General features: G+C 35.4%; 4 protein-coding genes, 2 non-coding genes and 1 pseudogene across 6 annotated transcripts; 4 read left to right on the top strand and 3 right to left on the bottom strand.

The window, feature by feature from the left end:
• Nucleotides 1-28,644: 28,644 nt before the first annotated feature.
• LOC146137214 (meiosis-specific nuclear structural protein 1-like) lies at nt 28,645-31,445 on the top strand. Its single transcript, XM_083393520.1, has 2 exons — nt 28,645-29,812; nt 30,724-31,445. Exons 1-2 carry the CDS (start codon nt 28,683-28,685, stop codon nt 31,085-31,087), a joined length of 1,494 nt encoding a protein of 497 aa, XP_083249646.1. The 5' UTR covers nt 28,645-28,682; the 3' UTR covers nt 31,088-31,445.
• A 20,275-nt stretch (nt 31,446-51,720) lies between these two features.
• Nucleotides 51,721-57,240, bottom strand: LOC146137213 (uncharacterized). The gene is made up of 5 exons (XM_083393781.1): nt 57,013-57,240; nt 55,082-55,195; nt 54,515-54,639; nt 53,251-53,388; nt 51,721-52,660 (listed from the first exon to the last, which is right to left on the bottom strand). Exons 1-5 carry the CDS (start codon nt 57,238-57,240, stop codon nt 52,177-52,179), a joined length of 1,089 nt encoding a protein of 362 aa, XP_083249907.1. The 3' UTR covers nt 51,721-52,176.
• Nucleotides 57,241-65,715: 8,475 nt separating this feature from the next.
• Nucleotides 65,716-116,821, bottom strand: LOC146137208 (pecanex-like protein 1). Its single transcript, XM_083393780.1, has 46 exons — nt 116,641-116,821; nt 115,910-116,054; nt 115,217-115,301; nt 114,571-114,652; nt 113,900-113,963; nt 112,952-113,142; nt 112,015-112,078; nt 111,530-111,622; nt 110,207-110,361; nt 109,710-109,807; nt 109,338-109,408; nt 107,500-107,613; nt 107,180-107,314; nt 106,602-106,633; nt 106,419-106,465; nt 105,667-105,772; nt 104,789-105,012; nt 104,093-104,217; nt 102,586-102,709; nt 100,096-100,233; nt 99,842-99,941; nt 99,197-99,327; nt 98,281-98,467; nt 97,042-97,219; nt 96,364-96,474; nt 95,597-95,694; nt 95,109-95,206; nt 94,308-94,437; nt 93,745-93,837; nt 87,975-88,118; nt 87,622-87,764; nt 86,656-86,833; nt 85,693-85,931; nt 85,265-85,414; nt 84,655-84,779; nt 83,988-84,130; nt 83,234-83,344; nt 81,975-82,214; nt 81,504-81,610; nt 80,655-80,815; nt 79,006-79,144; nt 70,418-70,647; nt 69,882-70,008; nt 69,297-69,403; nt 66,821-67,121; nt 65,716-66,404 (listed from the first exon to the last, which is right to left on the bottom strand). The coding sequence occupies exons 1-46, from the start codon at nt 116,791-116,793 to the stop codon at nt 66,263-66,265; spliced, it is 6,159 nt and encodes a 2,052-aa protein (XP_083249906.1). The 5' UTR covers nt 116,794-116,821; the 3' UTR covers nt 65,716-66,262.
• Nucleotides 73,237-76,611, top strand: LOC146137212 (uncharacterized). Its single transcript, XM_083394153.1, has 3 exons — nt 73,237-73,602; nt 75,030-75,283; nt 75,980-76,611. The coding sequence occupies exons 1-3, from the start codon at nt 73,329-73,331 to the stop codon at nt 76,163-76,165; spliced, it is 714 nt and encodes a 237-aa protein (XP_083250279.1). The 5' UTR covers nt 73,237-73,328; the 3' UTR covers nt 76,166-76,611.
• LOC146137211 (intelectin-1 pseudogene) lies at nt 90,114-91,603 on the top strand (annotated as a pseudogene).
• On the bottom strand, nt 100,819-100,891 carry Trnar-ucg (transfer RNA arginine (anticodon UCG)). The gene has a single exon. It is a non-coding gene; the product is annotated as a tRNA-Arg (tRNA).
• On the top strand, nt 103,291-103,363 carry Trnar-ucg (transfer RNA arginine (anticodon UCG)). Its single transcript has one exon. It is a non-coding gene; the product is annotated as a tRNA-Arg (tRNA).
• Nucleotides 116,822-144,179: the final 27,358 nt, after the last annotated feature.

The raw sequence follows: 144,179 nt of genomic DNA, 5'->3' as shown, positions 1-144,179 counted from the left end.
AAAATTCCGTATATTTCCAATGAAAATTGAATTTTACATAAATTGTAAAAATCGAAAAAACACCAAGGCCTTGCCAAATTTTCATTTTTCATCGAAATGCTTTTTTGCTTCAAATTGCCCAAAATTCTGGATGAAACCAGTTTAAGGCGGTTCTAACCGGTTTTCGATGAAAATTCCGTATATTTCCAATGAAAATTGAATTTTACATAAATTGTCAAAAATCGAAAAAACACCAAGGCTATAGCCTTGCCAAATTTTCATTTTTCATCGAAATGCTTTTTTGCTTCAAATTGCCCAAAATTCTGGATGAAACCAGTTTAAGGCGGTTCTAACCGGTTTTCGATGAAAATTCCGTATATTTCCAATGAAAATTGAATTTTACATAAATTGTAAAAATAGAAAAAACACCAAGGCCTTGCCAAATTTTCATTTTTCATCGAAATGCTTTTTTGCTTCAAATTGCCCAAAAATCTGGATTAAACCAGTTTAAGGCGGTTCTAACCGGTTTTCGATGAAAATTCCGTATATTTCCAATGAAAATTGAATTTTATATAAATTGTCAAAAATCGAAAAAACACCAAGGCTATATAGCCTTGCCAAATTTTCATTTTTCATAGAAAAACTTTTTTGCTTTAAATTGCACAAAATTCTGGATTAAACCAGTTTAAGGCGGTTCTAACCGGTTTTCGATGAAAATTCCGTATATTTCCAATGAAAATTGAATTTTATATAAATTGTCAAAAATCGAAAAAACACCAAGGCTATATAGCCTTGCCAAATTTGCATATTTCATCAAAAAACTTGTTTGCTTCAAATTGTCCAAAAATCTGGATTAAACCAGTTTAAGGCGGTTTTAACCGGTTTTCGATGAAAATTCCGTATATTTCCAATGAAAATTGAATTTTATATAAATTGTCAAAAATCGAAAAAACACCAAGGCTATATAGCCTTGCCAAATTTACATATTTCATCCAAAAACTTGTTTGCTTCAAATTGTCCAAAAATCTGGATTAAACCAGTTTAAGGCGGTTCTAGCCGGTTTTCGATGAAAATTCCGTATATTTCCAATGAAAATTGAATTTTACATAAATTGTCAAAAATCGAAAAAACACCAAGGCTATAGCCTTGCCAAATTTTCATTTTTCATCGAAAAACTTTTTTGCTTCAAACTGCCCAAAAATCTGGATTAAACCAGTTTAAGGCGGTTCTAACCGGTTTTCGATGAAAATTCCTGTAAATTTCCAATGAAAATTGAATTTTACATAAATTGTCAAAAATCGAAAAACCACCAAGGCTATAGCCTTGCCAAATTTTCATTTTTCATCGAAAAACTTTTTTGCTTCAAACTGCCCAAAAATCTGGATTAAACCAGTTTAAGGCGGTTCTAACCGGTTTTCGATGAAAATTCCTGTAAATTTCCAATGAAAATTGAATTTTACATAAATTGTCAAAAATCGAAAAACCACCAAGGCTATAGCCTTGCCAAATTTTCAATTTTCATCGAAATGCTTTTTTGCTTCAAACTGCCCAAAACTTCTGGATTAAACCAGTTTAAGGCGGTTCTAACCGGTTTTAGATAAAAATTCCTGTAAATTTCCAATGAAAACTTTATATAAATTGTCAAAAATCGAAAAAACACCAAGGCTATATAGCCTTGCCAAATTTTCATGTTTGATTGAAAAACTTTTTTGGTTTAAATTGCCCAAAATTCTGGATTAAACCAGTTTAAGGCGGTTCTAACCGGTTTTCGATGAAAATTCCGTATATTTCCAATGAAAATTGAATTTTATAATTTTTATCCAAAAACTTTTTTGCTTCAAATTGCCCAAAAATCTGGATTAAACCAGTTTAAGGCGGTTCTAACCGGTTTTCGATGAAAATTCCGTATATTTCCAATGAAAATTGAATTTTACATAAATTGTCAAAAATCGAAAAAACACCAAGGCTATAGCCTTGCCAAATTTTCATGTTTCATCGAAAAACTTTTTTGCTTTAAATTGCACAAAATTCTGGATGAAACCAGTTTAAGGCGGTTCTAACCGGTTTTCGATGAAAATTCCGTATATTTCCAATGAAAATTGAATTTTACATAAATTGTCAAAAATCGAAAAAACACCAAGGCTATATAGCCTTGCCAAATTTTCATGTTTGATTGAAAAACTTTTTTGGTTTAAATTGCCCAAAATTCTGGATTAAACCAGTTTAAGGCGGTTCTAACCGGTTTTCGATGAAAATTCCGTATATTTCCAATGAAAATTGAATTTTATAATTTTCATCCAAAAACTTTTTTGCTTCAAATTGCCCCAAAATCTGGATTAAATCAGTTTAAGGCGGTTCTCGCCGGTTTTCAATGAAAAACCCGGCTATACAGTTTTATTGCTTTGAATTGCTTAAAATAAAATTGAACCAATTTAAGGCGGTTCTCCAGCTTTACGTCGACTTTACCCGATATTTTGATGTGCTCTTTGTAACATTTTAGTATTTGATTTTATAAATCTGAATACAATTTCAGCGAATTTTACGAAAATTAACGATTTTTGGAATTTACTAAAAAACCCTGCAGAAAGAAACAAATTTGTTTTTATAAATTACTTCCATATTAAGCGCAATAGGTTACACGGAAACACTTACAAAAAATGGGACGATTAAAGATACACCAAAACATACAGCGATAAATGAAACAAGCACAAAATATTTAAACGTTTAATAACGTGACGACAATGTCAGTGTGGTTATGACGTAATGATCGCTTGGCGGTTGTGGTCTGAATGCTGATGACGTATCACTTCTGATGATGTCATGTCCAGGGATGCGGTAGTATATGGAGATCGAACATGACGTTGGTGTACTTAGGTGTACCGATGTGGGTTCCCGGAGATGCTTGGTCACGTATGACGTCATGACGAACACGGGATGCCGACAGGTCACGTGGTCCTTGTCCGATCTCGACGGTGTTTCATGAAAATACAGAAAATAGTAAATATCATATTTTATAACTTACAGGCTTCAGGGGTTTAATGCGCCTATCCCTATTCCTTAATCCCTAAACCGTAAACTTAAAGGTGCTAACCCTAGTCGTCGTTGTTTTGTCCACAACGTAATCCTACTCATTAAGCCCTATTGGGATAAGAGACTCCTAGCCATGGGGGAACGTAGGCTGTTATGTTCACGAACATCCCTAATCCCTATCCCTATTCAAGGACAAGTTTAAAACCTCATATTTTGTTTGTTGGGGAAAATGCATCATGGATACATTCAACCTATAACCTACTTCCAGTGGTGTTGAAAAAAAACCTACACCATGAATGCACAAGTTGGTTGACAGCGTTGACAGTACCCTAGTTCCTACAATAAGGAGTCCTATAACCCTATTCCCTAAGATTTAAATCCTTATTAGTTTGTTGGGGAAAATGCGTCATTGACACATTACACCTGGGACCTATTTTAACCATACGCCATCAATGCACAAGCTGGTTTTCCAGCGGTAAAATTGTGCCGCGTTTGTTGGGTGATGTGCACATAAATGTGTATGTATGCACCCCTAAAAAAAAAAACCTGTAGGAAAAATGGATTAACAAACTGCCAAAAAAGCAGTAGGCAAAATGGTGATTAAAGAAACTACAAAGTCTTTTGTTGGCAATTAAGTCAAACTTATAAAAAAACAGCCAAACAAAATTTAACTGAACTTTCTGAACTCCCTAAGACTTCTTTCCACAACTATATCGGCAACAAATTTAAATTAGTGCAACTGACTCAAATGTTCGTGCGGGATTTGTTTTATTATGTGGCAGACTTACTAAGTGCAAACACAACACACAGTTCTTTCGTCGGGGAAGAATTCCATCGTCTCATCGCATCCTGGTTGGAGTTCGATTTTTAGGTTAGAGTTCACTTCTAGTTTGAGTTTTGGAAGTATTGCAATTTACATAAAATGTGTTGTTGCCGATAACCTCACTAAATTGGTTCAGAGCTGTGCAGTGTGCTTAAGTATAAGTGCAGTTTTAAGTGAAAAATCTCTGAACCAATCCTGACACTTTTCTGCTTTCAGAAATACAATAATTAAAGTGCAAAACATCTACAATAGAAGGCGTGGCTGTAACGCGAATTTGCCAGTTGCGGTATGCGGTATAAACAAAATAGTTTTTTCAATATTCTTGTTTATAAAATTAATAAAGTTTCCGCATTAAGCAACGCCATTAACGACTGTGGGGTGTGGGTTTATATATTATATATTTACCTGCTAAAAGCAAAATGGCAAGTCAGTGAAAATGGAGCTAAAGACCGGGCGGGAGGTTTTGCAGTAAACATCTCGTCAAAATGCGTTCTTACTACGTTTTTTTGGTGGTTTGCCATTTTGTGCAAACGTTTTGATTTCAAAATCACTGGTTTTCAAGTGGTTTCTTGTCCGGCACTTTTATGGCTACCTAGTTACGAGGGATTGGAAGGGAAGAAAGAATGGAATAAAAATGCACGGACAAGGCTTAATTCTCTCCACATATTTTTCTCAAGTACATTTGTCTAAATAATTTCTAAGCTAACTTGAAAACCAGTGCCTACGGGATTCGGTCATTTAGCTCCAAAGAAAAAGAAGAAAACTAAAATGCAATATTTGGTTATCACGATTTTTTTTACGAACGGTGCAATAACAGCGCAGCCTTAAAAAGAATTACACACAGCACCGTTCTTTTTGCATACTTTATTACCCAAACCCAACCTATAAATGGGCATTAAATCTGCATTTAAAATCTAAAGCCAGGGGTTGGGGGATCCTATGCCCTACGCGAGGTTTGGTGCCAATACCGGTTTGTATTGACTTGCGTTACACGGACACAAGACAAGCCCGTGAACGCAACCGTCGGAATCTAACCCTAATCCTTATTTAGTTGTAACCGCCATACTAACTATATCCTACGAAATTAAATGGCGGAATATCCCATTATTTAAAACGCGAAGCTAAAATGAAACCTATTTATTCAAAATGGTGCCACGACCTCATATATGGGTCACCTACAACGCAACCTAACCTTCTCGTGGCACCAGAACTACGTTGCACCGTCAAGATCAAGCAAGGTTCCCTGCCCGAACCTTGCTATGACCAAAGCGGTTTCCCTGCGAAAAAAGGTTAATACTAAAGCCTATCTCCCACAGTCGAGATTGACGCGCGTGACAGCCACTAGTTGTTACAGCACCTCGTAATAGTTGTACGCCCCAGTGACGTAAAACGAGATCTTCCAAAAAACGTACATCATCATCATTCCTCCAAACATTCTGCTTCTTTTTTTTTTGGTTTGGCTCCGGTACCTCAGAAACATGTTTCTTCTTCAAATCCAACTTGGCAAATGACAAACCTTTTCTCGCACACGTGTTCGGAAGAGTCAGTTGCGCAATCAATCAACGAAGGAATTTCGCGCCGTGCTAAAATTATTTTCTGGTAAACTGCCTTTAACCAAAGCCAATTTTTATTTTTGAGTTCGACTTTTTAAACGTAATGAAATAGAGGGAAATGTGTATTAGTGAGATTCTTGAGATATATTTTTATATTTTAGCGCAGAAAATATTTATTTTTGCTACAACTTAATAATAAACCTAAAATGTAGTTTTTTTCTTAACTGCTGTCTTGCTCTGTTATGCAATAATTAGTAACTTAAATTTACAATTTTCTTCCTACTATTGATTTTTGGAATGTTAGACGATCGCAAACAAAATAATTCAAACGAAATTTTATTATTTTTTTTCTCTTTTGTGAACTTTTCACCGGAAAGTTTACGAGGCGAAACTAATACAGACATCAATTGTTTGTTAGTTGAATTATGTTTTTGACTTTTTTAAAACGTTTCTCAGCTAACAGTTGTTATTTAGTTATTAAAACTGTTATTTAGTTATTAAAACATAATTGTTACTACAAAAAACACAACAAAAAGCCAAGTTTATTACATTTAACATTAAATATTTATGCACCAAGCAGAATCAATATAAAACCACTACTGCACGTATGTGTAAAACCACAACACAAACACTGAAACATCACTAAATATCGATTTCGAAGGCGATAATCTGACAACAATTGTTAGAACCGCCTTAAACTGATTTAATCCATAATTTTGTGCAATTAGAAGCAAAAAATTTTTTCGATTAAAAATGTAAATTTGGTAAGGCCTCGATGTTTTTTCGATTTTTGACGATTTCCTTAAAATTCCATTTTAATGGGAAATTTACCGGATTTTTTATACGGAATTTAACGCAGGCTTAAATTTATATCTTTTTTTATATTGAAATTCACCGGATTTGTCTAAAGTGCCTTAAACGGGTTGTAGCCGGTATTCGAACCAATTGGAGCAAAAAAAGATTTTAAGTTGAAAGCACGCATGTGAAAAATCACAACACAAACACCGAAACATCACTGAATATCGATTCTGGCGACGTTGAATCCGTAAACTACGACACAAACACCTAAATATCACTGAATATCGATTCTGGCGACGTTGAATCCGTAAACAACGATTCCAACCATCTCAGAAACCGGAAATCGTTGCTGGAAGTGACGTACTTCCTTCCGGTTCATGCTGCAACAAATGTTCTTCTCCGCCACCAGAAACTCAAGCTAAAGTGAGAATAAAAGATTTTTTTTTTAATTGAATTGTTTGGCATAAAAACACAGTAATCTTTGCAATATAACGTTTTCATTTTCATTTTTTGTGGTTATTTTGATTATGAAATATACAATTCTTTATGAATGTTATGGATATAATAAAATTGTTTATTACAAAATTTTTTTACAAACTGTGAACCAATCAGTCATGGGCCCCCTAAACTTAGGCGTCATACCACCAAGGGGTCCAAGGTCGTCATATTTTAGAGAACATTTTTTCACCTGCATTTTTTCTCCTACTCCTCGCACCTCGCTTGGCATTTCAACGTCAGGATCCGCGGTCTGCCACGCTCCATTAACTTTGCTGTTGCTCACCACAGTCCTGACGTCGAAACGCGGGTTGAAATGGAGCGCGTAATCCTGAGAGCTATCTTTAACCAAGAAGTTGACAGCTGGTCTGCAAAGCAAAAAACAAGATAAGTTAGACTCGTCTGTAAATCAAATACAAGAAAAGTATTCGCCTAATATCTATCCACAACAAAATAATTTCTATGCATTTTAATACGTTTTTATCCGTTATGGCAAAAATGGGAAAGATAGCTTTGTCAGTGAAACGGGGAAAAAATATTTTAAAAGGCTGTTTAGTGTTTTTCGCCGTTTAGGATTTGCGTTCTCTTTCGTCAATCTTATGGGTTATCTAAGAGAAATGTGCTAAAAAGAATCTATACACAAATTTACCTTTGTTGGACAGGAGTCACATCCAATGTAACCTTCTTGCCACGAAATTCTTGCTTTTTGATGTACAGAACAGTAACCTGCATAAAAAAATATTTATAAACTTAAACGTTCAAAGGTCATTTTTGGATTTATTACGACCGAATTTTTTGGGGTTTAAAAAGTTAAGTTACCTACTCGTCGAATATTGGACGAGATACTTTTACTTGGTAACAGATATCGAATATCGGTTCCGATATTATTGGATATCTGATATCTCTTGTTCCGAATAACGTTGTTACTGTTTTTATTTTATTTAAATGACCGGCAGTTAATTTTTTGTCTAAATGCAGAAGAGACAGAATGATTAGCCTAAAACCAACTGTAAACCAATGAACTGTTGACTACATGTAAAGTGTTTGTAATATAAACAATTGTTTGTAATAAAAACAGTTAACAATGGCACGCTTCTACAGTCCATATCGTCCTTAATTTGTTATTTTATATCGTCCAATATATTATTTTACCTTGTCATTTTGTTGATGTCCCGGTTCAACTTTCACCGACTGCACTTGCATTCCGACAACTTGAATCCCGTGTAAGTTGTTCACATCTTCTCTGTGGTGGAAGTAACAATCTCCCAAATCAATTCCGTTGCACCAAGACGAAATACCGTGAGAATCAACTTTAATACGAAACTATGGAAAAAAAATGATTTGCTGGCGTTGGTAGCGTCCAATTGAAAAAAGTAATTAGATGGGAAGTATATTGAGTAAAGAGTTGTATTTTCTCATCAGTGCTTTGGCATTGTTTTGCAGTATCCAAAAAATCCCCCAAAGGGTTTTGGGAGCAGTAAAAATTGCCTAAAACAGTAAAGACTAAAGCATATGCAAATATTCCAAAGAACTAAATAAAAGCTGTGTTGACATTTGAAGTAGGTTGCCAAACTTTACAAAAAGTCCCTGCCAACAATAATTAAAGATATATCCTAATTTAAAACAAGCTTGCTGCCTACTGAAACTAATCGATCGAATTTCATACATGAGCAACCTAAACGTAAGATTTTAACGCAAATTTATTAAAGAATATTAACCAACACATAATAGCTTCTAAGCAAATTAATTACAAATAAGTCATTTTTCCTATTTTATTAGATCAAAACAATTTGATTTCTTACTGTCGCCTCAGCATTCTCCTGCCAGGGAAAGTCCCCCTTGGGGTATCCCCTCTCTTCTTTCTGCCACTTGGTGTCGCGGCAGTTGTTGAGCACGACGCAGCGCTCATCCAGTCTAGGGTTGAAGTGGTAAGCGATGTCGGTGACCTTGGAGTCGACCAGAAGGTTAATAGCAATTCTGGTGAAAAACGTATTTTTTGATTTTGGAGCATAATGGTTGGATGTTGTAGTTGGATGTAAAATGAATATTAAATCCCATACAGAAGTAGGTAGTATTTGGACGTTTCGGGTATATTTTATTCCTTTTCAACATTTTAACATATACTTAGAATCAAGGCCTTCTCAATATTTCGAAAATGAATAAGGAGACTTTTAAACTCTTCAAAATGTTCCCTACTTCCGTATTGGGTTCAATATTCTTACAAAGCTAATTTTGGTAATTTTAATACACCAAAAATCAATGTAAAGCCATTTAATTTTCTGGTTGAAGATGAATTAAAATCATAAATAAAGTAACTTAAATTAGAGGAACACGGATTGATTGGATGAGTCTGATATCAAAAATGGGCATAAAACACCCTTTTTGTTGTCATTGATTTTTTTTACTTTGAAAAAATAAACCTGTACAAAGAAAGCACCTTTTATTGGCGAGTCGTCCTCTGACTATAAATGTTTGATCCAAAGCTTTCACGCCTTCCAAAAGAAAATCTGTTGCTTTCTGTGAACGAAAAATGTAAATTAGCAAGCATAAGCAGTTGAATTTAAACCAGTGCGGAAACTATAGGGATGTTTCTTAGAAGGCGGTGGCTCCCAACCCGGAGCACTGGTTCAATTGAAAGCTCAAAGGTGCGAATAACGGATATTATTTGGTCCGCCAGCTCTTGTACAAACGACGCCATTCAGACATTTTTCGGCCATTTTTGAACTACGTAAACGCAAACATTTTGGACTCTAATTTTAAACTAAAGCAACGATTTTTTTCGTTAGAGCCTTCTTAAATTTAATTAGAAGCAATAGAAGACAAATACTTACGACATTGGAAAGCTGGTGTTGATTGATATAAGCAATATAAAACAACAGACTTTTTTTTCACAAAACAACAAAGATACGATATATGCGCTCTTATACTACGCCTAGTATTTGGGTCGCTACGAAAAAAGGTTGGGAAACACTGATTTGAACTCACCACTGAATCCATATTCCAAATCAACTTTTCTTTCAGAGCTTAGAAACAAAATTAAACACTTAACAACAGCACCTTTAAATCGAAGACCAATATATGTTAAGCTATATAAACAACTGTTTTCCTATTAAAACATAGCTCGATCTATCAAAAACCGTGGAAAACAGAAAGGAAATTCACGTTTACAAGTTAAATCTTAAGTTCACTCTTTCAATACATATCTCAGTTTGTTTTGGCTAACAGAAAAATCGTTATACCTCTGAGTAAGCTTAATGCTTGTAGTTATTAAACGGGATATAAAATCCTAGTTTTACAAAGTTTAAACGCGAATTGCCAGTTTAAAACAACCTTAAAGAAGCTACAGTCAGTTTGCTGCAAGCGAATCTTGAACTTTGTGAAACGTATAAGCTGACTGAAACAAAGCGAGCGTCTGCTTTTAATTGCCCTAATTGCACCTTTACGTGAAAAGCGCTCTTTAAAGATACGAGTTAGTTGGTGCTTGGAGCAATTCGCACCCTTTGAACTTACAACGATGCAAATAGACAGGTTAGTTTACTGCAGACCTTGTTGTGTATACGCTAAAACAGTGTTTCTCAACATATGAGTCGCCGGAGGAATAGTTTTAAATTGTAGGATTTACTTAGATTAGTACCAAGCATAATTTTCATAGATCATATTAATTAATTCAATAATTTCAAAACCTATTCATGCTTTCGCTGTTTTCCAAAGATTCGCTGACTTTCGTTTTTTGGTCGCGGCGAAAGAAAAAAATTTAAAAACACTTTTTTATTGCACTGTAACGTCTAATACATTAATTCCGTTGTACCAGCACATAGTAAGCTGTATATTGCTTCGCCCAATGTTGATGTTGTAATTCATTTAAAAATGACTTAAGCAACTTAAGTCTAAGTTTACAAAATATGTTACTTATACAAGCCCAGTCAAGTCATTGTTAAAACAAGTCATTTCCAACTCAAATTACTAACATCAAAATAAAACTATAAACTATTTATAATAGGTAAACTAGATTAAGAGTAAAAAATAAAAAGAAGTAATTTAATTGTTCCAAGCGCGAAACTTGAGATAAATAGCTAAATTTTCTAAAATAATTTTAAATGTAAACACTTATCTTATTTAACGTAATGGTAAAACAGTCCAAAGTGTTTTATTAAACGCTTTAAAGCAGATAAATAAGTATTCATTCTATTGACAAATATTGTTAACTAAATAACACGTCAAACAATTGTAAAAGGTGCGTAGCAAAAATATACAACTTCATATTGCACAACGCAAGAAAACAGTTAAAAATTTTTACAAAAATGCTGAATTGTCGCATTTTAAAAAGTGATAATCAAGCTAAAAGTCGAGAAGTTTTTTGCCCAGTTTAATATAATTGCCCTGATGAAGATTTTCTGTATAGATTATGGAAACGTCGGTAAATTTAATAAAAAATATTTTTAAGTTTTTATTTCTCGCTTTGCCAAGCTGATCTCAAGTTTGCTAAATATTGATAAATAAGGAGTAATATTATGAGTCTTTTAGGTATTTCATTTGGTGGTGTCATGAAAGAAATTGCAATTTAAATGTGAAACTGAAGTTCTAAATCCACCGCTTTTGCATATTTTTTTTTCCTTTTTCTTTGTTTTTGTTTTTCATTTTGAGAACTTCTTTAATGGTGATATTCGCCTGGGCGTGCTTCCCAACTGAAATAAAGTTGATCAGGTGTAGCTAAACAGGGGTTCCACCGCGTGTTCCGGGTACTTCCCCTGTTGTTCTGTCCTTAGGTTTACACCAAACCACGATTGTTGACCAGCAAGCTTGTATACAGGGAAAATCATGTCGCCAATCTCAAAGACAAGCCGCTCTAGGGACAATTAAAGCTATCATTAAAGGAGCGACTACTGGGCATACCTGGTCCAATTAAAAAAAGGTTATTCCCACGCAAAAAGCAAAATGTTTTCTTCGCCTGCAGAACTGAAATATTAAATAGTTTTTACGCTATTATGAGCAACCTCAATAATAAAACTTGTTATGCTGTACTTTAGGCCCGACTCGCTCGGAGAGGCTTACTGAGATCATTCAGCCTGATCAGGATTGTAGTGCAAACAAGACTAGACTGAAAAAACAACTCGCGACGTGGCGCTCAACCTGTGGTCCATATTTGGTTTTAAACCGTTTAGAAAGATAATATTTTCTTTTTGCCTTATATTACAGGATACTTGTCTATTACTAGGGTAATATTGTGCCGATTGATACCATATTATTAATGTCTTTTAAAACGTAAGGTTTCAAACTTACTATGATGGTTAATTTAGTTTTATTATTATTTCAATCTTACTGGTTTTGCTTTGGTTAAAGTATTGAGACGGTTACTTATTTTGCTAAATAGTCGGGTGACGGTTGTAGAATAAAATATCGATTTTCATTCACCCCTTGTCCTAAACTAAAACATGCAACAGCTATTACATCAAAACATAATATAAAACTATATTTTTTCGCTTTTTTGTAAAGCCTAATAAAAAAAGAACAAAATGCCTAAAATATAATATAAAAAAGTCATGCTTTGCTCACCTTCTGCTAAGTTGGCTTGCTTCAACACGGCCTTGTGGTGAAATGGCTGCGTCCGTCGGAAAAGGTTATACTCGCGGTCAAGCGATTTGACCTTGTGCATCGCGTCGCCAAACTCGACTTGCTTCAATTCAAGCGCCAAGCGACACAACTGAACAATATTCACAAAAATGAGCCGTTTTGGATTAAAATACTAAATTGTAAAAGATCTTTGGGGCATAATGGTTGGAAGTTGTAGTAAGTCGTAATAAGAATATCAAAGTCCATACAGAAGTAGATAGCATTTGAACGTTTCGAAAAATTCCTTATTCATTGTCAACATGAAAAAACTCTTAAAAGAGTTATTCGAACCTTTCAAAATGATACCTACTTCTGTAAAAGATCCATGTTGTTAGTGATGTCACCCGATCCTTCAGCAATTAGTGCAGTTCTAAGCAAAATGTCTGCGACAATTAAGGCATCCAAGGATCAAGCAGACTTTTTGACCTTGAGGTTTTGTACAATACAGTAACTTGACTTATAATTTTTATTGGAAGTAACTTCCTGTCCAATCTAAATCTTTAATAAAATAAACGAACTGTGTGGTGTTCATAGGTTACTTTTTATGACGTCGCGTCTAGATATTACTTTGTGACGTCACATTTTTACGTAACTTTGTGACGTCATCTTTAAAAAAATTGCCATGCCCCAACAAAAAAATTCTAGATCCGCGCCTGGTGTAGAGCATCATCCTGAATTACGTTTGCGGCTGAATTTGGCTAACTTGTAACGGGCCTTTTTAACTTTGTATTCTTTCACATTAATGGAGTCCCAGCTTTTGGATCCATTGTAATTTGTAATTGTAATTGATGTAGTTAATTACAGTTTTTTTTTTGTAATTGTAATGTAATTCGGGCATTTTCATAGTGAGTAATTCTAATTGCAATTGTTATTTTGGCTCAATACATTTTAAAATGATACCTACTTCTGTATGGGCTTTGATATTCTTATTACGTCTTACTACAACCTCCAACCATTATGCTCCAAAGCTCAATATACATTGATATTGAGAAAATTTCAGTTTCAATGCAGAAAATTGTAACTGTTGTAATTAGTTACAGTTTTTAGTGTAATTGTAATTGCAATGTAATAGAAACATTTAAGTGAGTAATTGTAATTCAATTGAATTAATGTGATTGATCCAACTCTTCATACAGCGCACTAACAGAGGCACTAATATAGTTTTAAAATGTAAAAATATTTTACAGCCCTGTTGTCCGACTTACGCTTGACGACAGAGTGCAGACCAAATAGTCGCAGTAGACCATCTTGTAAACATCCAAAGCAACAGACAACAATCCGTCCTCTCCCTTTCGTCTTGGTTTATCCGCAGCTATTTTAATATGCTCAATATCGTGGAGTAACTCGTAGTTAGGGTATCTGTGAGTAATTACAAGCAGGGAAATTGTTTGTGGAGAAATTTCGATACATCTGTCCAGAATTTTCACTCGATTAAAAAAAACAATTCTTGTTTAACGACGTTGTGTTATGAAATTGGGTTAACATATTTCGACCCCTGAAACAAAAAATCACATCTGGTGTCGGACTTTCATTACAAAATTAAAGTTACGTGGTGGTATGCTATGACGTAATTATATGATGTCACTCCAGAGCAACTACGCCCTGTAACAAAATAAATCCCTGATCCGGCATTTGAATGTCAAGTTATAAAGCAAGTTCCTTTTTGGGGAGTGGACGGCTTTAAAAGTGACTCGTTTAGAAAAGGACTTGTCCAGAAAGGGACTTACTTACTATTGGACTCGTTTACAAATGGACTAGTTTATGAAGAGACTAAATGCAAAGGGACTAATTTAAAAAGAGACTAGTTTGCTTTTGGACTCGTTTAGAACGGGTTTGTTTACAAATGGATTCAAATGCAAAGAGACTCGTTTACGAAGGGACTCCTTTACAAAAGGACTTATTCACGAAAGGATTGATTTACAAAGAAACTGTTTTTCAAGGTAAAGGCAATTTACTTTTCTTGTATTTCTGTGATAACTGTCGGATCGTCGGTCGCTAAGAAGAGTCTCCTCTTCACCCCAGAGGTCTCTCCTTCCCTGATGGATTCTATCATCTCATGCTTCCGGAACCATCGCTCCACCTGGATCATGTATTCCTCAACCGAGAAAAACTCGCTCTCATACTTCAACTTGTCAGTACGACGAACCTGGATCCTGGAAAGAAGAAAAATATAACTTAATATTCAGCTGTTAGTTGCAAAGGGACTACGTTTAAAATAGACTAGTTTACTAAGAGACCAGTTTAAAGGGACTAATTTAAAAGGGACTAATTTAAAAAGGACTGGTTTAAAATAGACTAGTTTACTAAGAGACCAGTTTAAAGGGACTAATTTAAAAAGGACTGGTTTAAAATAGACTAGTTTACTAAGAGACCAGTTTAAAGGGACTAATTTAAAAGGGACTAATTTAAAAAGGACTGGTTTAAAATAGACTAGTTTACTAAGAGACCAGTTTAAAGGGACTAATTTAAAAGGGACTAATTTAAAAAGGACTGGTTTAAAATAGACTAGTTTACTAAGAGACCAGTTTAAAGGGACTAATTTAAAAAGGACTGGTTTAAAATAGACTAGTTTACTAAGAGACCAGTTTAAAGGGACTAATTTAAAAGGGACTAATTTAAAAAGGACTGGTTTAAAATAGACTAGTTTACTAAGAGACCAGTTTAAAGGGACTAATTTAAAAGGGACTAATTTAAAAAGGACTGGTTTAAAATAGACTAGTTTACTAAGAGACCAGTTTAAAAGGGACTAGCTTAAAATAGATCAGTTTAAAAGGGACTTGTTTACTAAGAGACCAGTTTAAAGGGACTAATTTAAAATTGACTAGTTTAAAATTAGACTAGTTTACTAAGAGACCAGTTTAAAAGGGACTAGTTTAAAATAGACTAGTTTACTAACTGACTACTTTACCAAGAGACGAGGTTACTGCCAGACTAGTTTACTCAGAACTAATTTAACTAATCAACTAGTTTATAACACAAAAAAATAGTTATTAAATGTCTAGGAACTACCCTAAAATATGCCATTTGCTTAAATCCTTGCGTAAATATAAAACAGAAATCTCAATACCCGACGATTGGTCCTCTCAGTTTGCGAAAGGCTTGCACCTTTTGCTCGTGTTCCGGTTTCAATTTGAGAAGGTAGCTCGCCATCTGGCCGACCCACCACGCGGTGGGGTTAGAGTGCAGCGAGAGCACCGTGTCGTGGACATGCTGGGGAATCCCCGAAAGGTAAACTTCTCTGATAGTTTTTGTGTCTAAAAATATGAATGAAAGCACATGGATTTATAGTCGAGAGCCTCTATTTCGTTATAGGATTAAGAAATTCACGTTTAACAAAGATTTCCTGTTTTGTAAGTCGAACAACTTCAATATTGTATGATTCATAGACAAAAATATAAGGCGTAGATCTTTTTACAGTTCAGAGGAAAAACAAGCTTTTTTCAAAATGAACGTTTTGAAATCGATCCGTTTTAACTGATCACTATGATGCATTAACTAACATTTTTTCAAGTTTTGCAAGGTTAAAGGTGTGTGTCACTAACCAAAAAAAAGTAAAGTTTAACTGTTAAAAACTAAACTGATATACAATCTGTATTGCTTTTCGCATTATAGTCAGCAAAAGAATAACAAAAAATAAGTTATTTTTGTTTGGCTACGGCTAATCATTTTTAAGAATCAAATAAATTGATTTTCTAGTTTTTTTTACGCTTTTTTATTTTTAAGTTTCAGACTGATTTATATTGTTATCACTCACACTTTTTAACTTTGGCGGAATTTGTTTTCCCTGGTTCCGTTTTTTTATTCAAACTTCCTTCATTCTTCACAAATTCGCTTATTTCCCTTCTTTTGTCGCCATTGATGTGGATTTCCCGGAGGAAGACACTCTTCCACGATTTGGGATTTAAGGAGGAGTTTTCTGAATCTTCCAGACGAAATCCTCTCCCCTCCTCCAGCATCTGATAGGAGCAGGCCACAAACTTGTGCAGGTGGCATCCAAACCCGCATTCTTCACTAACACACACTCCAAACTTACCTGATTGAAGTACGCTTCTCTTCTGGAAATAAGAAAGAATTTTCAGTATTTAAAACGAAATTACTACGTCACACATGTATGAGACTATTTTTGTCTGAAAGGGAAAAGATATGAGGTAGGGGCGAGCAACATACACCCTCCATTAACATACACTCCCAAACTCCCTGATCAAAAGAAAAAGGAAAACGAAATAAGTTACAGAAAAAAAAGGTTACAGAAAAAAAAAGTTACAGAAAAAAAAAGTTACAGAAAAAATTTTTTTCCAAAAAAAAATTTTACAGAAAAAAAGGGTTACATAAAAAAAGATTGCAGAAAAAAAAGGTTACAGAAAAAAAAAGGTTGCAGAAAAAAAAGGTTACAGAAAAAAAAGGTTACAGAGAAATAAGTTAAATGCGCGAGGTACAAGTATCAAAAACTAAACGCAAAATGAAAACAACCCATTTAACTCCTCTAGTGACGTCATCGCTATCGCATTAATCGTCATGCAATGACGTATTATCCCGATTAGCTGAAAGGCGAATACGTCATCAGTATAGGGCAAAATTTCGTCAATTTCTGTGAAAATTTACACGTTAGGTCAAAATTCAGTAAAAAACGTGCACAGGGACCCTTTCCTTCTTGGAAATGAGAAAATATTTTTGGTATTTAAACAGAAATTACCACGACACAATTTCATCACACATGTTTATTTTATTTTTATTTTAAAAGTTAGTATGGCATAGAATTTTGAATTTGGCTCAGCTTGGAAAAGCCCACGTGCCAAATGTGGTCCTGAGAGCCTGTCGAACTTTATGTTTTGCCACCTTTAACTGTATGTAATTGGAAATTTTTCGCGCTTCGCTTGTATATTCTTCGTTTTATAATATGTTTTACATTATGGCATGGCAGGGTTTTGGCCATCAAGGCGCCGTGTAATACTCCACCTTAAAACGAATATCTTAGATCGGCCACTGTTTTCGTAGTGGTTTGAACTAGTGAGGTTTCAATAGCTCTGAAAAGAGTACTTTGGGCCGCGACAAAAAAGTTTTCCGACCACTGGATTAAAGCAATGACGTCAGTTAGTATCGTATCGCGATACTTTATATTAAAGTATCGTATATCGGTATCGGAAAAAATACATTGCGAAATAAAATCACCAAGCATCTCTATTTGCTGGCTTTCTCAGTTATGTACCTGGATAATATCAAAGTAGGCGCGCACTTGTTTCCCGAGTCTTTTTAATTCTTCGTTGATGTAATCACTTTCTGAATGAAATGTTCTGCAAAAAATTAACATCTTTACGAATATCAACAGACAGAAATTGCTCTTTTGGTGCGAAAGTGTAAAACGACGTTTCGGCAGATACCAGCTGACCTCATCAGGGTTAATAATTAAAACGAGAGCGCGTTAGCCAGCTTGTATACTGAAAACTATAAAATTTATAAGACAATACATTAAAAAAAAAAAATCTCGCTGAAGTATGCGATAAGCTGTGACGCACCGGAGTCATCCGATGCAGTACTGCGCCGTCGGACAACGAGCGTTTATCAGCTATTGCGTTATAGCTACAACGACGAGTAGATTGCCGGATACCACGAATCCTTATTGTTAATGGTGTTAGCACATTTGTTAGTCCGCACTGAACCGTCGTTTGTAATAGTGCGATTCCCAGTCTAGAATTTTACAAATATCTTCACAAATGTGTCGGATATATTAGTGTTTCTTAAACAGGTGAATGGTTCACCCCAGGGTGAATAAAATTTTTGCAGGGTGAACCAACCATAAGGGGTGAATAAGGGTGAACCGTGAGAAATGGATGAAAGCTTGCGAAACAAGTCATTTTGTGCTGTTATATATAGACGAGATAGTTTTATCATATCATTATACAAGGGTGAATTACATCTGGAGATAGATGCTAGGGGTGAACAAAACTAAAAAGTTTAAGAAGCACTGATGCGATATATGACAATTGTTGCTTCACATTAACAAAGATACCATCCATTTATTTAACAGGACCAAAGATGATTAATTTTGTTTAATGGCGAAGAAAAAATATACCTTACAGCAGCCGCAATAATATTACCCTTGCGATATTTTCAAAACTTGGCATAAACCTTAATGCTGCTTCCGTATCAATAAATGATCCACACAATAGTGCATTTAAAGTTCTCTAATATCCATATACGTAGGCGTAGTTTTGCAAAAAAAGATTGCTGAATCCTATTGATTTTACAGGGCCAAATATAATTAAAATGTATGTATAGAACTGAACTTCTTTTTTTTCAATGAAATTGCAGCAACGGTACTTAATTTAAACTTTTCAGTATTTTACTAACAGAGCAAAGTAGATATGGCCTGTTAAACATTAGTGTCTTAATTTTTTTTACTGTAGAAATGTCTTAGATTTCAATGTACCAATTCAAAAATGCGATCTTACCTTGACGATGTGAATGTTTGGCTTGCAAAATCTGGGGTGTCACCTATTGAATAATAAAAACAAAGTTTATTCAAAACGGCCAACTTCAAATGAAAAATACCAATAAATTAGCTTTTTAAATTCCTTTTTTGTCAGTTCAGAAAAAATGTTTTCGTTTTGCGACTAGAAGTGCATCAAAAAACGACCAGGCTATTAATAATATATTTTGAAATCTGTGTTTTTACTAATAACACCCTCGCAAAATCGCCTTATTTTTTGGCCTAAATCGGCCAAAGGTAAGATATTTCAACCACTAAGCGTAAATACTAGCAAGGGTGCCGCGAACTATTTATCATTTCTATGAGGTGCCACAAGCTAAAAAAAATTGGGAATCACTGACCTAAATAAACCTTTAATTGAAAGAAAAAGATGTAGTTAAAGATATTTACCAACGAAAGACAAAAATTTAAAATATGTTAAAACCTTAAATTTTACTTTTTTATTAAAATTATAAGTAATGAAGGTATCAGATCAGGAAACAATGTGTATACAATTAAGCACCAATGTTATTGTTACCAGGTCGTAGTACACAGATTCGATGAAGATGAAAGGTGCACAGAATATTTTACCAATTTTATAGAGCATCGTTTTGCTTTAACGTTTAAAAGTTGTTTTTCGTTAATTTTCATCCTAAAGTGTCACTATAAATTGATATTGTCAGCCCATAGGCTGGATAGAAAATAATAAAAAAAACTTTGTTTTATGGAAGAGGCAAATCTCTACTCAGACAGCAAGTCATGGCAATAACCGGGTAAAAAATGCACAATACTTGTTGCTCGTCTGATTATACATTTATTGTGTATAATTTCTTATCCGTACCACAACAGAAAATTTTAAATAGACTCACCTTGATATTTTATTCCATTGCTTGCCGCGCCATTTGACCAAAACATACCCCTGGAACTTGAAAATGTCAACATCAGTGAAACATAATGCTAAGAAATCACAACCATTAAATAAGAAGTACATTTTTGAGGAATAAAACGCTAATTCATAGTGAAGGTTGACAAAAAATAAAAAAAAATGGCAAATTAGCTTTTTTCCAGAACAGTCATGTTTTATTATTCTGAGAAAATATTACAATAAAAGCAAGATAAGAAGGCCTTCTAAGCCTTAAAGACATTAACATTTTACTGTATAATTAAAAAAAGTGTTTTTGACCATAATACTGATATCCAGGGCTGCCGAGTCGGTTAAAAATATCCAGAGTTCGACTTCGGAAAAACAATGGACCAGAGTCCGACTCCCGAGTCGCAAATCCGACCCGACTCTACAGCCTTTGTTTCAAGTTTTTACGTAACTCAATTAAGGTGGATATTAAGCAGTCTACTCATACAGGTGTCGAATAATTCATTTTTATTTAGTACATGATCGAAAAATATTCTTCTTTTACAACTTACAGTTTGCGGCCTTATTAGTTTTGAATTTTGTTACTGCGCATGCGCACGTCGTACTGGGGTAGTTTTATGTTACTTCGCCGCCTTTTTAAAGGTACACGGTGCAGAAAAACTGCTTATATTTAAAAAATAAATCGAAAATTCCCAAGTCTAACTAGGTTCTGATATAGATCGATTTAATTTGGCGAAGTGAGAAAATAACCTTTCAACCATGAATGTCCGATACTGATCATTTTATTCCGATGCCAATACCCGATATTTTAGACAAAATGTTTCGCCATCCGACATCTAATGACGTCATTATTATGCTCAAAAAAGCCAAATTGATGACGTTCGTCGAAAATATTTTCCAGGTTATGAGGCAAAAAAATCACAGGTGAAGTCCAAGTCAAGTCGGCACAGGAGCAAGTCAGTTCCAAGTCATATCATTGACATAAAAGTAAAGCAAAACACTTCATTTAATCCCAAGTTATTTGACGAAATGACGTAAGTCCTAGTCAAGCAATTTTGGTCAAAATACTTAAGTCATTGCAACACTGGTATACTGAAAGAAGTTCCTCCGGTACTTACTTATTTTCTGCAACGGCAAGGGTTCTTAAACTTTTTTTACCGCGGACCACCAATTTTTTTTTTTTTTTTGCTTCGCGTTAACCACGGTAGACAAAAATGTCAAAAATGACGTAATAAGTTTACGTCACAGTACAAATAATTTTTTTAAGTCCGCTGATTTCGGTCCTAAAATATGAAAGTAAAATGGAACCTTAATGCATTCCATGCAAAACCGTTTTATTTTTAATTAAACTGTTTTCTTTGATAAATCGATTATTTTTTAATGTACACTGATATTTCAATTAGGCCTTCATGGACCACTTAAAACTAGTTCATGTACCATATTGAACCCCTGCTTTAGGCTAAGTATGCAGGATGCGTTTGTGAACAACAACAGCACATCGTAAATAGATTACGAGATTAAAGGTTACATGTCAAGTTTGAAACGAGGCGAACTAAAGCAGAAAAACTTAGGAATTTTACACACAACAATACGGAAAACTTTGCATCATCAAATATGATATTATGTAACTGAAGAACATATTTGGCAAACGAAAGCGGAAATGCGTAATCTAAAACCCCATTTAAAAATTCGTAAGATAACTTAATGAACTCTAAGATTTGGCTTATGGCAATTAATTAATTTGGGTGTTTAAGTGTTGATAAACACGTAACAATGCGTTTGTGAACAACAACAGCACATCGCAAAGTAAAATACACAAAAAAAGAGAAAACCTTGGCGAAAGTAAATAAGGACCGGAAAAACTTTTATATAGTATTACATTTAAGGTTCTCTAGTATCCATATATACAAACGTAGTTTTGGTAAATTATTGTTGTCAACCTTTAAAAATTAGACTCTCGCAAGCTTTGAAACAAAATGAAATTGATCAAAATATAAGGAACAGTGAAATAAACAAACCTAATCTTAAACTAAGTAGATAAACCAACCTGAAGTTGTAAAGCATTGAGATGTTTAAAGAGGTGAAAATGGCAAGACAGAAAACCATGAACCTTGCATGAGCCATTATTCAGCGAAACTGTTCACCTATAAATAATAAACGAACGACTCAAACCTTAACTTGACCAAATGTAAAAGACTTTAATTAAAAGTAGTGTTTGCAGACTTGAGTAGTATTTCTAATGGCATAAATAAAACCTAAACTGAACAAGTCAAAAGAAAACTTTAGTTGTCTTAACGCAGTGTTTCCCAACGTTTTTTTTTATATTTCATGAATTTTTTGTAAGTGAATTAAACGTAAGACATCATTCTTATGTGTGCGAATTCAATTAATGTGAGCTGTATCTTCGCATTTCGTCCACAGTTTTCCTAATTTTTCAATTAATCACACTCAGAACGAATTTCGGTAAATTTAACCTCGTTACACTGGTTTATACAACGAAATTTGAATAGTTAAGAAAGACCTACGTCAGCACGTCAATCATACTATGACAAAATGCTCATGCTATCTTAATAACAATAACTTTACAACTTTTAACTTGCTAATGTAGTAAACGGTATTTAAGCCTTTGCCTTGCTGGTTTTATTCCGTCTCCTTAAACGTAGCGGAATAACTTAGTATTTTCTTGCGGTAATAACAGATTGAGTTCGACAACAAACAATGTGTGTACGTCTTGTAAGGCGTGCATTCTGCTCAACATATTGACAAGGAAGCAATTATAGCATCCGGCATTTGTATCCGCACTAAATCGTACGAATGTGCGTCACCCACCTTACTTAAGATGTATCGTGGTTTACTGCCGTTAAAAAACGTAAAATTGTTGTTTAAGTCCGAAATAAATCAAAGACGATTAAATAGCCGAAGCTACTGCTATCATTTTATTGCAGCGCAGTGCATTTATTAATTTACCTAAAAATTGGCGAGTTACTCTTTTAGTTTCTTTTGAAAGCAAATTACTATATCCTAAAAACAACAAACCACACAGAGATTAACAAGAACAAAAAAAGACAATAAAATAAAGTTAATGCATTAAACACAATAGACAATAAAAAACGCGGCGCTTGTCTAAAATCCTACCACAACGCACATTATTTAGGTTAGGGAGCGGGTTAGCGTTTTGGGTTCGGGTAAGGGTGGGTCAAGTATTATTATTGAATAAAGAATATAATAATACTTGACCCACCCACACCCAAACGCTAACTCGCACCCTAACCCAAATATTGTGCATTGAATAATAATAATTGTTTCAAATAATTGTTTTAACGCTGCGGTAGGATACTAGATCAGCGCCAAAAACGCACTTGTTTGCAAGCCTTTGTAACAAATATAGGCAGTGGTTAAGTCAACCAGAACGGCGATCAGATGACAACTGTATTTATTTTTACCATGACATCCTGCCATCTCCTTAAAAGTAATGACATTACATCGCAGGGTGAACTATTGAACTATTCGGCCTTAAAGTTTACTTGTAGACTTGACTAGGACTTGACTTGTTAGTATTTGCAAAAGACTTGACTCCATTTATTTCCTTAAAATGGTCCCCAAAAACACACATTAAAAAAACACACATCTTGCTTAACAATGATGCGTGCTCAAGTGTTTGATGGATGTTGAAATGCGACATTATTTTGATTATAGTCTCAGACAATATATTAATATAGTTCTACATCCAATACTGCCCGTTTTACACCTTTTAATAATAGTATGAACAATTGTTTTAAATAAAGGCTACTGAAATTGAGAATAAGTGGTGGGCCGCACGTAAACACCAGGCGGGCGGCAGGTTGGGCATCCCTGGTCTAGTCAATGCTTCTACAGTATTTGTCTTGAATTGTATTGACAGCTGAACGCATCCTTACAACATTTAGACTTAAGTAATTTCAAAATTGACTTGTAGACAATGACTTGTTCAATAACTTGTTTAAATTTAAAGAGAAATAATCGACTATTATACAATTCCTTAGTTAATATCAATAAACTAATGCCATTAAACTCTTGCCAAACTAATGTTTTTAAACTCTAAGATAAACGCAAAATCGAAACAAACCTAAGGCATTTAAACTGTTAAATTAATCTGCGAAACAAGTGTAATAATTAGGATTTTAGATAAGAAAAAACGAGGATTGAAATCTTTGCCAATCAGTTCCACATCAATCATAATTAAAAAAAATTCAATTTATTTCAAATTGAGTCGAGGCGTAATACTGTTAAATACCGTACATTGTAAATTTAAAGCTAGTTTTGTTTGATGTAATGCATTTTGTTGTGTATTTATATTTATCTTTTTGTAATGTATTTTGTTCCACATTTTTTTTATAGAAGGTGGAATTATGTTCTGTTTAAGTCTATGTAGGCTACCATATTATATGTATCCTTTCGCTTAATACTAATCGTTTTACCTTTTTTATTTCACCAGCAGGTTAACCTAAGCTTAAATACAACCTTTACTTAAAATATGTAAAGCCTTCACTAAAAATTTTCTGCAGGCAACAATTTAAAGTTTAAAATTATCCCCCATTAACGAAAAATTAATGTCTACTTCCCCTAGTGGCAGACTTGTAATTTCTTCGTCAGTTGCCGTGACAATGAAAATCAAATTAGAAGAAAATACTTGAAACTTGTTGCTCAATATTATCTTTAACTATTGCAATTTAAACATGTTTAGAACTTTTTACCAGGTAATATAAGTACGCTTGGTAACAGGTCATTCAGACTTGTTCTCTGTACAAAAAGTTTGGCGCTGGTAGAATCCTACCACAGTTCTAAAATCAACGCACAAAATTTGAGTTAGGATGCGAGTTAGCGTTTGGGTGTGGGTGGGTCAAGTGTTATTTTATTCTTTATTTAATAATAATACATGACCCACCTTAACCCAAACGCTAACCAGCACCCTAACCCAAATAATGTTTCGTTGTGGTAGGATTCTAGACTAGGGTTCCTCTTTTTCCCGGATTTTTTTACTCCGGAAACGGGATTGAAAAATGAAACATCCCGGGATCCCGACGAAAAAATTATACATAAAATTACGTCATTTTAAAGTTTGTATTTTTTTATTTTAGCTTCAAACATTTAATTAGCTCATTTTTATGCGTTCTTTCACTTATGTACGTGGAAAGTTATGCAAACAAAACAAAAGAAAGAACTATTGCATACCACAACGCATATTATTTGGGTTAAGGTGCGGGTTAGCGTTTGGGCGAGGGTTGGTCAAGTATTATTATGTTTAATATTAATAATAAAGCTTGACCAACACTCACCCAAACGCTAACCCGCACCCTAACCCAAATAATTTGCGTTGTGGTAAGCGGTATTTAAAGACCGTTTTTTTTATTAATTTACACGTTCATAACTGAAGGAGCGCCAGACCTTTTCTAATACGAGTCAGGACCCTTATTTGTGCATGCATGCGCATGCATGACGCATTTTTTTTGTTAGAATAAATTTAATTAGGTTTTTCCGCTGGTAAGCGCAAATAAAACAACTCAGTCAACGACGTTAACATGCTTGGTACTATTTTTTTCTTTATATTAGTCAAAAACTGCAATATTTTTAAAGTTTTGCTAGGTTGCCGAATACCCGGGATTATAAAAAAAAATTCCCGGGATTCAGGATTGTTAATTCACAGGAAATCCCTGGAATTTCCCATCGAAACATTCCCGGAGAGGAACCCTATTCTAGACCAATGGCAAAAGTTTAAATTCTAAACATTTTCTGAATAACTTTTGCGATTTAAAATGTTTAATGAAAACTTGCTGTTAAAACGATTTAAATTTTTGGCTCTGATGCAGAATCCTACTATAGCTCTTAAATGATTAAATCAAAGAACAGTATTTATTTTAAGGTGCGGGTTTCGTTTCTGTAAAAAAGGTTGTAGAATTTTAGAACAACCTCAAACTTTTTTGTATGGAGAATTTATAACTTTCCAATAGTATCCGTAAGACTAGTAAAAAAATTAGAACATTTTAAACTGCACTATAAACATATAGTGAGCAACAAATTTATACTTTCAAGTAGTTTAAGGTTGTGATACCCAGAACAAGTAAATATCTACTTTATTCGTATGAGATCTTTCAATAGTTTAATAGAGCCTCCTTAGTTTAACACGTTTCTCTCAGCGATGAAGATATAAATTTAAAACTTTTAGCCCAATTGTTTAGTAATTGTAAGAAAAGCACTGATTACATTCTATAATTTGTGGTCGTCAAATGTTTGTGGCTGCTAAAACTCTAGTACTAATTTTTTTCTTTTGTGTAGGCTACAGTAGTTATACATTCATTGCCCAACCCCAGGGTTACATTTAAGTGAGGATGTGGCATTACTAAACTAATCTTTTTTGTAAATAACCACTTGAAATGCCTTTTTACTATTTTCTAAACTCGCTACCGTTTCTTTTCATAAAGTTGAAGTTTCGGCTGCACAGGTAATTTCTGCACTCTTAGCTGTGACCGTATCCACACATTTAAGATTCATTTACCTGCGAAATGTTTAGTTCTGTTTTTCGTTAGTTCTATTTTAATTAAAGTCGCGCAATTGTAGGCTCCGCAAACATCCCCTTAAAAAGAAAAATACAATCTTTTTTTAAAAAATTACAATCTTTCATATAAACCCATTGGTGAATATATATTAATTTGGATTAGGGCTGGGGTTATCATTTGGTTCGAGTTTAAATTCAACTTTCTGGTACATAACCTTAAAAAGTGACTTAAACTTGCTTTATTTTCATAATTTATTCCATAATTAATTCAAACTATGTTGTTAACCAGGTAAATGGCCTCAGGAAGTGCATATAACTAATTGCCAGACTCTTATAAGGGTAAGCAATGTGCATACACCTGTTAGTGATTAAACATCAAATTTAACTACTTTTTCTACAATTAAATAGCATCTTCCTTTAAAGTAACATCCCAGTCTTTTTCAGCAATTTATTGACATTTGCAATTAATCGAACATGTCAATAAAAGTTATTGGTGTAAGAGATTTAGCAATATTGCAGCGTTTAATCCACGATTTGTCAGTTGTAACTTACTTAAACGCTTGGCCAGAAATTAGTTGCACAATAATATATATTATGTGAATATAAGCTTTCATAAATAAATCAAAGAGTATAGATTTAGTCTAGTCCAGGGATGTCCAACCTTTTAGCAGAATTGGCCGCATTGGCACTTTAAAAATTTTGATGTGCCGTAAATCCCATTAAATTAAAGGGGTGACGTCATAAGTTACGTCACATCGTGACATCATAAAACACTTTTACTTATAAACACCCGGTCTTTCAGATAGAACTTGTGCGCAAATACGCAAGAATTAACCCCGGGAAAGCGAAGTTCTAATCGCGCGAAACGCGAAAAATTGAGTTTACATGCTGTATCATGCTATGTTCGACACCATTTATTTCCTTAAAATGGTCCGCAAAAACACACATCCTGCTTAACAATGATGCGTGCTCAAGTGTTTGATGGATGTTGAAATGCGACATTATTTTGATTATAGTCTCAGACAATATATTAATATAGGTCTACATCCAATACTGCCCGTTTTACACCTTATAATAATAGTATAAACAATTGTTTTAAATAAAGGCTACTGAAATTGAGAATAAGTGGTGGGCCGCACGTAAACACCAGGCGGGCCGCAGGTTAGACATCCCTGGTCTAGTCAATGCTTCTACAGTATTTGTCTTGAATTGTATTGACAGCTGAACGCATCCTTACAACATTTAGTAGTGCTGTTGGGGTCTAGGATTTATTTTAACACAAAATTGGGGCTTGGTTAAAAAAATAGAGAATCACTGCAGTAGCCCCTAAGATCAGCATCATCAGCTTGGCTGTTTTAGGCCTTATATAATGTAAAAATATATATACATTCATACATATAACAATGTAGTTTGCAGGATCAATAAGTTTTCGCAAACTGCTCAGGTTCAAGTTGCAAACATTACGGACTTGTTTAATGACAAAACTTTGTTATCAATTCTTCAATTCATAGAAATTTAAACTCAAAAGCAGTGGTATCTGGACCTTAAGTTAAGAACCATTGCTTCAATTGTAAAACTGTTCTTCCAGGAAAATTTTATTCAAGTACCAACATTTCGATTACCTATTCGGGCAACTTCTTCAGGGCAAATATAATTGCAACTATATACTAGAAAAAATATATATACCAGACAAACAATAAGAAAATACGCAATGGACCACATGTAAACCACACGGTGAGAAAAACGAGATATCTTATAGGTGGTCAAAACGATGGTAATTTAATAAAATTTTGCCGAAAGAATAATTTTACAATTGAAACAATATCGGCAGTAACGGTATATTCATTTAAGAAACATAGATTTGAAAAAATATTGTATTTTTGGTAATTCTGGAACTGCACCCTCAGTATACATGTCATCCATTAAACCTATATTTTGTTTAGTTTGTTGTCTAAATCGAAATGAAATACATATTATTAAAAATGATCTGTAACTACGAACCTTAATTCTTACAGTCATTTAACCTATTATACCCATAACTAAACTATGCACTTTGTTGTTTTCGGCAATCATTAAGTATAACAGCGATTATGTATGCAAGTCCGCTTAGAATAGAAGTACTGTAAAAATGTTATTACAATGTGGGATACATTAAAGGTTGTGTGGGCAGTATGCCGTTGTACAGGCTACACAACATGATTATAAATAAAACACTCAGTTAGTATTCAAGGATATTTAAATCTTGTTTTATGAACAGAAACTTACAGACAAACAACTTAGGTATGACTCACAAAAACAAAGGTTAAATTGTAAGTTTTAAGTCTATTTTCTTATATTTAAATCCTGTATTAAGGTTTTTTCATAATTCTTTTGTATGGATTGATCAACATATTTCTGCTATATTCAATTTTACTTTGTATAAATATGTAAAATTACCTGAAATTAGTGATAAAACTTTAAACGTTATCATTTCTGCTTTTTAGGCTAATCATAATTAGTTATCGTTGGTTAGTCAAGAATCGAAAATGATTGCCTCTCAGCGTCGAACCGCGCTCACTCATGCGCAGCAAGACAAGCTGAGGGTGGAAAACAGAAGAAAGGAAAACCTCCGCGAAGACTTCCTCAAAAATCTTCGTGACGATGAGCTGATCAAAGCGAACGTTGCGAGCGAGGACAGAGTCCAGGATAAGAGGTTCATCTCGCGACTTCAGCGCGAAGAGCAGGAAAGACTCATGGAGGAAGCGATCCTAAAGGCGGAAACGAACAGAAGGCAGCGGGAGGAACAGATGGAGCAGGAGGAGAGAATGGCACGACAACTGGAGCTCATCAAACTAGAGAAGATCAGAGACGAGAAGATGCGCCAGCAGATTAGAGACAACAGTTTGGAGCTCCGAGAGCTGGAAGCCAAGCTGAAGGCAGGTTACATGAACCGGGAACGCGCCGCTCAAGTTGCCGAGAAAGAAGCGATTAAGCTCCAGGGGATGCACCGAGACGCAAAGATTGCAGAGCTTATGATGGCAGAGCACGAGCGAGCCGGGAAAGCAGAGCAACAACGAGAAATGGAACGATGGGAAGAGAGCGTACGGTATCAGCAGGAGCTCGAGAGACAGCTCGAAGAGAAAGAGCACAAAAAGCAGGAAGCGTACGAAGAGTTCCTCAAGGAGAAACTCATGATCGACGAGATCGTGCGCAAGATTTACGAAGAGGACCAGCGGGAGCAACAGATGCGCTACGAAAAGCAACGAGCAACGCAACGATTCATCGAAGAGTTCAAGGAAAAGCGCGACGATTGGAAGCGTCTGGAGCGTGAGCGTTTGGAAGAAGAAAACCGCCGCATCCTTAAGTTCGCGGACCTCCAGCAAGCTCGGGAGAACGACAGGATGGCGCGGCAGCAGGAGCAGGAGAACGCGAAAGCGCTCGTCCAGCAACGACTCGCTGACAAGATCGCGAACGAGCAAAGCAACAAGGAAGAAAGGGAGCAGATCCTCCTGGACCTTTACCTGGAGGAACAAGAGGAAGCTGAGAGGCAGAAGGAGATGCAGGAACAGGAGAGGAAGTTGAGGCAGAGGATCGAACTCCAGGAGACTCACCAGAAGCAAATGGAGTTCAAGGAAATGAGGATACAAGCAGAACAACAGGAAGAAGAGGAATTCAGGTTGGGATTGGTTAACAGCTGTGTTTCGTAATATCTTAACGTTAGGGGCGCGCGTAAACCTCCAAAAAACGTGGAACGGACAAAGCGCGTTTTTGATTAGTTTACAGATTCGTCGCACTGAATCTATGGTATAACTTAATAAACAAATGTCGACCTCAACTCCTGATAAAAACAGCAGAATGGTCTAGCAATGCAATACAAGTACTGAGGTCAGACTCTTATAATGGCCTAATCTAATCTTAATGGCACAGCAGCGTTTCGTAATTTTGACTTAAGGGCGTAGCTCTCCAAAATCGTGGTTGCGCACTTGGCCAGCGAAACAAACGCGTTTTAATTTGTGTACACACGCATCTATAACCCTATTTGTCATAGTTGAATAAACAAACAAGTAATATAACAAATGAGCACAGTTTTAAAGGCTTGGCTTTGGTGACAAATAAATACTCTTTTCTTTGAGTATGTTTGAGACCTTCGAAAAATCCTAAAAAATCTCCTTGAATAAAAATCCCAGTTCGACGTCGCTATTTGTTTTCTTGTTTTGTTTCTGGAAGAAAATGCTAAAAAAATAACTGCAAATAATAATTAAAAAGCAGCCTTAAAACGTCGACATTCAAAGTTGAAATTATTTCAGAAAGCAAAGAATTTGAAACAAAAACCTTAAAGTTCAATCAAAACCTTAAAAAATCACCTCGAATAAAAAAGGCTATTAAAAATTTCCAAATCTTTCTAACCCAGTTTTCCGCTCGCTTTAGGAGAACCAAACGCTAAAAAATAACTGCAAATAACAATTAAAAAGCAGTGTTCCAAATACTCGAATTATTTTCTTATTTTTTTTTCTTTGTAGGAAGCAAATGCTAAAAAAATGTCAAAATTTATTTATTCACTTCTCATTTGTTTTCCTCTCGTTGTAGGAAACAAATGCTTGCCAAGTTCGCCGAGGATGATCGTATCGAGCAGATGAACGCTCAAAAGCGAAGAATGAAGCAACTGGAGCACAAGAGGGCGGTAGAAGCTCTCATAGAGGACAGAAGAAAGCAGTTCGAAGCGGACCGACAACGAGAGATCGAAGAACTCCGTGAGGAAGAGAGGATCCTTGCCATGAGGAGGCAGATCATTGAGGAGGAGAGACAGAGGTTGCTCCGGGAACACGCCACCAAGTTGCTAGGATACCTTCCCAAAGGAGTGCTCACTAGCGACCGAGATCTCCATATGTTCGATGAAGCGTTCAGGAAAGCTTACGAGAAGCGGCAAGTCGATCCGTTCGGAGGAAACTGATTCCTGCATCTTCTTCTTCGTCCTCTTGTTTTATCACTGTTTAGGTCACGTTTGTCGTTTCCTGTTAAATTGTTTGATTTGAAACTTGGAAAAATGGATTTCCAAACTAATTCATTTCTTTTTATTTGTGTCAGTTTCCTGGTAAATTTTTTGCTTTAAAATTTAAAACGAGGCTTTTTCAACTAATTAATTATCTTTTTTCCCAGAATATAGTTAATTTAACGCTGGTCTATGAGTGTTTAGAATGTTTAGAAATGCGTCTTGTTGTTACATTTCGGTTTTCTGTTTATTTGTTTGTTTTAAAATTTGCAAGAAATGGTGATTTTTACCGAGGGCTAATTTGTGTCGAATTGTGATTTTTTCTTTTTGGAAATTCTGGCTTTGCGCTGAACCCTTGTAAAAAATACTTTTTGACCCGATTAATGTGTTAAGAGGAATTCTAGTTGAATCGAAAAGCAAAATTTTCTCAAACACGTCTGTTCTAATGCCTGTAGTGTACATTTTTTTCTGTACTATTTCTCGATTGAAAGGCAACGTTGTACGTTCTTCAGTTATACTGTAATTCAACCTAAACTTTTTAGTGCGCTTTGCAAGTTGTGTTGTTTCGTTTCAATTTTCGTTCGTTTTGCGGAATAAACTGTGGCACCAAGAAACTGTCTAAAAATAATTTAAATAAAATCGCTTTGTTGGACAGCTTTTATTTCATAACCTAATTCGAGTTTAAATTGGAGGTTGTGACAAAATCACATTATTTAAATATTGAATTTCCAAGAGTAAATAGTAAAACAAAGAATTGACCTGTAATTATTTAATAATAAACAACAAAGAAATTGCAAAACATATTCTATAAAATGCCTACAAAAAGCATAAAAAAGGTTTTTAAGTCTACTACGTTTTGCATCCGAGCACTCAAAGATAACATCTAACATTACAAAACATACAAACGTAAAGTTGTCAATGGTGTATATTTACCCACTTGTACAGCACCACCGACTTATAGTTAGGTGGCTTCCAATTCGGCCATATTTATAAATATGATTACAGCCTACATCAGTGCTTCTCAACCATTTTTCGCAGCGACCCAAATACTAAACGCAAGCATAACAGTGAAAGTGAAGCTTTGTCTCCTAATTCAGGTGTGTCCAACATGAGGCACGCCACCTAATAAAAAATGGCACGCAAGCCCCCCAAAAATACAGCCAAAAATTGTCAAAAAAGCTAAATTTGTTATACAGCCAATTGTCATTGTTTATTCACAATACAAAACAATCCCAGCAATTACGACAACAAACAATTACTTCTGATATCTGATATTATCACTGTATACTGCTTTAATTTTTTGTATAAAAGCGCTTTTAAAATTGGAAAAAAAATAGTTGCTAAACTTTGGCACGGGAAGAATTATAAGACAAAAAATGGCACATCGGCATGTTTGAGTTGGACACCCCTGGGCTAACTAAACTTTTTGTAAGCAAACTAAACGTAAGACATTAGCATAAATAAGATCGAATTTAGTTAATTTGCGCCATGTGTTCGCATTGCTTTCTCAATTACGGAGTCTCAAGCATAAAATCTTGCTTAGAACCAACCCCAACAAATCCAACCATGCGAACTACTGAAGTCGGTGACCAAACCTAATAAAACGGCCACACAATTTTGGGTCGCGACCCATGGGCTGGGAAACAGTGGAATAATAAATATATTACTTTAACAGGGAGAAAGGCGTACGCCCAGACCACAAGGCAGTTTTGCAGTTTTTTTTTATCAATTTCTCTTATACTAAGTACCAATTTAAAAAAAAAAAAAAAAACATGTCTTTGTATCGCTTATTAAGAAGGTATTGCTCAGAGCCAATCTCAAATTTTTGAGAAATGTTGTTCAGAATTACCACCAAAAAACCTTACCATTTGAAACCAATGCATTCGGCGACCCAACCAAATCAAACGGTCACACAATTTTGGAAAAAAATCAGTGTTAGCCTAACGCCATAAAGTTTAAAAAACGTGACGTATTTATTGTGTTTGAAATACGTTGAAACACTCGCGTGCAGCGTAAAAGTGTCTTTAGAATTTAGATAGTTTAGGTTGCACAAACCAAATTACACGACCACCAAATTTTGGGTGGCGACCCATGACCTACAAAGTCGGAATTTTTTTTTCGGCTAAAAATAGCTTTCGATGATTCAGTTTACAAAAGCGGTGGCTTCAGTTGATAGAAGTGAGCAACAATTGCCTGGAATTGGGTGTTTTTGCAGCCGTGATTCATTGCGGGTGAATGCATTGAGACATATCATAACAAACTCTCTCTACTACAGGGCCACATTTTGAAAGTTTAACTTTGGAAATTAGAAAGCTCTCTTTTTTGTCGGTAATCTTCTGTTTCTAAATGTTTTTTTGCTTTAATTTCCTGTGCCTAAAGATATAATTAAATATATTTTTTATATAAAATTTATATATTTAATATAATTAAATATATAAAAGTTGGTGGGGATTTCTTACAATTTTTAACTGAACTGCCATGAAATAATTTAAAAGCTGTAGTTTGTTTACTTTCATGTATTACCCAAGTGCTTTTTTGAAGTTTCAAAGTTTGCAGCGGTTACTATACACCCATGGGTGTTGTTTTTAGACCATGATTTTCACATTGGCTTTCAGTTATACAGTATGTACACTTCGGCACATCAACGTTTTAAAAGGTAAAGCCACTTTAAATCAGTCTTCAAAGGTGTTAGAGTCACGGTGCTTTATTTTACCCCAGCATTTAAACAGTTTTATTCTCGTTATGGAGAACTCAAAACTGTCGCGTTTTACAATCTTTAACCTCGTTAAAAATCGTTTTAAAAAAATCAAACAGTCTACAAATTTTGGCACGTATATCAAGCTACCAATTTAATTTAAATAACGAAGATTTTTAATGACCAAAATCGCCACCATCTTAAATGCTATGTTCGCCGGATAAACGAAATACCCAAACATCGAATTATATGCAAAATTTCGGGACAAGTCAGTGAATTAAGATGGCGGCTTACTTCCGATCAGGTGACTCAAGTAAAGGTTAATCATCGACGTCAGTCTATTTCTGTCAACAGTCGATGTCCGGTTCTTATATTTATTGCAGGCGGAAAAGTAATTGACGAATCATACAAGGGGTGCAGCTTCCCTGTTTTATTCCGCTTGACTTATGCTTGGCCTGAGTCACAATATTCACCTTAGTCTCGTTATTTTATTTTTGTCTATTTTTTTTCAATTTTACTTTTATCTTTGTTTCATTCTCACGCAATTTTCATTTTCAGCTTTTAAACCTATTTCCGCACAGGAAAGTTTTTAGCTAGAAAAAGCATAGCTGTCATGCTGGCAACGTTATTATATTTATACAAGAATGATTCAATAGGGGTTAGGCAGGAAAAGTTCAAGACTTAATTTTCCGGCACTTTTATCAAGCCGCCTTGACTAATGCAGTGGTCGGAAACCTTTTGCTATTGAAAGGCCCACTACGTAAAACCACTACGAAAACATGGAAGTAACAAGGATTTTTGTTCTGGGTGGGGGACTACAATGTTTTTACAATAACGTTACAAAATTAAGTTATGACGAGTCGTCATGAAAAATTATTTTGTCTTTATACCAATGGTTCTTAACCAGGGTCGTCCTCTGAAACATAAATGCTGTTATTTCAGGTTGAATTCTACTCTCTTGTATGTGCCAAGGTGTTATGTAACGATATAAATTGAAAGTTTGGCCAATTTAACCTTTATAAATGCAAGTTTATAATTCGATTATTCCCAGTTTTAGCTGCTAGGAGGATTCCCGATACCGATTTTTTTTATATACCTGGGAAATGTTCAAAACTTGAATAAATTGAAAATGAAATCCTAATAAAGTTTCAGTTTATATACCTTTATTAATTATTAAACTATTATTTTGCATATTAACTTTGCGTGATGCTAAAACCAAAATGATTTTCATAAAAAATTGACAAGTTGTTTGTTGTACAGGAAAAATTATAACATAATTTTGCACTAAAATATCGGCCAAAGTATCGGTCTACATTTACCGATACCGATATATCGGTCTATCTCTAGTTCGAAGAACGCTTGCGAATAACATAGGGGTTCGACAAGTTACCAAAGGTTAAGAACCACTGCCTTACACCGACCATATGCACGAAATAAGTGTCTAATTCAGCGCTTTTTAACCGGTGCGCCGAGCAAGTGGATAAGTATTCTAAAATAAAATCATATGTGTTTATCATTTTTTCTCTTTCGGCTTAGTTTTTTACCCTACAGTTATTTAAAGATAAAGAAATAATAAGTTAAAAAATACAAGCGATTGCAAACTCGCAAGTATTTTAAAAATAAACAGCGGTTTAACCAAAAATATTAAAGCTTATGCTTCGCTCTCTAGGTCGTGAGGTAAAACACATTAAGAAACGCTGGTCTAATTTAACAAAGATCGCACTTTGTAAAGTTTTGGAGTTTATTGCACAACATTCCATTTATAGTATAGGCTACATAGCACCTTTGGGCTGAATAGATTAAGTAACACCCATAAAAATGTATTTAATAGAAAAACTTGGGTACAAGTATAAAGGGGGCTCTGTGATGCAACAATACGCCAAAATAAGAACTACAGTCACACCGACTTTTAAACCACGCGGACCACAACTACGTGATAAAATAGCTCGCGGCCCACTAAAATGGCAAAAAGGTCACATTTGGGCCGCGGACAGTTTGCAGACCACTTGACTAATGGATATCAGGGGAGAAATATTCTTATGAAATTTTGCTTCATATTAACGGCAAAACGATAATACACAGGGACAATTTGTTCCTACAAACAATACTATATGTAAATTGCACAATCGTTTCATTTTGGTTGCTGTACCAGGCACCGAAAGCTTATTCCCTTTTGTTCTTGCAATTTAATATAAGGTCCAATAAACAGGATTTTCACACAGGTAGTAAAAAAACACTTAAATAAAAGCTGGTAGTTTACGGTTGAGTTTTGCCAAAAATACAAAAACATAGTACAAAATTGGCCTCGGAAGCCATTCGAGCTTGACCTTAAGTTTCAAATTGGTCCCATTTAATGAAATTAAAGGGGCAAAAACGCGAGGTAATATTTGGGCATCCAAGAATAAGTTTGGCCAAAGGAATAGCCTTGTACACTAATGACCAGCCAACAAAAACACACACAAAACAAAGCTGTTAAAACAAAAGAAGTGTTGACTTTTGATTTGTCTCAAGATGATTAACTCGAAATGCATTTGCTAAATCAGCAGGAAAGATAAAAAACACAAGTTTGTGAATAAATCACGTTGTAGTGCCTACGATGGCTTAAGAGCTCCGGGTTAACGACCTGCCAAAGTATCCGGTGATTCAGCAATGGTGTTAAAAATCAGAAAAACAATCACTTGAAAAGTCGAACGTGTGCAAATCTAAGTGTGTACTTTTGCTTGTGGTTGTCTCAAGCAGAAATTAGTCACTGTGTACACATTAACCTCGAGGCAGGATATTTGTTACAATTTTTACCGTTACGATAAGACTTCACAATTTACAAGTGACTCAGCAAGTCAAAGAAAATATAATTATTGCATAATTGCGCTTATACAGTAATTAACTTTTTTGCTGATTTAGAGTTTTGTGGTAGGGCAGCGTTGCGTTTTTTCTGACAAAATTTACATGGACACACAGCAATCGTAGCACACCAACTGTCAATAATAGTATCAAAGCATAATTGTTTTAATACTGTTACATCTTAAACTTTCGTATAGCCTTTTTATGTAAACTTCTATCAATAAATTAGGCAAACAGCCCAACTTAAAAATGCAAAACGGATGTCAACAATATCATTGAGCAATATTAACTTTAAGTTTCTACTGTTTATTCTATCGGCACAATATTTATTATAGCAATTGCCTAAGGGATTAAGATATTTGGTCCACACAACATTTTACATACTAAAAGCTGCAGAGGTAGTTTTTCTAAAGTACCATTTAGTTTTGTTTATTGTTAATGTCGTTGCTACGAGCGTATAAGTAGAAATTAGTCACTACGTCCACTTTTCCCTCTCTCTGCTTGTGGATTAAATAAATATCTCATCGCGGTATACTTAGCGGATACTTAGCGGACACTTGGCGGACACTTGGCGTTACATCATTCCAAACTCTTTTCGCGTTACATCATCAACAGGTTACATCATTATTATTATAATTGCAGTGTTTATGCTGCATTTTTTCGGCATTTCACCCGAGTTTTTACCGATCAACTTACACCTGGTGGTAGTAAATCAGTGTTTCTCAACCTTTTTTCGTGGCGACCCAAATATACTAAGCGGAGTGTAACAACGAAGCTTTGGCGGCACAACTCTTTTACGGAACTTTTTTAACAGAAAAAAAAACATAAGAAAAATAGCAAAAGGAAACTCCAATTTAATCTGTATGAACTATCTCTTCGTATTTCTTCCTCAATTTTTTAAACATAAAAAAAACATCCGCGTGTAGCGTTAAAATGCATTTTTATAGAGTTTAAATTGCACAAAATTTTATTTTCGAATACCACGAAACGCATTGAAACTTTGGGCTAAATCGATTGCAACAAAATGGACTAAGACATACTACAAACAAAATTAGGGTTCATCATAATTAAGAAAGTTTAGCTAAAACAGGCAAAAAATACTGTTTAGGGGCATGACCATGTAATTCGCTTTCCCAATTTTTAATTTCATTTTTTTGTTACAATATTTAAACCTTTTTTGTGTTACATAATTCCATACTTTCAAAGCCGCACGCGCTTAACTAACAATCTCAAGCGGCCAGTATCTTACGCCAAACAGTTTGGGGGACATGGCCACGTGATGCTAAAGTTTTTTTTAATATTTTAATTTTATTTTTTCGGAATGTTTTACATTTTTGTGTGTTACATCATTCAAATTCAACTGTATACACATTAGTAATTTTATCAAACATTTACCGTGTTTATTCAATTTTAACAATTCTTTAAAAAGATAATCACATTATTATTTCAATTTTGTTTTTTTATTTTGATCAATTTTACACATTCATAAAGTTACTAGGGATTAAAAATAGTAATAAAATGGCTTTTTCAGAAGGGTTACCGCTAGTTATTCCCTCGCCCTGTAAAACCCCTGGCTTGGCCCTGACTGTATGTTTGCCGACTGATGTTTATCCGGTGTCACCACACACGCTTAAGGTTCACCACACACGCTAGAATAACAACCATAGCGAACCCAGACAAAAAATGACTCACCCATACCAAACCTCACCACAAGTTAGCTTTCCCGATTAACAACTCAGTTCTCCACCCTCTGGAATTCGCCGGCGGTTTAGCGAAATTCCTGGGAATCGGAACTCTGGAATTTCCTGCCGCAATACAAAGCCACGCCCGAGTTTTTGTTGCATCTGAGTTGGAAGAAAATTCGAAAATACTCCGACGCATTTTTCCCGGAAGTTTTGCGCAAAATAAACGAGCAACGTGTCTCGCAAAGTTTGTGCTTTTGTGTTTGAGGCAGGTTGGAATTGCAAACAACCCACGCACAATCACACTCGTCCACATTCCATATATTGTTGTCGACAAAGTTTCCTGTAAATCAAAAAGTTTAATTGTTATTATAATATGGCGACATCTTACGCCAAATGCGAGCAAGGTTGGAATTGCAAACAACCCCCCACACACAAATATCACCATACACAACTACATTTCATACCAACCATTATTTTTAACCGAAATCCTTAGCCAAAATTTAGCAATTTATTAGGTTAAAAAGTGTTTTTTTTATTGCGATATTGCGATATCTCACCAAATGGCGTGACTGGTATGGTTTTGGTATGTTTTTTTCGGAAAGGCACTGCAAAGCAATTTGGGGCGTGCATACATACTAACAAAAAGACACACACACACACGCAAGCAAAGTTTATGGTGTCCTTTCAATGAGGTGCGGTTAAACGGCTTTTGCACAACTATGTAACTATTTTCACTCAAAAAGAAACACGGAACAAGTTAGAAATATTTTGTTATAAACGTTAATTTTAACCAGTCTAAAAAACCGCTTTTGCACAACTATATAACTAGTTTCTAACTCGAAAAAACTCGAAACAAGCTACAAATATTTTGCCATAAACGCCAACTATACAACCGCATCAAGAAACGCTGAAATTAAAAAATGCCAGTTGTAAGTAAAACCTGGAAAGAATTCAACATATTTCAAATTGCAAACTGCATTGTGATGCTGAGGAGAAATAACAGTATATATACAACCTTAATCCAATGCTTTACAGAAAAGCTCAACTATAAACAGGATCACGTTTTGACGCAACACAGCAGTTACGTAATTACGTCAAGCGTCAATATTGCGTCAGCATAGCTCGCCGGCGAACTGCGGCGCGGGCGGCCAATTATGACGTCAAACAAACGACGCTTTTGCGAAAGGCGCGCGTCGGACACGTGGTAATCTAGAAAAAAAACTATTTAGCTGGAATTTACTTTTCTTTAGTTTATATTTCAAGATAAAGAAGCTGCCTCTTCTCTATCGACTTCTTTTTTAACCAAATACCCTCTTTTTGATAACGCTTGTGCCAATTTTTTGATTACCAATTGATAAAGAACTAGGCTTCCTTTATTAAAAGTTGATTTTTTAACTCGGACAATTAACATATAGTTTGAAAAAGGATCAAAACCTTGGTTAAAAATGGTACCTTGCCTATTTGAAACCAAGCTTAGTTTTACAAAGTTTTGAGATTTTAACTTGGCGATTAAAGAAGCCTGACTCTCATAAAAGCGTAGTAATAACTAGTTAAAGGTAAATAAATCATAAAACGTAACTGGGAAGAGGCCTTTGCACTTCATTTGCCACGCAACAGTCTTTTTTGCAGCAGACGTCAGGGTCAACCGGCTTCTGACGCAATTTCACTGCGGCGCAAGATTCTTGGAAACACCTTTTCTCCTCACCGGCGGCGCTCATTGTTCGCTCATAGTAGCTGCTTTCGCCTTGCGGCAAGGGTGCCGCGCGCACCATTGTCAACAACAATGAGAAAACGCTTTGTGCAGAAATTGCAACGTCAAGCCAAGCACAAACATCACACAATTGCTTGAGAGATCATAGCTACAGGCTGTTGAACTTTGCTTCAAATTTTAATGCTTTTTTAAGCCTTTTTTAGGCCAAGCACAAACACTTCTAACGGCTATATTTATATGCTGTTTTAACTTGCTTTACAATGCGTAAATTGTAATACTGCTTTCAACTAATTCTCATCTTAAAAACTGTAATAAACACTAATAAACACAGACATGTAAAAATACCTTAAATATTGGGTCTAGCCTTTGGCCTAGATCAGTAGTTCTCAAACTTTTTTTATTGCAACTTCTTTAAAAAAACTTTGGGGATGTAGTGAGAAATAAGAATTTTATTAATTTCTACTAAAATTCTTACACGAAAGACAATTTATTTATTTGTTTGTTGAAGAAAACAAAATCTATTAACGTTACATAAGAAACGGCATTAATAGGGAACTCCTTAAAAACTGAAACACCGCACTTGCTGCTAAAACAGAACAACAAGCAGTCGGCAGAAATGCCCGACCACAAACAATCAAATAACAAACCACGCAAAATGCCACAAACATTAAACTAAGGACAAACGACCAGACCGTTAAACCACAAGTAGACACTTTTTAAACATCAGGCAACCTAGAACCTCACACCACGCAAATGCCTTTAATATTGAACTATGCCCTACACTTCAAACAATAAACCACGCAGAAATGCCCTTATTGTTACGCCGGACAGAAATTGCTAGAACATCGAGACAATAAAATACCTTAAATGTTGCCAAGAGAGACACTTTAAATATTAGGCAACGAAACAAATGCCTTAAGCGTTGACCAATTTACTATTCATTTAAACAACAATTGCACAGCATACACAAACCAAAAAATAGAAAATGCCGTAACCATCGAGGAAATAAAATTCCAATTTTTATTTTAACCTCGAAAATTAGGATATGACAGACCGAACTTTAGGCCACCTTTTGTTTTAAGCTACGCAATAAATACGTCAAATTAGGGCAATTTAGACAGTTTTAAATCCCTGCACCAGATACTGTACAGCATTTAAACCTTGAACATTAAAATAAAGCAAATGCTTTAAAAAAATAGACAAGTTTAAAAATTAAGCTGCATACTAATGTTATACAAAATAAACCAAATCATAAACTTTTAGCTTTAAGCACAAATCTCAAGCAATCCATAACCTCTCCTCCAATACCATGCCTTAAAATGCATTTTTAGCAGCAACCTAAAAAAGTTTGAAATTTCTAGACTTTGCACAACACCAAAGTTTACTGGGCGATAAAGCGTGGCGAAAAATACAAGACCATTAAAACTAAGAGCTACAGAGCACTTGGAAATTGCAGGAACACAAAAACAAATACGTAATGGACCACATTTGAGTACCACAAAACACTGAACGTTAAAGAAGTATTGTTATAATAATCTATAGTCAACAATGACGTTTGTGTCGTCATCATGGGTGTATACTACCGTTTGTTTGGTGAAATGACTGTATTGAATTTAAATGATGCTTGCCTTAGTTCATTATTCAGCCTGAAATTGGGACTCAAACTTTTAAAATTTTGTAACTAGGCGAATTTTGCAAACAGCACAGGTGACGAAAAACGCCAAAAGAAGTCTCGCGTCGAATGCGCCTCTCCAGCGAGGTGATTTTCGCCACTCAGACACTGACCTATGAAATCAGAGTTCGCCTGAAAGGGCCCACGCAATTTCCGACGGGCCGGATTGGCTGTTCAGGGCGGATTGGAAATTTGTCCCAACCACCCCCGACGGCTATTGAAATACCTCAGGACATGTATGCACACAGCAGACCCCGACCCCCACAAAACACGAGGGTATAAAAGTGGGGCGCTCGAAAAATCTTGCACAAACCGACATTTTTTGGCACCTGAAGGTGCGAGGAAGTTGTGAGAAGGTTGTGAAAATATAAATATGCTGTTTGTACCAGGCATAGTGTATATTAAAAAGAAGCTCGTCTGGTAAATAAATAAGTTGCGAGGATATGTTCGTTAGCAGCGTATTGTCGGTACACGAATTGCAAGCTTATTACTTGTATATGTTTAGTATTAAAATTATTAGTTATTACAATTCTGAAAAAGAGAGGTGATGCCAAAATCAGAAAGTAAAATTTAAAATTATTTCTAACCTAATCGTCAATTTGAATTCGCAATGCATTCTAAAATAATATTCATTAAAATTTTAACAAAAATTTTTAACAACAGAATAAAATATTTTAAGATTATATGAAAAACCTCCACTAAAGTTAGTAAACAACTGCTACCCCGCATACGTAGTCAGGTTTAAATATTTTAGTTAAAGTAATATTTAAACAATGAGTATGCTGGGCACTTCATAAATTAGATTTTACGCATTATTTTGAGGCTGTCACTGAAAATCCCTAAAAAATAATACTTTTGTTACAAAATGCGCGAATTTTACAAACTTCGCAGACAAATAATTTTTAGAGTTGTCCAGAGTTGCAATAAGAAATTGTGACTTTTCCTGGTTGTATTTTTGAGCGGTTCATTGAAACAAATTAATTATTAGTCGTTTTCAACATTTAAAAGTCTGATTTTAATTTAGGTATGAAAAAGAGTGTTATAAAATTGAATTTGAACTTTCGAGTTTCGACAGTTGTGGATATTATTATTCTGCAACCCTTTTTAAGGATTAGTTTATGCTGTAAGTTACGGATTATTTTAAAGTAAAAACAGCTGACTTTCTGCAAAAGGCTATTTTCAAAGTTAGGCTTGAGCGAAACTAAATAGAAACGAAACTATCCCCAGACATAGAACTGTGTAATTTTTGGCTTAAAAACGATTTCGATGTCTCACGCAAAACTATAATTTATAATTTCACTGAAACCTTTGCGATTGGAATAAATCGACGATAAAAATGCAACTACCGGGATTTATTTTCTAGAAATGTCTTCACAACTGTAAAAATATTATAAATTAAAAAATTAAACACTTTTCTAACATAAAGAAAATTAAATTTGCCAATATCGATTATTTTTGCCTTGATTAAATTGTTGGTTGAAATATAACAAGAATAATCAACACCATCTTAATCGTATACCAGATTTATTATGAAATATTTTTGAATGGGGTTAATTGTTCTCATAATCATTATGAATAACTCGTTGCCTGCAGTTTAACAATGACTATCACATTTACTTGATCGTGTTTGATGCGACGTCTTACAAATTTTTTTAAAAGCGAAATAACACCTGCTTAACCCGCTGCTTTAAAAAGTTAAAAACTACAACTCATAGACATATCTGCGGCAAACAAGACAAACTAAATATTAAGTTATAACAATCTAAATGAAAACTATCACTGTACGTAAAATAAAGGCAAATGATCATGGTTTTAAAAAGCTCATTTTTACAAGAAACGCGTCACTTTTCACAATATTAAAGTTCAGAAAAGATGACGAAACAAAATTAACTCTAATCGATGGCTATGGGTTGGACAGAATAAATCCCAAACCCTATACAAACAGGAACAGCTAGGGAAAAAAATTGGAATATTTGAAAAAAAACATTCAGTTTAAAAGCGAAAACTATTATATTAAAAAAAGTCTACAGAGGAAAAAAATATGTACTACCCAATACCCATAGATGTACAATTTGTTTCTTTCTTGAACTGGGAAGGGTTATTTGAGGCTAAAAATGTTTAGGGGAGTGATTGCCCGAGTATGACGATCGAAATCACGTGGTTCAATGAACAAATGGCGCGAAAAAGTAGATCCGACTCTGCTCAGATAATTAGCACTGCGGTTTTGTAAAAACTATGGGTTGCTGTATTTATATTAGAAATCTATTTTGGTGTTTTTTTATATTTTTCGATTATGGTGACTAACTTTAACTAACCTGAAAGCTTCTGTCAATTTGCTAGTTCATAAAGTGTCCGTAAGAACTTGTTGGCGGCTACTTATAGCTGCCGCCTGCAAAACTTGCTGTTACACTGATGGGTTTCTGTATATATATAGAAATTTATTTTGGCGACCTTTTTTTTAATTTTTCTAATTATGATGGCCAACTTTAAAAATGTAATGTTTGTTTAAAGTTGCTAGCTCAATAATTGTTTGTTGGCGGTTTTTTGACTAAGAAGAAAAAATGGCGGGAAGTAATACATTTAGATTAACGACCATAATTCTCTCGTTTCTTGGATTTATTCTGCTGTTTTGTGACCTTGGAACGGTTGAAGGTCGAAACATGTCCAGATGTCGTCATCCAATTGTTGCCCTTCGCCAGATTAGCACTTTTGCTTTAAGAAGAAAAGTCAGGCCTTGCATAGCGGGACGTGTAAGTAATACCTTTACAACAAATAATCTGGGATTTTACTGGATTTTAAAACTCGTTTTCAGTTGCACATTTTTCTCAAATTTTTCTCAAAATTTTCTTTTGATCATTTGGTCACAGTATCACAATCTTATAGTGACGCAAATCCCTCTTGGTTTTTAAATCAAACTATCACACAACAGTCTGTACAAAACCTTTTTAAATTTCCTTGTTAAAGTGTATCTGTAACTTAGCAGCTAGATTTTACATAATCAAATAAATGAAATAGTTGCGGAATATTAAGATATCTTAGCAGTCACCACTCAAAGCCTAAAAAATTAGTAGAACCACTTCAGAAAAAAAAATCTGTTGGTGCTGGTTATACTTTTGCCAAAAACAAATACTATTTTATTGCGTTTTCAAAAAGTGTGTTGACAAAGTCGCATTGTTTAGTTAAAATTAACAAGATTATTGATAGGGAAAGTAAATTAAGGCATTTTAATGTGGTTTATACAATTTCGTAAAATTACCATGTTACCGATGTTGTCACCACCGATGATTATTAACTTCGCCATTTTAATTTCGATTAATAACAGCGCCATTTTTTGTAGGTATCAGCGGATTAAGCACTTAAGGAACGAAACTTGTTGTCTAACTTAAACAGTAAAACGCTTGTCACCTGTAACTGTAAGGCCAGTAATTTATGTTTTTCTTGAAGAAACCTGGTCTAATATTGGCATATGTCGTTATTATTGATCTGTACGATTTTAAAACTAAACCACATATGTGTGTAATAAGTGGTTCAGCTGTAAAACAAAATTTTAAAACTATATTTATGTTTTTAGAAACACAATAAAATCCAAATAATTTCCTGCGAACATCCTTCTAAAGAAATTGACGAACATGGAAAGCTTGAGCTGGTTTACGACACATTAAAGTAAGTGTTAATTTACAGTAAAAACGGTTTGCTTTAAATGCGAAACGTAATAAAAACATTATGATGTTATTAAAAAAACGAGTTAATTGATAAAACTTGACATTTTAGTAGCGCAGCATTTTGCCAAAACCTATGCCTGTTTATTTGGTAATATAGGGCAAAAAATTAAATGCTTCTTGCTTTTAATATTTAAACGTTGAAATATTTAATATTTAAATGAAAGAATTAGTGTACATGTTTATGAATTAAAAAATACTTTTTAACTTTATCAAACAGGTTTAATAAATCATTAACAGAGAAATGAGCTTATTTATAAGTTTTTTTTCTGGAGCTTTGTGGTAAATAAAGGTTAAAATCCTTTAAAGGGAAAACAGGTCTTTTACACATCTGAACAACATTTCAATGTGTTAAGAATTAATTTATATGTCAGTACGTAGTGCTACAGAAAATGTGCTAATTGTAGTGTTTTTAATTCGATCTGTTTCAGTAAATCTACTAAAATACCGCCATTTTGTTTAAAAAAAATTGTTGCTTTTTAAATACTTTTTTTAGTTATTTTAAACAACGTATATTTTTTACATTGTAAACAAAAATAGAAAATAAAGTTTAATTTTATGGAACCTATTTTGTTCTTTTGAATCTGTTTTTAACTATTAATTTGGCAAAAACGTTTTAAAAAAACTACCCAGTCATGTCATCAACGCATTTATTGTTCTTATCCAATCTTTATGGATGTTTTTATTGAATTCGTTTCAATAATTCAATTGTTTTAAGGTTGATGAGAGGAGTTGCTTATTCAGTTTACGACCCCGCCTTATTTTACGCCGATGAACTGGCATCGTTTATCAACTCTATGGTCGACGTGGTTCCCAATCGCTGTGTAAGTTACAAACACCTACTTTTTTACTTTTTTAATTAAATTTTTGTATTTTTTTTCACTTAATTTTGTGTTTTTTTGACTTATGGCAAAGCTAATAATTCTACATGAAAACATAAACAGTCTCACGCGCACAACTTATTAAAAAAGATATTTGTAACTAACGTTAGCACCAGAATTGAATCAGTTACAATTTGTTTGAACTAAATCTAATTAGTTACAAGGTGTAATTGTAATTGAAACGTCGTTGCTTTTCGGTATATATTTTAGTATATTTCGTAATTTTTGTAGTAATGTTTTATAGAAAAATTCTAACTAAAAAGGTATAATGCCTCAAATAACAAGTTATTAAAAATGTTTTTTTTAAAAAATCCTACCTAAGTAAATAGTTTGTATCGTTGTTTATGTGTACAAAATGGCCACACTTTGTTTGTTTTTTTTCCATCAGCAATATGTGAGTTATTTTAACCAGATAAACAGCTATACTAAAAGCTTGCGCGTTGGCCAGTTTATTGACCAAGGCTGTTGTTTCAACAGCTGAGGAAAAATAACTCAAAAATACCTTCGATAAGAAAAATTCAAAGTCCACAACAGGCCAAGATTTGCCTCTTCACCATGGCTCGCTACCTTAACGTGGTCAAACATTGCGTGAGGAATAATCGTGCCCTCATTCCAATATCAAGACTCTACAGAAAACATGGCGGCTTGAAATCCTGCTTCTAAGTAGAATATAGGCTTTGTTTTGACGTTCCAATTTAACAATAGGTATTTTTACGTCATAATCGTTTGCAATAAGCCTTGGAAAAAGTAGTACAATTCACATATATATCACGCTGCGTTGACGTTGCTAAGATATTTTTAGAAAATATTTTTAACATTATAAATAAAAGTTTATACAAGGTTTTTTCATGCGTGATGACCATGGTATTTTTTTCCTATTTTCCACTGCTTTTTGTGAGCATTATGACCTAAAACTACATTTTGTTCAATTGGAACGTAAAACAATAATCCATTGTGGCAGACTGGATTTTTCTTTTAATTATTGCAGTCTGCTACTGAATATCTTTCATAATCGTATGGTTTACTATCAATTTGCTTTCAAAAGATCAGCTAGATTGTAAAATAATTATGATTAACCGAAACATTTTTAAATCGTGAAGAAATAAAAATGCTCAAACGTCGAATGTGGTTAAGTCAGGGCGGTAGTCATATGGCTTACTTATTTGTCTTAACACGTAACAACATAAGTTGTCTAAACTGAAATTTAAAAATGTCGCCCATTAATCGCTAATTAATAACATAGCTATGTCTTACGTTTATTAAAACATTTCAGTTTTTGTAAACAATTGACGCTTCTTGTATGTGCTTAGTTTCAATACTCTTTGTTCTTTTAAACAGATGACGTCAAATATAGGCTGGACCTATTTTTATTTATTTCCAACTGAACGTATTTATTTTTGGTAGTAATTTATGATTGTTTGTTTTCTTGAAATATTGACCTGAATCAAATAACAAAGTTAATTTTTATGTACCTATTTATTTAAAGTAGTAAATTATGAGTGTTTGTTTTAATTAAACTATGAAACCTAAATTAAATATTAGAGTTGCCTTTTATATTGCATATTGTCGCTGCATCATTTCTTCAATTTATTGAAAGTTTAATGTTGTGTAAACATGAAATTTGACTAATATATTTAAAGCCTGCCTTAAGTTATTTCGTGGCCTTTATGTTTCTATTTTGTGTAAACTATTTCTTACAAATGTGCAAAAACAACTTTTATTCTGCAGTAGTGACAATGTTTTTTTCGAAAAGCTGCATTTTCATTTTAAACGTTTTTTACCTGCTCTGTGTATATCAATGCTTTTAGAATAAAATAATAATGTTTTAAAAACACAAATTTTACCATGATTTCAGGTCAATAAAGGGGAATAAAAACTGAGATCAGAATACTTAAATCGAGCGTTTCAAAAATTAAGAAAAAAATGTTTTTCTGGAGATCAAAAAAGCAATGTTTATATTAATTAATAATGGCCGTAGAATATTAAAACGCCCAAATAAAATCAATTAAAAGATGTGGAAACAATGTTTCATTTTTATAAGGCAGTATTAAAAGTGAATTGTGACGTGACAAGAAATGGGTTTGAATGTCAGCAACTAACTATTTGTCGTTGTCTGGAAAAATATTTTGATGTCGAGCTTATGTTGTTTGGTAGTGGAGTCACCGGCACTCAAAACAAGAGTTTATGACAAACTATGGCTTGTTGTAAAACAATTACAGACTTGGAAAACTACATAATTCTAGTTTCCTAATTCAATGAATTAGAGCAAAATGCGACTAATTCTAATTCTAATCTAATTTGTGAATTGCTTGTGTGCTCTAATTCTAGTTTTAATCTAATTTGCATTTCATCAAACACTGCTACTTTGTCCAATGGCATTTTCAGTCTCTCAGTTCAAACAAAGAATTTCAATTAAAACTCTTTGGTAGAAACGACTTGTATGTATTTTTTACAGTCAAAAAAGCATAACATGCATACAAATTAGCCCACAAATATTTACCATTCACGTTTTAAATAATTAAATGTGATTCTAGTTCGAATTCTAGTGGAAATTTGATTTTTTCGAAATTCGGTAATTTTTATTCTAATCTAATTTTAAAAAGCTAGAATAAATCTAGTTGTCCAAGTCTGAGGTACTCAAGAAACCAGTGAGGCAACATTATGGAAAACTATATGACTTCTTGTAAAACACAATAATATCAATATATGCCAGAAGTTTGGCGGATACAACTTTTTGCAAAGAAAGTGGCTATTTGACCGGATCGCTCTTTTACGCTTGCACCAATACGTGATTATTTATTGATTTGGGTCCGGGTTTGGGTGGTGTTAGTATTAATTTTATTTCCCAGTTTTGTATAATTTTATTGATGTTTTTCCAAAATCGATTTAAGTTACTTTGTTAGCCGGGTAAATAGCCTCATGAGGGCCTATAAGCTATTTGACCAGATCGATGTTTTACACTTGCATCGGTTAGTGATTGTATGTCGTCCTTTTGCAAGGTAAATGTTTTGTACCGTTACTGCAGTAACTTAATATAATAAGACCTTTACAACAATGATGATAATAATCAATCTGTGTACCGCGGTACACTAATGTGCTTTAAAAGATTCTTTGGTTTAGTTTTTTCTCTATCTTTTTTCGCGGCCACTGAAATACTTAGCGTAAGCATTACAGCAGGGGGTGTCCAACATGAGGCACGCGAGCCAAATGTGGCACGCGACCAAATAAAAAATGGCAAATTTGTTATTCAGCCAAATGTCATTGTTTATTCACAATTCAAAACAATTATACTGTTTTTATTTTTCGTATAAAAGCGTTTTTAATATGAAAAAACAGTTGCAAACTTTGGCACGGGAAGAAGTTCGAAGATAAAAATTGGCACGCCGGCATGTTTGAGTTGGACACCCCTGCATTACAGCGCAGCTTTGGCGTCCCAAATATTTTCACTAAGCTTTTCTAAGTGAACAAAACATAACATATTAGTATAAATAGGTTTTGCTTCTGAAATTTTCTGTTTTAGTAAGATTTTGCTCAAACCTCTATACCAGTGGTTCCCAAACTTTTTTGGCTCGCGGCACACTAAAAAAATCGTAACTATTTCGCGGCACACTTTTAAAGAACATCAATAGAGTAATTTTACAATCGCCTTACCACACGACAAACTTTATGTAAATGTCTCAAAATATTAATTGAATAGTGCAAATATAAGTCTAAAATACTTCCGTGTTTGCCTATTGGTAATACAAATACTCTCTTTTCCAAAATTACAAAAAACATTTTCGCCGAGGCACACTAGTGTGCTGCGGCGCACAGTTTGGGAACCACTGCTCTATATACCAACTATGTGAACTACTTTAGTCTCTGGCCCAACCAATAAAATTAAACGTCGCCACAATTTTGGTAGAATGGATTGACAAATACTGCTTTGGTAGGCCGCTAGATGTTTTGTGATTTTAGGAAACAACCTTTTTGTGTTATAAACACGCATACAAGCATGCGCGACTTGAAAGCACACCATTCTTTAGAAAACTGTTGATATTTTATTTACGTATTAAATTGCCATAAATTAGGACTGACGGACTAGTCATTAATCTTTGTTTTGCAGAAAGTGTTTCGTCAGTATTTTATCATTTATTAATTGATCCATCACCTCCCCTCGCGGTAGAAAAGTCCGAAATATCGGATCAGGGTCGACACCCTATACCAGGGGTTATTAAACTGGGGTCCGTCACCTAGTTTTAGGGGGTCCATGAAGGCCTAATTAAAATATTAGTGTATATTTAAGAAGTAATCAACTTATCAAACACAACAGTTTAATTAAAAATAAAACGGTATTGTACTGAATGCATTAAACTCCGTTATACTTTCACATTTTTGGACTGAAATCAGTGACTTATGAAGTCTATTTGTATTGTGACGTAAATTTATGACGCGAGGCCAAAACAAATTTTAGGGGTGCGCGGTAAAAAAAGTTTAAGAACCCCTGCCCTATACAAAACGTTAGTTAATCTAAACTTAAGATCGACCGATAAAACATCAAAAGCCATGGTTTGCATTCAAACGCAGCATTTTTTCATGTTGAAAAGTAATATAAAAAAAGTTCAATTCGAAATGTCGTCAGTCGCCTTATCTGAATATGGTACAAGTACCACAATATGCACTATTTAGCTACCAAAAGCAAATGTTCACAAAATGACTTTAATAATAATCAAAACAGCGTCAAAATTTCATTTGTCGGCTTATTTATTTCTTGTAGCTTGATGACAATACGGAAAAAGTCTAGACGAAAGGAAAGAAAAATCAAAAGCAGACAAAAGTTGGTGTTCGATCGAAACCGCAAAATTGACACTTGCATCGAAACCGAACAAAGCTCTTTGCCATTGTGTCGTAGTGATGCGTCATAATGCCTCCAGTGACGCGTGAATGGGTGAAATCGTCGCGTCGATGAAACTGGGTGAAAGAATGCGACCCAGCCAAAAGTGGGGGGTTTCCCTACAACAAAGGGGTAGTTTGTGCCGCAATTTTAGCGACATCGCGACGCAGCCCATTGTTCGCGCATAAGGGCCACTGTAAAGGTAACGCTCGCCTTCAAATCGAGTAGATCTTGGTGGAATCTTTAAAAGTATTTTATCAAGAAAAAAAAATACGGGCTGCTTTTAATTATGGCAATTTTATACCTTTTAATATATGCACCTAAGGCACCGCAAAGGTTTAAAAAAGTTCTAAAACAACTATTAAAATACAGAATACTGCAGTAATCCCAAAACGGTATCTTCATTTGTGCTAAAAAACACACGTGTGGATCTTTTTTAAATACCACAACGATCCAAAACAACCTTAGTACTTGCTCAAGTTGCTGACGTGTACAGAACTCGGCTGCAATCCTTGAGTTTGTTATTGGGAGGTACCGACAAGCTATTTATAACGGTTAATAGTTATTTTTGCAGTACAACAGGGTGTATGTTTCTGGGGTGCAAAAAGTTTAAGTAAACGTAAAAGTTCGTACTGTTCAAAAAAAGGTTGACAAGCACTGCTCTAAGCGTTAGAGCATGCAACAATGTTCAAACGTTATTCGCGTCTGTAACACTATTCCATGCTTTATTTCTATTAAAAAAGGAAAATAAGTGTAGAAAAAGAAGAATAACAAGTCCATACAGAAATGTGTAACAATGGCCGTTTTGCCTCCGCGGAAGCCTATTTATTATTTATCTACACTTTTCTTCACTAATAATAAAATAAAACATAGAAAATCAAAGTTTAATTATTGCAGGTTGTGTTTAGAAGTACTTAAACAATCCAACCAAACTCGTAGCATTTCTAACAACCATTTTACCGCCTTTATAACGTTATTCCACACTTGCCTCCAAATGAACAGAGAACCTCCCAGGAGTTGCAAGATCCCTGGTAGCAAGGCCTCTCCGGCGCTCCAAGCGGTAAGCTACATCACGACTGTACCCGCCGTTAAAGGTCGCTGTTCGCTCGCAAGCCGCCACCAAATCTACGACGCGTCTCCGATGACGTTCCAGGCACGTGACCACCAGGCGCCAGCGGAGCGTGTCGAGCGCGTAAGCGGTCACGTGGGCTGCCGGACAGATCACGAGCAGTGTAGTAAAGACCAGGGGAATCGCAGTATCCTGTTTGGCACCGCCGTAGTCTAGCGCCACCAGGTGTGGGGTAAAGCCCGCCGCCCAGCGGTAAATGTGGAATGTGAAGAAGCAGAGGTAGAATATTGTCGGGTATATGACGTGTAGAAGACGAACCGACACACTGCTCGCAATGACGTCGATCAGCATGACGACAGCAGTGATGACGTAATAGTTGATATCGTCACTGGGAAGAACAACTTGAAAGCAATGTGCACATGTGTTCAATTGCACCCCAGTTAAGTCATTTCGGATGTAATGCCATAGTATTAACGAACGACATAAGTATTGTAACATATTGTTTTCAAAGCAAAGGATTAAAGCCGAAGCACAGTAACATAATAAGACGGAACGAGACAAACTTATCGAAATAAGCTTAAATGGTCAAAATAACGCCTAGAAACGTAGGAAGGAGGTATGGGCGTCGCTGTTTTGGCACCGGATTGTTTTACCTTGATTGGGGTTAGAGGTGGTTAATGGATGGGGTTAGAATTTTTGGTTAGTGTTGAAATTTTTAGTTATAAAGTTTGGGGTGAAGTTAATGGTGAGGGTTTGTGGTTAGGTTAAAGGTTGTTAAGTCCAACTACGGCCTAATTCCCAAATGTGTATTTAACTATATTTAGGTATAGTTGCTAAAATCTACTGCCAGCAATTTAATGTATTGTAAGCAAGGCATTGGCCGCTAGAAAATCTAACCAGCGTTAAAATATGCACCGGACTCCTAAATGTGGCAAATTACAACATTGTGTATTAGGAACACCAAAACTTTATATCTACCTTGCTAATGGTGCGAACCAATCCTGGGCTGCCACGTCACCAGTACTTTGCGCTATGACGTAAATAATGGAACAAGCGAAGCATGTCAAGGAGCCGTTGAACACTGTTGTTTGTAACATCCATGCAATCTTGTGGTACCTGGCAATAACGAACGAAAAAAGTAATAACAGTTAAAAAACTGAACTTTAATATTAATTCGACAGAAGATTGAAGAAGGCATTGTGTATTATATAATGTGTGACGTTATCTTTGTCCAGTTAGACTCCATAATGATTTGATTACAAACACACACATTGTGTATATGTACGTTTCAGTTGTTAGCATGACATAATTACGGAAAAAATAGAAAATTTGTTTTAAGTTCCTTTATTTTTTTACTTTTTGTAGCACATATTTGTTCAGAATTACTTTCTTATGCTCTTCTTTAACTTAAAATAATATACGTCTACATGAAAAACAAAAACAAACTTTACAGAATTTGGCAAAAGCTCAAAGTTCTAATTTCAGTATTAAGCATGTTCGATAATATCGGATCGGAGCCGATACCCGATACCCGATACCCGATACCAAGTGATAGTATCGGTCGTTGTCCGATACTAGGGTGTTATCGGTGCCGATCAAATACAAAATTAACATAGGAATGTCAGCCATGGTTTAACCCAGCATTTACAACTTCAAACCAGGGCTGCGGAGTCGGACTCGGGACTCTACGGAGTCGGTTTGTTTTGCCGGAGTCGGACTCGGGACTCGAATAAGACCGCGTAAAACTACCCGAGTCCGACGTGCGCATGCGCAGTATCAAATTTCTTAACTGTTAAGGCGGCAAAATGTAAGTTGTAAAAGTGTAATAGCAAATGGTGAAATATTTTTAAACCATGTAATGCGGGTGGATCAATTATGACACCAATATTAGTGGATTGCAGAAAATCAACCTTAATTTAGTTGCGTAAATGGGTAAAATACAGGCTGTAGAGTCAGAGCTGGACTCGAGACTCGGGAGTCGGACTCGGGTTGTTTTCAACCGACTCCGCAGCCCTGCTTTAAACAATAATTTTTTCTTGCGAATGTTACCCAAAAGCGACCATTTTCTTTATACTAGGGTGCACAAATAATAACAGTTGCATCGACCCGGACAAATTGCCTTTTTCTTTCCGTTTTCTTCCTATGTACGTTATTTACCTTTCATAGGAATGTTGTACACGATTTAACACATTTGCAATTTAAACACATATTTTTTAAGAATATAGAAAACAAATATTCTCACCACGAGAGGTCGTCGTTGCACAGACAATCGTGGAAAAATTCCATGACGGTGAAAATGAGCGCTAGAGTGTGGTAGAGAGTATACAGGATGAAATTCCAAGTGGGGAGCGCGAGTAACCAAGGATTCTGTGGAAAGAAGCCAGTTTAAAGTAGGCAAGATAAGAATAAAGTATACTTTTATGGGAGGCTTATGAAAACCAAACCTTCGGGTTAGACAAGGCTAGAAAAATCAGTTGTAAATCATGTCGAGAAACAACCATAGCATTATTGCCTGCTGCATCCTGTTTGTAAAACTAACCTGTGGTGAGGTTCGAACTCACAACCTCGGTCATACCAGGACCACGCTTACAAAAGAATTGACAAATTAGTACGAAAATTTCTACATCAAATTAACAGTCAAAAATGTGTTTGTACTAGGGATTTACATACAGATAACAAAATACATATGAAGGTTATCTGTTTTGCATAAATTAGAAAAAATTAAAATATTTTACGTCAAAAATATATAAAAGGCACATTCACATTTGTTCTATCAAATTCATAGGTCTATCGTATATGCTTACTTTACCTCGGGTTCTTCAGTCCTGGTTGCTTCTTTATAAGCAGCCCAAGACAAGCAGGCGACCGCATGAGCAAAGCAAACGAAGCGGAAAACAGCGTAAGGATGCTGCTTCTTCAACCACTAAACACATAAACAGACCTGTTGTATAACCACCCTGCAACACACGGACTTAATAGCACACTAAATAATTAGATTTCTATTTCAAAGAACTATAGAGGGAAATGCGGCTTAATTAAATTCTATAATATTTGTGAATTGCTTGTATGCCACATGGTATTTTTTAAGTTTATTCCTATCGCAAATTAGAAAAATACGTACTTTCCAAACCTGACAACCGATTCTGCTTGGCTTAAAGTATGTCTCATCGACATATTGCTATAAATATATCTTTGTCCACAAAATAATTCTACTACCAACCTAACCTTCACTTAAAAACGCATTCAGTAGCAAAACCTGTACACAGCTCAAAAGGCGAAGTGCTGATTTCATTAAGCGCTTGTTGCCTGAAACGATTTTGCAAAGCTGAGGCTTGGCATGTTTATGACGTCACTCAATTTTAGGGCTCTCAAACCGCCATAGAAATCGTAAATATTTTAAGGCAATTCTAATTAAATAAAGAAATTTATAACATTTGATAAAATCAATAATTTGATTAGTTTGTCGTATTGTGCTGCTATATCTTTATACTATTGAAATTAAAAAAATTCAATTCCTCTAATGTGTTGTGAAATAAAGTATGTTCTTTTGAGCAAAACGAAAACATGGTTTGCTAAAAGCATTTTGTCGACATTCCATATTATACTAATAGCTATGATCCTTGGAAAAAATGCTTTATGGCAGCATATATGTGTCAGGGTGAATTTGTGCAACAAAATAACATGAGCGTTAGAAAATGGACACACAAACCACCCAGGCGCTTAATAAATGTACTAAAACAAAAGCAAACATTTGTAACATGTTTCAACAAAAGGATGACTGGTACAGTTTCACACCTGAGGTGTTATACAGACAATAGGCTGACAAATTGAAACCTGTTGTGAACGGTTCTTACTGACATTTGAAACCATTGATGGCTGGAATTAACTGGCACTAAACCTAATGGCTGCCTCCAAATGTTACAGCTCCAAACACACATAAACCAGGCTAACGCATATATCGACATATTACCTAAATTACTGTATTCTTAACCAGCAGGTCTTAATGCTAAACCAATTAAAAGACATTTAATAACATAGTTTAGTTCTTGCTACGACTTTTTTAAAAGTTTACATTTTCGAATGTTGTAATAAGCAAGTGTATAACATTGTTTAAATACTATCGATAAAAATAATTGGGCTTTGTTCAATCACAATGAAATGCTTTGTGATACCCGAAGTTTTCAGCCCAAAATAAAAGATAGTGATTCAAACAAATGTTGCGAAATGATAGAATTAGGCCTTTTAAGGCTAAACGAGTAGACAAAATGTGAAATATGCTGTCGAATTAAAGTTTTGTTCAAATGGGGGACTCAAACAGTTTGTTACATCTGTTCGTAAAACAGTTAAAATTTGGTGAGGTACTAGTTTATAGTTGTTTAAGTTTAAAATCGTACTTGTTTATTGTTGTTTAAAATTCCAAAGACAAAAGGACATTGTTCAGTCATAAGAGTCAATACTCCATCAGTAGTTGCGCTCTTTAATATAGGTACTAAAAGACTTTTCGGCAAAAACGAACCAGGAGGCAAAAAAATATGTTGTTGAAGTCCTAATTCATTGTACTTATTCAAAAAAATTCAAAGTTTATTCTACTTATATAATAAAAGTGGATTGTGACTTGTGAGGTAAAGAGTATGTTAAAAGGTAAGCCCAGTCAACGAAAAAAATAAAATCACTAGTTTGTTGTTGTTCAAAATCCCTAAGACAGTGGGTCATTGTTCGGTCACAGCAGTCAATACTCACAGCAGTAGTTGCGAACTTTGTCGGGTTTTTCTCGCCCAATCCCATCATTCGCCAGTGGAGCTCTTTGCGCAGCTTTTTCGCGCAGCTCGGAAGTGCGCGTTTGATGACGTCATCGTGACGTCGACGCAAGGATTCTGGGGAAAGCTGAAAGGAGTCGGAGTGACGAAATGTGTGACGGTGACTGCTTCGGAAACTTGAGGCTGAAAAACTTGGCCTCGATTCGTACATTTTTTTATATAATTCTGAAATTACTGAAACAAACGGAACGCAGTAACAATGGATTATTTTCAAGTCCAAAAACTAAGCCTTGTCTGAAAAACTGGGCATCGATTCGTACATTTTGCAGATAAGGCTAAGTTTTGGGATTTAAAAATACTTCTTAAATTACTGAAACGAAAATAACGCAGTAACAATAGATTTTTTCGGCCTGCCATTTTTTTTATTACGTTTGTTTATTTTTGCTTATTTCGAGCTAATTTGTTAATGGCTAAAACTACTCACTGAATTCTACACTTAACACAGTTTTCTCAATTTTTTTCAGTAAACGATTTATATTTGTAGTTGGCTAGTTCATTTCTCAATAATCAAAGCTTATTTGCTTCGCATCGTAGAGTTTTTGCACAAATATCGCCGATACAACTTCAATAAATGAAACTTCGTAATATAAAGCCCGACGTTACACAAAACGAAAAAAAGATTAAGGAGTCGCTCTTGCCTGACGTCTAGCGGTCGAACTTAAATAATTTGGGCGAAATTAATTGACTTGACTTAAGTTATTGTATTAAATAACTTGGTTTGAAATTCGGTGTTTTTACAAAATATTTGTCAATAAAATTGGGCTATTATCTCAATTTTTGCAAATAAAACAATTTTCTTGCTATATGTTGCGTTTTGGTTATTTTTTGGTTAAGTTGTTGCTCAATTCGAAATAGTTTTTTAACGTTTTATGTCAATGACTTGACTTGGAGTTGACATGTTCTAATTTTCAATTGACAGGGACTTGAATTGTCATTTGCAAAAGACTTGTTTTGGACTTTATTTGTTTCTCAAATGACTTCAATGCGACTGAAGTCATTTAAAAATATCTTGTTTACAACACTAAAAAAACACAGGATAATTGATTAAGCATTCCATATTTCGACAAGTCATGTGCCAATGTTTTTATAAATATCCCTTTTCTTAATATTTTATGTGTTTTATTGACATAATTCCTGAATATCGTAACAAAAAATGCACTGATTTTATTGCCTTTAAACATCGAGTATGCTTTATTGCAGTGCTTCCCAACAAGTGGGTCGCGAAGCATTTCTAAATGCTACTGTTTTCTTTTCAATCGTAAATTATTGCATTACCATTACGTAACAATATCACAAATACTTGACAATTAAATGTGTTGTGTCTCAGTAACTATTTCAGTACGTACGCCAGTAGTAAAGATGCAGGTTTTATGTAACTTTATTTGTTTGGTCTTGTCTTATTGTAGGTCGCACAATAAAACTTGCTAAAAAACTGAAAGCGAACTGAAAAATGTTTGGGAGTCTGCTTTATTGTGTGTTGCATGCTGATTAACGCACTATTCGCCCAACCAAGCAATAACGAATGCATCTATTCAAAGTAAAGCAGTAGGGATATGTTATAAGCAATGCATTTTTTCACCATTTCCGTACAAAAGCGTCTAGTTTTCGATTTACAATTTTCTTGGCGATACGCATATTGTATGATATTTACTAACTTGCTGGCTGATTTTCGTTCAAGGCGATCCGCTTTTTTGATATAAAATTACGGAACTAAATACTTAACGAGATTTACTTTACAATACAGATGAAAACCCGATGATGTTGGTAAATATGAAACAACAACAACAACTATAATGAATGTAAGTGCTTTTGCTCGATACTATTTACTAACACCCATAAATATGTGTTGCTTGACTAAGGACACAGCAATAGGTCGTTGCTTCCTACAGGGTTCCTCACATCACCCATTGTCAATCTTTAAATCTATCGTTCATGGAGAATCCGTCAGAATGCGACGCCTCAACGAGGAACATCAGATTACCTTGACAGCCTCTACAACCTAAAATTGAAGGCACTGCGCTCTGGGTTTCCTAAAGGTTTGACAGAAGACATCATCACCCTGGCAAGCACGTGGACAGAACGCTTCCCACCGCAAACAAGTCAATCGAACGAGCCTGTTGTGAGGGATGTTTGGGCTACCAATTTTCCTCAACTATTAAGACCTACTAAAAAAGAGCTGGTCCTCAAACCCAACATCTCCATCACCTACAAGAGGCCGGCTACATTTGGTAACCTCCTCACAGGTTATAAAAGAATCGCGCACGGCGTTGAAAAAGAAGCGACCCTACCTGCGGGATCCCACCCGTGCGGACATTGCGCTTTGTGTGGCCACTTCGGCAAACACATCGCAATAGTGAGCTCAACGTCACACATAGCCACACGCAGCCATGCTATACCGCTTAAGGAAGCGCTTACCTGCCGCGATTACGGCATATACGTTGCGACATGCATGTTGTGTAAAGAACAATACGTGGGGCAAACCAAAAATAAGTTTTCCACCCGTTGGTCTACCCATCGTTCGTTATGGAACGCTTTTCGACACGATGGTCTAAGTGACAAAACCGCACTGCAACATCACTACGCCATATCCCACCCCGATATACTTGATTGTAGACCGTTAATTTCTAGCTGTTATATTGTTCAGTTTGTTGCCCAGCCACCGTTCCACATGTTAGACATTTGTGAGGATAGATGGCTTAACAAAATTAAAGCCAGAATCAATATTCAAAAAATGGTACTGCCCCAAATTAAGTAGTTGTCTAGTTCTTATCGTTTTCTTACGCCTCTACTCCATTTTTTCTTTTTGCCTTGCCGTTTTTGTGCCGTTATTTTGCGTTGCCGCGTTTCTCTCGACCCGTTCTTATTGCTTCTGTACAGGGGTTGTACAACTTGGATGCCATTACTATTTAACAGCTTTTATATTTTAGTTATTTTACTTTGTTTTATTTAAACTTTAATGTTTTCTGACTCTTTCTTATACTGTTGCGTTTGTTTTTATTCAGATATACTGACGATGCCTTAGTTGGCGAAATATATATATATCTTTTTAAGATCTGGTTAATGTGTCTGACCTGAATTGCTAGCTTTGCTAGATTATTTTGCTGTTGCTTGACTATTAACGTGAAAATATTGTCTAATTTTAAGCGATAGCAAATGTCTATTTAATGTAAAATCATTATTGAGATGGAATGCATAATAATATGAATGCATATGGATGCATTGGACAATGCACATGTTCACCACCTCTGAAAAGAAGCGCCCTTTTTTCGCTGTAGATATTTTAAAATGTGTCTAACGTTGTGTAGATGATATTGCGAAAATGAATGAAACCTAAGTTACTTAAAACTTATATATTTCTATTTCCCCATTGCTTTTGTGGACAGAGTAGGTTTCGCAGCAATAGTTTACTGTATATCGTTGCCAAAAACGCACCAGTCTTATTGCATTTAAAAGTCATGTCTGCTTTATTTGGCGTTGCATACCGATTAACACCATATTTCCCCATGTATGTAAAGTAAAGCATTAGAGATATGTATTAAGCAATGCATATTTCACAGCCCCGGTACAGAAACGCCACCTTTCTCTTAAGGAGGTGAAGTGTTCATGTTTTGAGCTTCCGAGCAAGGGTCGATAATTACATGAAGGCCACGGTTCAAAGAATATCGATCGCTTCGATCAATCTTGATCCAATCACATGCGAAGAATGCCAAGCAAGATTTTCGCTATGTTCTCGCCTATGCTTTTGTGTGTAAGAGCTTGCGTACTGTAGATATTAAAAGGCAATTCTTGTCTGGGCAAAATATGTGCTGAATTATATTATGAAAGTCGCAGTAAGAACATCAAAGCCCATATAGAAGTAGGTAGCATTTTGTAAAAGTTTCCAATATATCCTAAGAAAATGGCTTAAGATTGTACTTAGACGTAGAATGAATACCAAAGCCCAAACATAAGTAGGTATAGCACTTTGAACGTTTCGGGTAACTCGAGGTTGATTTGGAGGCAATAAATCTTTATTAACTTCAAAATAGTGAGAAGACACTGATTCAAAGAATGGCAGTGGTTTTGGAAAAAGTTTAATACAAAAGTAAATAATTATTGAGAATAATTTTAATCGCCAAATAATGAAAGAAAAAAACGACCGAGCAACTCATCGCTTTGATTTTCTGTTTGGAGAAAATGACATACAGGAAAGATATTCGTTGTTCCCGCCTATGCTTTTGTATGTGGCATTTTGTATGCAATGAATTTGAGTACAACTCTGTTGGTTTAATAGTGATGTTTTGCTAATTATAGTTTATATTTTATGAAACTATATATAAGCTGTTGTTACTTGGCATAATATTCATAAAAAACAGAGATCCTCTGGCATTTATATTTAAATATGATTGCCAGAGGAGCTGTATTTTCTATTTTATAAAACAAAGATGAGAATACAACAAAACTAGTTGAAATAGTGAGAATCTTAAAAACGCATTTAAACTTTGTCGCTGTTTAAAGAAGCCAGAATCAATAGATTTAGCTTTAGCCGTTATCCTTCTTCCTAAATATTTTTCAGCTTCATTTTAGTTTCACATTTTTTGAACAGAAAACAGCAGGTTTCCTAGGTCTGCTTGTTTTATTACGTCATTTTCTGACGTCAACTTTAAAAATTCCACGCTGACATCGGACAACGCTAAACAAAATATTTTCAGGGATCTGCTTAAAAAAATTTAAGAACAAGTGGTATAATCAATTTCCAAAGAAAATATAATACTTTAGCGGTTTTCGTAATATTTGTGCAAACTGTCAAACAGCTATGGACCTGAAATGGGAAATATCTCTTCTGATCATCACTGCTTTAATAGGGGCCAGTTTCTGCCAGCAATACAATGAAAGCGAAGGTGGGTCAAGGCTTCAGATTTGTTCGGATTAACGTATAGTTAAGTTATTTGGCGGGATTCAAATTCAGCCAAGAAACAACAAAGTGAGTATAGTGCAATTGTTTTTTGAACCTCAACTTTAAATAAGTCAAAAAAAAAACTCTCTAATCGGTGACTTCGCTTTTCATAATGTATCGTTTTACTTTCTTCTTCTTTATTTTGCCGTTGATTTTTCCTATTTTCTGTTGAAAGCTGAATTTCTTAAACCTCCATGGTCAACTGACTCGATAACCATTTTCTGATTTTTCGTTGATGCTTCTGTGTTCGCATTTGTAGCAACAAGTTAACAGTTATCTTATATTTTATTACAAGCGCAAAACGAATTGCCATTTTACGAATAAATAAAACGTAATAAATTGTGTTTTGGAACCAATTTTGAAAAACCATGAATTAAAAGCGACCGGTGTTGTAATGTCTTGAGACAATGTTTTCAAATTACTTGACTCAGGTTCATTCAAATGACTTCAGTCATTGGTTAATGATTAGTTTAGAACTCTGAGAGTAATGCTAATTACTGTGCAAAAAATTAGTTAAACAAAACATTTTTTAGTGTTTTTTATGGCCATTTTCGTTATATTTTTAGTTTACTCAAAGTGCGCGACCTTGGGACAAACTCACCGCTGTTCTAACAACCACAAGTTGGCGTCTTCGGTCGTGTTCTGCATCGATGCGTTTTTGAACGAAACGAAGAGGAACGCCACCGAAGCGGAACAACATTGCGACTTTAAAAGAATATCGCGGTAACATATTATTTGTATTTGATCTGCACTTTCTCTATATCTTGCGCTAATGCGAGAAAATTTAATAATTCGAATATGTAACCCAGAAAAGTTACAAGTCCAAGTAGAGTGTTTTAAAAAAAACAACAAGTTAGTTCCCAGTCCAAGTCATCAGTTTCCAAAGTCAAGTCCTTATATAGAGCAAGTTAACTTTTATTATATCAGTCTAATTACTGATATAATTAATTATGTCGAACGATAAACTATTGAAATTAGGCCTATTTGTCTTTGAAGCAGAATTGACTAATTTGGCTTAAGTTTAAACTATTTATTTTACTTTTTTATATTAGTTTCCATAACTAGCAGCCCTATTCGAAAAAAACTGCCCTTTTTAAAAGTCAACATTGCCTTTTGAAACAGAAAAAACAAATCACTTTGTCAATTTAACAATTTTTTTGCAGTTTTTACATGCGAGATACTTTTTGATTCAAAAAGTATCAATGACAGAACATACAGATCTGTAATTTCAATTTGTCCAGGCATCGGAATTTAACCTATTTTTTTCAGGCCCTACGATGTAATGAGCACCTGTGTTGACACCAAGTCACGTGATCTATCATGCCATGATCCTTTTCAACTCTTCGATTCAATCTTTAGAAAAGTAATTCACCCGAGTTTGTTCAAAGACTGCCAACCAAGTAATGATCAAGTGGTGAGATATTGATTGTGGTTGGAATAAATTTGCAGTTCAGGTAACAGATACCGAGATGTATTTATGACAAAAATCTTCTATTGACAGGGTTAACATGTGCTTAGACCAAAAAAAAAACTGCCAATGTTTTGAATAATTCTCATAATCATATTTATGCTTAGCACAAAGATATGCACTTCTGCAGAAAAAAAATCTATTTTACAAAAAAAGTTTTGAAATTTGTTGACATTAAGTTTAGCAAAAGTTCCCATAAGGACCCGGCAGCGTTCATAATAACCGTTTATTTGTTTTGTTTTAGGATGAAACCCACCAGACCGTGGCGGTCGTGTTGCTTGTTGTCTTGGCAACGGTGTCCAGTCTTTTGATTTCTATGTTGGTTTATTACCGTTCGGCAAAATGTTGAAGTTAAACTGCAGCAGTTAGGAGTGAAAATATAAATATTTTAGCGGCCCTAAACAAATTAATGTTGTTTTTCGCAATTAAAAATTATTTCATAAAACACCAATTTTTCATGCATATGTGTAACGTATAAAATAAGATAGTAGGCCCTAGAATCTAGATCAATTGTGGAACTAATAAATTTAAGTTGTGTTTCATACAAACTGTTTTAAGGATTGCTTTTATATTCGCTTTAAAAGAATACGAAGTTATCACAAATGAAACCTTTTCGTTAATATTTTTAACTTACCATCAATGATAGGCCTTGATACGTTGCTAATTCGTAAACATATTTCCAACAAAAAACTTATTTCTTACGTTTTGGATTGTTGATATTTGTGACGGACGTCATGTTCGCAGCGCTTTTTGTCCTAGCTTTGGTCGCACAGTTTTCAAAACTTGAATACAGTAATTTTTTACTAATTTTGTACAAGATGAAAAATAATTTTGTTAAGCTTATAAAGTGTATGCCTATTCTATGGAATGGTGTTAGGCAGTTCTGTGTTAAGTTTATCCTTTCTGAACTACAATCTTTACACGTAAATAAATCAGGGTTGTTTATTCAATGTAAGTGGAATAAGGACAAAAAAGAAGCAGTAAAAAAGTATTTTCGGAGCCAAAGTTCAATGACTTGCTAAAAGAAATCACTTTTAAGAAAATATCATAATAACATAACTCATAACGACAACATATTAGCCGGAAGTTATCAGATGTTGTGAGTTGCTTGAAAAAAGCAGTTTCGTGAAAGTAATGCACTGGCTTATTAGGGCCAACAAGTTTAAGTTCATTTTTTCCATCCAATCGACAAAAAGTATTTTTTATTAAGAAAATCAAAAACCAACAGTTATGAAATCGGATTTTTCGAAGGTTTAAATTAAGCTAAGTATGTCATAGAAAATAATCAATTACATAAAGATAACCAAATTTCCGAAAGAAATAGCAGTGTAATAAATAAATTGGTAAACGTCTTTTAGATTGGTTTTAATGCCATTTTTTACAAGTGGACAGAAAATATACCAAGATGGAAGCCAGAAAGTTTGGAGGCAGTGAACGCTTTTTAACGCTATTTAACGCTATTTGTTTTAGGGGCGAAATAAGGTTAGAATTTCCTTACTTTTGCTAGGTTAATATAATGTGTACAAGTTTTACTTGATCGCTAGTTGATTGTACATCTGCTAAAGACCACAAATATCCAAGAAACGTCACCAGATATGATTTAAATAATTGGCAGAAGCCTTAAAAACCAACACTGGCTTGCCAAATAAAGGAAATAAAACAGGAAAAATTGAACAAAATAGCAGGAACATAACTGGCATACCTCAGCGTACAGGCTTAGGTGTTGGTGCACAAAAGAAATTGGTAAACGTCTTTTAGTTTGTTTTAATGCCAAGTTTTTACAAGTGGATAGAAAATTAACCAAGAAGAAAGTATGGGGACAGTGAACGCCTTTCAACGCTAGTTGCTTTTGGGGCAAAACAAGGTAGAATTTCCTTACCATTACTTAGTTAATATAAAGTTAAAAGGTTTTCCTGTTGACTGCACATCTGGTAAAGCCGACAAATTTTCGAACTACGCCATTAAATATGACGTAGACGACTCACAAAACCCCAAAAATCCGCTACGGCTCGCCAACAAAAGGAAATAAAACAGGACAAATTGACGAAATATAAGGAACATAAAAACGGCATACCTCAGTGTACAGTGCTTAGCTGTTGGTGCACAAAAAAAGGAAATTTAGACTCACCAGTCTTATAATAACCTATTTCAAACTCATTTAAACGGTTCAATGTAATTTGCCTTTAGTCTCTTTCAGTTATAGTAAAGAGTTAAACCGCAAATGAAATAGCTAACAAGTAACAAATCAATGTGTGACGCGTTTAACTATAACCTCGAGATTGGATTTTTTTGATTACAAAGATTAGTAAACCCGGATATAAACTTTTAACCAACACACACGATTGAGCAAGCAGCGCTTCCCAAACATTTTATTCAACAACCCTTCCAGGTAATAGGATATTTCCGCGATGTTTTAGGTTTAAAGGCAAACCCAACATTTTTATGCATTTGCGTTCATTTGTTTAAATATTGTAGAATTCAGTCGGGAATTGGGTTTAATTAGTGTTTAATATTACACAAAAAACGTGAGAAAATAGTACAATTATATAGATGTAGCACTACGGGCGAAATTGATTAGCCCCTTATACCAGCCGCCTAACACCTTTTGGAAAATACTGCGTTAACTGACTTTGTCTGAAGGTATTTCTCGACAAATTGCAGTTTTCCTAAACTGTAACAACAGGAAAAGCAATATTCAAAAATCTCTTTTAAAGATTCGCGTGAAATGACCAAACAGCAGCCATTAAAACTCCTATGATAAGATTTATCTTAAATTGAGGGGTTGTCCCTCCTGTCTGATACGTCACTGCCGGAAGCGCTGGGGCGTGACGAGAGCAAAGTGACGCGACGAGATTCCGAGGGTTCCTCGTTGGAATCCCGGCTGCGCTTGAAAGAGGCGTCCGATTTTTTGCTGGGCAAAATAAAAACATTTGTTACAACAGGTATGATGGGTAATCAGGTGGCATCGCTTAACGCCAATTTGTGGTAAAATCTTTCACAAAACTGTGCTTTATCAGGTCGAAGTAGAAAATGGACAGATGAGATGTGTTAGAAGTAAAATATCTTCAGATTAAATCGAAACTACAAAATAACACACTTGAACCTTAACAACGTTCTTTAAAACAAAAATAACTTCGGTTAGAAACTTAGGCTGAAGTTCAAAAAGCGAATAATATGAGCAAAGATCAACCAAAAAAAAGTAGTGCCAATGTTAAAAAACCCAAATTTTTGATTTTTCCAATATAAATATCTTAAAAAACTAAAAACAACTATTAGTAAAAAAACCTAAAAGTAGACAATTTTTTAAACATAGAAACCGTAACCAACCTTCCAGCAATTGAAGCGGATGAGTGGAACACCAGTTTTCCGAGGGGGAAATCCCCTAGGGGGTCCTGGGCCAACGAGGCCCTCTTTTGGCCGCCCAGGGACGACGTGTGGCGCACTCTAGTGGCGGGCATGTCCACAGCAGAAACAACTCGACGATGGACACGCTCTGCTGCGCCGCTAGCGGTAAAAGCGGTGGTTGTGAAGGTGGGGTCTTGGGGGGGCGTCGGGGGCTTGCTCGGGGCCGGCCGGTGGAGCCCTCGGGCCAGGGAGGGGTGACGGGACCCAGGGGCCGGAATTGGGGCTGTGAGGTAAAAAGGGGATTTCAAAATTGTTAAATTCAGGCTGGTCGTTTAGTCGGTATATTTGAGACACAACATAAAACATTTCTCAAATAAGCAGTTGATACCGGAGTTGGATCAATTGTAATTTGTTATTGTAATTGATGTAATTAATTACAGGTTTTAATGTAATATAAGCATTTTCATTCTGTGTAGTTCTAATTGTAATTGTAATTTGCTAAAATTTTGTCTAAATACATTGATTGTGAGGAAATTGCAGTTTCAATGCAGAAAATTGTAATTGATGTAATTCATTACGGATTTTAATAGCATTGTAATTGTAATGTAATTGAAACTAAATTAATGTAATTGATCCAACTCAGGTTGATACCAGGTATAATATACTAAAAAAGGTCTTCCGGTAATTTATTTTATGCGACGTTTCGTCTGCCTATGCAGGTGATCTTCATCAGGGAATGTAACACACCACAAGTGACATGCTTATCAATAGTATTTCAATATGAATAGAAAATGATGTTAAGGCTGTTCATAAAACAGGCATGAAACATAAAATCATTTCTTAAAATTATTTCAGAAATGTCTGATACAATTTTAAGAATTTTTTTCTATTTTATACCTGTTTTTTATAAACAGTCTTCACACAAACTGAACCGAAGGCAAGAGTCTTTGTTTTACATTTTGTTGTCTGCGGGAAATTCCTCACTTAGGAATGTGCTTCGGCTTACGACTAGGAAAACTTACAAACTTAGTTGAAGTCAATTTATGAACGATCCAGAATTTTAAAGGTATTATTCAGCTTTTCATTTTATTAACTTTTTGCTCAATAACACACCAATTGCGCAATTTTTGCTGTTTTCGCTATAAATTGCTTACAGGCACGAATTGAGACAAAACAAACATGGTGGACTAAGCGAAAAACACGTTGTAACGCAATAAGCTTCGAAACTGAAATAATGCACAAGTAATTTAAAAATTGCATTAAATCCCGTTTTTATTCAAAGTCTAATAGTAATCAATAAAATAACGTAAATCTGCCAATTTATATATCGCAGTAATTTAATATTTGCGAAAATTTGCAATTATTAAGCAACTTTATGTTTTTCCTATTAACCAAAAACTGTTTTTAAATGAAATCACTAATTTACAAAAAATACCGTGTTTTTAGTTGTTTTCAAGTTTAAGAGGAGAATTAGTCTGTGTAAATAGTTCGGCGAAATTATACAAAATCCTAATCCAGCAAAAAATTCAAATTTTTTGCAAGCGCAGCAAGCCTCGCTTAAAAGGCAAGTTCGTGAAAATGCGCTTCTAATTTTGGTCTAGAACCGCATAATTAGGGTTTCGTCGGCAAACATTGACGTATTTTGTCGGCAACATTGTTGTTTAGGCTCTGCTAGTCTCGCGTGATTTGCAAGTTTTTTTGATTTCTTTGTAAAAACAAATATTAAGCAAGACAGTGTCTGGAGTGTAGATGTAATGTTTTACAGGTAAAGTATAATTTGCTTTTGTGTGGACCAAACACATTTGATGGTTAGTTCACTATTTTCTGATAAATTTATCTCTCATATAATATTCGAAACAATGGATTTCCACTACAATAAACTAACTTGCGCACATCAACTTCACAAATGGTAGGACAAACATTTTGTTAGCTTCGCTGCAATCGTACATCATAATTACATCAAGAATCTTACCAATCGGTCATAAAATAATTTCCAAATTGTTTAAACTATCTTCCGACAGCCAGTCTGAATAGAATACGCAGTTTAAAATCCCATGCCTCCCATGCCTCCCATGCCTAGTCCTCTACTTAATTAATTGGGATGCTGATAAGAAGTTTTGTTGGAAAATAGAAAGAAATCCCAACTAAAAGTATTATCGCCTTTTATTGTTTATCTGCTCGGATCACCACCAATGCCACTCTGGTATCGGTCGATTACCGATACTACCACTTGGTATCGGGTATCGGTTCCGATCCGATATTATCGAACAAGCCTATTATAATTCTGGCGTTCCTGGTATTGTGATGAACAATATATATATTATATAAATACAAAAAGCTAACCACGTTACCCTTTAAAACTAAAAACAAAAAAGTTTCTCGAAGTTTCGTGATCAGACCATTTTTTACCTGATTTTTGACATTTTACGTCATAACCACTTGCATTATGACGTCATACCTGATCTTGAAGAGGTGCGAGAGATGGACTGCAGTGGTACGGATTGCTGAACCGGCATTCCCGCGCTCCCCCCACTGTTACAACTCCCCGAGCAACTCTGACGTAAGCTGTGACGTAACAACGTAAAGATTGTGACAATATATTATGGAAAAACAAATTTCACAAAATTGATTTGCGAGTTATTAATGACAGAATAAAAAAATATGTTGCACGGGAGAAAAAAGTTAAATATATAAAAATAAATGTGAACCTAGAAAAACGTCTCTAAGTTCCACTTAGGTAATTGCCAAACCCTTTTTAGCAAAATATATAGATTTTATATTTAATATGAACTTTAATCATTTTGTGGCGAATCAAGAAAATAAAATCGTTAGTTGTTTTATAGTTGACGGCAGGTCAGAGTTAAAAAGCTAAAAAAAACGTTAAAAAACCTTTGTTTCTCGCAAACTAAATAGTATTCGTAGTATTATAAAACAGAAAGAAAACAATCTCCGCAATCAAAATTAAAAATAATTTCTGAAAGAACTACAGTGCTAAGTCAAAATTACTTTGGATAAAAGAAGTTTTACTAAACCACCAACTCACCAGGCCACGAATCGTGAGAAGCAGTTGCGGACAGACTTGAACGTGATTGGTCCGCCCAGCAAACGTGTCAGCTGCTGATTGGTGCTCGCGTATGATGACGTAAGTGGTGAAACGTAGATCGGGTAGCCTAAAAATTAATATTGCAGGTTTGTAAGATCGATTTGTAAGTTAAAAGAAAAAACTTAAAAAAATCATTGAATAATGGTCAGGTCAATGGTATTCATCTAAAATTTGAGCGATTTAACAAAGTAAAAATAATGGAAAACGCATAAAGATCGTGTCATGTTAACTCTAATTACCCAGTTACTCAGGGATAGTTACAATAAAATCGGTCGTTATTTTTGTGTTAAAACATTTATTAGTGGAACTAGCAGTTCCCAAAACCAGATGACTACCTATAGGCTGATCGCAAAAATTCGTTTATGGCTTGATTTATAAGTCAACTTAAGTAACAAGTGCAGTTGTTACCACACAGGTAGAGTTTAACCTTAAAGGGAAAAAAATATAACTAATAATTTTCTAAACCCGGTAACTACCTATTGGTTGGTCACATGAGGAGTTGATCATGTTGCGGAGGACCTGCTTTGCGTTCTGTATGCTTCCTCTCTCAGGGTTCCTGTTCCTCAGGAAGACCAGTTCGTTCTGTTGACCTGCCCACAACCCACGTACAGACTCCCTGTTCACTTTGACGATATTGAAGCCGAGAGATCGGTGGTTGAGGGTGATCACGCTGTACTGGTCCACAAGGGTATCACTCACTACTCGCCTGCGAGAATATACGAGATATTATTTATCTGAAACGAGTAAAAATATGAGTTATTACTTAAAACTGGCACAGTTAGGTGTAATTACTCGCCTGAAACGAGTAAAATACGAGGTTTTACTTAAAACTGGCACAGTTAGGTGTAATTACTCGCCTGAAACGAGTAAAATACGAGTTATTACTTAAAACTGGCACAGTTAGGTGTAATTACTCGCCTGAAACGAGTAAAATACGAGTTATTACTTAAAACTGGCACAGTTAGGTGTAATTACTCGCCTGAAACGAGTATAAAAACAAGTTTAAATACTCTCCTAAAAAAAGGAGAAAAGTTTAGTACTCGCCTGCGAGTAAAATACGAGTTAATTACTCAAAACTGGTAGAGTTGGGTGTCCACCTAACTACTCGTGTGGAACGCAACTTACGGATTTACAAGAAATCAGACAAATACCGTTTAGGTTTGGTCCATCAAAGCCCATGATGGTCGAAAACACGTCCAGCAATCGCCTTATAGTGTTGACAAGATACCGCTGCTCACCATAAGAGGGTGGGATTAGTTTCAATATTAACATCACTCTTCTGAGTGCACTATGGTGAATCGGCCAAAATATTTGTAAATTGTGTTCTTTAATGTGCAAGGTACGTCATTTATCAATGTAAATACGCCGAAAGTGTCCCGACTATGTTACGTTTTTTCGTGATGTTATCTTCTGTGAAAAATTTGGCTTTAAAAAGAGGAAGTATGGCGATACACAAAAGTAAATGGTCGTTAATTTGTTTCCTTGTGCTTTTTTGCCTTTGTATTTATTATTAAAACAAAATGTTTGCATCAAACCAGTAGAAAGTGCGAATTTTAGTAAAAAAAGGGTACGTGGGGAGTCACTTGCTACACGAGTTAAAGTAAAGAGGTTACTCGCTCATTTAAAAGAGTATAAAAATGTTTGTTATCGTTTCAAAATAAGCTTATATATGTCTGTCGGGTGAAATTATATACAAAACAAAGACACCAAAAGTGGCAAAAAGTTGGTGAAAAAAAACAAAATGGGCTAAAGTTCATAAAACTCGAAGAAAACATCAGTTATCTGCTGAAAGAAGGTATTCAACAAAAGGGTATTCAGTTTAGGAGTTAAACCTAATTAATCACATTAACCTTTCGAAGCTGTTTAGCTGAAAGCAAATAAGCAAAGCTGCCAAAACTCATCAAAGCGTTTAAATGTTTTGAAGACTGCAAGGAAAGCAAATTATGCGGTAAACAAAAAATAACCTCGCAAATTTTTTGAACATAAAGGCCTGTCTGACAAAGTGACGATTCATAAACCTGTAAAGCAGGGCTCAAACAGCTGCAAACCTATAATAGGATCGCTGTTTAATTTGGTTAGGTCACCGACTGCAGTAGTTTACATGGTTAGATTAAACGACGTTGGTTCTGAAAAAAAAAAAACTAAAGAAACAACACGAAAACGTGGCCCATATTAATTAAATTTAAAGTTACCATATTTCTCTTGTGCTTTGTTCGCTTACAAAATATCAGTAAAGAGCTATGGATCCTTATTATACTTTTGTTATTATTGGGTTCCGCAATATAAAGTTGAGAAGCACTGCATTAAATCGGCCTATAGTATAACTATACGGTCAGCGCTGAGAGCAGTTTATTTTTTATTCCTTTACGGCTTTAATAAACGCAAGAAATTTTGAGCAAATTTATTTCTTGGGGGAGCATGATGATATGTTCTACGCAGTGTGTTTGAGTATGTTTCATAGATTACGGGAGGGAAGTCAATTAAACAAACAACAAAATAGTTCAACCCAAAAAAGTTAAACAAAGATCTGTCGCCAGTTTATTTTGCAAGAAGGCATTAAGATTGTATTCTTATAGTACAGAGATAACTAATATTAATTAATAAATTGGCCATCATTTATCCTAGTTACGAGCGTTTTTATGGTTAAAAATCCTAAAAAATTAAAAGCCTTAGGGTTGGTTCACACTAGACACGTTTTGCTTCTGGCGTTAGCGTCTGGCGCAAAACGGCTAACGTCGTCCAGTTCACATAACGCGTCGCCAGCGTTAACGGCAAACTTCCTCGCTTCTAACCGAAAGCGTCAAAGTTGAAATATTCAACTTTCCGCAACCGAAAGCATTTTTTAAACGTTTTAAGGGCTTACACTTACAGCTTTTAAACATTTGGGCTGAGGCCAGATGTAGATTTAATTCGTTTTTCTTCCAGAATTACACAGTATTTTGTCGTACTAATTTCAAGATGATTTTACCCTACAAAATTAGAGTAATATTTTTACAACTTCGCTTGCAGTTTATGGCTTTAATCGAATATTCACAATTCTAAACAATGCCTTGAGTTTCCTGGTTACGGAAACTTTTTAGGTTTTTAAGACTAAAAAATATTTCGTTTTGTTTGAATTACCAAATAATTTGTCCACATTTTTAAAAGTTTATAATGTTAATTACACAATTTAAATGGGGTTAATATAACTAAGACAAGATGGATATTCATTTTTTAGCGAAAATTGCCGTTTTGTTTAATTTTTTTTTTTTTGACAATTCACGACTACGGAAAGATGAATATTATTTTATTGGAAACTTCACTATATTTTTTCTTTTCCGCAGTTAAAAGGTAAAACATTGATTTCGTATTTTCGAGAATTACCAATTATTAAAAATTTAAAACAATATGCTTCGACTATACATTTTGTCACTTTTCCTGCTTTATTACACTTTATCCGCCAAGTCGCATGACACAAGTGACTACCTGGTGTGCAAATCAGTCGGTAGTTTGTTCGAATTGCAGCAGGAAGCCATAAGGAACCAAACCGCCCTTAGGGGGCCACCTGGGGAACCGGGCCAGAGGGGAATTCCCGGGCGTCCAGGCGCACCTGGCCATCCAGGACCACCAGGTGTCGCTAATTGGGCGAAAGTTGACGAGAGAATTGAAAGTAAAATCGACGGTAAGTTAAATTTGTGTTTGTATATTTTAGCTCGAAATGTATTTAAAAAATTAAATTATACTTTCCGATCTAGTTTTGTCTATTTTTGAAAAAAATTTGGTAATACTTCGCAATTTTTTCGTGGCTTTTAAATGTTAATTGGCGGGAAGATAAAAATTCTGAAGTAAAATCAACGGTTCAATTTGCGTCGCTATAATGCAGCTCTAAATGTGAATACTTTTTCCCGAGCTGATTTTGTTCTTTTTGATGAAATTAAAATACATATGGACATGGTAATACTTTCCATTTTTTTTCGTAAATTTTAAATGGTAATTAGTGAAGGCTTGACCCAATAAATAACAGCAAAATAGACGGTAAGTTAAATTTGTCATGGCATATTGTAGCTCTAAATGTATATTTTTACAAAAACACAAAAAACTAAATTAAATCTACACAAAAAACTAATTTTTTATATAAAAGCGATTTTGTGAGAAGTGGTATTTTAAAGAATTTTTTTTTTTTGCCACAGGTAGGAATTTCTCTCAACAATTCCATTAAGGATTTCCAATACTCGGCATTTTATTCCGTTATTCCGAGACCAATACCTAAAATTTTGGACAAAAGTATCGTGTTCCAATGCCAAATGACGTCACTAATATGCCCAAATGATTAAAATTATAAATTACGTTTTAAAGCAGTCTTTCTAGGCTGTCTGGCCAAAATTTGCCTAGGTGTTACAAAGTGTAGTTACCTTCAGTTGTTAAGCCACTATTTTTTGATAAATATGGTTTCAATGTAGAAATCGCTGTGTCGTATATCAAATCATGGCTAAACTCCCTATATTATCTAGTCAAGTATCGGATGAGTACCGATACTAACACATGGAATCGGGTATCGACTCCGTTCCGATATTATAGGACAGTGCTTTCAACCCGTGGGATGGTACGCACTTTTGCGGATAAAAATGGTGCATACTGTTATTTGTCATTATGTGTAAAAAGTAATCAAATAAACTGTTGCGCCCACTTATGCGTTACCGGTACAGTTGTATGGTCTCTGGTTCATTGCAGCTTAAGCTATCTATTTTATTTCGGTCGAGGACACAAACCCATTTATTGTTGTTTCACAAATAAAACTAAAGGTTGCAAACTTCCTGTGCTTGTTTCGTGCGGATGGAAATTTTAAAGGTTGAAAAGCACTGCTGTAGGACATCATTAAAACTGGGTAGCCAGACAAGGGAAAAAGCATACCTTTTAAACTTTCGCGTTAAACTGTTAAACTTTGGAGGGTACAAAATACATTTAAGGCAAGATATTATCGGTAAACTTATATATATCTTTGTTTTTCGTTTTGAAGTCTCATACTCTCGAAAATTTTTGTCTAACAAAACAGTGTTTCAAAGCATTGGTTCGAACATTTTTGTCTAACAAAACCTCTGTATGTTGCAGAAAAGTCTCACTGTCACGGAGTGGTCTACCAAGGTTCTTGCTACTGGCTCCCGCGTGTTGTAGGGGTTTACCGAACAGGTCTGGGGAGGGCACACGCAGAGCGGGTATGCGGGTTCTACAACGCAAGTCTGGTGGACATCAGTAGTGAGGAGATGTACCACGTGCTTTGTGGCAGCATTAGAAGAAGATGGCAGATGTACGTCGACCATCCTGAATGGACCCAAGTCAATGTATGGCTCGCTATGACGTATGAGGTGAGAACAATGGTTTGCTATGACGTATGAGGTGAGAACAATGGTTTACCGTGACGTAATGTGCAAGGCAATGGCTCGGTATGGCGTATCAGGTGAGAAGAGTGTTCGGTTATGACGTAACGGATGAGAACAATGTTCGGTTATGACGTGTAAAGTAAAAACAATGTTCGGTGATGACGTGTAAAGTAAAAACAATGTTCGGTTATGACGTGTAAAGTAAAAACAATGTTCGGTTATGACGTAAAGTACGAGACAATGGCTCGTTATGGTGTATGGGGTGGAAGCAATGGTTTGCTGCTAGGGAAGTCCGATAATATCGGTACTTGTCCGATTCTGGGGATTTTTGATAAATCTACCTATTTAAAGTAAAATCGCTTCTCTAAGTTAAATTGTGCGGAAAATAGCGCAGCTACGCCACTGGCCACGGGCACAACTCTCTAGCTAGGTATTGCAAATAAAAAATGTCACCACTTTTATCCATTGCCAGTTATTATGACTGTAGAACTTTCTTGTAACGTTTTGTAACTCACGTTTTCAGACACGTTCTTTGACCCGTCAGTATAGGGATGTTTAGTAAAATATTGGATCCTTTTTATTTGTTTATCGCGGAAAGTTACCACTAATCATCCTACGTACGTGGGTGGCAAGTTTGGGTAATGGCCGAACCCCTGATTTAATGAAATTCTTTATATGCAGGACGGCACCCTTCACAGTTCCACAAATGGTCCTGTATACGTCGATTGGTACCCAGGCCACCCCTCAGGGGGTCCAGGGGTCTTTCTGGTGGTTGGAACCGACCCTAATGACGTAAATGTTGGAATGTACGCCACTGCGAATCTAAACAACCCGTGGCCTGTAGCGTTTTGCCACAAAAAGATATAAAAAGCAGAACAAAATAACAACCAATATAACTATATATCGTATATTTTGTGTTTCTTGTATTTCTTCTGGAATTAAAAAAAAGTTTCTGTAAACCTCCTTAAAAATAGTTTTTTGGCCTGAAGTTCTGACACAAAAAGATATAAACTGCAGCTGCATTTTGTCACGCTAATACAGCTATTCTTTTGCATTTTTTGTGTTTCTTGTATTTCTTTTGGAGTATACAAAAGTTTTTCGCAAGCCAAATCAAACCGATCAAAAGAAGTGTTAAAAAACGCATTAAAAGTAGTATTTCGTCCTGTACTTGCCACAACATTATAATCTGCTGCTGAATAATGTTAAGCTGATACGGCTATTCTATTGTATATTTGGTATTTATTCTACGTTTTTTGAAATACCCTATATACCCAAATTGTCAAACAAACTTTAACAAGGCCTTGCATCTAGAAAACCCATGAGTGTTCTACCACGAATGATATTAACTGCTGCTTATTTTTAAACTCATACCTGTTGGCGATTGTATTTCAAATCGTATTTCTTTTAACCCAAGGATGTTATTTGCAAAACATTCTAATGCCAGACCTTGAGTGCCTTAGTAATGTTATACTGTATATTTTGTGTTCCTAAACATTTTCTAAATACCCCAATGACACAAAAATTTTGGTTTAAATCTGCTGCTGCTGTTGCAAGTACAACTAATAGTTCATGGCAATTATATTTCGAACTGTATTTTGTGTATAACCCAATGATGTATTTGGCAAAACATTCTAATGTCAAGCCTATATAGTGCATTAACAATATTATGTTGTATATTTTGTGTTTCTTGGATTTCTTTTGGAATAGCCTTATGATGTTTCTCGCAAAACATTTTCATTTGAAGCTTCTACTTCAACAAGTCAAAAAGTTAAAATAAAACAGTTCCAAATAAACAGCATAATGTTAGTGGAACAGTTCTTTTGGCAAATGTATTTTATATCTTGTCTGTTTTTCAGGGGGGAATGCCCTATTGCTGTTTTTGCGTCACTTTAGGTTAGGTTTATAACCTAGTGCTTTAACAATGTACAAATGAAAAGCGTTAGAGGCTTACTCGCAGTTTGAACTGCAATTTTAACTGGCAGTGTAAATACAATTTGTATAATGCATTCTATTAACCCATAAATGCTTTCTATTCTGTATGGGCTTTGATTTTCCTTGTACGTCTAACTACAACCTTCAGCCATTATCTTACGATTTATTAGGAACGTTTAAAATGCTTCCCACTTGTGGGGTTTGCTATTCATTCTGAACTTTATTAACATCGTGTCTAATTAAATTTAACACTTATTTGCTGCGTCAACGCTTATAAGAACATAATATTGTGTTAGTCCTTGGCAGTAATCGCTGAATATTTTGTATCGTATGTATCTCGCAAATTTAATGCCAGTAAATCCGCTATTGCTGTTATACTCGTAAAGTTGTGGCTGTACTTTTAACATTAGAACTATATTATTTAATGATGTTTTAAAGTTTAACATATGCAGATATCCATTGCACATTATGTTTATTTAGGGCAGGGGCGAGAAACCTTTTTAACACAAGGGCCAGTTAGGAAATGTAATGCTTACAGGAGGGCACATCAAATAAACACTAATTCATATTTCCAGCTTTTACTAGAAAAACTAATGAGGTACTACTAGGCAGCAACTACGGCAGTTTTGATAGAGCTGTCTATACTTGTGGATTAGGAAAAAAACTTTTCCTACAATTGCAATGACGCCTTTTTCGTACGGATCGGCTCAGTGCAATTCAATTAACAGCCTTAATTCAAAACCAGCTGTTAAACATAAGACCTCAGTCAATATGCGTGGCAAAAATCTGTTACACCTTGACCGCACTAGACGAGTGTAATTGTCGCAAAACAATTCCTTATCATAACAACGTGTCACAAGTAAAACTTTATGAATAAAGATTTTTTTGTAATAGATGCTTCCCATTCGAGTTCAACTGCATTAGTGTAGAGGTAGCCTATGGGTTACATCGCACTTCAAACACGAAACTGATTGACCAAAAGTTCCAACATTGGTGCACACTCATAGCCTTATTTAGGGAAAATAGCTGGAAGAATGTGAAAGGCTGCACAAAAAATGGAAAAGGGCCGCACGTTGCCCACCCCTGATTTAAGGGCATATTTTAACAGTTAAAAATCGCAAATAAATAAATGTACAAACGCACGTGAATGTTTATGTTAAAATCCAGAAACAACTTTAAACCAGGAGTTTAGAGCCGAGTGAAAATTTAACAAATTAAGTTTAACATAAAATGATTGTTTTTCAGTATGTTATATAATGGCTTTTGATTCGCATAAACGTTTTAAATAAATATATTTTAAGCCTAAACAATCAGAAAAAGTCTTAACATTAATTTGTGAAAAATTTCCGAAAAAAAATTGTCAAAAAAATTCCTATTGTTAATAATAAATTCCTGCACGCTTAAATAAATTTAAAATACAAAAAATAAGACAAGTGTTAAGTTCAAAATACAAAGATAAGTCTGTATTTTGTTCATTTTCGTTTCTGTGACAGAAAAACTTAAAAATAATCCTAATTCCCACAATTTTTTCCACCAGCCTCAAAGCAAGCAATTTGTCAAAAACAAAATCAAGAAATCCTATTGTTAAAAAAAATGCCTGCAGCATAAAAAGATTTAGTATGCCGTCCACTTGAAAACTGGTATGAAATAAATTGTCACCAAGGCAGACAGCCGCTATAATGTTTTGTATGCATTAATTTTAATGGATTTTTCTACTTGTGGCTACAGACCACCTTGTTTAGAAAAGCCTGAATTTCCACAATTTTTCCACCAACCTTAAAGCTAGAAGAGAAGGGGTGTTTGAGAGAACAGCTTTCCTCCAAATGGGATTCCCCTCATGTGCGATCACCATGTTCTGAGTGTAATCGCTTATTGCGTCATAAAGGGCTTCCGGTTGGTCGTAGTCCTCTGGGCCTGTGACGTAACAGTGGATGGAAGATTATTAAAATTGTCATACATTGGTCGCTCACGCTTATGATTTGTCTTAACGTTACTGAAAAATATATTTTTTTCAAAAATAGAGGGTATTAAAAGCTAACAGTTGATAAATTAACACTGAAACGACCATACACAAATGTGTATTCTGTGATCAAGCCCTTCCAAAGTCACTGACCAAAGATTTATATAGTACACACGATGCCTTATGTCAGCCTAATCAGGATTAATTCATCCGGCCCGCGGCATAGTTTCTTAGTGGTTCCAAAATAGGTTAACAATAAGCTCATTTAATATTTGGGAAACATTTTTTGGGGTTTTCTTTGATTACCAGTAATGAAGTCAATTAAGGTTGAAACAAAGTTTTCAATCCGTCCAACGATCTTGAATGGTTGTAACAATTCAGCCCCGCAATCAGCAATCTTAACAGTCAACCGGCCCTTAATTAAATTAGTTTGTTGACCCCTCTCCTCAATCGTATATAATTTTACCGCTTACAATTTTTTTAAGAGAGGCTGACTATAAAAAAATAATATTTGATATTCCGACGTGATACAAGAATAAAAACAAGGTTAACTGCATTTATATGAAATTCTAAATATTAGATCAACACTGATGAGTTTATATACATAATGTGTATTATTTGTCATCAAGCCCTTCACAAGTACCTGTTAAGATTAACAGTGAGCTTGCTAAAGCGCATTTTTAAGTAAGTTTTTTATGACCTATTCAATTGTGTGATCATTCTATGACTGCGGTCAAACGGTCAAAGGTCACTGAGCCTTGACATCAGGGTTGCCAGTTAGGATTTTTTAAAGCCAAATTTGAAAATTTAGGCTTTTTTTTAACCTCTGGATTTTATTTAAAAAAAAATCCAAATGTAATTTGGCTTTTTCAGGCTTTTTTCTTTTTTCAAAAATGTCATGAGTGTTATGTTAAGAAGATATACGCAAAAAGAGAAAAAATTACAAAAAAAGAATAAAATTAAGAAAATTTAACACAATAAGAGTAATTCAATGTACCAGCATGACCATTTATTGCATTTTTTATTTATTTAATGAAAAACATAGGCTTGTTAGAGTTTGTAGTAGATTTGGCTTTTTTGGCCTTTTCTAGAGTAATTTTGGCTTTTTTTATTTTTTCTATCTGGCAACCCTGCTTGACATTGTAGTTGTCCTTATTGCAGTTGGTGTTACTACCTTGTAGAGTTAAGAGCTCATATTAATAGTTACTTACTGATTCTGTTTCTGTTTTATTAACATTGTTTTGTATTGATTCTATTTGAATGAGGAATCCACTTGTTTAAGTCTTCGTGTGTTTTAATAAATTCCTGTACGTGTACACTGATAAAGACTTCAGTATCGGATCGGATCCATTAGTTTTCATGGTAGCAGAGGATGGCACACTTTAAATAGTACTAGGGATGTCCGACACTTGGCCGACTGGTTTTAGTAAGCTACACTTAATGAGGATAAATCAAACATCTCACATGCGAAGTGATCTTGATGTAGCTTGACAGCAGTTCGAACTCCAGGAGCCACAACTTCATGAAGGAGGTTCATGTCACTGAAGATCCACTCATCCTTTGATGCCGTGATCCTAAAGTCCCCCTTGAAGAGCGCGTGGAGTCCGTACAAGAACGCGTCCAAGCTGGGAGGAAGGCGGTTATTACGTCATAACACTTTACAATGGGCATTGTTTCTTTAGAATGTCCAACAAACACAACTATGTTAAATACCTTTAAAACATCAAATATAAGTGTTAGATTCAGAATACTAAGATAAGTCTATTGATTTAAGCCGCATGTTACGTCATAACACTTCACAATGGCTATTGTTCTTTAAGAATGTTTAACAAACAAAACTAGGTTAACTGCATTCAAAACATCAAATATTGCTGTTAGATTGAAGTTATTAAGATAAGTCTATAGATTTTAATGTTACGTCATAACACTTGACAATGGCTATTATTTCTGTAGGACGTTTAACAATGGCACCGGTTTATAATACTCGATCAAGAAAGCTGTTCTTAACCTTAGGTTAATTACAGAAGCCTCAGTTGTCATTTTTTTAATGAAATTTTCCGAATGATGTCAATATTTTTCACAACGTGTTGGTGAAAGCTTAGGTAAGGTTATCTTTTCATTAAAAGTTTGCTGATAAAGGTACGTAATAGACACAACCTACGAAGATAAAAACTACTATTTTTTAAGCAATAAATGATCCGGTGCAGTAATGTCTATACTTAGATGATTTCACAGTTCGCCAATAACATAAAGAAACTTGCAAATCAATGTAGAAGCGGCTTTAACAGAAAATATTCGAATAAAACGACTTACTTTGATGAGAAATTGTGCGAAGCTGTACCAAGCGCCCTTCTGCCAAGCACTGAGATTGCAAAACACAGAGTCACGAGTTTCGAGTCCTTACTCCCGTCAATGTTGCCCTGTTATTAAAAGAAGTTTTAAACAATCACAACTAAACAACAACGCATTAATTGTTAACAATTGCATTTTCATCGCAATGTCATACTGTACATCTCCACCCTTAATACATATAAACTTTTGCCCACAGGAATAATAATAATAATAATCAAAAAACAGCTACTGGTAATTGTTTCCCATTAAATGACTCAAGTGCACTTAAGTTACTGCATTGAAATCACTTCACATAAGTATTTTAAACAAATAACTTCTAACAATAAAGTATTACACTGTTGCTTGCAACAATTATAAACTTTTTAGCAAATCCGTTATTTTTACCAACATTCCATCGTGTATAAATATAAATAAAAACAATCTTACCGCCGCCTGATCTTTTTCGTTTCTTCTGGCCACGCAATGTTCAATCCAATCCCCGTACACCTCCTGGAACTTAACAGGGGAAACCCCGTTCAACCACACGTCATAATCGTCGTCAATGGCAACCGCGAACGTGGAGTCGACGTCAGCGTAGTTTGACTTCTCGCATGGCTGCACAGCGTCACGGATCGCTGTGTCTTCCAACCACGTGACCAGGGAGTCGTGTGAGATTAAAAAGAAGATTATGCTCTGTTGTGAAAAAAAAGGAAAAGTTAATGAGAAATGTTAAGAAATCAGCAAAAAACAAACAAGTAGCGAGTAGCGATGAATAATGAGGTTAAACTGTTACAAACTTGAGAATGCTTTGCCGCCTTTGCGGAGAAAAACGAGTAAAAAAACGATTAATGATTAGTAATGGTAATGAGTTAAAACCATTCGAAAGACAGTGAGACTCTACAATTAAAAACGAGTAAAAAACATTTCGGGTAAAAACGACCGAGTAACTTATAGAAATAGTCTAGTGACGAGCATACAAGACAAAATAATGAGTGAAACGAGTTCTCAATTTATATGACTAAGTTTCAGTAGAACGACCGGTTAACGAGTAATAAGTCAAGGAATCCAGTATAAATTAATCGAGTAATGACAAGTATTGATTAAGTGACGGGTTAAACAGTGGTTCTTAAAGTTTTTGAGACACGCCCCCCTTTTACAATTTCAACAAAACTCGCGCCCCACCTTGTATCAAAATAAAAAAAAACATTAAAGCAGAACAGCAATTTATTTCCGGGTAAGTTGCATTAATGCGAAGGATGCAACTGATTTTTGGATACCAAATGTTTAATTCGAGGATTACTAGCAGGGAAATATCACTTCGCCTTAATGTTTAGTCAGAATTCATACAGAGTTTGTCAATTTCTCGCGCCCCCTTGTGAACCTCACACGCCCCCCAGTTAAGAACCACTGGGTTAAAACGAGTATTAATGACTGAGTAACGAGTTTAAACTAATAACGAGAATTCAAGGAGTTAAAACTTTAGCATGAAAATCATGAAGCTATGCGTAAAAAATCGAGTAAAAAGTATTCAAAAAACGAGTATTAACGAAGCAGTAGACCAATTTTATCGAATGTAATTATAAGCAATCCAGTAATAAGTAGAAGGACAGATATACGGTTGCAAATAGGAAAGGAATTTACATTTGTTATAACGGTTTCGGATTTCACAAAAATTTTGAAAATCACCTTGTTATTCCAAAAGTTTTACTTACCTTTACGATGTAGTTGAGCAGGATCTTCCTGAGGTCAAACACGCCAAGCATCGTGGTTGCGTTGTTGTCACTAATGCTGTATCCGTCCAACACGTAGTTGCTCACCAACACCTGCACGTATAAGGAAACATTTCGCTAGCAACCGATCAAGGAAGGGTTTTATATAGGCCCTGCTCTCTGGCTACAGCATCTCAATGGGCAGCCTTAGACTGTCTGTTTGGTAAAAATAAGTTATTTTTAGTTGCTCGAATCCCTTTCAACACGGATAAAACTAATTTATGTTATAAATAAAAATACGTCAATATATGTGGATACATTGCGAAAAACTATCAAGCACAATTTAGTGGGCATAGGGTTTGGCTTTTATAATGTGGACCAACGAATTTCTTGCTCGTTAAGTAGCATTACTTCAACATACGTTTTTTAAGTAAAAAATTGGGCTTTGCAAAAATAGATTTCGCAAAATAAGTAATCAAAGTTGCGAGGACTTTGATATTAATTTAATTCATTTTCAATTAGGAAAAAAACTAAGAATTTTTTTTTAAATCATAAAAAAATGTTAAACTACGACATTTTCGTTTTAAGACAAAAACTAAACTGTTTTAAAACAACCGAATACCTTTGAAATACAACACACAGGTTTTGTAGCATTTTCAATAAAAAAATCGAAGCCATAATAGATTACTAAGTCGATATTTAAATTCCCGCTCCCCGGATTTTCAATTAAAATGCTTATTTTCACGCGGATTGGTACCTCCCAGGCGAGCCATCGTTGGTTGAAGGTCGAATTGAAGGACAAAAGCCCCCTGATCCTGCCGGGGCGACAACAGCAGCATGAATCGTTGTCATCTGCTCCCTCGTTGATCGCCTCTACCTCCCTCTGGTGGCAATATGTGCCTGAAATATATATTGTTTAACTGGGAAAATACTGGATGGTTGTTTTTACGAGTATAGAAACTACGTAATTCATCTAAGATTGAAATAAATCGATAAAAAAAGGGCACGGCCAAAAACACAATACCAAAAGTACAATTCCGACATTTGTCTCTAAAAAATATATTTAAAAAAAAAAAGTATAAATCTGACATTTGAAGCATTTTAAAAATATACTTAGGCCTGAAAAATCATGTTTTGAGCTTTTAAAGAGATAAATTGTCAACTGAAAAAAGGTGTACACAAAACGATAAAATAAGTTTAATATTTTCTTACTTAAACATTGAAATGAGGCCAACTTTGCCATACATTATAAAGTTTTACAGAAATGAAAAGCTCTTATACAGAGAAAACTAGTTTTAACAGTTTAAGCCACTTTGTAAAGCCTTCAAAAACCTTTGCGAAAAGTTTACAAATTATTTCGAACATAATAGTACAAATAACAAAAAATATAATAACTTTTTAAACGATATAACTAATCAACCTACCGCTGAACTCTAACCCCCTGAGTTGAAAGGTCACAATGCCATTCCCTAGCTCCACCAAGTGTACAAGTGCGTTGAGGTTATCTGAGGTCAAGATGAAACAATCGCCCGAATACACGTTTCCCCACCTGTGACAAGCAGGTTAACGTTTGAACGTAGGACAAAAAGGCCTTGAACATTTCAACAAAAAATAGCAACATTTAGTAAAAAGATGAATTAATTTGTCAGTTTGATTCCAAACATAATAGTGGTATTACTACCTTCCATTATGTTGTAGCCTTTTATCTTAAACCCACATCAAACAATAAATCATACTTTGAATTATTTTGTGTTGACAATAACTAAAAATGTTTCTCAAATAAATTTCAATTTTTTTTCTTATGGTTTTCGCATGTTGGTTAATTAAAGTTCATATGACCATTGAGAAGTAACATAATTATTATGATGTCAATATCAACATGACGTCACGTGTTAATTATGACGTCACACTTCGAATATGCGGTCACATGTTATTATTACACAACATACCGCAGTGCCCATCTAACCAAACAACAATCGACAACATTCCAAACTAAAAATCACGCCTTTGTGACGCAACACAAAATGACGTCACCTTCCCAGTGTGACGTCACCGGCCAGGGACTTCTGCAGCGAGTATGTGAGGTGCTCGTAAAAGATCGAGTTGAGGTTGTTGTCGTCAGAGTGGGGACCTCGATCAAGTTGAGTGGAAAGTCGAGTGTTGGAATTATCGATCCGCTTCGTTCTGAGGTAAAATATAAAAGGTTTTAGTAGAACTAATAACGCTAGTAGTTGCTACGATTTGTTACCAAATTTGAATGTAGACTCCATTTCACTTTCACATTTTTTCACTTTCACATTTTTATACAGCAGATTTATGAAGCCTATTTGTTTGGGAATGTCAATTTATGACGTTATTTTTGAATATTTTTGCCTACCGTGGTCCACGCGAAGCCAAAAATAAATTTGGGTGGTCCGCGGTAAAAAATTTTTAAGAACCCCTCATTTAAATTAACTGCTCACTTGTAATTCCGCTCCCAAAACTTGAGGGGTCTGGGGTAGGAGGCGAGGAACAAGGCGCTGCCCAGGAAGGGGGCGAAAGGCGCCTGAAGAAGGGCGGCCAGGACGGCGTGGGCAGTTAGAAAGGCGCTGTGGGGGACAGCGAAGGGTTGGGTGAAAGCGTGGAAAGCTGAGCCCCAGGTTATTTGCCAGGGAGCAACGTAAACCATCCAGAACTGGAGCTTCAACACCAGGTCTTGGAACTAAAGGAAGGAAGTTAAGTGTTAATCAAGTGGTATTGGTCGACCGGCTGCAACAACCTGCTTTTATATCAAGTTTATGTAGTTATGCACAAATATTTAAAGGTCCTCATAAAAAATATAACTAGTATAAGAGGTATTGGAACTAAAGGAAAACAACTGTGTTGATTCGAATAAGTTGATGGTTGCATTGCTTAAATGTTCCACTGACAATGGTTTGGTATTTTTAGATACAGTAAAAAAAAAAAATATCTAGTATAAGATTCGAAACATAAATATAAACCAGGCTTATTTTAAGAAGAATTGTAACTAAGGGAAAAATCTTGTTTTTGTTTGAACACTATTGTTTCAAACTTACGTTGTGTAAAAGTCCCACTAAAAAGAACTTATTATTTTAACATTTCGTTACGTGGAACTGAGGCGGGGGTTCCTAACTGGCGTCAGTGGAATAGTTTAACGGGGCCATGAAGGCCTAAACTAAATTTTGATGTGTAAGTTATAAAATTAGCAATGCTTGCTACAATATGTTAAGTACAAGCATGCTTGTATCATTGATCGACAGAGTCGGTTAGTCTGCGATGGATACCAGTGTAGCAATAAAAGAGTTTCGAACTAAAAAACCTCATTTTCAACAACGTACACTTTATTTTCGCGATCAAAAACTTATTGCGCGAAAAGTGATCTAAATGACAGTTTTTCTAAAAACTTTAAATTTCACCAGACTTACCTTTACGAATAGAATCCCGAAGAAGAAGTAAGAAACAAGCACAGAAGGAGCGTAAAGTCGAGCGTCGTATTTCACGAATAGCACAGAGAAGCTTATGACCAAGTATTGCATGGCCGGCACACCGAAGCAACTTCGAAGCAGCTTGAGCCCAACAACGACCAACACTAGACTACCGAACCTGGTTGAAAGGGAGAACATTGGCGATTAAAAACATGTGATTAGGGTAAGGACTAGTAAGAATATCAAAGCCCATACAGAAGTGATTTATTCGAAACGTTCAAAATGCTTCATATTTCTATAAGGGCTTTGATAAGACAGTGATGACATTCAACATAGGTTTCATTTAGAAGAGTGTTTCCAAACTGAGATCTGTGAGGGGTTTTAGAAAGTCCATACAACACTTTTTAAATACTTAAACGACAGATAGCAAACCATTCTCTTTAGTGTTTTTATTAAATATATCTTGGGCATTTCACAAGCCTTATAGACTAAGACATGGTTGCCATGAATAACAACGAAGGGTTTTTCCTTTGGAAGGATCATCATTCTTTGGTAGTGTTGCTGAATTTATATTTCAAAAACCCTTATAAATACCATACCTGGTCCGTAAGTTACTATGATGAGTTATTGGTACTACACTGTAAAAAATATTGGGTACTTGAAAGGTAAAATTTGGGTATTATATTAAGTTGCCATTAACCCAAAATGCCATTGGGTTAGGGCTAGGGTTAGAATGAACCCAATAATTATTTAGACAAAAACCCAAATGTATTGGGCACTGGTAACCCAATTTTTTTTACAGTGTATAGTCAGATACTGGGAATGGGTTGGCACCGGTGTCAATACAAAACCAAATTATTTATTAGTTACAAAACGTGAAGTAAAAACATTACTTATTTGTAGGCATATAATTATACCCCGACATTTTTTACTATTACTTTGGTTAAATTACAGGACAAAACCTACCCTGGACCGTAGGTATCCACAATGAGTTGTGATTCGAAGCTGAGTAGGCTTAGTACGATCAGTGGAAAGAGTAGGTTTTGCTCACAGAAGCACAACCAAGCGTAAACACGCTCGTACCACATCAACTGTGCTCCACTCGTAACCTGGCAAGATTTTTTAAATATTTTTTTATTAAAGATAGATATGATTTTATTTGGAACATTAAAAAAACAAAACCAAAACGTTTTGCAATATTTGATTCGTTAACTTAGTATTTAAATTCTTTCTCTCTATCTCAATCTTCAAGTTCCTTAGTTAACAGTTCCAACAAAAGAGACTTAATTTAAGTCTTATAGAAGCTTTATTTAACTTACCTCAAATAGATCGTGTTCTTTCGACTTGAGGATGGGACGCGAGAAGAAGAGCCACGGAAGGTTCTTCCGGAGTTGAGGAAGAAGGTAATGGAGGACCAAGCCGACAACGCCAGCGATAACGTACAACACAGTGCTCAGTGCAGGCTGGAAGTAAAATCATTGGGTTAACTTGGTGTTTTTATACCTAAGGAATTTCAAGGTGAAATATATGACCTTGAGGTGAAACTGTGGTCTGAAAGTCATATATTTCAATTTAAAACCACTCCAGCGATTACGTACAACACAGTGCTCAGTGCAGGCTAAAAGTAAGGTTATGGGTTAGAACAGAGTTTCTCTACTGCAGGATTTTCAAGGTGAAATATATGACTTAGAGGTGAAACATGTGGCATCCATTTGTTTCTAACCATGCTTACCCACTATATATCTTAATGCTAAGCCTACGAAAGCCCAATATACGCTATTGTTTAAAACTTTGGTAGTTTCTCAATTTGGAGACTTTGTGCTTTCTTGCCCAGTAAATCAAAAAAACAACCCAGTAAATCAAAAAAAACAACCCAGTAAATTAAAAAAGATTTGCCATGCTCGGATAATTTCGAACAAGCTATTTAGTTATTTTGCATCTGCAATGTTTGTTTCGACTCCTTTGCCGCAAGATATCAGCTTGAATAAATTGAAACGGTAAAACATTTCCAGTTCATCGCCTCCAATTTTTACCAGTAAAGTACACACTTCAAATTAAGCATGACCAACTGATAACAACTATCCCAACAAATGACGTTGCTTATCGCTAATTATATTCTTCTCAAGTGTGTTCTGAGATGGAAGTGTTTACTTGGCTGAAAAACAGTCGCAACATAGCTACGACACCGAATGTGACAACTATTGCATCTATAGCAGTTAAATATTAAAAACAAAACTGGATTAACCAAGGTACGTCATGCCCATTATGCCGTCCATTTCACCTCATCTGAAATCCTTCTTAACCGGGTTAAAAAGCGGCCTTCAAGCCGGGCAGTAGATAGTTGCCAATCTACTGGTGGATAATAGTATGCGGCTGAATAAGCTCATTCTTAATAGTTGGGCAATAAAGGCGATTTTGTCAAGAAGTGAAGTTCGGATTTCGATATTTGGATAGCCAATAAAAAAATTTAGGCAAGTAACGCATTCAGTAATTTGTATTAAATAATGCGTTTAGGACGCTCCTTACAAAATTTTATTTAAAAGAGGGATTTAAAAAAAAGGAATTTTGACTAGCGTTCATACAATTTTTAATACATTACATAACTTTTGGGTTAAGTCCAGGCTAGTGTTTATGTTAAGTGGATACCAGGGTGTTTTTGTTGAATAAAACAGGACTGCTTCTGGACTTGAAGGCCGGAAAATAAGATTCTTTCACCCAGCCCAAAGCTAACTAAAGTTGTTGGATCGGCTGTAAAAAAACGACATAGTGTCAATGTTATTCGTATAATCAGCCCGTGAAACATCTGGCGATTCACATGTGGTTTACGCCAATATTATGGTGTAATCGTTCGTCAGCACGATATTGGTTAAACTTGTCAATATTGATGTGTCACATGTGTTGCTCACACGCTATTACAACACCAATAAGCTAGGAACATATTGTATAAAAGGCGTTTCACTTGAGGATAAAACCATACTTTTTATGCAATTACAGAACGAAGATCTACAAACAACTGATAAATGATGCGAACATCAATTGCAGCTGTTTTTCTGACTTTATTTCAAGTATCACTTTGGCCTCAATCAGGTTGGTAAAATATCTAAATGTTTTGTGCGGTTATGCTTAAAAACGTTCAAGAATTAAAATATGGTAATCGCCCTTCAAAATATTTTTTATGTAACATCCATGTCATATTAAGATATTTGCGGCTTTATTAAAATATGTTTCGATGTGAAACAAATCTAAAACGTTCAAAGAATGGCAATTAATTAACTGTATACAAATATTTTTTAAATATAAAGACTAAATTAAAAAGAGATATATATTTTAACATAAATTCTTGAAGATGTTGAAAATGAATAACGAGTTATTTGAAACGTTTAAAATGCTCGTTCTGCATGGGCTTTGATATTCTTATTACATTCATTAATTAACGTTTAGATGCTCACAACTCGTGCCAGCAAATACTGTCAGGATCGAAAAGCGGCGTGTATACTTTACAAAACAGCGATGGGGTGGCATACCAGACCTACTGCGACATGGAGACTGGTGGTGGGGGATGGACTCTTGTGGCTTCCATTCATGAGAACAACCCTTACAACAATGAAGGTTACTGCACACCGGGTGACCGCTGGTCAAGTGAGCAAGGACATACTGGGCTTCCAATAGACGGCGAAGGCAACTGGGCTAACTTTAGGACCTTTGGCAACGTAGCTTCGGCTACAAGTGACGATTTTAAAAACCCAGGCTACTTCGACATCAACGCTGAAGAAATAATGATTTGGCAGGTCCCCAACGACACTCCTCTATCTTTATGGCGCACCAATTCATATGTCATATATAGAACGTACGATAAAGTGCTCTCTAGGTATGGTGGTAACTTGTACAATCTTTACAAGAGCCATATGCCGATTGAGTCTAATACAGAAAAAGGCCCAGAACACAACAGCCCCAGTCATCCTGTTATTTTCGACAAGGGAACAGCTTCTGATATATATACGCACCAAGCACCAAAAATGAAACCCCACTTAACTCCAGGATATATTCAGGTATATACAATGTTAGTATTTATGCATTAAAGTAATAAAAGAGCTGTTTTACCAACCTTTAAACTTAAATTATTGATCACGGGCGGATCCAGGAAAGGGTCATGAGGACATGACCCCTCAAACTTAAGTTAAAAAAGATTAAAACAAAATGCAAAATAAATCTAAATACGAATATAACTTTAAAACCTAATTCAAATCACAATTTTCGCTAACTTTGAGTTTATAACGATAAAAGTTACTGCTTAATTTAGTTAATTTTACAACCTATTTGCGACGGTTTATTGACAGGTATACATCTTTTGAGCAAATAACCCCAACTTGTTGTTCACGTCTCTAAATAAAAAGTTCGGCAATTTAAAACAAATAAACACAAAATTTTTCCTCCTTAAATATTTTTTCTCGGTTTTCTTTGCGTATATTTGCCGGTCGAGCAAGAACAGCAAGTTTCTTAAGATTGTTTGTTTTATGACCCATTTCGTTATAACCTAAAGGCGTCTCTTTAATTTTTTTATGTCGCCAAACAAAAATCCTAGATCCGTTGAGGTCAGCTTGTATCCGCTGCCAAAAACGTCGGTTAACAATTCATTTGAAATGGAAGGGCAAGTTTTTTTTATCGTCTAACAAATTGCTCCTTAAAAGTAAACGCATTATTTCAGTTCACTTCCTTCTCAATTGCTGGCTATGCCGTGGCCCTGTGTCCTGGTTTCAAGTTAGAGCCGACGATAGATTGGCCTAACCACGGCTGCATTGGAGCAGCTGGTTACACAGATCCTACTGACGGTTACTTACATCAATGTGGAGACTTTCCAGGTTGGGCTGCCGACGGATATGGGACTGGACAAGCCTCGAGTGTTGATAAACAGCAACTAGAAACGGCTTTTCTAATTTTCTATCGTTAACTAGGCGCAAGGGGATAATAAAAACTACGTATTCTAAAATAAATTAATGGGGGGGGGGGGGTTGATTGTTGACTTTGTAACCGGATTCAGGTGTATTTTTCAATGATTGTGATTCAATTTGGAGAATAAAATGTTTCTTATGTTGCCGCGAATAAAATACAATAATAAGCTTGTCGGCTTTTCAGTTTAAAATCGACGGGAAAACAAGCTAAAAATGTTTAGGGTGAGACCGAAGTGTATAGCAGAGGTAACCAACATTTGTTTGACTTCTAAATGATTTGTGCTAGAAGGAACACATTTAAACGTAGGTGCTTTTTTGTCACACAATTAGGTCTATCCATAAAATGAAAGGCTAAAACAATGTTGCTGTTGGTACGTGTAGCGAAGTTAAACTTTTTGTCAAATTCCAACTTTTTTTGTCAAATTCCTAACTAACAAAAAGGATACTACACAAGCAGTATATACGGCGTTTTTAATTGGAGTTTTTACTTTATACAAAGATCCCATAGTTCTGCAACTACCCCGATCGCCATTTAAAGAGTGACTTTTAAATTTAAGAAATAAATCTTAAAGCAATGATTAAATTAACCAAAAAGAATATTCATGTTTAGATATGCTTAATAATAGAGGATCGGAACCAAATTCCGTTACATAGTGGTAGTATCGGTACTCGTCCGATACTAGGGTTACGTGCTTAATTAGCACTACAAAATTATCACCGGTTGCTAATTACGCCGACTGTAAATTCTAACATTCATTATTAATTTAGCGCCTTTGTTCTTAAATGTAGGGCTAGGAATTAGGTTTTCGCATTTCGAGACATGGATAATCGTATATTAATGTAATATTCTTGTGCGCTGTGGTGTTCGCCGTTATTTGGACTTTAGACATGTTTTTTCCTGTCTCCAAACATTTCTGCAAATCTCACGATCCTTTATCGCTTGTTTTCCGGCGCGGTTTAACTTCTCACTAAAAGGTCCGCCCAATGTTATCTTTCCACGAAACGGCCGCCCTGTAAGGCGGGCCTGGGGTTTCCGGGAGCGCGTCGGTTCCCGTGAAAGGGAGTTTTGTTTTAGCGTATATTACGAGTGGCTTACCGCCTACAGCGGAGAGAGACGTCTGGGTGTAGTCTTGTGAAATTAGCGAGTAAAACTTTAAGTTTCATTATGCTCTGTCTGTCGGTTTTTTTGTAAGTAATTGTGTGTGTTTAAGTGTCATTATTGTTTGTGGTGTGGCAATATTCTACTCTTGCAACCAATACATCTGTACATTGGGTTTTCTTGTTGTGGTCTTTAATATAAGTTCTCTATGGTAGGTTATCTAATGCCCGAAAATAAGGACTGACTAGCGACTTTACAGGAGGCCTAGGTAATTTTCTAGAATTACTAGTAAAGTCGTAACACTAGGATGGTATCGGTTACGATCCCGTACCAAATTAACTTGAGTATTACAGCCATATTTTGAGATCCAACATAGCACTTTACTTACTAACGCAAATAACTGAGAAATTATTACATTGAAAAACGAAGATAATAGACTTTTTCTACAATACATCGGATATCGGGATCGAAATAAAATACAAAGCTTTAGAAATAGTATTCATGCTATAATTTTAAACGGTTCGGTTGTTACTCCACACTTTATTAGTAAACAAGGGCCTTAAGATTGCATTTCAGACAAATTAGGTCTAAACAACAAGTCATTGGGTCAATTTGCTGCCAAGAGTTTTAAGCGAAACTCAGCAACAAAAATAAAGGGAAACGGGGTATATTTGCCCCGGTCTGCTTTAAGTTACTTTAAAAAGGCCGTTAGGGTTCACCAAAAAAGTCAAAGCTACTATGTTAGAGCACTCAACACTAACTACACGTGAAATTGACTTTTACTAGCGCGCCATCACATACACAGAGATTTGCACATGAGCGTCGTACTGCGGCAAAACAAGTGTCTAAAGTAAGCCGTTCTTGTAAATGTGAACAAATGTTTATTTTTTCAACCTCTGGATTTATTCAAAACGTTCACAAAATGCAACCTACTTCTGAATGGGCTTTGACATTAATTTTAAGTCTTACTACAACCTCCAACCAATATGCTCCAAAACTGCTCTAAAGCGTTCGGTAAAACCCAAGTATTAAGTTACTTACTTGCAAAGCGGCGAACGCAGTGCTACAGTGGATTGCAAACGTGAAGAGAGCGATGGTCGGGCACAAAACAACGTCGGACTGAAGACGCTCGCTCTAAACAACATAAATAATTATAACTTGTCTAAATTGACCAGCTTGTAGTGCTGTTTTAACAGAAATTTCAGTTTGCCATGGCTCCTAACAAAACTAATGTTTTAAACAGTAGAGTAAAGTAACATAAAATATTTAAATATAATATAACACCAATTATGCTGAAGATTCGGAGATTTTCCCGTGTCCCTGTGAACGCTTAACGGATGCCGGTTTGGGAAAAACTGCTTTATTGTGTCTGCCATTTAGGCAGAGTTATTAGTTTTTTGCCACCGCGTTCATCTCGTGTTTTTAAATTCAAAACCAAACACTTTTAACGACATAAAGACTTTGTGGCATTATTTTACCATAATATTGTCATTGTTTCAAATTTTGTCCTTGTTCAAAAGTACTATTCAAGTGTTTTTTCCTCACACTATCTGACTTTGTTGTAACCACAATTTTGTCCCAAAACTGTTGATATTTTTTCTCACCACCGCGTTCATCTCGTGTTTCTCCCCCACACCATCCGCCTCCTTCGAGGGGTCTCCTCTCTCTGTGACGTCATCAACGCTACCATTGTTGGAAGACGATGACGCGAACATCCGGGTCTTCAGAAGTTTCCTGGAGGAGAAAAGTTGGGTTGAAATTGCTGCGTAAAAAGATGGCAGCTCGAACTACCAGTAAGCCATTCATTTTGAAATCATTTCAAGTCTCATTTTGTAACATAATTTAATTCCAAATTTATTTTCAACAAATGGCATGAAATTTGTCCATACGAAAAGTTTAAGGTTGAAATCTGCTGCATAAAAGGATTTCAGCTCTACAGATCAGCGTTAAGTAAAGTCATTTGTAAAATATCTTAAGTCACTAACTTAAATCTTTACATGATGCTAAAAACTAAAGTTAAGTCCTTTAAAAACAATGACTTAAGTGCACGCTAAGTCAGAATTTGACTCAAGTCATTAAAACTTGGTAGAACAATATTTTTAATATGTGTATAACAGATACTCAACCCATTGGGTCGCGGCTGAAAATTGTGTCGCCGTAAACAGGTCGAAGAAGAACGTAAGGTCAAATCCGTGGTTACCAAGCCAACTTCAAGCCATTTGTAAAATAACTTAAGTCATTTGCAAACAACGAATTAAGTCTAACCAAGTCACTGAGTTAAATCTTACATCACGCTAAAAACTGAAGTCCTTTAAAAACACTGACTAAAGTGCACGCCAATTAAGCATTTGGATCAAGTCTAAATTAAACCCTATGTTTCACGCACAGTTTTTTTTTCTACTTACCAAAGAACATGTGGTGAGCTGGTTTGTCTGCTCAGATGATACGAGAAAGCGACAAGAAGTCCACAAAAAGCTGAGTAGAGGATGTTCTGGCTTCCCTCCTAAATTACAAAAATACAGCTTTTTAAATCTAGCGAGCGTTAAAACTTTGTATTATATTCTACCATATACATAATAGATTTTTACTGATATAACAAAGTTTGCTTTTATCAGATACAAGATGTATTTCTTTAGAATAAATTTCAATAAGTTTACAGTGATAGATACGAGGTGTAGTTTCAGTTTCCTGTCTTTACTAAAAAAGTTTTTTATTACGCCTAAAGAACAAAATAGAAAGATGGGAATAATAAATCTCCTTTCAAGAAGCGACAGGTTGGACTAAAGGTCAGTCCAATTTATTTTTTTACAGTTTTATTGTTTTCCACTCACCTTACTAATTTGTTCATTTTTGTACTCACCTTACTATTTATTTTTTGTTTTCTTTTACTCACCTTACTAATGGCGGCTCCGTAACAAAAGCCGTACAACAGCGCCACCGTGAAGATGCTACGACTCACAGAGAAGAGGGAAGAAAATATGCTCGGAGATGCTGCAACAAAAACACAAGTGTGGGTTACTTACACTTCAAAAGAATTACAAGCAAGTGTTTAAAGCTATTTTCAGTGCTCCACAACCTCGACCCTTTCAGTGGTTTCAGGCTCTGAACATTTTGGGCCACTAACTGCATTACAGAGCTTTGGCGTAAAACGCTGACTGCAAAACCTAAGCCAGTAATGTCATTTGGCGTAAAATTTCGTCGCGTTACAAGGGAAAATAGCCGTTTCAGTGTTGTAGGTCAGAATTTTGGCGCAGGATTTCGAAAAAAAAAAATTTGTCAAAATATTTTTTTTTAATATTTGGCGGCAACAAACTATAGAATGCAGTTGGGTTTTGATTCAGCTTTTCACGTTTTGGAAAAGCATAATGAAACGTCGAAGAAAGAGGTTTTCAGGTCACAATAAAAGCCTAAATTCTAGTTTGACAAGCTATAAATTAAAATAGTTTATGCTTGTGGCTCTCAGGGGTACGAGGCCCACGGATAAGAAACGCTGGGCTATTTGCTAACTTTCTGCTTGTTCTTAAAATGTCCCAATTTATGTGATTATCTCACCGTATCAAATCATATCTAACATTATGTAAGTTCCACCTTTGGTGAATCAATTACGTTATATTGTCATTGCAAATTCATTCTAAGGTATACCTTTGTTTAATTTCTTACCTGTTCCACCGAATGCGTGGATCTCAGTTTGTTCGCAGAGGTACATCACGAAAGTGTTGACTTGTGGTAAAAGTCCGCACACGAACACGACGGGGAGAAGCAGGGTGAAAACTACAATGCAACAAGGTTGAGGGTTAAACAAGGAATGCAACGAGGTTAAGGGTAAAGCATGGAGTATCATGATCGTATGAAACACTAGATATCCTAAATCAAAATTAGTTTCATTTTGTTTCAAACATTTTAAGACGGTAAACGATCAAATAATTATACACTATACAGATCACTGTGAAACGTGGAATAAACTCAGATTCTGGAAATCTACAAAAATTAGAGATAAATAATTAATAAAAAAGTTTGAAAGGCGGCCCAAGGCGGATGTGAACACTAAATCTTCTAAATCAAAATTAATTTCATTTTTTCAGACATTTCAAACCGAAATAAAAATTCTAGCATTTTAAATCGAAAAAAAATATATATATAACTTAGGGTTCTTTTTCAAACAAGTACAAACTTGTAAAGTTATTAATTTTGTCCAAACTTTTAATAGTAATGGTTGTATTAGCACTTCGCCAGTTAGAAACGCTAATCTAAAAATGTGGCATAACCTTTCTTAATATAACAACAGTTTCCGTAACCAATATTGTAAAAAAGGGTAAAAATCAACAAGAACACACTCACCGAGCATAAAGTCCCTCCCCATAGCGCACCCTTTGTTATCGAACAATGTGACTCCGTAGATGGGGATTCCCGGGAGGTATACGTTGCTCTCATCCGCCAGGTAGTTAAAGAGGATGAGCAGAGAGGCGCATATCGTGAAGTAGAAGGGACGACTGTAGGCGATCACCCGGTTGTAACCCTGACAAGTTATGTTAACGTTACTTTACACCAGGAATGGGAAATTATTGTTGACAAGGACTCGAATAAGAAACAAAAAACGTCCTAGAGTGCCGTGTCAAAAAAGAATGTTAAATTCACAGTATATAATCCTAATTCCTTGTGAAAAAAAAACTACAAATAGGCTAGTTATGATAAGCTGACAGTAGTAGAGATAAGTGCGATGCCTTGCAGGGACAGCTTATTCAATAAAATATTCTAACAGTAATAAAGCAAACGGTAAAGGCCAATTTTTACCAAAAATGTTCTACGAGAAAGAAAGCCGTGGGCTGGATAAAATTATTTCCCGGGCTGTAGTTCGCCCGGGTCTAAAGCAGACCAAACGTTTGATGTTTTGGTTTTAAAGCATTATGTTCGGTCAGAAATAATCCTTTGTCTAGTCTAGCTCTTTACAAACCTACCCCCGCAATGCAAACTACAGCACCAAGAAAACAAGATAGTTCAATTTCCGTTGCAAGGCCACAGAATGACTTTAACCAGCATAAAAAGGCCTTATAATAAACAGATGAAGGTGTCAAATAACACGATTAGTGCAAAATAAAACTCCTGAGACCACCTTATATACGAGGCGTCGCGTAAAGTTTAATCAAATTAAAAGAAACACGGCTGAAAAAGTTAAAAAACCTGTTGGCTTATTTCATAGAACAACAGCCACTTGTTACCCAAACGGCATGAATGACCAACACAAAAACGCGGATTTTTTTATAACTGGTTACTGTGTTAAACTATCTGGTGAATCGTATTTAATTTTTAAGAAATTGAATAAAATGTATTTCTGCAAACAAATAAATCAAACAACTTTAGGTGTACATACATAATAGCCAATCAAAGCAAAACTAATAGACCAAAAATTGATTTGTTTAGATGAATTAAGACCGCACATCATATAAAATACAGTATACAACAAATATTTTTGGAAATAAAGATGTTGGATTGACTGTTTCGCTTAGAATGATTCTCAAGCAATATTTATTCATTAAAACAAGTAACAACAAAGATTTTCTAAATTTATCATCAACTCACGTGGGTCGGTGACGCGCTGTCCGGCTGCACGCTACGTATCAATGGGAATTGTGACGTAGCGATGACGACACAGAACCAGAAGGCCCACAGATCGAAGAGCAGGTTTCGGGCGAGGACTTGAATTCCAAGGAAGGCGACCACAACCATGAAGAGAATTGAGATGAATACCTCGATACGGTGAGAGTTTCTAAAGGAAATGGGAGTTTTCATTTTATTTCAAAATTTATCAGGATTTTTTTCTTTTTAAAAAAATTTTTTTTTCAGAGTTCTAAATTTATGGGGAGTTCGGATTTAAGATTTTCCTTTTAGAAACCAATTTTCGGTTTTTAAATCTATAATTTTTCTTAAATTTTCTTTATATTTATTTATTGAAAGTGTGTAGCACCCTGTAGATTTAGACGGCTTTTTTATTCATATCTAAACCCACTAGCCGAAATTACCCCGTACTTACCATATCGATTTATTATAGACGCATACTATAAAACTCCAAGGCAGTTTACTTGAAGGTATTAAGTTCGCTACAACATTCAACTGTTGTAGCGATATTGTTTAATAACAAAAAATGTTTCCCAATCGATGGAAGTGTTTTACTCGGTATATGTTCAAAATTGAATTTTTTTATGATTTATTTTTTTTTTTTGGCTAGTTAGCATGTACTAATTTATATGTCTGTTACTAATTGCTGCACACCACCTGAAAAATGCATCGCAGCCCAAAACTGCTGGTGTAGTTTAACGAAGTGTTGTTGAACAAAAAACAGCAAAACAAAAATATAAACGAAACACAAAAAAATAAGATTTTTATAGTTTCTACGGTTACTGGTTAAAGCATGATATACCGACTTGAAAAATCTTGTTTTTTTGAATAGTACAATGCTGTGTAGACAACAAATTGTTTTTTTTATTGTCATGTTTACCTGTCGAGCAGATCGAGCAGAGCCAGCCGGTCGTACTGAATTGTGATTTCTTTGGTGCCAAACAACTTCATTTTGTAGAAGATCTTCACTTTTGGTGACGGGGCTCGAATCTCAGGGTTGTAAAGCTCGATCTAACGAAAAGTATTTTTATTATTTTTAGGGTTTATTAAATTATTGATGGATTTCAAACTATGTTAATTTCCCGCACAGGACTAAGTTATTCTACAAATCACAACGAAACAAATCCATTAGCGCGGGAGAAATATAAAACACAGAAGTAAGTATTTAAAATTTTTGACAATTCAGTGGAGGCTTATTATGTTGGAAATCTGCAATGAATTAACAAAAGAAAGTGTTTGGTTGGTATTTTGTTTTTGTTTTTTGAATACCAAAGGTTACCAAAAGTTTTATTTCAAATGTTAATGTTATCTTTAATTCCAAATGCTGAATATTAGGTACAACCATTGACAAATTGTATTTTAAATGTAAGAAATTATTAAATAAATAACTATTACATTAAACAAAAAAACTTAAAAACTTACAGGGGTGTATTTTTAGTTTTTATTGTTATTTTTTTTACCGGGGTTGTAATTTTTTTTTTTTTAACTGAATTGTAATCTTTTAGTTTTTATAATTTATTTTTACCGGTGTTGTAATTGACGGGGGAGAAGCATCAGCGGTGTGGGGCGCCATCCGCTGGCCGTTTTCGATCGAACGACGAAGCGCGTCCAGAAAAACTTGTTGTCTGGTGAAAAACAACTTTCGGTTATGTAAAGCTTTTTTGGACTTTTAAGGGAAAAAAACTTATAAATAAAAAAAAAAGTCAGTTTTTTAATATTTTTTCAAGGTACGCCAAAAAAAATTCTGACAGATAAATTCAAAGACAAACGCAAACTCACTCTGGGAAGGGAATTCCCCTTCCACGACGCGAGGACAATCGAAAGGGGTCAAAAGACCCCTCCCCTGTTGCCCCCTCCGCTTCACTGGGGCGCTGCTCCCTATTTGACACCGATGACGTAGAACTGTCGCCCCTGGTTCTAAAGAATGTAAATTCTAGTTTTAAAACACTGTTGATAATATCTAACTAAAAACAAACAATGATAATTCAATGCAAAGTTTAAAAAAGATATCTAATATTAACCCTAGAGCCTTTCCTGCGAATGTGTAACTTTTTGAAAACAACAAAAAACATAAAACGTATATTTATGATGTTTAGTAATATCGCTTTGCTGTAGTAGGAATAGTAAAACCTTAGAAATATTTTAAAAACTATAAAGCTTAGCTGACTAAAACGCCTTTTGTAAGCAAATTAAAAATACATAAAACAAGAACAAAACTTTAGCTGTTAAGACAAAAGAACGCTTTTAGAATTCGCAATAAATTGAAACATTGCCTCAAACATCTTCTCCAGTTTGCTAGAAACTTACGACGTTTTCAAAAGGTTCTCGGGAATGTTCCGATTTGTAGTGAGAAGCCTTATTTATTAAAAGACTATACGAAGCTTATAAAATAAAATAATTTTAGTCAATTTCGTTTGAAAAAAATAACATTTATCGTTTGTATGTAACAGAAAAATCCTTATTTTCCATTTTTCTAATAAAATTACGGCGATTTTCAAAAAGTGACCACAGGGGGACTCGAACCCTCAATCTTCTGATTCGAAGTCAGACGCCTTATCCATTAGGCCATGCGGCCGTCCATAAAGCACGGCGAAGTAGTGGTTATATTACGGCGAGCGAGTGACGCGAAACACGATCAAATTTCAGTGGCTTGCAATATTCACTGATTTTACACTGCGCCTTTGCTTTGTCAAAATTCAGTTAGATGCAACATACGGCCCGCGGGCCACAACACGGCCCGCGAGACCTATTTACGTGGCCCTTTCTAAGTGACACCATAGTTAAAAACACTCTGCTAATTATGATAGCGTTGTAGGTCAATTGCGAGTTGATAAAATGCTGCAATTAAAAAAGTCTTTGAGCAAACAACAAGAGGTATTTCATTGTTATAAGAAAGACGTTGAGCTTGTTACAAAACTGGGCTATAAGTTATCGAAAGCAATTGCCGAAAAAGGAAAGCCTGTTCAAGACAAAATTCAGGAATCAGCTCACAGATGAGCAACTGTTAAGTGAACTTCGAGTGCACTTCTGCCAAAACTAACAAGATCTCTGGTGAGAGAAGATATCACACATCTCATTAATCGCTTAATGAGCTACTTGATTCTACACGGTTTTCCAATAAAAAAATTGTTTAAAAAATATATCTGTTGTTCGATTGTCCGGCCCGCACCACCATCATAGTTATACTTTATAGCCCGCTGCGAAAAACAGTTGCACGCCCCTGGCGTAAACCATTCTAACAATGAAATAAATACATTTACAAAAGTTTATCTGACTGGATTTGAAAAGACAAATATTGTTTTAATGAAGGTTTACAATTTCTAGTGGTAAAAAGGATACGTTTCTTAAAAGTTTTTATTTTTAACAATTTCACATATAAACTGGAAAAAAACTAAAAATAGGCACTTTTTGTGTTAGAGCAATTTTATATTTATCAGGGCAATGATATTAAATTAAAAAATATATGCTTAATGTATCCTTTTCTAGGAGATTCACACATTTCAATCATTTCCAACATAAGCATCCATAAAAACCGTAGCGTTTTTGACAATGTTATATGTTAACGTTTCGCAAATATGTTTGATAATGATCAAAAACGATTTTTCAATTGAGAAGTTTACAAAACGTAAACACAACCCTACCTACTTCTGTACAACATCACAAACGTAAATATACTACACATTGTACAGCACATAATGTATTCTGTGCCCTACTGGAGTCGTACGGGCCAACGATAACGACAAACATAGTCCCGGTATGACCGGGGGTCATGAGTTCGAATCTCACCATAGGCTATTGTAGCCTGTTGTTTCGAATCAGTTCGTTGTTAAATTAGACTAAGTCGCAGTATGCCGCAAACTATTTACCCTTTGTAAGGGTAATATTATGGTGCCGTACTCTTTTTGCAACATGAAGCGTTTTATCGCAAGTCAAACAAAGGTGTGACTTAAACAGTTATTTTGAAAGTTTATTTAAATACAAGTTTGTATCACAAGCCCGCTTAGTGAATCTAAGAACAAATATTGATAGAATTAAGGCTGTTTTTACAATCAACTAAACCTTAAAATATACGAATTGGTTGACAATACTATTTATAAACTCATGATGTTTTAACAACTACAGTCAGAAACAGACATCAAGTTAGAAAGAAACAATATATGGAATTTCCAGGTCAAGCTATTAATCAACAAACAAAAACATCACCACGAAGAACCAAAATGGCGTCCAATATATGCGACCAGTTGGTAGGACGACCTACGAGCACCTTACCTTGAAGATGCGCTTCTGCTTCTGAGCACAGAGCCTGATCTTTGCTCCTGGTTGTTCGCGAGGTTGTAGGCAACTCCTGGTCCATCACTACTGAACGTGTAAGTCATCCAACGACCTGTCTCGTCTGAAAAGTATAGCATTTTAAAATAAAGGTTGAATGTAAAGCTTTAAACACAGACATTATTTGTAAGTTGACCATTTGAATAGAAAAATACTTTACGAGAATCAGTGTTAAGGTGGCCCTTAAGTGAAAAGAGAAATTATATCAGAGACGTCTGTCCTAGACAAATTACACAAAAAAACGCTTGCTGGTATGTGTATAGCATTTCATTATAAGTTTTAAAATAAGCTTTAAACACAGACCTTATTAATTTAAAATTGTTCTTCATTATTATTAAATGTCGAAATTTCGATAACCTATACAATGCGGGAAATGAAATTGCAACTGCAACTGGGAAAAAAAACAGTCAATTACAACTGGAATCACTTAATCTCTAAAGAGCAAATACCAAGACTGTGTCGGAAGAATTTGGACTTTGTATTGCAATATTCTCAATCGTTGTGACATTATGCGATTTTCTGTCAGTCGAATAAGCTTCAATTTTAAAAAGCGAGACCAAGAGACGGTGGCATATGTGCCGAACGCCACTTCCTGTTTGGTTTATTTATTCTCACTTAGCCGCGATTTTTATTAGCTTTATGGACGGCCGCATGGCCTAATGGATAAGGCGTCTGACTTCGAATCAGAAGATTGAGGGTTCGAGTCCCCCTGTGGTCACTTTTTGCCTGTTTTGTCGCACATATGAAATATATATATATTACTTCTACTTTGCTCGGACAATTAAAATGGAGATAAAAATAAATACTAAATAAAAAAATAAATAAAATGGAGTTTATGTGTCAACATCAGACTTTAAGCTGATAAAGTATAAATTTGCACTTGTCACAGTCGTTTACATAGATACATTTTATTCAATTTGACTCTTTTGGATTATGGTCCTTAGGGTTTGCTTAACTTCTATTTCTCACATAAAGTACTATGTCATCATCAAAATAGTTCAACGCTTTAGGCGTAAAATAGGCCACAAAAGCTTATTAAATCTCACTTGATACTTAGGTATACGCAAAACCACTAATTTAGAAAAATATAAAGAAGTATGAAAGTGACTTGTCCACATTGTTCTTTTAAGTGCGAAAATGCGCAGATGTTTCAACAAAAAATCTCGTAAAATTTGCTTTTCGTGCACTTGTACAGTTAGATTTCTATCAATATTTGCAATAAACCTGGACAAAGTGTAGCAACATTAAAATGGCACAACAGCATTGTCAATTAACCCTACTAATTCACAGTGTTTTTAAAATATTCAGGGCTCTGCTCAGCCTTAACAAGTTAATTCTCACAAAAACAAAAATTCGATAATCATTACTTTTTTTTAGATTTTTATTATTATTTTATTTTTTATTTTTTGGAACATTTCATGTCGCACCACGTTTGACTTTGACTGACCTTGAAAGCTGTGCACTGCTCCCTCTGAAGTATCAGCGTGGCTTTTTGCGAAGTGAAGTTTCTGTTCTTCAGTCATGGGTTCATCTGGGTTCGCTCCTTCAGGGGCGGAAGGATCGGAGCTGGTTCTGCAAGAAACGAAAGGTTTAAAGATGCGCCGCGGGCTGGTTTAATTGACCCGTAGTCTGGTAGGCCCTGTTAAAAACTAGTAATTTCAAAAATTTTATGTTAAAAATCATCTCAAAAACATTAGATAAATGTTTAACCCCTGTGTAGTTCCCTTTTTTATCTTATTGACAAGTATTTTTTATTATTGTAAATGTTTGATTAGATTTGCGAGGTGCAATCTCCCGCAAACCGCACTATAGACATTCACAAAACTGGGAAATAAAAAAGAAATAAAAATAAAATAAAGAAAGTTGGTAATAAAAGTTAAAACAGTGTTGCTCCGCCCATGGGTTGCGACCAGAAATTAGGCGACCGTTGATTTGTTTTGGTGGCCAACTGAAGTAATTTATATAGCTAGATTTATTAAAATCGTTTTAACCAAGATTTTTAAGAAATGTGTTGGAGAAATACGAAGAAATGGATTATACTGATTAAAGTCGTAAATATATAAGCATTTGACTTATGTTGTATTCAATTATAAAATGTTCATTGAATAGAATTTGGTAGCCAAAGCTGCGCTGGTAAAATTACCTTTCCTTGGTTCCCTCTGTCGCGTCACCTCCCGCTGGGTGTCGCTGTCGCACGCCGCTGGAGGTCGCCCTGCTGGTGGTGGCTACGTCACTAGTGGTGACGTCATCGGCGATGGATCGCATGAAGCTCTGGCTCCTGGATGATGCGAGTCTCCTTCTCCTGGATGCAGAGGATGAGGAGGATGGGAGGGACCGGTTGATTCTTCCACGGGAGTAGATCTTTGGCTAAAAATAATAACAAAGAAATTAAAAATAAGACAAAACTAAAAAAAAATTAAAAAAATTAAAAAATTAGGAAAATTAGAACAAATTTTAGACGTAGGAAATACATCAAAGTCCATAAGTAGGTGAACCAAGTTGAAAATGAATAAACATATATTCCAAAAGTTCTACATAGCTTTGATAAAATAAAATGGTTTATTATTTTCTTTGTTTGTAAAGTTTTTAAATATTGTGAAAAAAAATAACACTTTAACAAAAAAAAAAAAAAGAAGAAAATCAATAAAACCGATAAGAAAATATAGCCAAATAAAAACATTATCAATTTATAAGTCACCGTAAACTTTCTAGGGATAAAAAATTAATCCACAAAAACAACATTTCAGATGAACGTAAATTAACAAGTTAACACTTTATTTGCAATAGCCATACCCTTTCTTCTTATTCGCATAACTCTACAGAATATGTCAAACAAGTAAATCTTAAACTGGTGAGATTTTTTTGGTTTTGTTAATTTTAAACAATATATCACGCTATTCAAAAAACAACTATTTCATGGCAAGTTTGTATTATCTTTGATTGTTGGAAGTTAAGGATTAGTATTAAAAAACAGTATAAAAACATAAACAGTATTCGAAAACTAATATTGTATAAACGCACCCGCTGGACTCCTGGGATTTTGTTGAAATTCTGGAGACACTTCTGGAAATTTTCCTCCATCATTTGACCTTCAGAGTCGTCCGAATGACCTGATGACGTGTCCTTACTGAAGCATAGAAAACTTATAAATATTTATACGTTAAAGCAGTGGTTCTCAAACTTCGTCGGACCCTCTTTGCTTGCTTTAAAACAATTGAAGACCCCTTTAAACGTTGTTTTCTCCATTGGGACAGTGTTTCTCAACCTTATGAGTTTGATTTGGTTGGTTTGCCGACTGCAGTGTTTCATTTGATTAAATTTGTTCAGATTGCTCATACAATTTGAGCAAACTGATGGACAAATAAAAATGCGTTGTTGATATTTATTAAATTTGCAGTTATAAGAATGAAATCTTAAGTTTTGCTCCCTTACAAAAAGTTCGATGAATTAAATGTGTCGCTAAATATTTGCTGTTATTTTTACGCTTAGTATTTGGATAGCTGCGAAAGAGGGTGAGAAGCACTTGTTTAGTATGATAAATTGATTTATTTTATATAAACCTTTTGTAAACTGGCATTTGAAAAATCTAAATTGCTGTCCAGCAGAAAATTAAATTTTATTTCGCATAGTTAAAATATTCAAACAGTATATTTCTTATTGTGCTTGACCCAGTGGTGTTTTACTAGTCAATTAAAATCGCATAGCAGCTTGGCTTTCAAAAAACTTTTAACACTATTAAGTACAGAGACGCATTAAGGTTTGCAAGTATTCACCTGTCTCGTTGGGCGAAGTTGTACGTTACTCTTCGGTTTTTCTGGCTCTGTAAAAAGTAAGAAACTTTAAACACCAAGAAAGTAAACTGTAAAAAAAACACACGTCAATATCAGAGCAAGTTGGACCTAACCATTTAAAGAAAGTAAAACCAATGCATAAATACGAAGTAAAAATGCAAGTACCTGTGTGTTTGTTGATGAAGGTCCTGCTGCTCCTATTAATGTAGATAAATGAAACATTCACTTTTAGTATATTTGCGAAATTAGCTAGGTGGTTTTATTATGACATCATAGGACTTCCTTGTGACGTTCGGTGATTATTTTGAGCAGGGGTCTTAACCAGAGACGGGACTAACAACTTCATTAATTTATGCCTGGTAGCAACAGTTCATATTTTAGGAACTCTGTATGTAAGCATAGCTGCCGAACGTGCGGTGTGCAGAGCGTTTTAGAATTAGCACGTAGGCACGACGCTATTGAACCCCAAAACCATATCTTTTCATTTTACGTAAATGCATCTTTGTTTTCGATTTAATGTTACGTTTTGCCAATTTTAAAAGGAAACGTTTTACGCCTGAAGGCGCTTTAAGAAAGCAACACTAAGCTAAATGGTTTGTTTCGGTCATAATGTGCCCAAGCTCAAAAGTTGTTATATAAGAACAATTACACTATCTATGTGATTAAAATAATCATTTTTGCACTGGTTTGGATAAAAACGCCCTTGAATTTCGGCCACTGTGTGTGTAAGCACTTCATTTAACCTGATAAAGGCAGCAGTGGGAATGCTGACGTGTCCGTCCCGACCTTCCAGGGGACTTTCCCGTCTTCTCCATCCGATGAGAGGGAGTCAAAGTACTTTGCAGGTTTGTATTTCTCCCAGTCGGTTGTCGGGTGGTCTGGGAAAAAAGATAAAAATTAGTTTGCCATTTGTTTCCCTGTTAAGTGTGCGTGTTTTGCTTTATAAAACAACTTTAATACAAAATGGGGGCACTAGTTCAACTTTTTTAGCACTTTACATAATCTCCAAAGTCGTATAGAAATAAAAACTCTAGAATGCAATGCAAACAGTTGTTATATTTACGTGGAGCAGGGCATTTGAGTGATAGGGACGACTCGTTAAGGAATTCCTCCAGTGTGAGTTTGTTTGCTTTCGATGGTTGAGCTGCGATTGGTAGAGTGGCAGACGATGAAGCTCCTATGCAAGAATACAAGGTTGTAAAGTGTGAAAGGCAAATAACTCTCTATATATGTAGGACTAATGTAAAGTTGAACCTCGCCACAGGCTAGTTTTACGACCAGGATATAACAGTGCTATGGTTATTTCTCGACTTTTCCCTCCAAGCCTGCATAGATTAGTTGGTAGAGCGACGGTTCCGGTATGACCGAGCTTGTGAGTTCGAACCTAACCACAGGCTACTTTACGACCAGGATATAACGGTGCTACTGTTGTTTCTAGACTCGCTCCTCTCTGAGCTTGTGTGGCTAAGTTGGTAGAGAGACACTCCCAGGTTGGTCTATGTCGTAAGTTCGTATCTCACCTCAAGCTAGTTTTACGAACATGCTGCAGGCAATAGTGCTATGGCTGTTTCTCGATTTGCTCCCCTCTGAGCCTGTGTAGCTCAGTTGGTAGAGCGACGGTCCCGGTATGACCGAGGCCGTGAGTTCGAACCTGTTGCAGCAAGCAACGGTGCTATGGTTGTTTCTCGACTGTTTAAATTTAGAAAATACTCACCCACTCTTGCATCCGACGATTTCGAAAGAGAAACTTTTCCCTTGCTTGCGCTTTTCCCATCTTTTTTAATGCTAAACAAAAGCAATAAATAAAGATCCTTAAATGTATTAAGACCAAGATTTCAGTTGCAGAATTGCGCTCGAGAACAAACAACTCCAGATTGTTTAATGCTACTTGTTTCATAAGCTAACTTTATGACGTTATCAATAAAAAATTTTATGCGTTTTTAATTTTTTTTTAATTTTTAAGGGTATTTCAATCAGTGGTCATTTAGTTTAGGAAAACACTTACACTGATGCTTTTCCTAACAACATTTTTTTATGTCAACCAATAAAAGTATGCAAAACATTAAGATGTCAAGTTTATCGTTGTGTAATCGCATATTGGCGCATTTTTATACTTTTTTTATTCGATAAAGTAAACAAGTCCATATAGAAGTAGATTCGTAACGCTTTCTACGTTTGTAATAACTCTACTCAACGTTATTTTTAAAGCAGGTTCTTAAAGAATTTTTCAATGATTTACATTTTGCATGCGTTTTTATTTTTTTGATTAATTTTTTATTTTTTAAGGAAATTTTGATCGTTCCGGTAAAAATACTTTTATGTTTCAACATTGGTTAACTCACACCACTGTGCTCGGTATAAACTTGGTATCACTTCCGGGACTTTCCAGAAGTGAGCAGCCTGACGGCGATGTATCGGATGAGAGCGAGGTAAGGCTGTTGTTCGTGTTGGGACTCGAATCTGGTTTTTCATTGTCGCCCTATAAGGAACAAGGATACGGGCGTAAGGGTAAGAAAAAAAAGTTTATAAATGAAAAAAAAGTTTAAATGAAGAATTATTGAGGTTATTGGTAAATAATGACAAAACGATTTAACATTGGTACTTAATGTTTGAACAAATTTTTTTTTGCGATTTTAAACAGTAATGTTGTTTTTCATCCTCGTACAAAGCAAAACGTATGCGTGAGGAAATGTTTTACAGCCAAATTGCATTTCTTACGTTTTTTTCTAGGTACCCCAAAACACACAAAAAAATAAATTTATTTAACCAACGGAGCGATTTTTATGCTACTTTTTAGCATAAAATAAAAAAGTTAAAAATATAAGAGTTGCAATTTTATTCAAATATAATTTGCCATGTGAGTTGTATTACGAATGTGGTAAAAAATAACACCAGACCCACTTATTAATTTACTAACCTTGTCGCTTTTGTCATCATTCTCCCCAGTGTCTTCATCGCTTTTAAGCAAAATCCTGTGAAACAAAAAATACAAACATTTTAAAACATAGAATAATTTTTACAGGTAAATTCAGAGGTTCTCAATCAGAGAGAATTTACCAAAGAAGGATTTGGTATTTATGCACTTATTTTAGCTTTCACGATTAAATGAATTGTTGATCGTTAGCGTTTATAAAAAATGTAAATTATAAAAAAAAATAAAAAAAACGAGTTGTTCCGATCTTATATAGTTTTGTTTAACTTAATGTAGTACAATGTGTTTTTATTCAGGTGTCACATTGCTGCTTCTTAGAAAGTTGCCGGATAATTTCTCACCTTACGTCATCCACTACAGTGCCACTAGGTGAGCTAGAGGGCAGAGACTGTGATTTCAACTTTTTGAGTTCAAGTTTGGTTTGCTCAACAGAGGACATCTAAAAAACACAAAAAAAGTTTTAAGATATCTACAATATGCCTAATCACACAAAGAACTAAAAGATTATTTTATTTGGCGTAAATAAGCAAAACTAAAAATTTAAAAACGGTTTATATACAAGGCACATGAAATAGATTCGCATATTTCACGCATCCGTAGTCTAATTTAAACGACTACGCTTTGTAGAGTTGGTGAAACATTCATAATAGTGCAACATGCGATGGTATGGAAGAAGTTAAGAAAATGTTAGTCAGTTTCAAGCAAAAAAACAATGCTGTTTTGGTGGAAAGGTTGTTAAATCTGCATTAATATTTTATGAATTTATGTAACGAAAATTAAGATATTCAAGTTAAACACATTATACGACCCTGTGAAAAATAAAAAAACTCCAACCAACTTTATTAATTTCCTTGTGTCGTCGTTGTGATTCAACATCAGCAGAAGAGTAGCTCCGTTTATGTTGGGGTCCCTGGGTTCCATCCTGGGGGGCATTCCTTTTGCGACTGTCCTTTCTGGGTCCGATGCCATCACCAGAAGCAAAAGAATAAAAATCTAAAAAAATAAAACAACTTATTTTGGCTCGCGTGGATCAGGTCGGAATGGAATTCTTTAAGATGATGTCATAAAATAGGTAAACTTAAGAAACTTGCTGTTTTCGACCCAACAAATTTAAAAGAACTGAAATGAGTTCAAAATACATTTATAGCATTTTTTATCCTATATAAACTTTCATTTTTTTTAATATAAATTACATTATAAGATTTTAATTAGGCCTTCATGGACCCGCTAGAATTAGTCGCTGTACAACACCTAAAAGTTCCACAGATTCCAGTTTAAGAACCCTTGTCTAGTGCATTGGTTTAAAGTATTATATAGCTAATTTATCTGTTTGTTTACTGTTGATCTCACAACACAGCCAAGTTGTAATTATATCTTTAACAGCAAGAATGTACCTGTTGATTTAAAGCTTACTTTTAATTGAATAATTTTTTTTTTTAGAAAATTGAGGTTCTAAGGCTGTTTGGATTTACTTATTTTGGGTTTTGAGTAGTAAATATTTTACAATTTGTCCTACAAAACAATTGGTTTAAACATATAACAAACATTGTTAGTTAAGCAACTGCTAGGTTACACATACATGACATTTTACAAAGCAAGTTTTTTTAGCTATAAATAACTATTTGCGCACACAAGTTGTTGAAAAATAAATCCATGCAGAAAAAAGCAGAAACAGTATTTATAATAAGCAAGTCTCCAAATTAAAAAAAATAATAGATTAAACTATAAATAGCTAAATAGCATATCTATTCCAAAATTATATAATAATTACTTCACAATATATAAACTGTTGCCACCAGTCTTTCACCCTGATGAAGGTTATTTGCATAAGTTGCAGAAACGTTGGTTAACAATTACAATTACCAAATGAGCTGTTTATTATAGTTTATTATACATTTCACAATATATACATACAATTAAATAATTTTAAGCGAGCTAAAAATACCATTTTAAAGAACAGTTTGTAAGTAAAAAGGTTAGAAATTAAAATAAAATTAAGCAAATTCAACATACAGTCATATTAAGCAACCTATTGGCAAAACCAGACACAAAGTTGTAAAACAAATTAGAAATTTTTAACAGAGAAAAATAATTTTGCTTTCATGCATTATGCGAAAAGCCGCCAAATTATTTCCAAAGCAACCGAACCACTTAAAATTACCATCTACGCTGGGATCTTTTGCAGATGGCCTTTTCGGTCGGGGACGGTTTCGAAAGCCGGCCTTGCGTTGAATTCGAAATTGTTTTGGGGACCCTTTTTAAGTGGTAAATAAAATAATAGAACCTTAACTGACACTTTTTCAGGCCTTTATATAAGCAAATAGTTTAATTTTAATGAAAAAACACCCTGGAAAGTTACTTTTTTGAGTAAATTTTTTTTTTTTAATTTGTCCTAATATCAAACCAATGTTAACTGCAACAACACTACAAAAAGCATCAACTTTTTTGTTACTGTACTCCTGTCAATTTGCTAAACTCTTAATGGCTATTTAAGTGAATAAATAAAAAAAGTTAATCTGTGGCAATATGGTAATAAAAAAGCAAAATAAAGCTTTCACACTCAAATCCACTGCAAAATCCTATGTAAAAATAATAGAAACACACAACGTCAACAGGTCAGCAGGTGAGAGTACTAGTGACACTTACCATCAGCATTAGTAGACTTTGGTGAATTTTCTTCCTTTTCATCGCCAGATGCAACCGGGGTAGACTGAAAACAATTCAATTTGGTCATTTTAAAAAGTAAGAAAAATGTGCTCCTTTAAAAAAAAAACGTCTTCCTTCAAACATATTACAATAGCAAAGATCAAAACTGACATCAGTCAAGCAATTATGAACTTTGGATCAGTTTTTTTGTAATATATACAAGTATGACTCGCTAAGACTCTTAACTTGTTAATTGACACAACCATACAAGTGTGTACAACTGTGATCTAGCCCTTCAAAAGTTGGAACTGACCAACGTACATCAGAGGCCTTAAGAGAGGATCACCAAATCAGTTGGTCGATGCAGGATTTTTGTGCAAACAAGACAAGGCTAAAAAATCTATGGCTAGACTTTAACTTATGGCGGTCAAACGGAAACCTTCGCTCTACAATCTGAGATATAGAAGCTTAGTGGTGAAGCAAGTTAAGATGCAACCAAGATAACATGGCCTACCGTATTTGCAATTCTTATAACCCGACCATGCTTGCACGAAAGTTCTTAATACATTATATCAGTGACTCTCAACCTTTTATGGCTTACGGCACCCCAAAATAATAAATAGATTTGCAGCACCCAACTGGAAGTTTTGTTGAGTTTTTTTTACAGAAATGTCACTTTAACTGGAACAAAACCAACTTAAAACATGAAAAAAATGTCATTTGTTATAACGGTCTCTAATCATACGCAGATAGTTGTATCAAGAAGCTTACCAATTGAGCAAAAATAAGATTCTTACAAATTCTCAAATACCTATCGGCACCCTTGAGCATTGCAATTGGCTCACCAGGGCGCTGTGGCACCCCGGTTGAGAACCACTGGATTGAATGTTAGCCAATGAAGATTAAATTAAGGAAACCTATAATATTTGCAGCTAACCAGTTGAGTGTTGTAGGTCTTTGAAACCTCTGAGTCGCTACTGCTGACACTTGGCAGACTGTTGCACTTGTCCAGCGGAGTTCGAGCTTTTTTCTTACGAGTCCGACGTCTTTTACCGCTTGTAGAGTCAGCGCTGGTACCTGGCATCATGACCACAGGAAAATTGTCGTCGTGGTGGACGTCAACTTGAGCTAAAATGAAATTGCAGATGTTAACTTTACACCACCTAATTACATTTATCTGTTGTTTGTTTTCATTCTAGGCATGATTAATTCAAGTATAATCTTATGCATGATTGTGAAGTACAGGGGTGGGTAATTATTGTTGGCAGCGGGCCGAATGAGAAACAGAAAATGTCTTGGCGGGTGTCAAAAGAAGAAATCTCGAAAAACGTAATATAACAAGTGATTCCTTTTAAAAAAATCTAAATAACCTTGCTTTTATACAAGCTGGTAAGAGTGGGAATACGCGAGGATGCTTTACAAGAGTAATGTATTCAATAAATATTCTGAAAGAAAAACAAATCTAATGCCTGTTTTGCCTAAAAGAGTTTTATTTAAAATGAGCCGCGGAATAAACTGCTTAGCGGGCCAGATTCTACCCATAGACTGTAGTTTGCCCTTGTCTGTTCATGAATCATGGCTAATATTGTGCACAATCTCGTACATGACTGGTAAGCAGATCGCACATCCCCTATCCAAGGTGAAATGAAGTTTAATACTTAAACTACTAAAAGCTTCACATTCGGCTGTAAATGCAAAGTCTAACTAACAACAGAATAATAAATATGTTACCAATTAGTTGCTGTTGTTCTAATGATACGGACAGCCTATGGTTTGCTGTTTCGTTCCTTTGTAGGCTTTCTTTTAGCCCGTGTAAACAAAACAATATTGTAGTTTTTCGATTTTTCATGAGTGGTTTGTAGCTTGTTTAAAATTTCCAGCTTACTTTTCGAAGTTTTGTTGCTGTCATCTTGCAATTTCATGAATAGATCACCATCAGTAAATTCAGGCTAAAAAAGGTACAAACGTTAGGTGAAAACAAGGAAAATATTTAAAGTATTTTGGAGAACAATGAGGTATACTAGAAAACATATACAGTTTCAGTATAAGAGCTTTAAAATGTTAGGACCAGTGTTTTAAGGTGTTTTGGGGAAAATTTCTCCAGCGGTTTCCCAAAATTTGAACTAGCCTAATAAATAATTCGTTTAAGCAAATATGGCTATTTTTTGTGATTTAAATGAAACACTTGCGGTATCTTAAAACTACTTAGCGGTCACCCAAACCAAACCTTAAGAAAAACCTGGTTGGGACTATAAAAATTTGAATTGCTTTGCATTATCCCAACTAGTGTATGTACCATCCAAATTAAAAATGTTTTATTTGTGTATTTTATGCTTAGAATCAATATCCAAGCCCATACAGAAATAGGTAACATATTTTGACCACTTTTAAATCGTAATTCACTTTCAACATCATCAAGAATTATGTTCTAAAAGTAAAATCTTACTACTACCTAAGAAAAAAAATATCATATTACAAATATCTTGACTTGTTCTGAGTTTAATAGCTGCATGTTCTGATATTAATTTTTGTACTAATACTAAATTAGGCACTTACATTTTTTGAAATCTCGTCCCACAAATGCATGTGTCCAGCTCCTTCATTGGCATTATTGTCACCAAATGATGCTTGGTTAAAACTATATGGAATCAACAAACATATTAGGGTTGTAACAAAGAAGCTGAGTTTGAGGTGCTTAGGATACTGCGACCACCCCGAGCGAAAACTTGGCCCCCCAACCTCACAAACAAAATCTACCTGAAAAAAGCTGTATATTTTCACATATGCAGCTATAGGACTTTTTTTTCTGCATTAATTACGACACAATTAGTCAACTGTCTAATAAGCATTAATTTCAATGACTAGCGGAAAATGTGTCGCCAGTAAGGCAAGTTGGACCCAGCAGCAACTTAAAAGACAAAAAAAAATGTTGCCATGTCATCTATGAATTTCCATTCTACATAATTGTTTTTGCAAATCATTTAACCATATGTATATTTTGATGCATTTACAAAGTTCCTCGGTCTCGATTGCTTACAAGCACAGTATTAAATATGTAGGAGATTTTTGCTATTTGCTATGCATTTGTTTAATTTGTTGTGTAGTTCGCATTCACGTAATTTTTGCAGATCATAAAATTGAGTGCAGAAGATCTGATCACAAAAATCAATTGCTTAGTAACAGTTAAAAAAAAGTGACTTACTTTTCGTCGGCCTGATCTCCAGCTCCCTGAAAACGAACCCTCGTTTCACCAGAAGAAAGATTTTCACTGATTTGTTCTTTATCAGCTGGAATTAAAATAAGTGTTGGGGATAATGGATATTTTAACTTGCGTATTGTTACAATGTGAAAAAATTGCTTGTCTTTAAACCTAATAAGAAGCAATTAGGAAGAAAAGTGATTATTGTATGGAAAAATTGCATATTTGCTTTTATAACCAGTTCTTTATGAAGATATTTGGCAATCCTTAAGAATCAGATTTTTGCATAACTTTTATAACTTTTTATGTAAGATTAGAATGGAATAAATCTAATTAAAACTCCCAACAGTGTTTAGAGTTGATGTGTGTTGTTCAGTTTCATTTATTGTGACATTCTAGTGAATCACCTATACGAAAAAATCTTGAAGGGGTGCCGCAGGCGCAATCTATTCATTATTTCTGAGGGTTGCCGCTAAGCCATCAAAGGTTGAGAAACACTGTCATACAGGTTTTACTGTTACAATTACAAACCGAACATAGGTAAAAACACTCTGGCTTATAGATTACTAAAGCCAATCAAAATAGTTAAATAAAAATACAAACCTTAAGTCAGTCCCTTCCTTTTATATAACCTACCTTCACAGTGACAGTTACAGTTATAAATTAAACTTATGGCAAATTAGAACAAGTTATTACCTTCAAGGGGAGCAGTTTTTCGCTGCATTTGCTCGCCAATGTCGAAAGTTTTGTGCAAATGTGAGCTTGCAAACTTTATGAGGCAAATGAGCACGGCAAGGACCACGGAGTAGATGATGGTCACTTGCCAAGTGATAACTGTGGTCTGAAAAAAAAATGGATTAGAAATAATGACATGAAATATTAACAACAATAGAAAAAAGGTAGATGAATTTTGGAAAAAACTACTTTTTTATCGTATTTTGGTGTAGGATGAATATCGAAGCCTTTACAGAAGCTATAGCGATTTGTAAACCATTCGAATAAATCTTAAAGGAGGTTGTACTTAGGCATAGAATTAATATCTAAGCCCATACAAATGTAGAAATCTTTTTGTGAATGAAATTTTTTCAATATTTTTTTATTTTCTAACATTAGATGCAATATACAACCTTTGATGTTTATTTAGGGTTAATACAATAAGCAATTGTTTTCATATAAATTGCATTTAAAGATTTAGCTTTATTTATTGTTTGCATAAATCCAACAAAAGAAGACGTCACTAGTAATAGATTTAATATATAAATTTGTGTTGTTAATGAAACTAGTTTTAAGTAAAAAAAAATGTTGAAACATATTATTATACAAAAAAAATTATAAAAAAGTACCAATTCAATAAATATTGAGTGATTGTGATTTAAAAATTGATTACCTTAAAAATTAGCAAATTAAATATCACAGTTTTAAGTTACCTGATAAAGTGCAAATGGCAGGCAAAGCAGCAAGATCCATGTGTACATGTGGAAGACATTTGTGAAACTGCTGTGGTTAGGATCGTAATACCAACCGCCAGACAATGCAGGCCATAATCCCTGCCGGGCAAACTTCAAAACGTTGCTCCGCATTGTTTAATGTGTCACAGTAAATATGTAATTACCTCACATATTTAAACAAAATATTTTTGATATTATGTTTTACAATACCTGAGAAAAATTAACAATTTTACAGACATACAGAGCAGTCAGCATTTCAATAAACCTTTGTGTCGGGAACATGTTTGGGAGCTACTCTAGAAGCGTTCAAAATATTAATCAATCAACGTACAATATTTAGGTTGTCGGGTAGTGTTTGGTGAGGGTTATTCAAGTATTATTATTTAATAATATTGCTTAACCCACTTACCCACCCAAACGCTATCCCACACCCTAACGCAAATATGTTTGATATGGTAGTATTCTAGACAAGCGCCAATTCTACTACAACACACATCTTTTAGTTTGGCATTTGGGTTAGGGTGGGTCAACTCAAGCATTGTTATTAAACAATAAATATAATATTACGGCGCTCTTTCACTATTGTACGTAAAAATTAATAAAAAAAATTGTTTTCTTCAAATGCCGCACCCCACAACACATATTGTTTGGGTTAGGGTGCGGGTTAGCGTTTTATTGAGGGTGGGTCAAGTTATTTTTAATAATAAACATAATATTACTTGACCCACCCTCACCCAAACGCTAACCCGCACCCTAACCCAAACAATATGCGTTGTGGTATGCGGTAATATTATTTTTTTTTTTTGCATAACTTTTCACGTACAATAGTGAAAAAGCGCCAATATTACTTGACTCAAGGTCAACTAGTACCCTAACCCAGATAATGTTAGCAATCTAAACGCAAGGTCGAAAATTCTAAACCAGTGCCGTATTATTTCACTAAAATGCTTCATGCTGTCATTTTTTCAAGATTTTGTTTCAACTTTTTAACACAAAAAGTAAATATTGGAGTGAACATACCGTGACGGACTGACGGTCAACCGAGTAAAACATTGAATTTATAACAGACATTTTATTAAGTTTAAATCGGAAAAAGAATCGGAATTTTTATTTTAGTAAGAAGTTTATGACCTTTTCTTCACTAGTTACCTTTCAGAAAAAAAAAACATTCTCGAATTCACTATGAATTAAAACTAGGTAAACGGCAGGGTATTAAAACAATAGTTAAATATTTATTAACTTTGTCTAAAAGACTGTATCTAATTTGTGCTGTCGTGTTCAAGTTTAATTCTAGCCTTATCTAGTTTTATGTAAAAAGGTACTTTTTTCAACGGCGTAAGTTTTAAAAATGCTCTCCAGTAATTAATTAAATATTCCACGCATGACCGCGCATCTGCATGACCTTCAATGTCGTCCGGAATTTTTATAAAATCTTTTAATTTTGTTCGTTTCAAGTTTATTCGTTCGTTGTTAACTGGTAAATTACACTGCTATGAACCTAAGTTGTAAAAGTTCTGGAAGACATTGGAATATGTTTGTGACAACGATTTATTGTTCGATGCAGATGTTTGTGGTTTGTGGCAAACTAAGAGCACTGGACTGTGGATTCCCGAAATTGTCACTAACTTGGTAAGCTTTGTTATCTTCCTAGACATTTGTTTATGCCTGTAATAGTAAATAGTCGTTCTGCTACTAAGTTACGGAATCCACGTGTGTATATATACTGTGATCTAGCCCTGCTGAACTAGTACTGACCAATCATTAAGGCAAACTCATAACCTCATCGCTGGCAGATTTTCTAGCCTTACACTAGAATCTTAATTAGGGCAACTTATTTTGGCAATGGCTTATCCGAATGCGCCCGGTATATTGTTGTTCTGTTTTAGTTATTGTTTTAAAGTGTGTGAACGCGCTTGATCAAAGTTTTGTTTTTCTGTATTATTCCTGCCTTGTTTTGCGAGTTAAATGGTGCGTTGTGACGTCATAGCGGTGCGTTGTGTTTATGACAATGGTTTTTCACAGCTTGCTGCTCTGCCACTGTGGATTTTACCGTCGCAGTTTAAAACTGTCCGTGGCCAAAATAAAGCGAATCGTTTGAGTTTTTTTATTTCCTGTGAGAAAGTTAACGTTATGGCGGTGTATGACTATATGGCCTATATAGCCACTAAACTGATTGGCTGCGTTGCTTTTATAAATCAAAACGATTTTTCATATATATGTGCGTTTTTGTGACCAAACTAATATGAAAGTAAAAGTGTTGCCCCCCAAAAAATCTCACAAACAATTCCGCAACGAATATTGTCATTAAAAATAAGTTCTGGAGATAGATGTAGAATTTTTAGAGGTTTGTTAACATGAGATAGGATCATTATGTTAGGAGTTGAGTTATTTGGTTTTATTATTTTCCCTTTACTAATATTAATGTTGAAAGTTTGGTCTCCACTTGTGCTGCAGTACAGTGTAAGGCTCAAATAAGCCGTTTTTTTGTCTGCTAGCTTAATTTAAAATCCACGTTGTAATGAAACCCATCGACGCTATACGTCATTTCTTGCACCGATAGTTTGTTGCAAACGTGGCTCCCGCTAAGTTTCGTCGGCCTGTAGCGTCCGTTAGTATTTGGTTGTACGTTGAATTACTTGTTGGTCTACCCCTTGATTTACAATGACACCCGTTACGTAATCCTAGCTACGTTAATGTGAGATATTTATCGCCTACTCGTCTTTAACATCTACTAAAAAAATATGTTAAAAAAACTTAAATACGACAAAGGCCACAACCGAGCACTTGGCGTCAATAATAAATCGATTTAACGAAAAAAATTGCAATCTTCATTTTTAAAATAACTAACTACTTGTGTTGCCTAATTGTGAACGAAAAGTCGAAACATCCAGAAAGTTGCAAAACCCAACCGAAAAATAATCACATTTAAAAAATTACAAATAGGTCACCACTGGCCACTTGGTGGCGCTTGTAAAAAAAGCCACGAAAGTTCAAAGTTTTCGTTAAATATTTGCTTATTTTATTCACCGACCTAAACAGTCGCTGGTTTTGCTACTGCCTAATTCTAAAGGGTTTTTATGTGCCGGATCCACCTCACAATTTGTTTAATTTACTACATGGAGGTGGTTTTTGGGCAATTAGGATGTAAAGGGTGGGTTAGAACACTTTTGGCCTTTTTAGCTTGGGTACCCTGAACAGATGGCAATTGGGCACTCCGGCTTATAGGGAGTTCTACAAATAGTAGCCGATAAATTCGCTGGTTTAAGGAATCGTTGCAAGTGTACATGCATGGGTGGTGGGGATCCCCCTGTACCACAACTCTAGGTAACCACATAAAAGCAAAATACAAGGTTTAAAGAGTTCAGACGAAAATAATTATACATTGGAGACCCCGACTGAGATATAAACACGCAATTAAACCCTTCTGAATTAAATTTCATGCATACTGTCAGGCTGCATAGAAAGTATGAATTATTTTGGTTTGCTTGCGTAGTTTTCTCGTTTGTAAGTATTTTTAAGTTACGCCGATCAGTTATGATTTGTTGAAACGTTTGTTGACAAGTTTTTGCCAGCGTTATTGCTTGTAAATTTGATGTTTGATTAGATGTAATGCAGAGAAAAATCGTTTGATGCTTTAAGTTGTTAGTTACGCAAGACTGTTATAGTTATTGTTGCGAAATTATGGCCCTTTTTTGGTAAAGTTTTCAAAGGTGAAAGTATTACGATCGAGGTTGGACACCTCTCGTGATATCTAATCTCGAAACCAATAAACGGATAGATTCTATCCCAACCAGCACTTAAAGAAGTCGTTACTTCTAAAGTGTCTAAGCCATTGCGGCTATTGTCTCTATGGTCACGTGTTATGGTGATTGATGTTTTATATCTCACCCAAAATAACCTGACCACTTTGTCTAAAATCCTGCGTCACTTAACCGTTATGATTCGTTATAGAAGGAAAACAGAGCAGAAGGCCAAACCTTGTTGCCAATTCCCAACATAACGCGAGATTTATCTCATCTGTGACTGCAAGAAAGCATGCTCTGGGTATTATAAGCCCATGATTTTTAAGGCCTTTGATGCCTCATTTACATTTTAGACGGTGTGAGATAACCGTCATATAGCCCACATGAAGTTACTAGCATGCAGAGAGTAACTTTCTAGAATAACCTTTTGCGCCAAGGTTATTATGTCTGCTTTAGGGAACCCATCTAATGTGGACTAGGCGATGTAATTTGTTTTCGCGTTTTTGAGATTAGCACCTTACCCCCTTTTAATTGGTATTCTAGAGCAAAAGACTCTAAGCAACTAACTTCAGTTTTGCGATTTGAAATTCGAACTGCGTTTTAAGACGATCATTTTGTGCATTATAGGCTATTCAAAAGTGTTTTGCATTGTTGTTTATTGTGCCTTTTAAGTACCATTTCAGACTTGCATCGTGTCGTACGATCAGCTACCCCTGGAATTGTCCGTTTGCCGCCAAGACAAGGAATTCATGAACATTTTTCGCTCTATTGAACACCACGATTTCCAATACGTGCTGGATCGATATTGCACAAATGTCAAACATTGCGTTTGCTGGTCGACTCGTGATCGGATCCTGGGAAGATTTTAAAGAAGAAGCGCGGCCCAACGAACTGCTCGAGACCTTTTTCGTTTTCCAGGGAGGAAGGAAATGATGTAGAGAAACGACGCATGTCTGTTTGTGCTTGTAATTATAGCGTGTTCGCCTGGTAAAGTGTTAAATATTTCACCTAGATACTCATTTCCTTTCGTGGCCGTTCTGGCAAATCTAGCCGACATTCGAATCAGCTAATCTCCATCGCAGTCGCTCTTGTGCTATATAGTGTCACGCTGCTGTTGGATTAAACACTTCAGTCAACGATGCGCTCCTTACTGGCAACACGTGTTTTTACTGCGCTGTAAGCCATTTTATTGAAAGTGAGCTATGCTAAATTATGTGAATGTACAATAAATCTATAAGCGACCTGACAGTATGCACTTTGAAATGCTATGACAGTTTGTTTAGTTTCGATTTAGTGGAGTTCAGATAGCACGGTGGTCATGTCTCACCTGTTGAAATATACACCCCCAAAAAAATCTCACAAATAATTCCGCAACAAATATTGTCATTAAAAATAAGTTCTGGAGATAGACGTAGAATTTTTAGAGGTTTGTTAACATGAGATAGAATCATTATGTTAGGAGTTGAGTTATTTGGTTTTATTGTTTTCCCTTTACTAATATTAATGTTGGAAGTTTGGTCTCCACTTGTCAAATAAGCCGTTTTTTTGTCTGCTAGCTTAATTTAAAATCCACGTTGAAATAAACACAAGTGACACTACACCTCATTTCTTGCACCGATAATTTGTTGCAAACGTGGCTCCCGCTAAGTTTCGTAGCGTACGTTAGTATTTAGTGTTTGGTTGTAGGCTACTTTGAATTACTTGTTGGTCTACCCCTTGATTTACAATGACACCCGTTTCGTAATCCTAGCTACGTTAATGTAAAATATTTATCGCCTACTCGTCTTTAACAGCTACTAAAGAAATATGTCAAAAAGACTTAAATACGACAAAGGCCACAACCGAGCACTTGGCGTCAATAATAAATCGATTTAACGAAAAAAATTGCAATCTTCATTTTAAAAATAACTAACCACTTGTGTTGCCTAATTGTGAACGAAAAGTCGAAACATTCAGAAAGTTGCAAAACCCAATCGAAAAATAATCGCATTTAAAAAATTACAAAAAGGTCACCATTGGCCACTTGGTGGCGCTTGTAAGAAAAGCCACGAAAGTTCAAAGTTTTCGTCAAATATTTGCTTATTTTATTCACCGACCTAAACAGTCGCTGGTTTTGCTACTGCCTAATTCTAAAGGTTTTTTATAATTTGTTTAATTTACTACATGGAGGTGGTTTTGGGCAATTAGGATGTAAAGGTTGGTTAGAACACTTTTGGCCTTTTTAGCTAGGGTACCCTGAACAGATGGCAATTGGGCACTCCGGCTTATAGAGAGTTCTACAAATAGTAGCCGATAAATTCGCTGGTTTAAGGAATTGTTGCAAGTGTACATGCATGGGTGGTGGGGAACCCCTGTGCCACAACTCTAGGTAACCACATAAAAGCAAAATACAAGGTTTAAAGAGTTCAGACGAAAATAAAGTGTTGGTTGCAACTATTTATGTTACAACCTGCACCTCGTAGCGATACCGCAAGCAATGCACTTGCCCGTATGGAAAATACCTGAACAGAAACGGTCGCTGCGTTTCGATTCTGGGATCTTATGTAGGATACGGCTGCCAGAACCGCTATTGCTCAGGTTACTGAGGTTTGGCAATAAAAAGTGGAAAAAGGCAAATAATTTCGCTTTGTATTCGTCATCGTCATATGTTTACGACTTGGTTTATCGCGCGAGATGAGTTTAACGTAAGATATATGTTTCCTGTTTTAAGCGATGGTAGGCGACGGCTTAGCGTTGAATTTGAAGCGAGCTGAAAATATTCAGCCGGAGATGTTGGAACTATTAGCGCTTTTCGAAAGCCAAAATCAACGTTAAATTTTCGAGGTTTAACGTGACGCAAATGAAATTGTTTATTGGCGTAATTTCCCTTTAAGACCAGTTGGCTTATTTGTTTTGATTACGCATGATCTGCCTGAGTCAGCGGTTCCCATCCGGGCCGCCGCGACAACCTGGGCTGCCATTTCTAACGATCAAGGAGAACAAATATTAGTAAAATTAGAACGTGTCAATGCAAACACAAACAAAATATAAAACACTACAAAAGATAAAGTGCAACACAAAATAAGGTAGATTTAAACACCGGAAAGCAAAATGATCTGGCAAAATTGCGTCTTTGCTGCTTCATTAAACTTTGCTTTGCATGAGTGATGGAGTGGGAGGCACAGGAACGGTGTTCCCTCTGCTGCACACTGATCTGTTGCAGTGAGCGATCTACGCCGTAAGAATTGTCCAACATTTTATCCACTTAGCACCTGAGTTCCTGTGCCGAATCCTGTTGGAGTAAATATACATTAATTAACAAGAAAACACACTGTGGAGCATAATGCCTGTAGGTTGTAGTCAGAAAATAAATGAAAAGATTATACATGATTAGGTAATATTATGTTTGAACAAAATTTTAAACAACGTTTACAATATTTGTGGATTCACACAATATTACCAACTTTTTTATGCTGTTTCGTATATTCAAATTTCATTGTATAGTTTAGGTTTAACCTACAAAGACCTTTTTTTGCTTTATTACCAAATACGAGTTAAAATGCTGGTTTAAATGAACTTGGGCTAAATTCAAAAACGACCGAGGGTAATTTTACTATTAGGCAAAGCTGAACTTAAGTTGATTGCTGCAAATAACTTAAACTCGTGATTGGCTTGCGTGCGCCAGTGAGTGGATATTACGTTGAAGGAGAACTTACAAATATTCTCACATGAATCGCCAGCTTAATCCCACCAGCTCAGAAGCTTGCTTTTGTCATTTTCTTGTGTTTTGGTTGTTGGCAATCTGGAACGGTGCACTTGTGATGTCATACGAGCAGTCTTGTCCCACTGATACTGTTTTTTGCGTATCTGTTTCGGTTCTGACGTTCATTACGCAAATTCGTGTGAAGATTGGCTTCGTTCGTCGGAAAATTGGCTTCGTTCGTCGGAAAATTGGCTTTCTTGATCGGAAGATTGGCTTTCTTCGTCGGAAGATTGGTATTGCTGTGAAAATAACTTAGAACCTGATTCACAAATTCCCTTGCCTCACAGCCAGTAATTAGAACTGCTAAGTAAAACTCTAATTAATCCCATCTGCTTTCGAATTTAGACCCAAACCGACAAGAAATGCTCTTATATAATGTGTAGCGAGTTGTAATGCTCGTGTTTGAGGCATCCCAAGTGTGTGTAGCGGTCGACAAACTCTTTTGTCGCCGCCCAAAACACCCTTTTAGGAGCTATTAAAGGCCCACTACGTAAAAACCAATGCCAGCATGTTTGTTTGGGACTGTCATAAAAATGATATAATGAAGTTACAAAGTCAGGTCAATCTAAAAACATAGCTGTTTCTCCAGCGAACTCGTGCGAAAATATAAGGCTGAAAAACAGTCCAATCGAAAAAATCGTTTATTTGTTTTAAATTGGAAAGTTAAAATGTAAGTGGAATTGCCTTGCGCCTAGTTTAAGAAAGGTGAAAGAGGCGGAGGGACGGATGATTTTTTGGCGTGACGTAGGTTGCCCAAGCCGGCGCTTTACAATGGCCATACAATATTTGAGCAACACAGCAAAAAATGCATTAATTAGATAATTTGGTCGTAAAATGCAATTTTCAAGGAGTGTAAGTCCACACAGCGCTAGGAAGTACACAAAAGTATGATACGAAGACAAAAGGTAAAAAAGCTACACAAAAAGTTGTGAGTCAGTGGTTCTTAATCCCTGCCTTTTACGTGTGCAATTCTGCATCAACACCCAAAACATATCATTTGCCAAAATGCCAATTGTGGTTTCTAATAATTATAAAATTCTCGCTCTTTTCTTTAAAATAGGGTTAAGATAAACTTTCATATCTTGAAGTGAAAAATGTTTTATGATTTACGTGAGGTTAAGATATACGTGAGGTTAAGATTCCAGCTAATTTTCGATATACGTATTTTCACTGTGTTTCAAATCTGACGTATTTATTTTCCCTTTCAAAAATCGCCTAAAATAACTTATAGGTGTTTGAAATGATCATTGTTAACTGACCATTGGTAATTTGTTGTAATTGACGGAGTACCGCGGGTAAGTCGTTTAAATTTATAGGAAATGATATTTTTATTTTTTTGAGTTAGGATTTTAGGTAGCGATCGCGGTTCGATGCTGTGTTTTTTTTGTTTCGAATGTAATTAGCTTTGTTTAAATCGTAGTAATTGACTAAGGTGCGTGATACTTAATAAATTTGTGCACTGGCTTAAATGTTGTGATTGTCAGGTTATTTTTCTTATTATTAAATCAATCTAAAACCCGAATTAAGAACTACAATCTAACAATCTAAACTAGACACGAAAAAGTCGCAACACTGTTCCACGGTATTTTCAGCTTGTTATTACATGGGCCACTTTTTACCTCAGCTTTTGTTTTTTGTTTCGTTTTTGTTACGACTAGGACCACCAAGAAGTTAGCCACAGGAATTACCACGGCTTATGAGTCTGTTATCACTTAATAAAACATTGCAACTATCGTGGAAAGGTTTCTATGTATAATTACATTGGAGTGATTTCATTAAATGGCCTTTAATACATCAGAATGGGCTTCGGTCGCGAGATTTTACCAGCTTGATGTTTTCGTAAATTTAGGGTCGCCTTGAATGAAGGATGGCAACTAATTGTTTAGAAGTTGATCCTCACACGACGCAACATTCTCTAGAATGCATGGCTTTTGGGTGAGTAGATTAAATTAAAACGGAATAGTTTATAATAGATAAAAAATATTACATATTTCATCTTGGCTTGGATTTATTGTTTGGGGTTTAGCTTTGTGGCCGTGGAATCAACAAAACGTCTAAATATAAATTCTTAACCACACTTTTAAAATACAGTACAATGAATGTACGGCTACTATATAATTGCTCGCAGCCCACTAAAAATTGCTAAAAGGTCACATTTGGGCCGCGGTCCACAGTTTAGTACATACACTGGGGTGCAGAGGGTAAATACCCCGGGTATCCATCCCAGGGGCATCAAAAGAACAAACGACTAGCGTTGTCATGAAACCAGTGTTTTTAACCCCAACGTCAGTTAAATCACCGTGAGAATACAAACAAGTGGAAGACACTTGACCGTTGCTTATAATAAGAAGGATTTTGTGACTTACTTAAGCTCATTTATTGTTTTGCTTTATAGCTTGTGAGATTTAGTTTGTTAACAATTCTTATTCAAGTACAGATAGCGGCGCTTCATTAAGCAGAATTTAATGGTATTACAACGACAAAATTAATGGTATTACAACGACAAAAGGTCCAACCGTTTATAATAAGAAGATATTTGAGACAATTTATTACCATTCACAAATTAAAAGTTGCCAACATTTAAGCTTGATAATTGTATTTTTTTATTTATAGCTTAGGTTAGGGGATTAAGTTTAAGAACAATCATCAAGCACAGATAGCGCCTAATTAAGCAGAATTTGTTATTACAACGGCAAATATCTTAAGTCTAAGGTCCAACCGGATTGAACCTGAGAAAACTTACTACTTAAGTTCTGTTTGCTCGCGTACAAAGTATTGCTGCATTTGTTCGACGGCGCTATGTTAAACGTCTGGTTCACAATGGAAACAGTGTTACGTCATAGTCAGTTAAACAAGTGACGTCACGCGTATGTATTTGTTCCAACAACATGTCACTTATATTTGTAAGCTACCTCGCGCAGAGAATCCACATCAGCTTTATCGATGTCGCATCCATATAACCCCAGCTCTTGTACATTGTGGGCACAAGTTCGGAGGAAAGCGAGTCCTTGCGATCCCAACTTGTTGCCGTCCAGGCCCAACTCCCACATCTACATAAGCACAACATAATGTTAGATACAAGCACGTGTTTGGCTGCATTAGGGTTTCTAACTAGAAACAGATCGTATAATATCAGCCCGTAATATCGGTACTTGTCCGATGCTGATATAATAAAATGTTGCTGAGGCTTCCAAAGAAAATTCGTGCCAATAAAAATTCCATAAAATCACGGACATTTCACTACAAAAGAACTCAACACAAAACGTCAATGTTTTGGAACCAGTTATGATTGACGCATTGTATTTTATACGTCGACTTACTACCAACGCGATTGCTAGAGATTAATGTTGTGTAAATTATTATTGGTTTCCTTGTTTAACTTGATTTACGTTCCTGCTAGCTGCATTAGCTCCAGAAAGAGCCCAGGTTTGAGATTTGGAGTAACATTAACATGTGACTCAAACTACGATATGTTTGTAAATTTACTTAGATTTCAGCGTAACCAGTGACATTATATTTTTATAACGCAATTAGCACGTTTTTTGATCATTATTTTACTGATTATGGCATCTAGGCAAAGTTTACAAACCAATGTATTTACTATATTCCTAAAAGGCATATTTGTTTACTTGTCAATGATGAAGTGCAGAATTTAAGCCACGGCCCTGTGAGCTATTAGACGAGGTTCGCAAAGAGACAAAAAATTATTCAACAACGTTTGTATTTAGAAAGTGATTTAAACCATGCTTGGAAAACCTGTGGTCTACTTACTTTTTCAAATTCCCGCAGCAATAAGTGGGTCCCCACCGCTGTTTTGAACAAAAAACAACTGGTTTGCATTGTGGCGGGAACGCGTAGGAAAAACATTCCCATAAAAAATTGTTTACCTTTTCCCTTAATGACGTAATAAACGTAGTGACGTCATACTTTCAGCAAATAAAACTCTGTTTAATATTTTACCGGTCGATCCATTCGTGAGATGGCGTCAGTCAGAGGTTGCAGATCGGATCCAGCGATTTCGCAATACTCCAACTCCAGCTTGTTTATGTTGCTTACACTTGTTGCCAGGCAACTCAACCCACGTGACCCCAACTTGTTGTCACTCAGGTTCAAAAGCTCCATCTATAAAACAAGAAAGTTGAGTTATTACGCACTCGCCCTCTACAGATGCGCCACGTTGTCTGAATAATAAACACGGCATTTTAAGTTGATGACGTCACGATTTATTTACCTTAATTGGTGGAAATAAAGAGATTAGTAGAATGCGTCGCTATTTACTTTTAACCGACACAATCCGTCTAACCATAAAATTACAAACAAATAATTAGCTTATCTTAACATATTCCAGTTCGTTCGTGGGCCACAAAAGTAACTGATAAAATCTAATGACACTTAAACATAATTTGCGCATGAGGCGCCGAATAGTTTATAGGCAGCGCTGACATACCGTGTTTATTTTAGAGTTGTGTGCTTAGTTGCCTTATCTTAGTTTTTAAAAGCGTTCTTTATCAATTATTTTAAAATTGACGGTGGAGTAAGAGAAATTTATTTATATTTACCAAGTTATTTAACCCAGATTATAACAGTAATGCATTAAATTACATAATAACAATGGATTGTGATGGTTTATTCTAAATCTAAAAAGTACATTGTAGCCGATAGAAATGCGGTAGCTTGCTTTAGCAATCAACTAACTTTCGGCTTGACGCGAGGACTGGCATTTTGTGTCAGTACAGACAAAATGTTATTGAGAGAGTCCACATATTCACGTTTTTTGTGATAAACATGAAAATGAATTTTCCAATGTCAAAGAAGTCGAAAAGAAAAGAGCGACGATCATTGCTGTTATTGTGATTGTGAAATCAGCCCAGAGGCAATGGAAAACACAATGTTACAACAACAAAAAATTGCTAGAGGCATTTCAGTAAATCATTCAATAAATAATTTTATTACAAACAAAACTCCGCCAGGTGAACTAAACTTGACAACCAGACAGGGTCAGCTTCAGGCGTGTCATGCTGCCATGCACCACGGTTTAAAACAGGGGTCAGCAACCTATGGCCCGCGGGCCAGTGAAAATCATCCGGCCCGCGACCTGTTGAACATGCTGGACAGTGGACATGGCTAATCGGTAATGCCTCATATTTTTAACTATGCTAAAATGGAAAAATGCAAAAAATTTTCGCGCCTCACGCGAGTCGTATTTGCCTTGCCCTTAAGTATATTTTTTTTTTGAGAAGGCTTCTTAGACTTAGTTATATTTAACGAAATATTTAATAAATTCGTCGCAAATGTAAGAACGTGCTATTGCTGATACGTAAACAAATGTTAGGGTCATTTTGATGCCTGATAATAATAATTAATTTATGTTGATTTACGGGCTCATGAACAGTTTTAAACTAGAAAAGTTACTTTAGCTCAAGGTGCACACAATTCATGTTGTAAATAAAAAAAAATACTTACTAGACTATTATTTTCGTATTTTGTGCAATTTGGACTCATGGTTGTATTATTTAGTTATTTAGAAGGAATTCTCGCCAACCGGACTTTGAGTAGCTTTACTTGAAAAGTATTTCTCTTATTATCATAAAATGCTTAAAACATAAAATATAGTTAGCTGGGTTGTATTGTGGCGGGAACGCGTGGAAACAGCATTACCAAATAACAATTTGTTTCCACATAACCTTTGTCGCAGACTAGTCCGGGACACAATCCCTAAAGTACCACAGTGGCTGCTAGGGAAAAGAATGACTTTACTTTGTCGAGCAAGACGTTTATTGGACACTACACTGTCAGAACGGTGTTTAAATTTGAACACCAAAACGGTCTATACACGTTTAAAATCTAAACACTTAAACACCTAATTTAAACACCTTCGTGTTTAATTTTAGTTTCGGTGTTGAAATTATAAACACCTGAACGATTTTATGTTAAACACCTGATATTTTGACGTGTTTAACAACGAGTATTGGGTGATTTTAAGCACAATTGACGTATTTAAACATGTTTACGATTAAACACTTCATATTTTAACACGTCAATTATTAGACATATTTAATTTAATACATTCTTGTATAAAGTAATAGCTCAAGCCATTTATGTTGTTGAGGGGTATTGGTATTTTTAAGCACTAATCAGTTGTCTTATGTACGATTTCGTCAAATATTTAACTTTCGGCCTACAAGTTTGCATGTATAATCGTATAAAATCACAATAAACGAAATGACTTAATTCATGGTTTCACTTAACATCTGTACGGCTTATTAGGCGTCATTTCATTTTTTAAATATAACGACAATCATGAAAATACGGGTTGGTGTTCTTGACGTACCATTAAATCCAATATTTGATTTCATTATGTCGCTTGCGAATAACTTTGTACCACCCAAGTAAAAAGCGAAGCTGTGTGGTCTTGTGCCGCCATGACCTACTTAAATAGCGCCAGCAATAAAATACGCGTGACGAAAACAATCTTTGGGAAGGATTTTTTCTAGGGCAAAGCTGTATCGCCGTGAAGCTTATATATTTTTCAAGTTTATATTGTTTAACGTATGACGAATAGTAAGAATTACTTAAATGTTTGATTTATGATATATTTTAACTATTTATAGTAAAATTTGATTTGTTATAAAACAAGTTTTTATCATATTGTACATATATAGTGCATTCAATAGATTAACTCATGATTGAAATTATTTGAGATTGAATCGGTCCGATGAACATTAACAAAGCATATCCACTGGTCTGTGACGCTGTGACCAACGCGGGAATTCAAAATGCCGAAAAGTTTGACTTTTAACCAGTACAAGTTATACATTACAGTTAAAGACGGATTTGCGTATTTTTGGCTTTCGAGTTACTTAGATTGATTTTAAACGAATACTATTGTGTATAGTGGTGATTTATATATATATTATTCATATTGGTTTGTTTTTTTGATAAATGTGTAGTGATAATGTTTTATTAGCTGTGCAAGACGCTTGAAGACTGTCAGGTCTAGACTCTAGAGTGAGAAATTTATATTCAAAAGAAGTTTTCCAAGCGAAAACGAAATGTCTGAAATTGGATTTTTGTTTCAGAATTTTAGGTAAAAACATTCATAAATCCAAAAGCAATGAAAGTTGTAAAAGACTACTTCATAATAGTTTGGTGCCATACACATGTAGACATGAAAAGATTAAACGAAACAGGTTTGTAAGCTATTTCTTGTCTAAAGTAGCACTTTAATTTTTCTGTTAACAATCAAGTATGCTTTTATTAAATCATTATATTTAAAGGTATTTAGATTACACTGCTTTGTTTCAGGGCAATCAATGACAGCAAACCATTTGCTCTTTTGAACTTCAAAAAAACTTGGTTCACAGGAGATTAGGTTAAAAATGTAAGTAAATTTTACTTACATGTTTTACATTAATATAGTTTATTCCCATTTGGCTTTTATTTTGTTAGTAGCAGCCAGCAATTTAATTTTTTTTATCGCTGTAAAATTTCTGAAGTACTTTAATATGTGTTTTAGTTTTAATTTATCATTTCCATTGTTTAAATCTTACATTGAAGCTTTAAATCTAAAATTTAATCTGTAGTACTTTGGTATGCTACTGCCCCTTTAATAAAATGGTATAGTTTACATAATTAAAGTTGTTATTTATTTACAGGAATTTTAACTGCAGTGTAAGATGGTAAAATAAACGCCTGTGACAAAGTTCAAGTGGAAAACAACAAAACAGTATAAATCTACTAAACTTCATACACAAGGTAAACAAACTCAAATTTTCTTCTTAAGTTTATTTATAGAGCTTTAAAATTTGTGGTAAATACATATAATTGAATAGAAATTTAATTTATGTGTTGTGTTGCACAACTTGTGTATAATGTTTGGTCTGCATTTCCCAGTAATGGGCGACTTTTTTGGATCAGATTGTGTATCACTAGTTTAGGCAATTATTTTAATAAAACATAGTGACCAATACAATATTCTGGCTCACATATTTACTTTTTATCTGAAATTATTTAATGATATAATTGGGTTATTATAGTAGGGTGAACCTTTTTTTAATTTTAGTGGGTCATGAAGATATTAATACAATAAAAATAAACTTGTTTTGTAATCATTGCGCAGTCTGTAGGTTACAGTGTAACATAAATAATACATTTTCTAATGCTATGCTCAAAGAGTACATTGCCACCAAACCTAGTACATGTCATATTAATATGCTTTTGTAGTGATTGGTGACAAACTAAAACATATTTTTATGACATGGCATGTAGTGGTTCTGGTGGATAACTTGAAAAATTTACTATGAGCAAATAAATAAAGAGTTGTTCAGTGATAGTGTATAATTTAATCACTGCAGTGTATTATATTGATCTAAATTTTATTTCTTAGGCAGCCATGCTCAACTCGTCTTCTAAAAAGAAAAGCTCTTCGAGGCCTTTATTGGGCAAACCTTTGGGGTGGACGGCACAGCAGCTTTTCTGCATTTGTATATTAGTGGATGGAATACAATTTGTTTCCACATAACCTTTGTCGCAGACTAGTTCGGGACACAATCCCCAAAGTACCAAAGTAGCTGCTAAGGATAAGTATTGGCGTTCGATTCTCTCGGTATCGGCTAGTAGCCGTTACGAACGGCGATGCCCGCGGCCAAACGCATTAGTTCGACAGAAAAGGGCTACAATCCTACAATAATTAAATTTGTTACAACCTTAGCAAGGTAATTAACATGTAGTGACGTCACACGTCCAACAACATCAACTCTGTTTAATATTTTACCGGTCGATCCATTCGTGAGATGGCGTCAGTCAGAGGTTGCAGATCGGATCCAGCGATTCCGCAATTCACCAACACCAGCTGGTTTATGTTGCTTACACTTGTTGCCAGGCAACTCAACCCACGTGACCCCAACCAGTTGCTACTCAGGTTCAAAAGCTCCATCTATAAAACAAGAAAGTTGAGTTATTACACACTCGCCCTCTACAGATGCGCCAAGTTGTTTTAACCACGACATTTTGAGTTGATGATGTCATGATTTTCCCCCTTAATTGATGGAAATAAAGAGATTAGTTGAATGCGTCGCTATTTACTTTAACCGACACATTATATCTTACCATAACACTGTGAACAAATAATTTGCTAATTTTAACGCATTCCAGTTTTCTCATGTAACGAATAACTACTAACTAGGATAAGTTAATAACAGGATACAAAAGTAAAAGATGCATTTCAGAACTCATCAAAACAAGAGACATTTACACATATAGCGTCGTAAACACAAAAAACCTTGAAAATGACTACAATGGCATTCTAATAATTGTTTAACTGTAGGTTGGGAAAACAGAAAGGTAGTGCCGAAATTACAGCGATTGAGTAAAACACTTAATGTGTAAAATTCAATAAAAGTAGTTGATTTTCAATAAATGTTAGGCTGCCATTAGAGCCACCAATAGGTGCGACAGGTACAGGGTCTGCTGGTCTGCCCAGTTTATGGGACCAACCAAATCACAATAAAATAATTGGAGATTTGCGTTATATTTTAGGAAATATTTAATAAATTGTTTGCAAATGTAAGAACGTGCTATTGCTGATACGTAAACAAATGTGAGGGCATTTTGGTGCCTGACAATAGTAATTAATTTGTGTTGATTTACGGGCTCATGAACAGTTTTAAACTAGAAAAGTTACTTTGGCTGAAGGTGCTCACAATTCATGTTGTAAATAAAAAAAAATACTTTATTACACGTATTATTTTTGTATTTTGTGCAATTTGGACTCATGGTTGTATTATTTAGTTATTTAGAAGGAATTCTCGCCAACCGGACTTTGAGTAGCTTTACTTGAAAAGTATTTCTCTTATTATCATAAAATGCTTAAAACATAAAATATAGTCAGCTGGGTTGTATTGTGGCGGGAACGCGTGGAAACAGCATTACCAAATAACAATTTGTTTCCACATAACCTTTGTCGCAGACTAGTTCGGGACACAATCCCCTAAGTACCAAAGTAGCTGCTAAGGAAAGGAATGACTTTACATTCTCGAGCAAGACGTTTATTGGACAGAACGACAATCAGTATAAGGCAAACACACATGCACACCAAGTGCTCGCATAAAGCTACAGCTTGTTTCTAACCACGAGTTTGCAAACATAGCTCAAAATGCGTCCGATTCTCTCGGTATCGGCTAGTAGCCGTTACGAACGGCGATGCCCGCGGCCAAACGCATTAGTTCGGCACAAAAGGGCTACAATCCTACAATAATTAAATTTGTTACAACCTTAGCAAGGTAATTAACATGTAGTGACGTCACACTTCCAACAACATCAACTCTGTTTTATATTTTACCGGTCGATCCATTCGTGAGATGGCGTCAGTCAGAGGTTGCAGATCGGATCCAGCGATTTCGCAACCCTCCAACCACAGCTCGTTTATGTTGCTTACACTTGTTGCCAGGCAACTCAACCCACGTGACCCCAACTTGTTTCCACCCAGGTTCAAAAGCTCCATCTATAAAACAAGAAAGTTGAGTTATTACACACTCGCCCTCAACAGATGCGCCACGTTGTCTGAAAATAACCACGACATTGAGTTGATGACGTCATGATTTTTTCCCCTTAATTGGTGGAAATAAAGAAATTTATTAAATGCGTCTCTGCTTACTTATAACCGACACATCCCATCTAACCATAAAATTGTGAACAAATATGCTTATTTTTATGCATTCCAGTTTTCCCAAGTAACAAGCCACTAGGATAAGTAATATACAAAAAAAGATACAAAAGTAAAACATGCATTTTTGAACCTTACTGAAAACAAGAAACATTGTACACATATAGCGTCGTAAACATAAAAAACCTGAAAATGACTACAAATGGCATTCTAAGAATTGTTTAATTGTAGGTCGGGAAAACAGAAAGGTGGTGCCGAAATTACAGCGATTGAGTAAAACACTTAATTTGTAAAATTCAATAAAAGTAGTTGATTTTCAATAAATGTTTGGCTGCCATTAGAGCCACCAACACGACAGGTACAGGGTCTGCTGGTCTGCCCAGTTTATGGAACCAACCAAATCACAATAAAATAATTGGAGATTTGATTATATTTTACGAAATATTTAATGACTTCTTTGCAAATGTAAGAACGTGCTATTGCTGTTGCGTAAACAAATGTTAGGGCATTTTGATGCCTGACAATAGTAATTAATTTGTGTTGATTTACGGGCTCATGAACAGAGTTCCAAACTAACAAAGATATTTTGGCTGAAGGTGCACACAATTCATGTTGTAAATAAAAAAACTACTTTATTAGACGTATTATTTTCGTATTTTGTGCAATTTGGACTCATGGTTGTATTATTTAGTTATTTAGAAGGAATTCTCGCCAACCGGACTTTGAGTACCTTGACTTAAAAAGTATTTCTCTTATTGTCATAAAATGTTTAGTACTTAAAATATAGTCAGCTGGGTTGTATTGTGGCGGGAACGCGTGGAAACGGCATTACCAAATAACAATTTGTTTCCACATAACCTTTGTCGCAGACTTGTCCGGGACACAATCCCCAAAGTACCAAAGTAGCTGCAAGGGATAGGAATGACTTTACTTTCTCGAGCAAGACGTTTATTGGACAGTACGACAATCAGTATAAGGCAAACCTACATGCACACCAAGTGCTCGCATAACGCTACAGCTTGTTTCTAACCACGAGATTGCAAACATAGCTCAAAATGCGTCCGATTCTCTCGGTATCGGCTCGTAGCCGTTACGAACGGCGATGCCCGCGGCCAAACGCATTAGTTCGGCACAAAAGGGCTACAATCCTACAATAATTAAATTTGTTACAACCTTAGCAAGGTAATTAACATGTAGTGACGTCACACTTCCAACAACATCAACTCTGTTTTATATTTTACCGGTCGATCCATTCGTGAGATGGCGTCAGTCAGAGGTTGCAGATCGGATCCAGCGATTCCGCAAAACTTCAACACCAGATAGTTTATGTTGCTTACACTTGTTGCCAGGCAACTCAACCCACGTGACCCCAACTTGTTTCCATGCAGGGTCAAAACCTCCATCTATAAAACAAGAAAGTTGAGTTATTACACACTCGCCCTCTACAGATGCTCCATGTTGTCTGAAAATAACCACGACATTTTGAGTTGATGACGTCATGATTTTTCCCCTTAATTGGTGGAAATAAAGAAATTTATTAAATGCGTCTCTGCTTACTTATAACCGACACATCCCATCTAACCATAAAATTGTGAACAAATATGCTTATTTTTACGCATTCCAGTTTTCCCAAGTAACAAGCCACTAGGATAAGTAATATACAAAAAAAAATACAAAAGTAAAACATGCATTTTTGAACCTTACTGAAAACAAGAAACATTGTACACATATAGCGTAGTAAACATAAAAAAAATGAAAATGACTACAATGGCATTCTAAAAATTGTTTAATTGTAGGTTGGGAAAACAGAAAGGTGGTGCCGAAATTCCAGCATTTAAATAAAACATTAAATGTTTGGCTTCCATCAGAGCCACCGAGAGTGGCGACAGGTACGGGGTCTGTTGGTCTGCCAAGTATATGAACCCCAATTAAATCACAATAAAATAATTGGAGGTTTAAGTTATATTTTACGATTCTGTATGTTTTGGACTGATTTTTTTATCTATTAAATTGAACGCCAGCTGGTTTATATTGCTGCGGGGACGCGTAGGAACAAAATTCACATAACATTTTGTTTTCCATTCCCCTAATGACGTAAGTAACGTGTAGTGACGTCACACTCCCAACAACCGCAACTCTGTTTAATATTTTACCGGTCGATCCATTCGTGAGATGGCGTCAGTCAGAGGTTGCAGATCGGATCCAGCGATTTCGCAATCCTCCAACCTCAGCTCGTTTATGTTGCTTACACATGTTGCCAGGCAACTCAACTCACGTGACCCCAACTTGTTTTTACCCAGGTCCAAAAGCTCCATCTACAAAACAAGAAAGTTGAGTTATTACACATTCGCCCTCTACAGATGCTCCATGTTGTCTGAAAATAACCACGACATTTTGAGTTGATGACGTCGTAACTTTTTTTTTTAACTGATGGTAATAAATAGATTTATTGTATGCGGCGCTATTCGCTTTTAACCTATACGTTATATCCTCCAATAAAATTATGAGCGAATAATTTGCTTGTATCAACGCATCCCAGTTCGTTAGTGGGCCACAAAAGTAACTGATAAAATCTAATGACACTTGAACATAAATTGCGCATGAGGCGCCGAATAAACGAAAGATGTGTGATTGTTAGGGCCCGCAAAAGTCAATAAAGTTAAAATTTATTAAGGAGCTCGTCTGTTCACGAATCAAAGAATAAAGTTGTTTTAGCACGTAGGGGACTGTTTAAAGTTAAAATTTACAATAAAGTCAAACTTTTCAATTAAGTCTAAATTTGTCAAATTACGGCTTTTGAAAAAGTTTTTGTGTTTCTTGAAAGCAGTGTTTGTAAAAATCGTCATAAAAGCATTGTAAATCAGGAACTGCGACAGTTAAACCATATTAACCCATAAAAGCAGGAAATATGTCACAACGCCCACTTGGATCAGCAGTAACTTTTATCGCGAATTGTCCATTTTTTTTATTCATAGTTACGCATTTAAATAATTCTTATAAAACACTTCCTCTTTATAAACGTAGTCTTTTCGAAGATCAACAGTTTGGATCTTAGGAATAGCCTTCTGACATTCTGTAATACAAAAATGCCTAAGCAAGCTAAATCTAACGCCAGAAAACCCGACGCACTTTTTAATTCGATAAAAAATATTACGTTTGGGCCTGAAATCGACAAAACATTATTTTTGGGTAACTGGTATCAATTCAAGGAAGAACTGTGGCCTCTACAAATAAGCAATTTCGTTAGGTTAAAATAAAGTAAAAAAAATTTTTTTAGGTTGAAATAAATGTGGCCCTAGTGATTGTATTTCAACAATGAGAAAGCCCATGTAAAGAGCAACTAGGATAAGTTAATAACAGCATATGGGTTACTAAAATAGAAAAATGGTGCCAATATTCCAGCGATTAAATAAAACAATTAGACGAATATTTAATAAAAACTAGCTCAATTCTGAGTTAAAGGTTGGTTGCCATCAGTGCTGCCTACGTGGCGACAGGTACGGGGTCTGCTGGTCTGCCCAGTTTATGGAACAAACTAAATCACAATAAAATAATTGGAGATTTGCGTTATATTTTACGAAATATTTAATAAATTCGTCGCAAATGTAAGAACGTGCTATTGCTGATACGTAAACAAATGTTGGGGTCTTTTGATGCCTGATAATAATTAATTTGTGTTGATTTACGGGCTCATGAACAGAGTTCCAAACTAACAAAGATATTTTGGCTGAAGGTGCACACAATTCATGTGGTAAATAACAAAAACTACTTATTAGACGTATTATTTTCGTATTTTGTGCAATTTGGACTCATGGTTGTATTATTTAGTTATTTAGAAGGAATTCTCGCCAACCGGACTTTGAGTAGCTTTACTTAAGAAGTTTTTCTCTTATTATCATAAAATGTTTAAAACTTAAAATATAGTCAGCTGGGTTGTATTGTGGCGGGAACGCGTGGAAACAGCATTACCAAATAACAATTTGTTTCCACATAACCTTTGTCGCAGACTAGTTCGGGACACAATCCCCAAAGTACCAAAGTAGCTGCTAAGGAAAGGAATGACTTTACTTTCTCGAGCAGGACGTTTATCGGACAGAACGACAATCAGTATACGGCAAATAACCATGCACACCAAGTGCTCGCATAACGCTACAGCTTGTTTCTAACCACGAGTTTGCAAACATAGCTCAAAATGCGTCCGATTCTCTCGGTATCGGCTAGTAGCCGTTACGAACGGCGATGCCCGCGGCCAAACGCATTAGTTCGGCACAAAAGGGCTACAATCCTACAATAATTATATTTGTTACAACCTTAGCAAGGTAATTAACATGTAGTGACGTCACACGTCCAACAACATCAACTCTGTTTTATATTTTACCGGTCGATCCATTCGTGAGATGGCGTCAGTCAGAGGTTTCAGATCGGATCCAGCGATTTCGCAACCCTCCAACCACAGCTCGTTTATGTTGCTTACACTTGTTGCCAGGCAACTCAACCCACGTGACCCCAACTTGTTCCAACTCAGGTTCAAAAACTCCATCTATAAAACAAGAAAGTTGAGTTATTACACACTCGCCCTCTACAGATGCGGCACGTTGTATGAAAATACCACGACATTTTGAGTTGATGACGTTGCGTACTAAAGTAAAACATGCATTTTTGGATTTTACTTAGAACATAAGGCATTTTACACGTATAGCGTCGTAAACATAAAAAAATTGAAAATGACTGCAAACGGCATACTAATAATTGTTTAATTGTAGGTTGGGAAAACAGAAAAGTGGTGCCGAAATTCCAGCGATTGAACATTATGAACAAAACACTTAATGTGTGAAATTCATTATTAATAGTTGATTTCCAAGTAAATGATTTGGCTGCCATCAGAGCCACCGAGAGTGGCGACAGGTACGGGGTCTGCTGGTCTGCCCACTTTATGGAACCAACCAAATCACAATAAAATAATTGGAGATTTGCGTTATATTTTACGAGATATTTAATGAATTCGTCCCAAATGTAAGAACGTGCTATTGCTGATACGTAAACAAATGTTGGGGTCTTTTGATGCCCGATAATAATTAATTTGTGTTGATTTACGGGCTCATGAACAGATTTAAACTAACAATGATATTTTGGCTGAAGGTGCACACAATTCATGTTGTAAATAAAAAAAACTACTTTATTAGACGTATTATTTTCCTATTTTGTGCAATTTGGACTCATGGTTGTATTATTTAGTTATTTAGAAGGAATTCTCGCCAACCGGACTTTGAGTACCTTTACTTGAAAAGTATTTCTCTTATTATCATAAAATGTTTAAAACTTAAAATATAGTCAGCTGGGTTGTATTGTGGCGGAAACGCGTGGAAACAGCATTACCAAATAACAATTTGTTTCCACATAACCTTTGTCGCAGACTAGTTCGGGACACAATCCCCAAAGTAGCTGCTAGGGATAGGAATGACTTTACTTTCTCGGGCAAGACGTTTATTGGACAGAACGACAATCAGTATAAGGCAAATAACCATACACACCAAGTGCTCGCATAACGCTACAGCTTGTTTCTAACCACGAGTTTGCAAACATAACTCAAAATGCGTCCGATTCTCTCGGTATCGGCTAGTAGCCGTTACGAACGGCGATGCCCGCGGCCAAACACATTAGTTCGGCACAAAAGGGCTACAATCCTACAATAATTAAATTTGCTACAACCTTAGCAAGGTAATTACCATGCAGTGACGTCACACTTCCAACAACATCAACTCTGTTTTATATTTTACCGGTCGATCCATTCGTGAGATGGCGTCAGTCAGAGGTTGCAGATCGGATCCAGCGATTTCGCATTTCACCAACACCAGCTTGTTTATCTTGCTTACACTTGTTGCCAGGCAACTCAACCCACGTGACCCCAACTTGTTTTTACTCAGGTCCAAAAGCTCCATCTATAAAACAAGAAAGTTGAGTTATTACACACTCGCCCTCTACCGATGCGGCACGTTGTATGAAAATAACCACGACATTTTGAGTTGATGACGTTGCGTACAAAAGTAAAACATGCATTTTTGGATTTTACTTAGAACATGAGACATTTTACACATATAGCGTCGTAAACATAAAAAAATTTGAAAATGACTGCAAACGGCATACTAATCATTGTTTAATTGTAGGTTAGGAAAACGAAAAAGTGGTGCCGAAATTCCAGCGATTGAACAAAACACTTAATGTGTGAAATTCATTATAAATTGATGATTTTCAAGTAAATAATTTGGTTGCAATCAGGGCGGCCGAGAGTGGCGACAGGTACGGGGTCTGCTGGTCTGCCCAGTTTATGGAACCAACTAAATCACAATAAATAACTGGAAGTTTACGTTATATTTTACGATTCTGTAGTTTTTGATTAGTTTTTTACCTATTGAAATAAACGCCAGCTGGTTTATATTGCTGCGGAAACGCGTAGGAAAAACATTTCAATAAGAATGTGACGTCACACTTCCAACAACAGCAACCGTTGTTTTAATGTAAGAACGACGTTTTGAGTTGATGAGATATTTGCTATAAGCTTCGCTATCCACTTTTGCAATAGTGTAGAAACGCATGGATTGATCATTTTTACGAAATGGTACGTTTGGTGTACCTTTGGGCTCAAGTATTCCCTCAAAAAAATACGCTATTACGTAGTAGTACTTGGAAACTTTCATTTCTAACAATTGTGCTAATGAATGGCAGTTTGCATTTAACAGCAGGACAGATGAAGCAAACAATAGTTCCCGGACCCCTACTTTATTTGAAGAAATAAGTTAAAACAACTGCCTTAAATTCGTTTGTTGTACAGGCTGCCATAAAGCGAGCGTAAGAAAACCACGAATATTCTATTGCAGCAATAACCAACTAAACTCGTAATAATTCTGCATCCGAGTGTACTATAGGAATATTACATACTCAGAATTCATTCGTGCATGACTGGCACCTAATGTGTTGGAAAAGTCGATAATTATTATTATTGACCACAAACCTTGTGATTGGTGAGCGCCATTGTATCCATCATCTATTCGTTGCGATTGACTTTTTTTATAAAAAAAATAGCAGTGAGTTTGTTAAGCTTAACAGTGAGCTTGCTAAACCGCATTTTTACGTAAGTACTTCATGACCGATTTAATTGTTTAATCATTCTATGACTTGCGGTCAAAGGTCACTGAGCACATGGTGCCTTGACATTGTAGTTGTCCTTACGGCAGTTGGTGTTACTACCTTGTCGCGGTAGGAGCTCATTTTGTTAGTTACTTGTAAGTGTTTGGCTATGATGTTTAAAACATTGTTTTGTATTGATTTATTCGAATTAAGGAATCCACTTGTTTAGGCCTTCGCGTGTTTTAATAAATTCCTGTACGTGTACACTGATAAAGACTTCAGTATCGGATCGGATCCATTAGTTTTCATCCACAATTAAAGATATTTGCTATAAGCTTCGCTATCCACTTTTGCAATAGTGTAGAAACGCATAGAATGATCATTATTACGAAATGGTACGTTTGGTGTACCTTTGGGCTCAAGTATTCCCTCAAAAAAATACAGTATAACGTAGTAATTAGTAGGCAGTTTGAACTCAACAGCGAGCCAGATGCAGCAACTAGGTCCCGGACCCCTGCTGTACTTTAACAGATAAGTTAAAACAACTGCCCTAAAGTGAGCGTTAGAAAACCACGAATATTCCATTACAGCAGTAACCAAATAAACTGGCAGTAATTCTGCATCCGAGTCTATTATGACGACCGCAATATTACGTCATTGGAATTTATTCATGCGTGACCTCATCTAACGGTTATAAAAATCTATAATTATTATTATTAACTACAAACCTTGTGATTGGTGAGCGCCATTGTATCCATAAACATTTCTAAACCGTTGCCGGTAAATGTGACTGAGTTGTAATCATCACCGATGTTGATGACCATCTCCCTTTGTGTTGCTCGAAGCACGTGACAGAGACTTGACACTTCACTGGGTACGATCGTTTCACCCTTTATATCAAGCTCTCCAGGGAGGGAATCAGCCAGAGCCCTGGTGATGTCTTCATCACTGGATTCCTGTGCTAAACTGCAAAGCTTAAACAATTTGGAGTTAAAACTGGCATCACATGTTGAAAGTTGGGACCCAAGCGAAGTGATTAGTTTTTCAAGCAAACTTTTCTTCTTGGCAAAATCAGCAGAAGAGATTTTAAATATGGGCTTTAGCTTACGATGGATTTCCGTGTTCAGCAATCCGAAAAGAAATCGTAGAACCATCTCCCACTCGTCACTTTTCATGATTTGAAGCTGTTTAGAAAAAGTTTCAAGGTCTGTATCGAACATCAGATGGAGTGCTGCAAAAAATTCATGCCAAAGGAGGTGGATAAAGAAGAAAACTTTGTCCCCCTCCAGTATTTCAAGATCGGGGTCTGTGGAAGAAACTTTCATGTCGATTTGCATGTGGAGAAAATCCTCCAACACAGCAGCATCTAGCCCTACTTGGACAAGCTCTTCGTTGTCAAATTGAAACTTGTCATTGAGCATTCCGTTCAAAGCCAAGTTTGAAAGTTTACGCAAAATATCAAGATGATTTTTTAACTTATGTGAGCGAATACGGGTGGCAACAAACTCAGTAAAAACATCAGTAAGTGTGAATGAGCTATCATTTCCGCAATATTTCATGATAAAAGGTGCGATAGTTTTAGCAAATATTGGAATAAAACACAAAGCATTAGCTGATGGGTTTTGTTCTAGTAACTTTTTAATCTTTTTATAATCCTCTTGGTTCGGATAAATCTTTCTGAAGTACAAATCTTGGGAGATTTCATTAAAACCAATTACCCGTACTGGAAAGTGGGGCTTGCAACTTGGGTGTAGCTTGTGATAAGCCCCCGGTCGTGAAGCAAGCAGCTTGTGAGCATTTGGAAGAATGTCGCCTCGTAGAAGGTTTTGGAGAATGACAAGTGGCTTCTTGCGGTCATCCAAACGGATCACTGGAGCATCCAAGTCAAGATCTTTAAATCTACATTCGTCCATACCATCCATTACAATATATACGTTATTGGATTTAGAAATTCTGGCCAAAAGTTGATCCTCTAAACCTGCTTGATGCTTCCAGTTCAGATTAAAATTTCTGGTTGAGGTTGTAAGAAATTCAAGAACACTCATATCCTTATCATTATCTAATTCCTTAAGATATAGAAATGCCAAATACGAACTATCGTGAGCAGTTATTGCATCTCTGACATGCTTTTTTGATATGTCTCTACTTTGCTTGAAATACTGCTTAGCAAATGTAGTTTTGCCAATTCCAGCAGAACCAATCAAAGTAATAATGTTGCCATACCTTTTAACATGATCGTCAATCG

Source organism: Ascidiella aspersa, chromosome 7, assembly GCF_963924565.1.
Source record: "Ascidiella aspersa chromosome 7, kaAscAspe10.2, whole genome shotgun sequence".
In the NCBI taxonomy this organism is placed as follows: domain Eukaryota; kingdom Metazoa; phylum Chordata; class Ascidiacea; order Phlebobranchia; family Ascidiidae; genus Ascidiella; species Ascidiella aspersa.
Note: the sequence above shows the minus strand (reverse complement) of the source record. Positions and strands in the feature narration are given on the sequence as shown.

Bases quoted from the DNA above. Each gene is read 5' to 3' on its own strand.
- LOC146137214 (XM_083393520.1), top strand. From the start codon at position 28,683: ATGATTGCCTCTCAGCGTCGAACCGCGCTCACTCATGCGCAGCAAGAC. The intron at 29,813-30,723 runs GTTGGGATTGGT...CTCTCGTTGTAG, and splicing joins CAGGAAGAAGAGGAATTCAG to GAAACAAATGCTTGCCAAGT.
- LOC146137213 (XM_083393781.1), bottom strand. From the start codon at position 57,240: ATGTACGAATCGAGGCCAAGTTTTTCAGCCTCAAGTTTCCGAAGCAGT. The intron at 54,640-55,081 runs GTAAAGTAAGCA...TTCTTTCCACAG, and splicing joins CCAGGACTGAAGAACCCGAG to AATCCTTGGTTACTCGCGCT. The intron at 52,661-53,250 runs GTAGATATAAAG...TGTTCTTCCCAG, and splicing joins TGGTTCGCACCATTAGCAAG to TGACGATATCAACTATTACG.
- LOC146137212 (XM_083394153.1), top strand. From the start codon at position 73,329: ATGCTTCGACTATACATTTTGTCACTTTTCCTGCTTTATTACACTTTA. The intron at 73,603-75,029 runs GTAAGTTAAATT...TGTATGTTGCAG, and splicing joins AATTGAAAGTAAAATCGACG to AAAAGTCTCACTGTCACGGA. The intron at 75,284-75,979 runs GTGAGAACAATG...CTTTATATGCAG, and splicing joins GGCTCGCTATGACGTATGAG to GACGGCACCCTTCACAGTTC.
- LOC146137208 (XM_083393780.1), bottom strand. From the start codon at position 116,793: ATGCGGAGCAACGTTTTGAAGTTTGCCCGGCAGGGATTATGGCCTGCA. The intron at 110,362-111,529 runs GTAATTTTAAGT...TTATTTTTTTAG, and splicing joins AAAAGATCCCAGCGTAGATG to ATTTTTATTCTTTTGCTTCT. The intron at 85,932-86,655 runs GTAAGTCTGGTG...TCCTTCCTTTAG, and splicing joins TCGGGATTCTATTCGTAAAG to TTCCAAGACCTGGTGTTGAA.